The sequence below is a fragment of the Heterocephalus glaber genome, unplaced genomic scaffold (assembly GCF_053883595.1).
Source record: "Heterocephalus glaber isolate CG9 unplaced genomic scaffold, H.glaber_assembly_v1.0 deba00001465, whole genome shotgun sequence".
Taxonomy (NCBI): Eukaryota; Metazoa; Chordata; class Mammalia; order Rodentia; family Bathyergidae; genus Heterocephalus; species Heterocephalus glaber.
Window position 1 is genome coordinate 6018893 of NW_028258312.1, and position 144179 is coordinate 6163071.

The 144179-nt window shown below is 37.3% G+C and overlaps 1 protein-coding gene, 1 non-coding gene and 1 pseudogene across 3 annotated transcripts; all 3 read left to right on the forward strand.

Annotated features, from left to right (window-relative positions):
• Positions 1 to 12063: 12063 nt before the first annotated feature.
• Positions 12064 to 12170, forward strand: LOC147826556 (U6 spliceosomal RNA). Its single transcript, XR_015439023.1, has one exon. It is a non-coding gene; the product is annotated as a U6 spliceosomal RNA (small nuclear RNA).
• A 17018-nt stretch (positions 12171 to 29188) lies between these two features.
• Positions 29189 to 102935, forward strand: Pja2 (praja ring finger ubiquitin ligase 2). 2 transcript variants are annotated; one of them, XM_004841764.4, is made up of 10 exons: positions 29189 to 29337; positions 58403 to 58520; positions 60463 to 60663; positions 62062 to 63091; positions 72166 to 72351; positions 82702 to 82887; positions 85133 to 85244; positions 97246 to 97360; positions 97874 to 97995; positions 100311 to 102935. In XM_004841764.4, the coding sequence occupies exons 2-10, from the start codon at positions 58490 to 58492 to the stop codon at positions 100434 to 100436; spliced, it is 2109 nt and encodes a 702-aa protein (XP_004841821.2). In that variant the 5' UTR covers positions 29189 to 29337; positions 58403 to 58489; the 3' UTR covers positions 100437 to 102935. The 2 variants fall into 2 exon arrangements, with proteins under 2 accessions (XP_004841821.2, XP_004841822.2); XM_004841765.4 differs by lacking the exon at positions 72166 to 72351.
• On the forward strand, positions 41831 to 44055 carry LOC147826557 (histone-lysine N-methyltransferase EZH2 pseudogene; annotated as a pseudogene).
• Positions 102936 to 144179: the final 41244 nt, after the last annotated feature.

Below are 144179 nucleotides of genomic sequence, written 5' to 3' on the forward strand. Positions count from 1 at the left end.
GGCCATGTATGAGGCTGCTACTGCTGTTACACAGCACATTGTTTTATGGTCAAATTGTTTTTGTTATACTCTATAAAGTGATAAAAAGTAGAGTATATTAAATACATAAACCAATAATGCACTCATTTATTTTCATTAAAAAATATAAAATTAAATTCATAGAAGTATGGTGCTACAAACAGTGCTATACTTCTACATAACTAACAGTTCAGTTTTGTTTCCACCAGCATCAACAGATACCAAAGACTGCTGCATTGTGCTACAGCTTTACAATGAGTGCAGTGTCACTGGGCAACTAGAACTTTTTATCTTCTTTATGACCTTTTGGGTCCACTGTCATATTTATATTCCATCATTGATCAAAATGTGTGGCACGTGACTGTACTTTACGTGGTAGTTTACAAGGAATTTTTTCTAAGCTGTTGAAATTAGGAGTTTAAGTTTTGTTTTGGTTTTGTTGTTGTTGTTGTTGTTGTTACTGGGGATTGAACTCAGGACCTTGTGCTTGAGAGGCAGGCAGCAGCACCACTGAGCTAAATTCCCAGGCCGAGTTTAAGTTTTTTAAATAGAAATCTTTTATTATCCTTTTAATTTCTATAGGGTCTAATAGTGATGTTCCCTCTTAAACTCCTAATACTAGTATTTTGTTTCTTCTCTGTTTTTATCAGTCTTACTAGAAGTTCATCAATTTTATTAATCATTTCCAAAATAGCTTTTATTTTGTTTTTATGCTTTTAATATTGTGAATTTTTGGTCTTAACTTTATTATATCCTTATGTTTACCTTGAGTTATTTTGTTCTTTTGTTTCTGGAGGTAGAGACTTGGATATTTTACCTGGAATTTCTTCTATAAATATTTGATACTATAAATTTTCCTCTGAGAACTGCTTTATCTGCATGGTATAGATTTTGATAAATTGCATTTTCATTTTTCTTACTTCAGTGAGTTTTCCTCTTCTTAGGAATTATTCTTTTATGAATTATTTAGAAGTGTATTTAAAATTAAGTATTGGGGCCGGGGATTTAGTTCAGTGGTTCCACTGCCTGCCTCACAAGTGCAAGGTCCCAAGTTTGATCCCCTGTTCCAAAAAAAAAAAAAAAAGTAAAATTAAGTATTGGAAGATTTTCCTTTTTTATTGATTTCTACTTTAATTTCATTAAGGTTGGACAGTATATTTTGCATGTTCAATTCTTTTTCACTAGTTGAAATCATCTTATGACCCAAGATCTGGTCTATCTTCATAAATGTGCACTTCAACAGAGTATGTATTCTACTTATTCTACTGTTTTGGGGTAGAATGTTTGTAAATGCCAGCCAGATTCAGTTGACAGACAGTACTCAAGTTTTCCCTGTCCTTGATGGTTTTCTGACTGCTTAGTCTATTTTACTGAGAGAGGAGTATTGAAGTTTCCTCTTTATTCTTCAGTAAGAGAACTTCCAAACTGTAGTTGAGCATTTGCTCTGTTGCTAGAGGTCATAGTCTGCAGCTTCTGTGCAGCTGGGTGTGATTTTGTCACTACTTTCTGGCAATGAGTTGTGAGCTGAAATGGTGCATATCACATCTTAGTCATACCAAAAGAATGAGACTATTTTCCTCCTATCTTTTCCTATTCATGCTGAGGAGCAGGAAGTTATAAGAGAAACATCTCCATCTCTTCAACCCCTGATGAAAACTATATGTTAAGGATGGCAGAACTGCCCTGCACTGTCCACCTCTGACTATTATGTAAGAAAGAAAATTTTTATCTAGTTTTAACCTATTCTGTTTTGATAGTGTTTCTTACTGCTACTTTGTTTATATACATGAAAATAATTAACAGAAATACATTAGATTTACATAATAATAAAACTCAAAAGCACTATTTTCAGTGGAAAAGGAAAATGTACAAATGTGAAAAAGAAAAGTACATACTGTTTATGAATAAATAAGAGAATTATAAAAAGGAATGCACAGGAATGACAAATTCAGCTTAATATATTTGAGGAATTTTGGAGGGAAATGAGATCATGGATAGTCTATTCAAGGGATTTTGTTTTTCTATGACTTGTTTGTGAAAAAAATCACACATAACAAAATTAAGTGGTGGTAAATATATTCATGATAATTTTTTCTAAATTTCCAAAAATGCTTGAAATATTTCATAATTAATAATAAAAACCTTTATAGAGAAGGTAGTATTTGCCTTAAAGGATATATATGACTTACACAGTCATATTTTGTGGAATTGTACTAGTTTCCTATTGCTGCTTTAATAAATTATCACAAGCTTAATGGCTTAAAACAATTCAAATTTATCATATGATGGCTTTGGAGGTCAGAAATCCAAAATAGTTGTCATCTAGCTAAAAGTGATGTGTCAGCAAAGCTGCATTCCTTTCTGAAAACTCTAAGGGAGAATTTATTTTCTTACCTTTTTAAACTTCTAGAGGCTCCCTATGTTCCTTGGCTCATGGTCCTCTTTCATCAAGTAACTAAGACTAATTATGTCTTTATCATGATATCATGTCTCTGGTTTTTTAATCTTCTGCCCCTTGCCCCCATTTAAGTGATGTATAATTGCATTGAGACCAGCCTGGATAATCCAGAATAGCCTCTTTAAATTAGTTATTTAGCAACTTTAATTTCATCTGCAACCTTAATTCTTCCCTACCATGTATACTAACCTTTTTACAGGATCTGAGGATCAGGATGTGGTTATCTTTGGAGGACCATTATTTTGTCTACCACAGTTTCCATCAGCATTCTGTTTTAACAACAGTAGAAATTGTCTCTAGAAGATAAGGAAATTATTTAATGGACAAAAGCTTAGTTCATAGGATTACAGAGAAGCTGAATAATTTTATGTTGGAAAGAATGCGAAACCTGGATATCTAGGAAGTAGATAACTCACAATTTCTCTCAATAAACACTATTATCTTGATAAATCAACTACAACTTTAAAAAACATTTTATACTGCTCAAGATTCAAGTTCCAGAAGTAAGATGCACCTCTTAATTGAGGAATCTATCAAGGTTGTTGCCAAAGGAAGGACATTCTTCCTGATTGGGAAATCAAGATATCATATGAAGAAATGCATGTTATGCTGGAAAATGCAGAGATTTCTACTGTAGTAGATAGAGTGTATTAGTCACTTTCTTCATTGCTGAAACAATACCTGACAGCTTAAAGGAGAGGTTTATTTGGGCTCACAGTCTGTAGAGGTTTCAGTCCATAGTCACCCTGGCTCCAAGGCAGGGCAGAATGGTACAGTGGTATGGCAGAAGAGAACCTACTCATGATCTGCTGCCAGGAAAGAGACAGCCAGAAGGGAGGAGCCAGGGAGAGAGACAAATCCCTCCAGGCCAGCTCCCAGTGACTCACCTCTTCCAACCAGTCCCCACCCTCTAACAGCAACTCAGCTATAAACTCCCATAACCCAATCACCTCCCCAAACCCTACCTACGAGCATGGGGCTTTTGGGGAGATGTCTAAATAAAAACTATAACATAGAGAAAGACATTTTGGATGATAAGAGTAATGTCTGCTAGCTTATAGTAGAATATTAATAAATGATACATTTTGTGAAGAGTTTGGCTAGAATGGAACCTGTAAATAGCCCTCACAGGGTAACAACAGGATGTAGGTTCTGCTGTGCCCTGGTACTGTCTCTGAATGCCCAAAAGAAGGGTTTCACCCAATTTCAGAGGGCATGGGCAGTGATCAAATGTTTGAAGATAGAAGAAAGAAGAGATGGAATTGTTCTTTAAGAAGCCCAGGCTGATAGGTTTATTAGCAAATGGAATAGGAAGGTAGGTTTACAGGTGCAATAATGCCACTAAAAGCTAAGAACAAATCTTACCTAGTTATCTGCACTTCTTTAGAAACTAAACTTCTAGATGATAGAATAATCTGTTGTCCTAGAAATCAATTATTTCTTCAGATCTTTAAGGAAGGAAGGAAGGAAGGATTTTAGGTTTTCTGTGACTACATATCTATAAACCAGACATATCTATAAACCTTCCATAAATCAGCCTAACCTCACATGATGACAACCACAGAAAGAGCTACATACAAAAGTCTCATCATACACTCTTCATTTTTGTCTGTCAGAACCCATAATTTTCTCTTATTGTTCTTCCTATCCAGTAGTCATTTCCCCCAATTATTCAGTGAAGCAATTATGCATCCATCCTAATCACATTCTTAACGAGAATAAGTTCCATGCGAAATTGCTAGGTGATTTTTCAAGGAAAGTAACAAAAAGTCATGCATTCAAATGATCTGCAGTCCTCATAAAAAGAAAATACTAAAGTAAATCATTTGAAGTTCACAAATATTTACAACTTACATAGGCACCAAAAAGATAAAAAGAATTCTTGGTCAGAGCTATTCCTCAAGAATCCTGGAAGCAATGTGAAACTCAAGCTGTGAATCTGAAAAGGAATGTAAAGTATAAACAAGTACTATCAATGTATCATCATCATTGCCTAGGAATATTTTCCCCTTGCTTCTGAAACATCATCCATTTTTATCTGGATTATAATAGTTCTTCTCTCTCCCTTGTTTCGCTGGCCAGTGGAACAGATGAGTCATTTTACCATCTGGGCTAAAGGAAAGGGAGATATATGGCTGAATAAAGCTGAATATTATCTGCATAATGATGGCCCTGCAGTCCAAAATATCTCTCTTTTTCAGTGTCCTCATCTACACTTAGTCTCTTTCCAAAACAAAATTAGGGGGCATTCTACAAAAGCAGTTTCTGTCTACTTCCTCCTATGTCTAAGTAAGTCAACATTTCCAAACTTTTGGCAATAGAAACTCCAGGCAACACTAACTATTTAAAGGTTTGGTAATGTCTACAAAAGCTAAAATAAAATAATTTAGCAAAATATGTAGCAGTATATGTTTTTTAAAGTGCCATTCAACATCCTAAATAACACCAGCTACAAGACAAAAAGTCAATACATACTTGAAAAAATAGTCAGTGTTTGCTTATAGGTAGAATTAAGATTACTCAAATAGCTGCAAGTTTGCAAACCGTGTGTGTGTGTGTGTGTGTGTGTGCGCGCACACACACACATATGGTAAAAAAAAGATATGTACATAGTTACCTTCACAAAATTTATAAATGTATAGGATCGAAATTATAGACTATATCTAGAATACATATGTATTTCTGTGAATATGAGATCTCTAAAATGTTATAGATAATAAACTCTTGCTTATTTAAGATTAGAGTTCTTTCATAAATAATTAATATAAACTATATGGTTTGCTGTTTTATACTGTTATATTTTGTACGGATATATAAGTTTATGATGTTTTTAATTTTTAAAATATGGATAGCCAGGTGGGGTGGTACACATCTGTAACTCCAGCACTCTGGGAAGCTGAGGCAGTAGGATTGCAAGTTCAAGCCCAGCTTGGGCAACTAAGTGACTTAGCAAGACCCTGTCTCAAAACAAAACCAGACAGAAGCTGGGGAGATAGCTCAGTGTGAAGGTCCTGGAGTCAACCCCCAGTATAACAAAAACCAGACAAATAAATAAACATAAAAATAAAATACGAACAAGAATTTCAGTTATTTGAATACATAAGCCCACTAATACAATAATGACCTGAGTGCCATATCTTAAGAGCAACACTGACAAGTATTGCTGAGGAACGTGACAAAGGCTACAATGAGTCTGGTAATCCAGTTATGTAATATTGTGATATAATAAGAAATATATACATCCTATGTTCAGGTATTATCACAGAGGTGCTGAAACCTTTGTAATTTCCAAAGTGACAGGGGAACATCTAGGGGCATCTTTTGATAAAATTTAGTCTTTGACCGTGGTTCCCTACTCAAAATTCTTCAATCCTTTGTAATTACCTTGATTATAGGAGCATCTTTTACTCCAATGAGGAGACTCTTGATGAGATATTAGATATTTTCAGAATAGGGCCTGGTCCAGAAAGAGCAAACTATAATTAAGTTTGGAACTTTCAACCCCATTCCATTCTCCAAGAAAAGGAGAGGAGCTAGATATAGAGTTAAAAACTGATCATGCCTACATGATAAGCTTCCATAAAAAGCCCTAAAGTATGAGATTCAAAAGTTTCCAGGTTAGTCAACACATCAGTATGCTTGCTGAGTGCACATCCACTCCGTGGAGATGGCAGCTTTTGTATGCATGATGCTTCTGAGCTTCACCCTCGTACCTCTTCGACTGGCTGCTCATCTGTATCGTTTATCCTATCTCTTATAATAGACAGGTAAACATGTTTCTGTGATTTCTTTGAGCCATCATACCAAATTATTGAACATTGTGGGGGGGGACACTGATTTATAGCCCAACAGAAGTGTGGGTAACTTGGAGACTCACTAATTGTTATTGGCTTCTAATTGTGATTGGCATCTAAAGCCAAGGGTAGTTTTATGGGACTATGACGCTGACTCCAGGTAGGGTAGATAGTGTCAGGATTGAATTGACACTAAGCTGGTGTTGGAGAATTAGACTGTCAGTACACTTGGTCACAGAAGTATTGGGAGTGTTGAGTTTAGTGGAAGAAACAATTTACTTTCCATTGTAGTTTCTGATACAAGTTATATATAGTTGAGAGAAATGGTAATGTTCAGTATGTAAAAAGATGGCATAGAGTCTAATAATTTTAGAGCTGAAAGGAGTCTTATGAAGATAGTGTAATATAGAACAATTATTTCATTTTGCAAAAAGAATAATATGTTAACTTTGTGTAGGTTATTGAGTTACTGGAGGAGAATCAGATTACAACCAAAATATCAGTTCAGTGTTCTTTTTCCAATATCATTCTGCATTTCCGTGGCAGCTGACTTAATTTTGGAAATGCAATCATCATTATCATCATCATCATCATCAATCAATCAGTAATCATTGTCACTAATTACTGAATGCTTACTATGTGCTGGCTGGTTACTGATCTAACTACTAATTATCTCATTATTCTTCACAATAACTCTTTTGAGTAGATTCTGTTACAATCCTCATTTTCCAGATGTAGAAAACAAGAATTAGGTCACCCAGTTAGTAAAAAACAAATATGAACTACAGACAAAACTTTTAACTATTATGCTCTATTTGAATAACTACAACCATCACATCTAGGACTTACGGGTTGTGCTCGCTTCAGCAGCACATATACTAAAATAAGACTTATGGGTGGATAGCATAAGAATATTTCAGCTAACCTGAGGAGAAAATTTCTAACTTTGCATTTTAACAACTCAGTTAGAATGAAATTTCAGTGAGTTCTCCTAATACGGCTGAATGGATCTTGAGAAAAGATTTTTGCATTGAATAGAAAACTGGGACAATCAATATCAATTCTTTTAATTCTTCATGTTTTAATTTTTTTATTAATCAGCTGATAGTGTTATGAATCTCATAGTCTGTTTGTCTCTACATTTTGCAATTAAGACAATTAGAAGATATTTTGAATGCAACTAAACATTCACTTTTTAGAAAATTATGCTGAATGTTATTTCTGACATTGGCCTGTTACCCCACTGTGGACATTTGTCATTTCTTTTGACTACCTAGAATCGCAACTTCTTTCTAGTTTAAGGAATTTTTTTACCATAAAAATCCTAGACAAAGGCATATCTTCCCATTATAGTAGCAGAAAATGTCACCGACTTGCTCTGCCACTCTCTATTGGCACATGACTTAGGTTCTGGTAATCAAATACCGTTTCCAGGGATTTGGCTCAGGAACTAGTAAGATAAAGAAATGCGGTTAGGGAAAGATTTATTTTGGCAGTGGCAGTAGCCAATTCTTAGTGGCCTAGTTGCCAAGAGCACCACTTTGTGTTGGAGCAAGCTGTATTAGCTGGTGCCCAGTAGAGTGGCAGTAGTGTCCTTACTAGCTAGTGTGTGTCCTCGCTTTAATGATGATGAAAATTGAAACTAAAGGGATAGTATGAATTTAAAGGTGAAAGCTTTAATTGGAAAGTAAAAATAAATAAATAAATAGGGAAAGGACTCCAGCTTGAATAGCAGCTATAGGGGGCACACTCTGGTGAAGCACATCAGACTGACCCTTTAAAAAAGAATGAAGACCGGTTTTGTGGGGTGCTATGGCTGGTTAGTGTCCAATCAATCATTATCTGTCTTGATTTCATAACTCAGGAATTCTCATGACTTGAGGAACAATTTGCTTTCCATGAGAAGAATCTTCATGGCTTGGGGTAGCCTTAGTAATGTTAAGCTTTGCTGCAATCCAAGTGAACATAGGTTTAGGGTAATGCACTCTTCTCAATGTAAGTGTTCTCAACCTTAAAGGGTGATGAGATAGGCTAGGTCAATTTAAGGCTAATAAACCTTGTTTTGCAAACTTGTAGACAGATATAATGGACCCTTGAGTTACAACTGGCCTGACATGAACAACTTGGATTATAACTGGAACTTTAGTTTTAACTTACTTATGACCAAAGTCTTACTTATGACCAAAGTCTTGAGTTATGACCTGAATGCTAGTGGCTTGTACTTCTAGATGGTCTCAGATACAGATCTAACCCTTAAAGAGTTCTAGAAGGAACACTACAATATCCTTTCCTGTGTGGGGTTAATTGAGAAATCCTGGGCCAATGTCTCTCTAAAGACACTGAGATCTGCCTATATATGGGAGATAGTCTTTGAAGTCTGTGAAGAGGAACCTAAGCCTTCAATGGATCAACCTGAGTTATAGCCAGCCCTCGCAAAAGAATTGAGTTCATAAGTCAAGGGTCCATTGCACTCTTGAAATGACTAACATGTCTATATGCAGAGCTGAGAAGAATCTGAGCCATAGTTTCACAAAATACAGTGAACCCTTGACTTATGAACTTGATTGGATCCTGAGGGCTGGCTGTAACTCAAGTTGGTTGTAAGTCAATATGGCTGAGATCTGTATGTTTACCTGGGTACATACTATAGATAAGAAGAGACAGATGAATCTTCCATTAACCTAATTAACCCAAGTTGTTCATATGTCAGGACGGTCGTAGCTTCAGGGTCCGCTGTAAAAGTCAAGCTTTGGTCCATCGGTCTCTTTTAGTTGCCTATTGGGCATTTGTAGGCTTAAGTGAAGAATCAGTTTTTAGCAAACACCACTTTTACATCCCTATCTTAAAAGAAAACACAAATCATACTTTTAATTGGTAACAGTTTAAGGTGCAGGAGTTTGTTTTCTCTTCTTAAAATGCTCTCTATTTTACGGCTATGTTAGTTATGTTGCATGCTTCAGGTAATGATCCCAGCCTCCCTTTGTACCTCCCTATTTCCCTGAGTTCTTCCCCAGTCTTTTGAGAGTCACCAAATATCTTTTCAATTATTTCATTTTTAAACAATCAGCCAGTGTCAGTTAATTACAACCTTGTTATTATCATCCTGAAGAAATAGAATTAGTCTCTTTCAGTTTGAATTTTTCCTCTAGTATGAGGTTCATTAGAAGTTAAATGACTCTCTACTACTGTACTTAGAGCATTCTATTGTAGACAATGCTGAAGACATACCTGGGCATATAACTTAGAGAACGTCTGCTAAACTTAAGTAATGTATTTGTAAAAGAATGTGTTCAAACAGCATGTTATCTCCATTTCCTCCTGAATGTGCATTAAAATAATATTAAAGAAATATAAGATTGTGTAAGCCCTAAATGACAAAGATATTGGGAGGAAGGATATCAGCACATGAATGATTTCAACAGATACTTAGAAAACAATTATAAGAAGATTAACTGATGGATATAGGTTAAAAAAATTCAAGGATATTTGGAAAAAGTCATAGCTGAGGTGAAAAACTAGAGAACTTGAACTTACCTAAGTGATATTTAGGTTTTCATAATCTAGTCATTAGTACTATAAAACACAGAAGAGATAAAACTGAAAAGAGAAATATTAATTCCTTTCCCCAAAGTCTCAACAGTTCCAACATTGCTCCAAAGTTCAAATTCAACATCTCTGAGACTCAAGACAAACTTTTGCCAGTGAACCCCTGTAAAACCAAAAAAAAAAAAAAGCTACACACTCCCAAGATACAACAGCACAGAATAAAAATTCCTAGTTCAAAGGACAATCAAACACATTTATTGAAAGCTTTCAATAAGAATTGGAGTTACTAAAATTGAAATATACCATAAATTATACTGAAAGAAACTATGACAGTTCAAGAAACAGAAGGGAGATTAATATTCTGAGACTGGCTACAAAGCCCTACAACAAGCCATAAGCATTGTACAACTTGACCTCTTCCCTGTGGTTAGATGCTCTTGGGAGCCAGGGCCAAGAGTCTTCTGGGAAGATGGTGGAATAGTGAGCATCAGAGTAACAGCCTCTCTGATATTTGAAATCCAGATGCAGGAATATAGCAATGTGAGGAAGAAGAGGAGGAAAGTGGGTCCCCAAGATCCAGCAAGGATCTGAAGTGAGAATTAGAGCACCCAGGGAAAGCGAAGATAGGGACCACAACATGGAGGAGGGAGGTGGCAAGTGGTACTTTCTCCCTGAGCCCCAGCTTTCAGTGTGAGAGGGGTGGCTCAACCCTGCAGAGGCACAGTGACTACTGGCAACCCCAGAGGCCTCCACAGAGAAATGCACCAGTAGAATGGAGCCGTGGACACTGCAGACTTCAGTGGCTGGTGAGTTATTTGTGTTCAGATGCCCCCCAGGAGAGGGCAGTTAGCCAGTAGCCATTTTGGAAAGGGGCCAAAGGAAGTCAGAACTCAGAGCAGCTAAGGGTTGGTTCCATCCAGTGGCTCCATGTATCAGGGTGAGGTGCAACCAAGTTCAAGGTGGCAGGCCAGGGAGCCAAGTTCAAGCCAACAAGAGTCACTCAGAGAGATATGCGCTGAAAAACTTGGGTCCCAGCCTCACAGCTAAAAACCAGAAGCAGCCTAAACTTCAGTGGAACTAAAGAACCTTACTCACCATCACCATAATTCTACTGCTGGCTTGCTGGGATCAATCAACATGGACCAGGGCTCTGTCTGACCCTTCTGTCAACCAGTGACAGCAGGGACACATCTTAAAATGGACATTTTTTTTCAGCTTTTCTTCCTTTCTTTGCTTTTTAAATTTATTTTTAAATTTTCTATTTTTTCTTTTTATTGATTGTTCTTGTTTTCATATGAGTGAGAACATTGTAGGTTTTTGGTTGTTTATTCTGTTCTTTTTCTGTTTCTCCCTTTTTTTCTTCCCTCTTGTTTTCTTTGCCAATTCCAAAAGCTTGTGAGATCTTCCTTTGACCTTCAGCCTTGCTTCTAATCACTTTCTCTTCTTCTATTTCTCTATTTTTTCCCCTAACCCATTTTAAATTATCACCCAAGGGTAAAATCACCATATTGAGTGGATATTTACTGTACACAATTTTCTCGTTTGTTTAAGATTTGGTTATTTAACTTCATATGGTTAAAGGTGGCAAATTAATAGTTACTTCAGTTTGTCATTTTCTAGAGTATGTTTGATGCTATTGTTATTACTAATTGTACTTGAGCCAATGTGACATAATTGTTGTAATCAGTTGTTCATCCTTATATGCAAAGACTGACATTGCCTGAGGGTCATAAACAATAATATAGACCAATACGAAAGAACCAGGGGCTAGGCCAAATAGACAGCAATTTCTCATCCCCAATAAATTGAAGAAGTAGATTCTTACAACACACTCAAAACCCAAAGTTCTGCTACACCTGGAAGACATCTCTGAGAAGTAGTCATTTCCTAAGGGTTATCAATACTAGACCTAAAGATAACTACCATAAACAATTTACAAGCATCAATACAAGCCAAAAAAAAAAACTTTGGAAAAATAGAAAATGAGAAGACACAGAAGCAAGAGGCAACCCCAGGCTTTCAGCTCACCAAAGGCAAACCCAGGGGACAATGAGATGGAATAATTTGAAAGTTACCCATCTGGACTCTCTGAAGTGATAACAGCAGAAATAACAAAACAAATGAATGAAGCTTAGAAAAAAAATCAAATCAGAAATAATTTCTCAGATAACTGCAGAGATGATGACCATAATGATGGGCATTCTTAGTGAATCTAGAAAAGATACAGATAAAAAAATAGAGAAACTTGTGCTCGCTTCAGCAGCACATATACTAAAATTGGAATGATACAGAGAAGATTAGCATGGCCCCTGTGCAAGGATGACACACAAATTCGTGAACCGTTCCATATTTAAAAAAAAAAAAGAGAGAGAAACTTAGGAAAATGATGAAAACCATGAATGCTAAACACAGGAAAGAAATGTAATCCATGAAACAAATTCAATGAGATATCTAGAAGATTAAATATTCTATTGAAATTATATGCAGCAGAATGAACTATTGTAAGGACACAGATCTCACACTATCAGATCTAGAAGACAGGATTGCAGTTAGTAATCATGAAAAGAAAGATTTCATAAAAATGGCAAGGGACTGCAAAAAATCAATCCAACACCTTCTAGATGATGCAAAGATTGATTGGAGTCAATGAAAAAGCACGAGATAGTGCAAACAACATTAAAAAAAACCCTGTTCACAGGAGTAATGGATGAAGACATCCCAAGCAAGGAAAAAGAATTTGACATACAGATAAGTGAGGCATATAGAACATCAATTACCCAAATCTACCCAAGGCATAGGATAGTCAGGATTCCAGAAATTTAACCCAAGAATGCAACATTAAAAGCTGTTAGAGAAAAGAAACAAATCACTTAGAAAAGAAAGCCCATCAGAATTACAGCAGACTTCTCAACACAAACCCTTAAGTCAAGAAGAGCTTGAAATGAAGTACTTGAAGCCTTAAAAGACAAAAATTTCCCACCCAGATTAATGTATGTCACAAAACTATCTTTCAAATTGATGGAGAAATAAGATATTTCCATGACAAAGAACACCTAAAGAAATTCATGACCACAAAACCAGTACTCTAAAATGTTCTGAAGGACATTCTAGAAAGAGATAACAAAGACTAAAACTTTTTTTTCAATAGGAAAGAGTTTAGATTTACTGAACAAAATTAAGGACTCAATAAACATATATCTCCTGTCAATTGATTATCAACAATAGTGCCAAGACAACTCAAACAGGAAAATACTTTTTTTCAACAAATGGTGATGGAACAATAGGATAGCATATGCAACAACAACAATAATAATAATGAGTTTATGTCCTATACACTATACACCTAACTGTGAAAACTAAAACCATAAAACTCAAGAATAAAATATATAACATCTTTGGGCCGGGATTTAGCTCAGTGGTTTTGCCACCTGCTGCGCAAGCACAAGGACCTGAGTTTGATCCCTGGTACCAAAAAAAAAAAAAAAAATATATATATATATATATATATATATATATATATAAAACATCTTTGTGATATTGGATTAGCAAAAAAGTCCTTAAATGAGACAGTAAAGGCACAAGTCTTAGAAGAGAAATGACAGATTTGATTGGATTAAAATTAAGTATTGTGGGGCTGGGGATTTAGTTCAGTTGTGCCAGCACCTGCCTCACAAGCACAAGGTCGTGAGTTTACTCCCTGGTACCCTCCCCATAAAACAAAAAACAAATAAAATTAAGTATTGTGGCCAGACATGATGGAACCTACCTGTAGTCCCAGCACTTGGGAAGCTGAGGCCGGAAAATCCTGCCTAGTTTGAGGCTAGTCTGGCTACCTTGTGATTTTAACGCTGGCCTAGAACACACAGTGACCCCTTTCTCAAATAAACATAAAATCTTGTCCTTCAAATAACACCATGAATCCCAATACTACAAAAAGAAAAAAAACACCATGAAGAAAATGAAAAAAGAAACCTCAGAGTGGGAAACTATTTGCCAATTACATATCTGCACATTACTTGTATCTAGCATACACATTCTTATAACTTAATAAAGACAGTGCACTTTTTTAAATCAGCAAAAGGTAGAAATAGACATTTTATCAAAGAAGACATGAATGAAAATAGTTTGCACGTCATTCATTATCAGAGAAATGAAAATTAAAACTGCAATGAGATACCACTACATACTCATAAGAACGGCTGTAATAAAAAAGACAATAGTGGTGAGAAGATGAAGCTGATGGCACCCTCATGCATTGCGGGTAAAAATGTAAAATGCTGCAATCACTTTGAAAAATAGGTAGTTTCCTAGAAACATTAAATACAAATTTACCACCTGACCCAGAAGTTTTACCCTTAGGAATCTAAACAAGAAGAAGGAAAGCCAATGAAAGAATTTGTCTGCAAATATTTATAATACATTATTCTTAATACCCTACAGTTAGAAACAATCCAAATGCCCATCGACCTGTAATTAATTGAAATGTGGTTTGTCCATACAATGAAATACTATTAGGTTATCAAAAGAACAAGAGTGATACAAGCTACAACATGGATGTTTTAGTTAATTGGAACTGTGATATAACATGGACTTCCTGAACCCCAACAGAATGAATCCACCAGGCAAGGCAAGTAATTAAACAGAGGGGAAAAAAGAGAACCAATAACAGGAAAATAATATGACAGGGATAAATTAATACATGTCAGTTATAACTATCAATATAAATGGTCTCAATTCACAAATCAAAAGAAACACACTGGCAGAATGGATCAAGAAATAAGATCCAACAATATGTTGCATACAAGAAACACATTTAACTCTAAAAGACTGAAAATGAAGGATGGACAACAGTACTCCATTCAACAGGACCCAGAAAAAAGCAGGAGTAGCTATTCTATTTGCAGGCAAAGTGGATTTCAATCCAAGACTGATTGTAGAGACAGACAATCCCTACATCATTGGAAAGGGAATAATCCAAGAGGAAGAGATAACAATATTAAATATATATGCAACAAATTCCAGTGCACTCAACTATATAAAACAAATATTAATGGACATGAAAAATCAAATAAGCATTAATACAATTGTAATGGGGGACCTCAATACCCACTATCACAAATAGACAGATCAACTAGACAAAAAAATAAACAAAGAAATAAAAGAACTGAACCAAATTTTTGAACAATTGAACTTAGTAGTTATCTAAGATTGTTCCACCCCACAGCAACAGAATACACTTTCTTTTCAGTTGTACACAGGACATTCTCCAAAACAGACCACATACTAGCTCATAGAACATGCTTAAGTAAATGCAAAACAAATAAAATTATCCCATGCATATTATTGGACCATAATGCAATGAAATTGAAAATCAATGGCAAAAGAAATCACAAAAACTTCATAAACACATGGAAATTAAACAACATCCTCTTGAATAACCAATGGGTCACAGATGAAATTAAAGAAGAAATCAGACAGTTCCTCCAATTAAATGATAATGCCAATACAACATATCGGAACTTATGGGATGCAATGAAAGTGGTCCTACGAGGGAAATTTATAGCTTTAAATTACCACATTGGAAAAACAGAGCAAGCTCAAATAAATAACCTAATGTTGAACTTCTAGCTTCTAGAAAGATAAGAGCAAGTCAAGCCCAGAGCTCATACAAGGGAAGAACTTATAAAAATTAGAGCAGAGGGAAAGGGGAAGTGGGAGGGGGAGGGGAAAGGAAAGAAAGGAATGGAATTAATATGAGAAAATGAAAAAATGGAAACAAAGTCTTTGTAAATAGGGAGGGATGGAGTGGTTAAAGGGAGGGCAGGGGAATAGGGAAAAATAAGAACCAAGAGAGATTATGTAAAGGTGCAAATTTCCAATGACAAATGTAACTGTATTGTATACTTAAATGTACCCAAAAAATTAATAATAAAAAAATTAGAGCAGAAATTAATGCAATTGAGCCCAAGAAACAATGCAAAGAATCAATGAATCGAAGAGTTGGTTTTTTCAAAGATTAAATGAAATTGATAAACCCTTAGCCGACCTTATCATAAAAAAGAAAGGTTCTAATCTATGCAATTAAGAATGAAAAGGGTGAAATCACAAAGATTTCCTGCAGAAATCTAGAAGATCATTACTACCTCACTTGAGAACCTGCATTTTAATAAATGGAAAAGACAGAAGAAATAGACATATTCCTAGATACATATGAATTACCAAAGTTGAATCAAGAATATATAAAGATTCTGAATAACCCAATATTAGTCAACAAAATTGAAAATGTAATTAAAAACCTACCAACAAATAAAGCCAGGTCCCAATGAATTCATTATTGAATTCTACAAGGAATTTAGAGAAGATTTAATGCCACTTCTCCTCAGACTCTTTAATGAAATTGAAAGGGAAGCAATACTTCCAAACTCATTCCTGGAAGCAAGCATTACTTTGATACCCAAACCAGAGAAGGATGGAATCAAAAAAGAGAGTTACAGGCCAATCTCCCTAATGAACATAGATGCAAAATCCCTCAATAAAATATAGAATGCAGCAAATCATCAAGAGAATTATAAACCATGACTGACTAGGATTCATCCCAGAGATGCAGAGATGGTTCAACATATGCAAATCAATAATATAATACACCATATTAACAGTGCCAAGGACAAAAACCACATGATAATTTCAATACATGGATAAAAAGCATTTGACAAAGTCCAACATCCATTCATGATTTTTAAAAAACCCTACAGAAAATTAAAATAGATGGTCTTTATCTCAATCTGATAAAAGCCATCTATGACAAGTCAACATTCAACATCATCCTAAATGGTCAAAAACTGAAAGCTCTCACTCTAAAATCAGGAACAAGACAAGGATGTCCACTATCAACACTCTTATTCAATATAGTTCTGGACATGTTAACCAGAGCATTTAGACAAGAGAAAGAAATGAAAGGAAGAAGGATAGAAAAGGAAGAAGTTAAACTATCATTATTTGTGGATGACATTATACTGTACATAGAAAACCTCAAAAACTTCACCAAAAGTCTTCTAAACTTAATAACCAAATTTAATAGCATAGCTGGATACAAAGTCAACACTCAAAAATCAATACCGTTTCTGCACAAAAATAACAAACTCATCAAAAGAGAAATTAAAGAAAATACACCTTTCACAATAGCATCAAAAAAATGAATCAACCTAATGAAGAAAGGAAAACAGCTTTACGTTGAAAAATACAGTTCTCTGAAAAAGGAGATCAAAGAGGTTACCAAAAAATGGAAAGATATCACTTGTTCTTGGGTAGGAAGAAACAATATAGTAAAAGTGACCATACTCCCAAAATTTTTATACAGATTTAATGCAATCCCAATCAAAATACCAAGAGCTCACAGAATTAGATCAATTCTAAAATTCATTTGAACCAGAAGAGATCGAGAATAGCAAAAGCAATTCTGGGCAACAAATGCAAGGCAGGGGGTATCACAATCCCTGACTAATTAAAATGGATCAGAAATCTAAATATTAAAACAGAATCACTAAATCTGCTGGAAGATAAAATACGTAGAACTCTTGAAAACATAGGTGTAGCAAAGACTTTATAAACAAAAGCCCAATTGCACAAGAAATATCACCAAGAATCAACAACTGGGATCTCATCTTATTAAAAAACATTCCTGTGCACAAATAAGAAACTCAGAGAGAAATTTTCACAGTAAAAGAAATCATCAACATAGTGACGAGACAACCCACAGAGTGGGAAAAAAGTTTTTGCCAGCTGTTACTCAAAGGGCTAATGTCTAGAATATATAAAGAACTCAAAAAACTCAGACCTCCACAAGTTTAAAGACTCATGCCCAAAACTGGGCACCTGAAAGGAACAGACATGTCTCAGATGAAGAAATAGAAAGAGCAAATAAATATATGAAAAAATGCTCAACTTCAGTGGTCATTCAAGAGATTCAAATTAAAACACTGAGATTCCATCTCACTCTAGATAGAATGGCCATTATCAAATAAAATATTATTAATAATAACAAATGCTGGTGGGACTCTGGGGGAAAAGTAACCCTTCTCCACTATTGGTGGGAGTGTAGACTGGTGCAACCACTGTGGAAATCAGTGTGGAAATTCATCAAAAAACTAAAACTAGAGCTTCCATTTGGCTCAGCTATTCCCCTGTTTGGAATCTTCCAGAAAGACTTAAAAGTATCTTACCACAGCAATGTATGCACACCCATGTTTATAGCAGTAGTTTCTAATAGCTAAATCTTGGAAACAGGACACACACTCATGAACTGATGAGCATGAATGGATAAAGAAGATATATTTTTTTTACACAATAAAGTACTACTCTGCCAGAAAGAAGGATAAACTTGAGACATTTCTAGGTACATGGATGCACCTTGAGACCATACTCTTAAGTGAAATAAATTGGATACACATGTTCAAATAGCACATAGTTTCTCTGGTATGAGAAACTGAAAGTTTAAGTAAGGACTAAAATGTATAATAGATATTGTGAAACAGGAAGAAAATGTTCAAATGGGAAGGGGAAATAGGGAGGAAGAGGGGAAAGAAAGGGAAAAGGAAAAATGAGGAAAAGGCTTTGGGGCTGCCATCCATCCTGCCAATCCAGGCCCAGAGGAAGGGGCTTCCTGGCCACCATCTCTCCCACTGCCCCCAGCTCAGAGGAAAGGGCTTTTGGGCCACCTTCTGTCCCACCACTCCTGGCCCAGAGGAAGGGGCTTCCGGGCCACCATCCCTACTGCCACTCCCAGCCCCTGGCCCACCTCTCCCAGCTCAGAGGAGGTGAGCTGCATGGGTGCCAACAGCACCCCCCCACCCCACCCCCAGTAGAAATGAGAAAACATGTAAATAAGTCTCAAAACCAGGCTTCCAGATCACCTACAGCAACCCCAAAGGGAAATGAGATGGAACACTCTGATACTCAACCACCTGGACCCACTGAACTGGCAACAAAAGGGGATGTGGAAAAAATGAAATCAGAAATAATTTCTCAGACAACAGCAGATATTGTGCTCCTAGTGCAAGACATGATTAATAAATCTAGAGAAGAGCTCAGGAACATGATGGAATCCCAACATAGGAAACAAATGGAATCCATAAAATAGATGGAAATAGATTTCCAGGAGAAGTCTACACAGCAGAATGAGCCAATGTGAGGACAGAATTTCAGATATAGAAGATAAGATTGCAATTAGTGACCAGGAAAAGAAAAATTGCTTCAAAATTATAAGGGAACACGAGAAATCAATTCAGCAGCTGCTAGATGATGCAAAGAAGAATAACATAAGACTGACTGGAGTCAATGAAGAAACAGGAGAGAGTGCAAATGACATAAAAACCTCTTCACAGAAGTAATGGCAGAAAACTTCCTAAGCAGGGGAAAAGAACTTGACATACAGACAAGTGAGGCATATAGGACTCCAAATAGCCTTGATCAAAAAACATCTATGCATAGGCATATAATTGTTAAGATTCCAGAAACACAACAGAAGAACAAAGTTCTACAAGCAGTGAGAGAAAAGAAACAAATCACATACAAAGGAAAGCCCATCAGAATCACAGCAGACTTCTCAACACAAACCATCAAGGCAAGAAGAGCTTGGAGTGACATAGTCCAAGCCCTAAAAGAAAACAGCCTCCAACCTAGATTGATGTACCCTGAAAAATTATCTTTTAAAATTGATGGAGAAATAAGATACTTTCATGACAAAGAGCACCTTAGGAACTTCGTGAATACCAAACCAGCACTCCAAAGAATTTTACACAATATCCTAGGAACAGACATTGAGGATCACAACCCCAGGAAGCAAAGCAGAATGAACCCATCTGGCATGACAAGAAATTAAATGGAAAGGGGGAGAATCCAACAAAAAGAAAAAGTCATGGCAATGACAAGTCAATACGTTTCAGTTATAACCATCAACATTAACGGTCTCAATTCACCAATCAAAAGAAATAGACTGGCAGAATGGGTCAAGAAGCAAAATCCAACAATATGCTGCATACAAGAAACACACAATTCAAAAGAAAACTCATAGACTGAAAGTTAAAGGGTGTAAAACAATACTCCATGCAACGGGAACCTGAAAAAAAGCAGGAGTAGCTATCCTCTTGGCAGATCAAGTAGATTTCAAACCAACACTGATTAAGAGAGATGAAGAAGGACACAACATCCTTGTAAAGGGAACCATCCAAGAGGAAGAGATGACAATCATCAATATCTATGCACCAAACACTAGTGCACCCAATTATATAAAACAAATACTAACAGACATCAAAAGTCATATATGCACTAATACAATTGTAGTGGGGGACCTCAACACCCCACTGTCACAAATAGATAGATCAACTAGACAAAAAATAAGTAATGAAATACTAGAACTCAATCGAACTCTTGAACAAATGAACTTAACAGATGTTTACAGAGTCTTCCACCCCACAAAATCAGAATATACATTCTTCTCAGCTGCATATGGGTCATTCTCCAAAATAGATCACATATTCACACATAGAACATGTTTAAGTAAGTGCAAAGGAATTAAAGTTATACCCTGTATATTATCAGATCATAGTGCGATGAAATTGGAGATCCATAGCAAAAGAAACTCAAAAAATTTCATAAACACATGGAAATTGAACAACACACTTCTGAATAACCAATGGGTCACAGAGGAAATTAAAGAAGAAATCAGACAGTTCCTTCAGTTAAATGACAATGACAATACAACATATCAGAATCTATGGGACACAATGAAAGCTTTCTTACAAGGGAAATTCATAGCAGTGAATATGCATATTGGGAAAACAGAACGAGCCCAATTAAACAACCTGATGCTGAACCTCAAGCTTCTAGAAAAAGAGCAGGACAAACCCAAAGCTCATACAAGGGAGGAAATTATAAAGATCAGAGCACAAATGAATGCAATGGGGACTAAGAGACTGATACAAAAAAAAAATCAATGAAGCCAACAGTTGGTTTTTTGAAAGAATAAACAAAATTGACAAACCCTTAGCCAACCTTATCAGAAAAAGGAAAGAAAAGGCCCAAATTCATGCAATTAGGAATGAAAAGGGTGAAACTACAACAGACCCAGCAGAAATCCAGAGGATCATCAATACCTACTTCCAGAACCTATATGCCAATAAGATGGAAAACACAGAAGAAATGGACAGATTCCTAGATACATATAAATTACCAAAGTTGGATGAAGAAGACCTAAAAATTCTAAACAACCCAATATCAGTCAATGAAATTGAAAATGTAATTAAAACTTATCAAAGAAGAAAAGCGCGGCCTCTGATGGCTTCACTGCTGATTTCTACAAGACATTTAGAGAGGAATTGCTGCCACTACTGTTTAAACTCTTCAATGAAATTGAAAGGGAAGCAATACTCCCAAATTCATTCCTGGAAGCAAGCATCACCTTGATCCCCAAAGCAGAGAAAGACCCAACCAAAAAGGAGAACTATAGGCCAATCTCACTAATGAACATAGATGTAAAAATCCTTAATAAGATACTGGCAAATAGAGTGCAGAAGATCATCAAGAAGATCATACACCTTGATCAACTGGGATTCATCCCGGGGATGCAGAGATGGTTCAACATACACAAATCAATCAATCAATGTAATACACTATATCAATAGAGCCAAGGACAAAAACCATAGGATTATCTCCATAGATGCAGAAAACACATTTGACAAAATCCAACATGCATTTATGATAAAAACCCTACAAAAAATTGGAATAGATGGTCTCTACCTCAAACTTATAAAAGCCATCTATGAAAAACCAACAGCCAATATCATACTAAATGGCCCAAAACTGAAATCCTTCACACTAAAATCAGGAACAAGACAAGGATGTCCACTAGCACCACTCTTATTCAATATAGTTCTGGAAACATTAGCCATGGCAATTAGACAAGCGAAAGAAATAAAAGGAATAAAGATAGGAAATGAAGAAGTCAAATTGTCATTATTTGCAGATAACATGATACTGTGTATAGAAGACCCCAAGAACTCGACCAAAAGTCTTCTAGACTTAATAACCAAATTCAGTCAAGTAGCTGGTTACAAGGTCAACACACAAAAATCAATAGCTTTCCTCTACACAAATGACAGACTCACTGAGAGAGAAATAGGGCAAATAATTCCTTTCACAGTAGCATCCAAAAAACTGAAATACCTAGGAATCATCCTAACAAAAGAAATCAAAGACCTCTTCTCTGAAAACTATGGCACTCTGAAAAGAGAGATTGAAGATGATATCAGAAAATGGACAGACATCCCCTGGTCCTGGGTAGGAAGGATTAATATAGTGAAAATGGCCATACTTCCAAAACTGCTATATAGATTTAATGCAATTCTAATTGAGATCCCAGCAGCATACTTCATGGATCTTGAGAAAACAATCCAAAAATTCATTTGGAACAAGAAGAGACCCAGAATAACAAAAGCATTTCTAGGTAACAGAGACATGGCAGGGGGTATCACAATCCCCAACCTGCAACTATACTACAAAGCTACTGTGATAAAAACAGCATGGTACTGGCAAAGAAACAGACCTGAGGACCAGTGGAACAGATTAGAGATGCCAGACACACTCAGCCATCTCATCTTCGATAAAGGAGCCAAACACCCTCGCTGGAAGAAAGATAGCCTCTCTAATAAATGGTGCTGGAAAAATTGGGTTTCAACTTGCCAAAGATTAAAACTAGTCCTATATCTCTCACCATGCACTAAACTAAAATCAAAATGGATTAAAGATCTAAATATTAAAATAGAAACTCTGAACCAGTTGGAACAGAGGTTAGGTAGAACTCTTGAAGACATTGGTGTAGGAAAAGATTTTATGAACAAAACCTCAGTTGCCCGTGAACTAGCACAAACAATCAACAAGTGGGATCTCTTCTTATTAAAAAGCTTCTGCACAGCAAGAGAAACCACCAGCAGTGTGAAGAGACAACCTGCAATGTGGGAAAAAATCTTCACCTGCTTTTCCTCAAAGGTCTACTATCTCGAATCAATAAAGAATTTTAAAAGATCAGACCTCCCAAATTTAAAGACCCAATCCAAAAATGGGCACCTGAAATGAACAGACATTTCTCACACGAAGAAGTAGAAATAGCAAATGAATACATGAAAAAATGTTCAACATCACTGATCATTCGAGAGATGCAAATGAAAACAACATTGAGATTCCACCTCACTCCAGAAAGAATGGCTGCTATCATGAAATCAAGCAATAATAAATGCTGGTGGGGCTGTGGGGAAAGAGGAACTCTGCTGCACTGCTGGTGGGAGTGTAGACTGGTGCAAGCACTGTGGAAATCAGTATGGAGATACCTCAAAGATCTAGGACTGGAAGTCCCATTTGACCCAGCTATTCCACTACTGGGGATCGTCCCCAAAGAATTAAAAGAATCATACCACAATGATATATGTGTGACCATGTTCATAGCAGTACAGTTTGTGATAGCTAAAACTTGGAAACAGCCCAAATGCCCATCAACTGGAGACTGGATAAAGAAAATGTGGTTTTTTAATAAAATGGAGTACTACTCAGCCATCAAAAATGAGAAATTAAAGACATTTATAGCTAAGTGGATACACATTGAGGTGATACTCTTAAGTGAAATAAATAGGACACACATGTATAAATACTGAATAGTTTCTCTAGTGTGAGAAACTGAAAGTGTAAATAAGGACTAAAATGTATAATAGGTAATGTGAAATAGGAAGAAAAGGGGCAAAGGGAAGGAAGTGGGAGGGCTAGGGGAAAGGACAGAAGGGAACGGGATTAATATGAGAAAATGGAAAAATGGGAACAAAATCCTTGTAAATAGGGAGGACTGGAGGGGTTGAAGGGAGGGCTGGGGAAGGGTGAAAAATAAGAACCAAGAGAGATTGTGTAAAGGTGCAAATTTCCAATGATGAATGTCATTATATTGTATACCTAAAATATACCAATGATTAGAATGAATAATCGATAATGCAAAATAGGAAGAAAATGTCCAAAGGGGGAGGGGTAGTGGGAGGGGCAGGGGAAAGGAAAGATGGGAAAGGAAAAATGCTGAGAAATGGAAAAAATGGAAATAAGGCCTTTGTAAATAGGGAAGGGTGGAAGGGTTGAAGGGAGGGCTAGGAATGGGGAAAAAATAAGAACCAAGATGCATTATGTAAAGGTACAATTCCCAATGAGAAATGTAATTGTGTTGTATATCTAAAATGTACCAATAAAAAAAAAAGTGGAAAGAAAGCTTTTGTGAATTAGGGGAAGAGGGGTTGAACAGAGGGGTGGCAAAGGGGAAGAAAAGAAGTATCATGATATATCGTGTACAGGTGCAAATTCCCTGTGATGAATGTTGTCATTATGTATATTTAAAAGGTACCAAAAAATTAATTAAAAAAAATAAAAATTTTGACAAAGGTAAAGAAGGGAACTTCAAAAATGAAATTTCTATTTAGAATCTTAGGAAAAATTAAGAAAAGACTATGTTCATAGGAGTAGTATGAAATTAAAATGAGGATATAGAAATTAAAAATATGATGGTTGAAAAAAATAATTCAATAGAAGAAATTAAAGGTAAAGCTTAAGAATTCTTCCAGAAAGTTGGACATAAAGAGAGAAGATGATAGGGTGACAGAAAAAAATTGGAAGATATTTACAGAGAAAGAGAGAATGAGAGGTTATCAACGTAATATAAGAAATTTTCCTGGGCTTGAATATTTAAGTCATTATACAGAAAAAAATTTCCCAATGCCTACCACATGAATCAAAAACCCCTATTTAGAATACACTGTAAAATCTTAGTACACAAAGATCAAAGAAATGTCCTAGAAGTATTTTTTTGGTGGTGGTGGGGGACCAGGTTGCCTGCTATATCTGCTGAATGATTCAGAATCAGTTGAGAATGCAACCCATTCTAGAAAGTTTAAGCAGGTAAAAGCTTTTGTTATTTGTTATAAAATGGCTTATAGTCCTATTGGAAAGGGTAATGAAACAGGCACTAATGTGAGCTTCCAAAAACTATGCCCAGAGTCATACTGCAAATCTAGGCAACCAGAAGAACTTCTCCCCTCAGTATGAGTTTTGTGATCCACAGGAAACATCACTGCATTTCCCAACTTCAGTGCCACATCATTGCCTGCACAAGCCACAGTGCACTGTATTAGTCAGCTTTTCATTGCTGGTACAAAATACCTGGCATAAACAACTTAAAAGGAGGAAGGGGTTATTTTGGAGAATCTTCTCATAATTTGAAAGGTTTCATTCCATGACTCTGAATCATGGCTGAAGAGTACAGCGAAGGAAAGCTGCTCAATTCATGGCAGGCAGGGAACAGAAAGAGCCAGAGAGGAAGGGACCAGGGGCCAGAAACAGTCCCCATGCTCATGCCGCCATGACTTATCTAGAAACACCCAGAAGTGTGCTTTATGAACCTCCTCAGCATCTCTTAAGCAAATCAAGTTGATAATCCAGATCAGCCACTGCACACACCCACAAAGTGGATGTCCCAACCCCTAACTCTGAACTGCCACAGTCAAGTCCAGACAGTAAGACCGCTGGCACAGCTGCTAGAGATTATTGGTAGCTTTGACTTATGCTGTTAATGTTCACCTTCCAGATCTCACATTAGTGCATCTAATTGGCAGAATCTAAATTATATCTGGAACCTTAGCAGCAAAAGAAGTCTCAGGAAGCAGAGTTCTCTGGTTTCCAGTGTCTTCGTCATAGGCAGGCATGTTAGAAACCTTGAAGGCTAAAGAAGCCAATCGTACTGTCTATACTAGTCTAGCAGACACACCCTCTTCTTTACATAAACTCTTACTCCACAGTTGCAATGTAACTATGATTAAACTCTATACAAAAGGAGAGAATCCAAATCTTAGCCGTCCCTGCACCCACTTCTCAACCTAATATTGATGCCTTGCAACCTAGCATTTCTCAAAACCTAGAATCACACAGTGATGGCAAACCTTTTATAGCTTTCAATGATAACAAACAGCTCATTGAGGCATGGGTGCCATAGGTTCACCACCTCTTATAGAGGTTTCATTAAACATAAAGTACAGAGCACCACTCCCAATGTTTTTGATTCCCTTAGTCTGAGATGCAGTCCCAAAATTTGCCTTTATAGCAGTTCCTAAGTGATGCTGAGGCTGCCTGTTCAGGGACAACAGTCTCAGAAGAGATAAAATCTACAGAATAAATTGTGTCATAGGTAAAATATTTATAACCTCCTTTTCTGAATATTTATTGTTACCTTTGCCCTCAGCCAGAACTCAACTTCCTAGTTACCTTAACTATTCGGTGGCGATTATCAGAACAAGTTTGTTACACACGAGCTGCACCTCTCCCAACATGGGGTCCTTGAATTAGGACATAGAACAGAACTTATCCTTCTCTTTTACCACTAAGTAAAATTCATGTATTCATTAAATATACTTCGGTTGAGTTAAAACATAACATTTTAGGCGTATCTGTTACATTAACTACTACTGCTTAATGAATTCAAGATTTCTTATAACAAAATATTGAAAACATATAGCATTTAGTTGTTTAGTGGAAGGTTAGACAATTGGCATCAGAAGCTAAAATGATGGTGATACATGCTATGCCATCTCCAAGCATTTTGGAGACAGATGCAGTGCCTGTTGAGCAAAACCAAGAAACACAGCAGAAAACAATAGGAATTGGAATAAGGTAATGCCACAAAGCTTGCTGTTCTTACAGCGAGTCAGCTGTTTTTCTTGAATAAATACTCCCTGGATTGTTGTAAGCCTTTGGTTAATTTTCAGAGCTCTGGAAAAGTTGATTCTGCCCATTTTTCCAGCATTCTCATGGCTTTTATGGAAAGATCATTTTCAGAGTTCTTGTGCTTCCATGTTTGCTGATATCATTCTATTAGAACACAACTCCACTCACCCGTGACCAGTCCTCCTTTGATTTATGCTCAGAGTTGTCAAGCTTCCTGGGCATCAGAATTATCTAGAAGGCTTGTTAAAATACAACTGAGTGCCACACCTAGCATTTCTGATTCAGGTTTGAAACTGAATCTGAGAATTTGCATTTTTTAAAAGTACTCAGGTAATGCTGACACTGGAGACTGGAGATTTCTCTGAAGAACCACTGCATTATACCACATGGCTCCTTCAATCCACTGCCTTAGGGTGTGCTTCCCAACTACAGTCAACAATATACATAAGCTAATAATCCATAGTTTATCTAGATAACATAATAATACAGTACATAAGCTAATATATATCAAGTACTTCATTCTAGACATGATATGCTTTGTACTGATTAGGTTATTTAATCTGTACAATTATAAGCAGGTATTGTTAGTTCCCCATGTTTAAATAGGAAATCAAGACTAGAGAGGTAAGTAGTTGTCTAGATACACAGAGCTATAGAGCAGGAGCTAGTATGCGAATAGTTCTATTTAATTCTAGAAATTGTGCATTAGGCCTGCATCCTAGCATTGTCAACAAACCCTGTAGATCACTTATGATGCTTTGGATGACTGTATTTGGGACATGGATGCAGGGTGAAAGACAGTGACTCAGGTAGTGAGGAAAGTGGTTGCTATTTTGATTCTATTTTTCTATCCTTTGATGACATCATGATAAAAAATGTCACCTAAGTGCTGTGCCTTTAATATGTGCCTAATGCTAGATAATTTACCCTCTTAACAAAGTGGATTTTAGGCTCAGCCAAAGCCATTAGTGGCAATAACTTCTGACCAGAATTTTCAAATATTATTTTACTTTCACTTTACTCATAATTACTTTCAACCTAGGATAGGTAATGTGAGTTTTCTATTTACAGAACTTTTATAACGTTTCCCTCTTAAAGAAATCGAAGAAAAATGCACTTGCTTAAAGAAATAGAAAATTACTCTGAGTAGTATACACATATTTGGTATGAAAAAATTGAAGTCTGGGAAACCCTGCCCCCCAAAACAGGTTAGTGCTTCCCATTGGGCCAATCTTCAAGACTCTAAAGGGAAATTAGAGGAATGTAATTAATACGTGAATTCTCTTGCAAGGAGGAAGCGACCTCGATAGAAAAGAGTTACAACTCTTACAGCACGTGTAAAGGCAGAGTGATATCGGGTGGAAACCGTTTCTTGCTAAGATATGTACTACAAAGGAGGGCTGGAATTAAACTTGGTTTCACAAAATGTCTAGCAAATTCTCAGAGACTAAGTTTCCATAGTAAAATTTTGGATTGTTTTCATCAACAGACAGAAAAAAATGAGTCTGAGTTCATTGGCGGATTTTACAGTTGTCAGATGACAGCACAAGAAAAGAGGCCCTTACTTCGCGAGACAGGACAAATACACCCAGGCAGTGGGCACTGAAGGATGGAGGGGGCGCTAAGAGAGAAAGGCAGGACTGTACCCAAAGGGGGCATGTTTCAGGATGAAAAAAGAGGACACGTGCAGAATGAAAGAACAATTTTTCATCACTGACATAATTAACTAATCTGTCACCCTGGTTTAAATTAAGCAAGGTCTCCAGGGACTACAGCTGTTGTATTTATTTTCGTTGCGTGTGACGGGAACTGTGACTTCCCAGCTTGCCAACCTATTAGCCTCAAGAGGTAAACCGCAAGGCTCTGGTCGGGTCGAGGTTCCGAAGACGCCGCGCCTGCTCCGTGGAGTTGGAGGTGGAAAGCTCGATACAGCGTGGGGAGTACGCGTGGCCAGCACGCCCCTGCTCCTGCTGTTATTTTTCTTTTCCCACCGGTATCGAAACTAGTAATTGACTGGGTTTTGCGCCAGGAGACCCTAGTCTTGTTGGGTTTCCAATCCAACTCAGATTGGCGTGATGCCTCCATTTTGGCAGCCGCCGTCGGAATTTCTGAGAAAGTGACTGCGCCAGCTCTCCCTCAGCTCTCCACACCCCCTTTTCTCGCCCCAGACCCCGCCCTTTTCTCCCAGCCCAAACCACAAAAGGCAGCGCTGCCTCTGCCCCAACACGGTGCCCCGCCCCTCCCCAAACGTCGCAGTGCTGCAGGGAAAGGAGGTGGGACCCGCCGGGGGGCGGACTCGGGCCTCGTCTTTCCGCTCTTCGGCCAATCGGTGAAGCGCCCCTGACAGAGCCTTGCAACAAGGCGCATGAGACAGTTCAAGTATTTTTCCCCTTTTCTGCCACGTCCCAACCATTGACGTGAGCCCACTCCTCGAGTTTCGATTGGCTGTGTCCGTTCACCCTCCCACCTCCGCTGAGGCCGGTGACGTCTATTGGGCAGCACCACCTGGGGGGCGGGGCATACGTGCTCGCACCCGCCTCCGCCGCGGTGCGAGGGGCGGAGCACGCCGCTGCCGCCTCTGCTTTCACCGCCTCTGCCGCCGCCGCCGTCGCCGCCGCCGCCTGCCGCTGCGCGCTCGGTGGGGGAGGAGTCGGAGGCGGAGAAGAAGGCGGTGGTGGCGGTGGAGAATCGAGCGCTGTTCACGCTCCGGAGCCGCTTCACATTTCGGTGAGGGCATTTTTTTTCCGCAGTCTGGCCGGTTCTGGTATCGAGAGTGCGGGGGTCGGGGCGAGGAACTAGCTGCCTTCAGCTGCTCGGTTTCTCGGTCTCTCCGGGAGAAGCGGCGGGGCCTGTCTGCGGCCCGCTGCGCCGGCCATGGTGGGTGGGGTTGATGGCTGTGGAGGCCACCTTCGCCTCCCGGGCCCTGTCCAGCCCAGGCCAGGGGCTCCCACCCACGAACAGCACCGGTCGGTGCCAGGTTCCCCTCCGGCCGCCTTTCCCGCCGCCTCCTGCTGTCCTTGGTGCCTTGACCAAGGACCCCGCCGCCGCGACAGCCCGAGTGCCGCCCAGCAGCACCTCGCACCGCCCTTCTGCCCGGTTCCAGTCACCTGGCGAGGAGCAGATCCCTCCTGCGCCACAGGCCTACAGTCCCCTTCCCGAAGCACCTTCCGTTACGGACGCGGTGCGGGGTGTATTTGCGCTTTGTATGATTGACACGCAGGGTCGGGCCCGCAGACACTCTGTACTAATCGCGGAGATCGGTCTCCCGACGCTAGCACCGCTCCATCCACCCCCCTTCCGCTTGGCGAGGTCCTGTCAGAGCACCCATCTGGCAGATGCGCCTTCAGTTTTGGCCTCCTTAAAATTACTGCTTGTTAATGGTTTTGCGCACATTCAAAATGGTGAGTTTGAAGCCGTTCAAACCAAGTAGAATAAAAGGGGAGGAGGTAGACAGTTTTTACAAACAGGAAAAATAATGTAGATTACCCTTTCCCGATGTTAAAAAATGTATATTTTATACATCTGCATAGACACTGCTTTGGGTTGACTAGTTCTGTGAGGTTCACCTTTTAAAAAAGGTCCAATATATTGTTATTTTTATCATGAAGTACTTGGATGCGTTTCTTTTAAAATGGCAGTCACCTTTGCTGACGACTCCACACCATTTCAAGAGTGTGTAAATAAACTCGAAAATAAGAAATAAACTTTTAAGTACTATTCTTTTTCAATTTTGTGATTGTCTTCAAGAATTCATGTCATTTTTATATGAAATAACTTTAATTTTTAAAAATTACATGTAAAATTCAACAGTATAAAGAACTATTGGGTAAAATGTGAAGATTTCTTTTCATTCTCCAGTTCTAGATTTAACAATTTAGTGTTCATCTTTCAGAGTCCTTTTACAAATTTACCTTTAAAGTACACTCGTGTACTGCAAAGGTAGTTTTCTTTTTTGAGCGGGAGGTATACCAAGCACATTTGTATATTACTTGCTTTTTCACTTCACTATATGTCTTGGACATTATTCATTACATGTAGGTAGGTAGGTCTCTTTTTATCACTTTTTAAAGGCCAGTGATATTTCATCAGCTTGAATGGCTTTAATTTGACCATTCCCTATTGAAAGACATTTATATTAATTGCATTTTGTTTTTGAGATTACAAATAATGCTGTATAATAGACACAACTTTCTAACTTATTGATTGATGCTTAATTATAAACCTTAATCCTTGATTTAAAAGTGTAAACAGTATGGAAGAATGTAAGGTTAAAAAGTACAACTCCCATTTCCCCCTCTTGCCATATCTGCATCCCAAGTATCAACGTTGAGCAATTCAGAAAACTTCCTGTGTGTGTGAATATTTCTGAAGCATGGATTCCTGGAAATGAAAATAGAATTGTTTAAAGGGTATGCATAGTTTACATTTTGATAGCTGTTTATTCTTATTATTCTTCGAAAATATTCTTGACTCTTAAGCATTTCTTCTGGATTAACTTTAGACTCAACTTGTGGCTTAAATTTTAAAAAACCCTTAGCTAATTTGAATGAAATTATATTGAAATTTTATGTTAATTTGGAGAGAACTGAGTCCTCTCCCAAATCCACAGAAATGTGGTCTCCATTTTATTCATATCTTGCTTTGTATTCTTAGGGAAAGTTTATATTCCCCCCTTCCCCCATTGTATGAAGTTCCCTCTTGGCATTCTAGCTACTCTGGTTTGGTTGCTGTGGTACAAGAAATGCTCAATAACATATTTCTTTCACCTTTCTCTAGAGAGAGAACGTGCTCTTGCTCTTGCTGTCTTCTGACTCTGGGATAGCCGTTCAGTTTTCTGTTTATCATGTAATCATTTTGAGTTGATAATTATCTGAAAATATTCACACTTTTGTAGTTGGCTTTTAAGTTTTTATGACATGTTTTTCTTATTGCTTTGGCCATTCATTATACACTATATACAATGTTGAATAGTAGCACTAGTGACCAAAAACTTGGTATTGTTTCTGACTTTATGCAAAATGCTTCTGATGTTTTAGCATTAACTGATGTTTCTCAAAACTTTCTGATAAATAGCCAATATGAAAGTAAAATATTTTCTTCTAGGCTTTCCAAGATGATTTTATTGTTTTCATTTTTGTTCACATTTTTAAAAGCTATAAATAGGTACTCAATTTTCTTAGATTTTCTTTAACATCTTTTGTGGTGGTTATATACTTTTTTGCATACTACACTCAAGATAGAAAATATTTTAATCTCACCCCAAAATTTCCTTGTGTCCTTTTGCAGTTGATCACAGGTTAACCCTCAGACCCAGGAGACCATTTATCTTTTGCTCACTATAGGTTGTTTCATTTGTTCTAAAATTTCATGCAAAGAGAATTAATGTATATGTTTTGGGGGTGTTTCTTTTGGTTTTGGTTTTGGTTTTTCTGAACTTACTGTAGCCCAGACTGGCCTTGAACTCACAGCAATCCTCCTGCCTCAGCCTCCTGAGTGCTAGGGTTACAGGCATGTGTCATCATGCCCAGTATAATATATATATGCTTTTGCATCTGGCTTTTCTCAGCATGATTTTTTGAGGATCATCTTGTAGTTTTTTTTTTTAATTGGCCTATTTCTATTGAGTAGTCTATGATGTTGATTCACCCCAACTTTTTGCTCATAACATCTATTTATGGATATGTGGGTTATTTCCAGTCTGGAATTCTTAATAAAGCTGCTATGAATGTTCATTCTGTGTTCTTGTCTGAATATGGGTTTTTTTGGTTTGTTTGGTTGGTTGGGTTTTTTTGGTTTGTTTTTTGTTTTTTAGGGTTTTTTTTTTGTAAATGCCTGCAAGTGGAATGTGTAAAGTTGTATGATAACTGAGTGTTTAAGAAACAGCCAAACTTGTTCCAGAGTGGTTGTCATTGTTCATGTCCACCAGTATGACAGTTGCCCCCCATTCTTATCAACACTTAGCTCTTTTAGTCTTTTTAATTTTAGCCCTTCTAGTAGATATGTAGCAGTATCATACCCTGATTTTAATTTGCATTTGCCTGATGACTAATGGCACCGATAATTTGTTTATGTGTATGTCTTTATTCTGAAGTTTCTCTTCAGACCTTTGGGGCATTTTAAAAAATTAGGTCATTTGTCTTAATGAGTTTTAAGAATTTTGTATACATTCTTTACATAATTCTTTTGACAGATATAGATCCATAAACATGTGTGGCAATGAAACTTCTTATATTTTCTTAACTATAAAAGAGAGGAGCTTTAAATTCCAGTTTAATTTATCAATAATTTATGGTGTGTGCTTCTGTGTTCTTAGAATTCTTTGTCTAGTGCAAAGTTGTCTAGTGCAAAGTTGTGCAGGTTTCCTTTTATGTTTACAAGTTTTATGGTTTTGGCTTTTATATCAAGGTATGTTACTATTTTTGGTTGTTTGAGTATGGCATGGTAAGGGTCAAGGCTTATTTTTTTCTTTCAAATGGTTATACAGTTCTTTTAGTGGTGTTTGTTAGGAATATTTTCCTATCTTTATTAAATTTGTTGAGAGTCATTTGGCCATATATGTGTTTTTAATTTTGGACTGTTCTCTTGATCTTTGTGCCTATGATTTTGCTAACACTACATTGTCATGGTTGTTTTTACTTTATAAGTCTTGAAATCAAGAATTCTTGGGCTGTGTTCCTTTTAAAAATCACTTTGGCTATTCTGGTTCTTTTGCTTTCCCATGAAATTTAGAAGTATCTTGTTGGTTCTACAGAAAGTCCTGAAGGGATTTTAATTTGGACTTTGTTGAGTGTATAGATCAATTTGAGAAAAAAATTCACATCTTTTATCAACATTTTATATTTCAACATAGATATTGTTGGTTGTTTTATTAGATTTATGTCTACTATTTTCTAATTTTTATGCTATTATAAGTAATTATTAAATTTCAGTTTTCATTTGTTAAACTGCTGTACAAATAATACAATTGTTTTTTGCATATTGACCTTCAATCCTGCAATTTTCTGAGTTCACTTATTCTAGTAACATTTTTTTGTGGTCTTTGGAATTTCCTTTGTCATGTTATTTGCAAATACAGTATTTGCAAATATTTTAAAATTTATGTGTTAATCCTCTTCTTTTTTCCCTTATTACACTGGTAAGACCTCTAGCTTGATTGAAGAGGTATGGTGAGAGCAGATATCCTTGTCTTGTACTGTACCTGATTTTAAGAGGAAAATTTTCAGCCTTTCCTTATTAAATGTGGTCGAGTGATGCTATAGACTGAATGTTTTTTCTCAAAATTCACATACTGAAACCTGATCCCAAGTGTGAGAGTATTTAGGAGAAATTGAGATTTGGAGAATAATTAAATCATAAATGTATTAGTGCCTTTCAAAAAGAAGCCCCAGAGAGCTCCCTTTCCCCATTCCACCATGCTACAATGTGAGAAAACTGAGAAGACTACAGTGCAGGAACCAGAAAGCAGCCCCTCACCCAGATTGAATCTGCTGGCACCTTAATCTTGTACTTCCTAGCCTCCAGACTATGAAAAATAAATTTCTGCCATATAGAAACAACCTGCTCCATCTTAGTTTATTATAGCAGTCTTCATGGAATAAAGCAAATGCTGTTTATTATGTGAAGTACATCCCATTCTGTTCTTGGATTGCTGAGGGCTTCCGTTATGGGTAGATGTTCAGTTTGTTCAGATGTTTTTATTGAGGGACCATGTGCTGTATTTACAAATTAATTTATTTTCAAATGTTGAGTTAAGCTTTTCTTGGTGATGGTGTTTCTTCATTTTTATAAATGGTTAGATACATTTGCTAATATTTTGTTGAGGGTTTCTCTTCTTCCACTTCATCTTCCTCATTCATATTTTTCCTTTTCATAAAGGATACCTTTTCATGGAATTCTTCATTTTGGATTTGTGCTGGTTTCATGAGTTGGGGAGCGTTTCTTGTTATATTTCCCCCCAAAATTATATAAGATTAGGATTGTTTTATAAATGTTTACTAGAGTTTGTAAACTAACTTTTCTGAGCCCAGGGTTTTCTTTATTGAGAGGTTTAAAAGGGTAAATGCAATTACTTTAATAGGTGAAGCATTGTTAGAGTTACCTAATTTTGAAAACTCAATCTTTGACAATGATTCACTTGTATACTCTTATGAGCATTTGGTTTTGTTTTTAAAGAAATTTATCTGTTTCAGTCATTGCCATAAACTTGTACCTTAACTATCCATTTAATATCTGTAGCATCTGTAGTGATATCTTTTGTTTCTGATTTTGGCAGTGTCTTTTGTCTTTAAGTTTAGCATTATCAGTTTTATTCTTTATGAAGAGCTACCTTTTTGCTTGCTACTTTTTAATGTTTTCCATTTTGTTCATTGCTACTCTTTACTATTTCTTTCTGTATGCTTTGAATTCAAGTTTCTCTCTGATAATTTCTTAAGTGTAACTTTAAGTTATTGACTAAAGATTTTCATTTCCTTCTAAGTACTGTTAAGACGTTCACACAGATTTGGTATGTTGATGTTTTCTAGGTCTTATTAATTAGTACAGTATATATTTGTGATAAATAATGAATATATTCATTGTGGGGTATTAGTACGTATACATATTGCATCTTGATCCTTTTTATTTCCCCTTCCCTTCTCCTCCCTTCCACCTCTCTTCCTTCCCTCAAATCCCCTTCTCATCTATACAGAATCTTAAGTTTTTATGTGATTTCCGGTTCGTTTAATTTCTAAGTCTTTGGCGATTTTTCTCTTTCTGTAATTGACTTTTATGTTTACTTGTAATCTTGTAGACAGATAACATATGAGATGTGATCAACAAATGCAGTGAATATTTAAATTTTTAAAAATTTGTTACAGTACAAGACACTTTGCCATTAATCCCCCTCAGAAAACTTTCCTTTACTTAAGGTTACATTTATCCTGTCACTCTTGCCACTTTCTGAAGCAGTTCTGGAAGTCCTCTTTTATGAGAGTCTTTAGTTGTGCTGTTAGGGCTGTCAAACATTTACCTTTCATAGTCATTTTGATTCGGGGCAAGTACCAAAAGACACAAGGTGCCATATCCCATGAATAAGGTGCATGAGGACACACTGTAATGTTTTTACAAGCCTGACTTTCAGTTGGATGACCCTGGGCAGCAGTATTCACCATAGTTGTGATCATAGTTCATGAAGATCAGTAGATTATAGTTAATAGTTACACGTGAATGTAAATCTTTACCTACTGGTCTTTAGTGTGGTAGTTTATTCACAGTGATTGAGATAGGTTTGAATGTTACTGCTTTAGTAACACAGTTCCTCTTTACTCAAAAAAAATCAGAAAGGTAGACTGTAGGCTGGACATGCCTGCATAGAGCATTATTGTTTCTTGATGCTTGTTAGCCTGGAAATGGTGGTATAGGATTATCATTCTTCCGGATCCATGTTCAGTGTTAACACAATGTATCTCTTGGTCTTAGGGGTGGGGCAACGATCCTGTTCCTTATCCCCATAATACCAAATTCTGTCTCAGGTCTTTTGTGCAGGGGAGATCCTTTTCCCAGTATCAGGAGATCTATAATGGTATCAGAATAGGAGCCAGGACCATGAACTGTTTCTTAACCCTATCGCAGGAATAAAAGTTCTTTTGTCTTTCACCCATACCCTAGCCACTGTGGAGCATAGTGATTGTTGCCTTTCTTCCAATATTTATACTTTAAGCTTTTCTGTAGGGTAGAAGGGTTGATTTTTGGCTGTCACTCCCTTCTACCACCAAAAAATGGCCTCCAGCCTCTCAGCCTTTTCTCAGCCTTACCTTTAAGAACACAATAGAGAACCAAGCAAAAGATGCTGTGAGTGATTGTCAATTTTTCGTATTTCTGCAGTTCTTGAATGTTCTGTGCTCTTATTTAGCCCATACTTGCCTTTAGCAATCTGTTTAAAAATTTTTAGCTGATTTTTTTCTTACCCACTTGTGTGATGTCTGATGGCTCTTTCCTTCTGTGCTGTTTCACAAGTAGTCATTCATGTCCTTCCTGCCTTTGGAGGGGAATATCTTTCCTTATGTTTCAGTGTACTTGATTGCATCACTACCTCAAATCTGGTGACTAAGAAACCTGATTTTGTTGTGTGTCTGACATTTTCATATTGTTAAGTTGAGGATGATACTCCCTTGTTCTGCATCCTAGGCAGAAGTGGAACTCCTACAAATGATATATTGTATTACTAAGATTATTTTTTATAACTGTGCTAGTATTTGGTGGTGACTTGTATTTTGATGTAGTTTGCCATCTTAATCAATTCCTGCAAGTAATTTGTACAGAAAAGAAATTTTATTTTCATATCTTTGGATGCTGGAAATCTTAAAATCAAGGTGTTGGAAGGTACAAAGTCTAGTGAGGGCTGCTGTGTATTTCCAAGATGGCATCTTGTTAGGTCCTCAGTTGATGGAAGGCGTACAGGTAAAAGGGACCTGGCTAGTTCCCTCCAGCCCTTTTAAAAGTCACTAATGACTTAATCACTTCCCCAGAGAACTCACTTCTTAATATCACCATTAAATGTCTATATGAATTTTGGAAGTAGATGCAGATGCTCAAACCATAGCACTGGTGGTATTCCCAAGTTCTCTTGTATATATGAGATTTTTTCCTTAGGTTTCTTTTTTACTTTTACAATAAACTTTTCAACTTTTTAAACTTCTTTTACAAATTTTTTATGCCTTCCTTCTTTCCTTACATATTGCTAAGTAGAAGTGGTGATGGATATTTGAAAAAAGTAGAATATTAGTAAATTTTACCATTCAATATAATTGTGTTGTAGCTTTTTGCTAAATTGTATAAGGCTTGAGAAATTCTTTTTAATCTTTAGTTTCTTGAGAGTTTTAAAAATTCTTAATGAAATGCTTTTCTGCTTCTACAGACATGATTGCTAATGATAATGTAATTTATCACATATATTGATGAGTTTCTTGGAATGATCTCAGTTTATACCGTTTTAAAACACGTTACTATAATTGGTTTGGAAACCAAACTTATTTAAGATTTTTACATCTTTAGTACTGGAGTTGACCTTTAATTTTTCATTTTTGTAACTTGTCTGGCTATTTTGTGAAGATTTAACTGTCTCATGAAATGAGCAACATGTTTTTTAAATGAACTATGAAAACCTTTTGTGTTCCCTAAACAAATTTGCTTAGTATGGAATTATCTTTTTCTTGAATGTTTAATGGAAATAGTTATTTAATATCTGTGGGCCTAGTTTTCACCACGTGAGCAGATTTTAGTTTGAACTACTTTAATGATATAGAGTCATCATTGTTTTCTACTTATTTTTTACTCAACCTTGACAATTTGTAGTTTTCTTGAAATTTGTACATTTCAGTCAAGTTTTCACATATATTGTTTATAATATCTTTATCTTTCAACTTGTGCTTCATCTGAACTTTTTTCATGGTCATTCCTGTGTCAGATATTTGAACTCCCACCCACCCCAGCCCCAGTCTTTCTTGAATTTTGCCTTTTAATAGCTGCTGTGAAGGTCTTTTCTCTTGGTGACCTGCCCTTGATTTTCTACAGTTTCTGTTGCACCTGACTAGCAGAATCTTACTCTTATTTATCCTGCTTAAGATTCTTTGGACTTAGTGAATCTGAGAATTCACTTTTATCTTTGACTCAGTATTTTTCTCGGTTCTCTTTTAGAATGCTGTTTAGAAGTATTTTCTACTTTCTCATTCTATCCCACATGTGTCTCTATCTTTTAAAAAATATTTCTATTCTGTTCTTTCTAGATATTACATTCTGAATACTTTCTTAATACCTATCTTCTATTTTGCTAATTCATTTTTCATTAGGTCTGCTCTGCTTTTTTACCCATATTATATTTTGGTTTTACTTACATATTTTACTTTCACAGTTTCTATTCTCTTATTCTCTCATTTCTTAGGGGTTTTTGTTGTTGTTGTTGTTTGAGATAGGGTCTCACTATGTACAGTGGCTCGGGCTGGCCTTAAACTCACTATGTAGACCAGGCTGGTCACTGCAGTCTTCCTGCCTCAGCCTTACCGTGCTGGGATTACAGATATGCACCACCACACCCAGCATGTTCTCTTGTATTTTTAAGTGTCTTCTTTTTTGGTCATATGTTTAGAGCCCTTAGTAACGTGCTGCTACCTGATCTCAGTGTCTGAAGTCTTCATAAGACATTTGCCAGCTTTATTTCTTATGTTTTGTGAACTTACATTCTTTGAAATTTTATCAGTGGAAATTCTGACCTGGGTTGAAAATGAGATGATGTTCACCAGAGAGGAATTACCTTTCCTTCTGCCAGGTGCTTATAACCCCATACCCTGAAACTGAGCTCTGCAGGTAGTATTGCAGCCACAGATATAGATGAGGTGATGTCTTTGAATTGTTAGGCAAAACATTCCTTTTCTTTCCTGTGATCTATCGCTTATCCAGAATCAAGACATTTTTATGCTTTTTGATTTGGAAGGGTTTTGTTTTTGTTTTTCCTTTATGGTTGCTTGCAAAAGGGAATTGAGAAGTTGAAATTTTATGAGATCTTGTTTTGTGTGTATGTTTCTTATTCTGTAATATTTGCCCCAGTTATTAGGAGGATGCCAAATGTTCTCATATGCTCAAAATAATTCCACTTCATTCCTTTAATTTTTGTGTAATTATTGTGTCTTCTTGCATTCTTAAAGCTGTCTTACTTTACTTTTGATAACTTCTTTTTAAGTGATTCATGTAAAACTGAGGCTAATAAGGAAATTCTTTAAAAGTTTTCTTTTTTTTTTTTGCAATTTACAAATCCAATATAAGAATGTGAAGGAAAATTTAGGAAATCCAAAAGAATGGAAGACATAAAAATCAGTCATTGGCCTTAATTTAAGTGACTTAATATCTAGATGTGTTTTCTTCCATTGAGTATTTAAAACTTTTTATTGAAATGTACATGTACATATAGAAATGTGTATAAAGCATAAGTTTGCAGCTTCAGTAAATTATCATAGTGAAGTTAATACAAGCACCAAGTAAGTATCCATTCCACTATTGATCATTTGAGGGTTTTTTTTTGGTTTTTTTGTTTTGGTACCAGGGATTGAACTTGGGTCCTTGCGCTTGCGCAGCAGGCAGCGAAACCACCGAGCTAAATCCCCAGTCTGGGTTTTTTACAGTTTTTATTATCAACAGTGCTTCACTGAACATTCTTGTGTTCGTCAGTACCTATTTTCTAAAATGAACTTGGCCACAATATATTCATATGTTTAATGTAAATACTTCAGTTTTTAAAGATGACTACAGAAATGTACACCCACAGCAATAATGTGAAAGTATTTTGGTTGCTTAATACTCACACCAACATTTGATGTGGCTTATTTTTAAATTTTGGTGTCAAAGGTGATGTAACTCTGTGGTAGACTACTTGCCTAGCATGCATGATGCCCCATGTTCAGTTGCCTGTACCACAGAAGTTAATTAATAATTTTGATATCTTAAGTATACTGATAATTTACTAGGTTCTTTTTTTAACTCAGATTTTCAGCCACGTTAGGAAATTAACACCTTTTATATATTTTTTAGCCACTTGAGTATTAATTTCTGTGCCTCTTTGTATTTTCACATTTCTTTTGGGCTATCATATCTTTTTATTTTTATAAATTCTTTATATGTTGTAGACATGGACTCTTTGTTACTTATATGTAATGCAGATTTCTTTTCTCTTTTGTGGCTTCTTTTCAGTCTTTCCAGTTTTTGTTTTGTTTTATTTTGGAACTGGTAAGCAACTCAAGGCCTAATACATGCTAGGCAAGCACTCCCAACTGAGCTACATCCTCAGCCCTGAACAGAAGTTGTAATTCTATTGTGGTACAGGTTATTGGCCTTTTCTTTTTTTAGGAAATTCTTGTTTTTGTGTGCCATAGTTAAAAAAAAAATCTTTCCCTACCCCAGCATTGTAAAGATTTTGTTTATCTCTTAGAAGATTTATTATTTTACCTTTTATGTTCCAGTCTACAACCATTTTGAAATTGACTGTTGCATTTTTTGAGTAAATGTAGGCCAATTTCTCCATCAGTATCCAGTTAGTGGATGTAGTGAAAAACATCTTTTTTTAATGCTGTAATGTAGCGTTAAAAGTCAAGTGTATATAGTGCATATTCATTTCTCTACTGCCCTGTGTGGCATCCACTATGTGTGACTGCTTAAAATGAAACTTAATTTGGGTTTGAACACTGTAGAGTTTCATTATTGCAGAAAGTTTGTCTATTGGATGATATTTCTTCATTCTGTTCTATTGATCTATTTACCCATTTCCTAATGACTTATTGTATTAATTAGAATGTTTTAAAAGTTTGCTTTCTGAGTTAAAAATCTTTCTGCCTTGTTCTTTTTAAAGGTTATCTTGACTATTCTTGACCATCTGCATTCTCATTTAAGGTTTTTTTTTTTTTTTTGGTACCGGGGATCAAACTCGGGTCCTTGTGCTTGCGCAGCAGGTGGTGAAACCACTGAGCTAAAATTCCTGGCCCAGAAGCAGCTTATGTCTTTTTTTTTTTTTTTTGGTACCGAGGATTGAACTCGGGTCCTAGCACTTGCGCAGCAGGCGGCGAAACCACTGAGCTAAATCCTCGGCTCATTCTCATTTAAGTTTTAAAGTCGCTTCTTCAGTTTCTCCAACAGAATGTCTGAGGAATTTTAGTAGGATTATATTTACCATATAGATTATTTTGAGAGAATTGGTATTCCTAAAATTGACTCTTCCAGGCCAGTGAATTTGATATTTCCCTCCATTTATGTAGTTTCTCTCAGTAATGTTCTACATTTTCATTGGGTTTACTTCCAGAGATTGTGGCTGCTATTATAAATTATAACCTTTTTAGATAAAATTTATAATTGAGTTTCCTAGCTATGTGTTGGTATAAGATAATACATTTTTATATGGACTTTGTATCTCTTAACCAGTTAAATATTTATCTTTGTACAAGTTTATCTGTAAGCACTCTTCTAATTTTATATACCTTCGTATCATCTGTAAATTATGAGTTTTATTTCTTTAATACACTAACTTTTATACAATAACAAGCACCCTCAACTGGTAGATGTCTGATTATATTATTTAGCTCAAATGACATAAACTTTTCAACTGACACCATAGAAGCTAGAAAACAATAAAATGACACATCATTACAATGCCAGAAAAAGAAGAACCACCACCACCATTCTAGAATTCTATTCCCATTGAAAATATAGGCAGCTTGCTCCCGCCTTTCGCCCACGGCAGGCTCTGGGCCCCATCGAGGGGCCAAGTCCTTGTCTGCTTGTCCACCACCTTCCTGAGAGGCGCCGTGTGCTCGGTGAAAAAACAAGGCGAAAGAACAAAGACACAGCGGCAACTGCAACTGGGACAGGCGATGGCACTTCTACAGGAGTAATCATGGGCCAGACAGGGAAGAAATCAGAGAAGGGACCTGTTTGTTGGCGGAAGTGTGTAAAATCAGAGTACATGTGACTGAGCTCAAGAGGTTCAGACGAGCTGGTGAAGTAAAGAGCATGTTTAGTTCTAATCATCAAAAAATTTCGGAAAGAATGGAAATTTTAAACCAAGAATGGAAACAGAGGATATAGCCCGTGTACATCATGACTTCTGTGAGCTCACTGTGAGGGACTAGGAAGGTAGAAGATGAAACTGTTTTACATAACATAACTTACTTGGGGCATGAAGTCCTAGACCAGGATGACACTTTCATTGAAGAACTAATAAAAAATTGTGACGGTAGAGTCCGTGGAGATTGAGAGTGTGAGTTTATAAACGATGAAATTTTTGTGGAGTTAGTGAATGCTGTTGGTCAATACAATGATGACGACGATGATGCATGGAGACGATCCCGATGAAGAAGATAAGCAGAAGGATTTAGAGGATAGTCGAGATGCCTTTCACGCAACACCCAACGCATACAAGCAGAAAAACACAGAAACTCTGTGCTCTGGACAACAAGCCTTGTGGACCACAATGTTACCAGCACCTGGAGGGAGGGAAGGAGTTTGCTGCTGCCCTCACAGCTGAGCGGATAAAGACCCTGCCCAAGCGCCCCTGGGTCCACAAGCGAGGCTGGCTCCCAAACAACAGCAGCAGGCCCAGTACCCCCACCATCAATGTGCTGGAGTCGAAGGACATTGACAGTGACACAAGCAGGGACTGAACCTGGGGGAGAGAATAACGATAAAGAAGAAGAGAAAAGGATGAAACTTCAAGCTCCTCTGAAGCAAATTCTTGGTGTCAGACCCCAATAAAAATGAAGCCATATGTTGAACCTCCTGAGAATGTGGAGTGGAGTGGTGCTGAAGCCTCGATGTTCAGCGCCCTCATCGGCACTTACTGTGATAATTTCTGTGCTATCGCCAGGTTGATTGGGACCAAAACATGCAGACAGGTGTATGAGTTTAGAGTCAAAGAATCTAGCATCATAGCACCCGCTCCTGCTGAAGACATGGACACTCCTCCAGGAAAGAAGAGGAAAAGAGAAACACCGCTTGTGGGCTGCACACTGCAGAAAGATGCACCTGAAAAAGGATGGCTCCTCTAACCATGTTTACAACTGTCAACCCTGTGACCATCCACGGAAGCCTTGTGAACAGTTCGTGCCCTTGTGTGATAGCACAAAATTTTTGTGAAAAGTTTTGTTAGTGTAGTTCAGAGTGTCAGAACCGCTTTCTTGGGTGCTGCTGTAAAGCACAGTGCAACACCAAGCAGTGCCCATGCTACCTGGCTATCAGCCAGTGTGACCCAGACCTCTGCCTGACGTGTGGAGCTGCAGACCACTGGGACAGCAAGAACGTGTCCTGCAAGAATTGTAACATCCAGCGGGGCTCCAAAAAGCATTTACTGCTGGCACCATCGGATGTAGCAGGCCAGGGGATTTTCATAAAAGATCCTTTGCAGAAAAATGAGTTCATCTTGGAATACTGTGGAGAGATTATTTCTCAAGATGAAGCAGACCAAAGAGGCAAAGTGTATGATAAATACATGTGCAGCTTCTTGTCCAATTTGAACAACGATTTTGTGGTGGATGTAACCCACGAGGGCAACAAAATTCGTTTTGCGAATCACTCGGTAAATCGAATTGCTGTGCAAAAGTCATGATGGTGAACAGCGACCACAGGATCAGCATCTTTGTGAAGAGGGCCATCCAGACCAGTGAAGAGCTGTTCTTCCATTACAGATACAGCCAGCCTGACGCCCTGAAATACATGGGGATTGACCGTGAGATGGAAATCCCTTGACTTCTGCTACCTCCTCCTCTCTTTCCTTTGAAACAGCTGCCTTAGCTTCAGGAACCTCAAGTACTGTGGGCAACTTGGAAAAGAAAATGCAGTTTGAAATTCTGAATTTGCAAAGTACTCTAACAATAATTTGTAGTAACAAGTTTAAAAATCAACTTTTTATTGCCAACTCACCAGCTGCAAAGTGTTTTGTACCAGTGAATTTTTGCAGTAATGCAGTATGGTACATTTTTCAACTTTGAATAAAGTATAATTGAACTTCAAAAAAGGAAAATATAGGCATCTTTAGACAAAAGCAAAAAGAAGTTGTCACCACCAGACTCGTATCAGATATTAAAGGTTATTATGTAGGTTGAAGGAACATTGGACAGTTGGGGATATGGAAGTGGCATAAGGTGTGGACATCTTTAGAAAGGACTGTTGAAGATTATTGATGTTTGGGGAAAAAATAATAATATTGATAGGTCTCATGTAGAGTGTGATACATGAAAACAACAAAATGTGTGAAAACAAAATGGAGTCAAACTGATATGAAGTTCTTGCATTACTTGGGGCATGAGAAAAGAATTAGATTGAAATAGACAATACAAGTATAGGTTTATACTGTCAAGTAAGGACAAACTAAAATGGACTTGCCCTAGCATAGTCCAAATCCAATCTACTATAGGATTAAGATGATCATTCTGAAATATAATTGTATGCCAGAACAAAACTTAAAAGACTCTTCAGTGGGAGATAAGTTATCTAGAACTCTTAGGAAATAGCATCTAGCATACAGTAAGTTTGCATTTTGTAATTTCTAGGGAAATGACTAAAAAAGATATTAAAAGGTATATCAAAAAAGCTGGTAGGTAAAATAAATGCGATGATAAAAAGATTTGATAAATACTAAAGAAGTAAAGAAAAGGAATTAGGGAAAAAAAGGTGATAAATGAAAAAAAATTTTTTTTTTCTTTTCACTGTTCAAGGTTTATTTGGTGTTGTAGTTGGTTTGACACTTGGTTACATTGTTCACAGGTAGATTCTTCCTCTTTACATTATATGGCATTGTACACTACTGATATATATATCTATATCTATCTATGTATCTATATATAATACACAAAATAAAATCCTTTAAAACAGTTATGCATAAGACATGCAGTATTGGATTTATACACTGAATCCCAGGCTGTGACCAACTGGGAAAAAAGACTAGGCTTGGTTGGTGAAGTTATATAACAGAGCAACATTCATCTGGTTCGAAGGGCAACTGGAGCCTGTGCAATGGGTGTGGTGTCTGAGATGGTGGGGCTGCTTTATACTAACCAGGTTAAGACTACACAAGTGCCATCTGGCATCAGGACAGAACTGTGGACCATTGTGAACCATTTTGATTTCTAACTTGGGAAACTGATGTTTTTCCCAGGCTATCTTAATACTACTGCTTCAACCACAGAGCAGATGAAAAGGACAACATGCACAACCTCCTACTAAATCCTCTTGCAGCCCAGGAAAATTTTAATAATATGGTACACTTAAGCCAGACTGTATTGGTAATGTAAATGGGTTAAAGACTTAAGTGAATATAAAGATTGTCAGACTATATAAGCAAAACCTATTATATTCTACTTATAAAAAAAGCACAGATTTAATTTAAAAGCACAGATAAAATGGAAATAAAAGATAAATCAAGTCTTTTTTATTTTCTTGTACTGAAGATTGAACCCAGGGTGTACACAGTAGGCAAACACTCTGCCACTAAACTATATCTTCAGCCCAATTTTAAATTTTATTTTGAGACAGGGTCTCACTGAGTTGCCTAGGATGGTCTCAGAAGTTGGGATCCTCCTGCCTCAGCCTCCCAAATAGCTGAGATTACAGGTGTGTGCTACCAAGAAAATTGATATGAGTATATTAACACCAAAATAGATTTAAGGAAGAAAATATTATGAGAGATCAGGATGAAAATAATTTAATAATAAGTATCCATCTATCAAGAAAACATAATAATCCTACTGTGTGTTTGCCTAATGTCACAGTTTCCAAATATGTAAGACAGAAATTAATATAACTAAAAGACAGATCTGCATTCGTAGCTGGAGATATATCTAAAGTAAAGTAACAACATCAATTAGATATAGTCGTAAGGGAATAATTTATTTGAATGACAAGATTAATCAACTTGACCTAATTGACATTTTTATGACATATCTAACAACTGAAGATTGTGTATTATTTTTAAGTGCACATGAAACATTGCCAAAATATTCTGAGCCATAAAGACATATTCTTTTCAAAGGATTGAAATTATACACTGATGTTTTATGACTCCTATCAGGTTAAATTACAGCTCAGTAACAGACAAATAACTAGAAAAGCTTCCAATACTGTATTTGTAAATTAAATTGCCTGTGGATGAAAAACAAAGTTGCTGTGTAACTTAGAAAACATTTTACTCTGAAAAATAATTATTATAGATCAGAATTTATGAAATGCAACTAAAGAATTCTTAGAGATAAGTTTATAGCTTTTTACACATACTAGTAAAGAAGGTAGGTTGGAGGTCAATAGTATAATATGTTTTAACTCAGAAGCAATAAATCCCCCAAATTAGAAAGAAGTAGTATAAAAAAATAGAAATTAGTAGAACAAAGTTTTACAGTGTCCTTAGAATATTTTTATTATAAAAACCTGCAATGAACTGATTAAGAAAAACAAGAGAAGGGGGATAACAAATTATGAAGACCAGGGATGAAAAAAAGAATTGTCAGTACAGATCCTGCTAATTAAATTAAAAATGACATTATACTAATACATTTGACAACTTAAAGATCATAAATTCATGAAAAGCACAGTTTGCCCAAACATACATGAAAAAAAAATCAGAAATCTGAGTTGGGTTGTGTCTATGAAGGAAATCAAATTTACCAAAGATCTTTTCACAAAGAAACTGTAGGCTTATGGGGTTTCACTGATAAATCTTCCATTTATTTAAGTAAGATATAATATCAGATTTGCATAGACTTCAAGAGAATTAAAGAGGGGACGTGTCTCAGAATACTTTATGTTTTGTTTTTTTTTTTGGTACCGGGGATCGAACTCAGGACCTTGTGCTTGAGAGGCAGGCGGTGGAACCACTGAGCTAAATCCCTGGCCCAATAATTTTAACATAATAAGAAAACCTAGTAACAACATGACAGAACAATTATTGCTCAATATTTCTCAAGATATAAAAATAAAAAGTGATATGTAAGGATATGTTAAGACCATTTGTTCCAGGAATGCAAAATTGTTTTAATGTTTTAAAATAAATGTAATCCATCACTTTATCATTTTAATAAAAGAAATCTATAGGGTAATCTCAAAATTTTGAGAAATCATTTGATAAAATTCAGTGTATGGTTGTGATACAAATTCTTATCAAACTAGGAATGGAAGGAAACATCCTTAATTTGATAAAGTATATCAACAACAAAAAATTTATGCTTAACATACTCGTGAAAAACTGTTGATTCATGCTTGATGAATATGTCTCCCTCTTTTCAACACAGTATTGGAGTCCGAATCAGTTCCCCCAGGTAAATAAAATAAAATACATATAAAATTTAGAAAGGAAAGAAGTAAAATCGAAATTCATTTACCAACAAACTATTAATAGTGATTTTAGCAAGGTGGTGATTGGATACGAGACCACTAAACAAAAATTAAGTGTAATTTGTGTACCAGCAACAAAGAAGGGTAAAATAAAAATTTTAAAGTACATTTAGAGTAGCACCAAAATAGGTAAGGTAACTAAGAATATACCTAATAAAACTTGGGCAAAATTTCTGTGCTGAAAATTACAAAATTATGCTGAGACTTTAAAAAATTCTTAAATGGAAAATAGTCCAAGTCTATGTAGTAGGAGATTGAATCTCTCACCCCCACCCACTCACATGCTTAATCTCTTAAGTACAGTGTACCCACAGTTAAAACCGTGGAATTTGGCGGGGGGCTAAGGACTTGGGTTGGCACATTTAAAAAGCATTAAATGCCAGTATTCCTGTTGTTAAGACTTGTTATGAAGTTTGAATAATTAAGACAGTGTTGTATTAGAATGTACGTAGACTAAAAGGCCAAGAGAAAAATATGATCATCTAAAATAGACTTTCACATTATATGATTTCTTAATTTATGACACATGACCCAGTGAATTTACAAAGAGTTTATTATTAATAAGTTGTGCTAGGTCAACTGTATACTCACTAGGAAAAAACAATCAACTTGACCGTTAACAAATACTGTATTCAGAGGTCAATTTTAGTTGGATTATAGGTCTAAATTTAAAAGATAAAGCTATCAAGCTTCTAGGAGAAAACCAAGAAGAGTATTTTCATGACCTTGGGATAGGCAAATAAAACAAAATATGTAAATTAGACCACATAAAGTTAAGAATATCTACTTTTCAGCACATCATTAAAAAAGGGAAAAAGCAAGCCATGGACTCCAAGAATGTATTCACAGTAAAGGAATCTGATCAGTGACTTGTCCTGAAAAAATGTAAATAACTTAGAAATCTAAAAAGAAAAACATAAACTGATTTTTTTTAAATGTGTGAAAACTAAAGATTCTTCACAAAATAATACATTGAAAAAGACCAGTGGGCATAGGTGAATTTTCTCAAGATGTTGCGCATCAGAGAAATGACACAGTGAGGTAGCACTGCATTCCTACCAGAGTGATTGAAATTAAGAGAATGACAGTATCAAATTTACCAAGGATAAGAAAAATTTGACACTCATATATTGATGGTGGAAGTGTAAATTGGTTCACCCACTTTAGAAAACTGGCAATACCTGTTAAAGCTAAACATAGTCTTACATTGACTAATTCCAGGTCATATTATACCTAAGAAAGGTGAAAAACATGTACAGTGTAAATGACTCTAGAAATGTGTCAAATGAAAGTAGATGGACACAAAGGAGTTCATACTATATAATTCCACTTGCATGAAGGTTAAAACAGGAAAAACTAATTTGAGCTAATAGAAGTCATGAAACTGGTTGCCTCTAGATTGGGGAGGTAATGACTTGGAAGATGGAACCTTCTGAAGTAATGCTAAGTTTGGTATCTTGATCTGGGTGGTAATTGTTCAAATTAATGTATGTATAAAAATGCATTAAACTATACACTTGAGAGTTATACTTTTTAATGTGCAAATAATTCTTCTGATTATTGCATAGCAAAGGGAAATACTTTGTTGAAAGCTTTTATTAAAATTTCCACACTGTAGGGTACTAGGAGCTCCCACATACACTTCAGTACTTTGCCATACTTCTTTCTCCATACCCTTCCCACTCATCTCACATGTGTGCTTTTTCTTGTATTTAGCACATATGTAAATATCTTAAGTATTGTGAAGATATTTATTTTGAGCATATTTAACGTTAATCATCAAATGAAACTAAATTTTGATGTGTATCACATTGAATTTTTTAATTTATTACATTTTATTACATATAACATTGATTTTTCTGTTTTCTTGTAGAGCTGTTGTTTTTGTTTGTTGTTTTCCTTGAACCATTGACATAGAAGTAAGTCTTTGCTGTTGCTTTATTCTAAATGGACTTGAATTGCACATTGCAAATGAGGGTAGGGTGAGCCAGAAACCTTCTTATTTGTAGCACATTTGAATCAGAAATTTTAACTGAGAGGTAATTTTGAGGATTATTTTTACATTTCTTTTTTTAATATTTCTTGTTTGTCTTTGTTGGTTCCCCTTTATTCCTGTTTCCCCCTTAGCCAGTTAGTTGTACTTGTAGTAAATCAGAAAATCTTTATAGATCTAATGTGCTGAGTATATGCCATTCAGTTCATTTTTCACATACTTCTCTCTATATTTTCTTTCTTAAAAATAGAATATCTAGAGAGCATAAGAATTTATAAACATTTTAGTGAAGTAGAGGCTTTACCATAACAAATTGGAAAAAACAATTTTTCAATTACTTGAATATAAAATTTTTGTTTGATCTCAAGATCTGTTTCTGATTACATCTACTCTATGCTTGGATCATGTTTTTTAACGTAATTTTTGCTATAATAATTCTGAATTTATTATTCCTTTTATATAATAGTGTACAAAAAAGTTTTTAGAGAAATATTTAAACATGCTTGTCATTATATCAGATTACCTTTTGGTTTTACCAGAAGTGGCAAACCCATTTTACCTTAGAAATTTTAACAGTTGAATGTTTAAAATTGCTTATATTTAGACCTTATTATTGTTTCTGCAGTGGTCCATTTGTAGAATTTGAAAGTGAATGATTCTACTTGTTATCAACTCCTAAAATTGGAAGGTACAGGTTGCTATATAAGAAAAATTTTCAGGATATCACATTCTATCAGGGAAAGAAGCACAGAATCGTCCCATTGATTAATTCAGCCAACATTTTAATGCATACCATGCTAGACAATGTAATAGATACATTGCATTCTGATAAAAAGAACATTCAAACACTTTAATGAGGGAGGTACGTATCTTATGTCTGCTTTTCTTTCAGTGGCTTTAAAAATTATGTAGCCTCTCTAGAGCTGCTGACATAATCTCCTAAAGTGATAGTAATGACCTTTAGGTTAGGAGTCAAAAGATCCAGAATTAAAACTTTCTGATTCACTCCTTTAATTCTGAGCAACAAATTTATATAATTTTAAAAAATTAATAAGTATGTAAATTCTCCAAAGCATTTGAAAGGAGTCAGTCATATGTTATTTACTATGTTATTTATATGTTATTTATTAGGTAGATAGTACAAGGAGCAGACTAACTCAGTAGTCATTGAAGTTTAAAATACAGACTTGTAACTGATGAATTAACCATTTTAATCTTGCCTAATAAGTATAATCTTTATTCATTCCCTCTCCTCTCTTTTCTTTTTATACTTATGATAGGAGTGAACACTGTCATATAAACCTGATTATAGAGGCCTCAGATAAAATTATTAATATTTACAGAGACATTCTGATCTACTTATTCGTAAAACAAGATGGGCTATTGAAAATAAGCAGAAAATAAAAGAAATTTAAAAGATTATATTAGAGAATAATGGAAGGCTAAAAAGGCAAGTGAAAGTCTCCCATGGAGTGAAAATATGAAAGAAAAGTTTATAGACAAAGGATTAACCCAGATAGGCCAAATACAAAGAAAAAAAGAAGAAAAAAAGGACAGTTTTGTGACACTAATAGGAGACTTTGAATTACAACAACACAAGCTTAAGTCTAGCATTGTTTTTCTTATATGAGAAATCCAAAGTATAAATAATTTAAACAGAAAAATATAAGATAGATAATAGAAAACAGAGAGTCTTGTGCAAATGGGAAGGGGACCAAGAGATAAAGGGAGGTGGAGAGGGTAGGAGGGCAGGGGAAAGTAAAAAAAATAAAGATGTGTTATGTACATGTACTAATAAAAATTAAAAAAATAACAGCTTAGCCATTGGCTGTATCAGATGTAGGGCACCCCTAAGGAAGTCCCAGTGCATTTGCATTATATCAAATTAAGACAAGAATCATATATAATGTACAGAGAAAAATTTTGTTTTCCTACAGAAGGAGAAATAAATTCATCAGATAATTTTTAATAGAAAAAATACTAGTTTAGAAAATATGATTTGGTCTTGTGCTGTACTAAAATGTGAGAAAAAGATAAAAATATCTTTCAGACATCCAAGAAATCAAATCCTATATATCAAATCCTATATGTACTTGCTGAGATACTTGAGAATCATGTAGTAAAGGGAGGAAAACAGGATTCAAACCAGAGGACTTAGTAGTGCAATCAAAAGATGCTGTGAAAGTAGTTGGTAATTGGCCTTGAAAACAAAGTAAATTTAGATCAGAGTGGTGGACAGCAATGAAATGAATATGTTCAAGAAATTTAAGAACATGGTGCTTTTCATGATTCCTGTCCACTTACCAGTTCTTTTATTCTTTCTTTCTTCATTCCACTCAGACTTTGAATACTCTATTCTGCTAACGCTGTCCTTAGCAAGATCTTTGATATCCTCCATGCTGTTTTACTGGTCAATTGTAGGTCTTCCTCATACTTCATGTTTTAGCACAGTGGGTCAGTTCTACCTGAAATACTTTCTTCTCTTTATACTGACACTCCTGAATTTTTCTCTTCTCTTACCGGCCTCTGTTGGTTTTCTGGAATTATTTTTTCCTGGCCTCATAAAGTGGGATTGTTAAGGTTCAGTCCTTGTTTTTCTGTTTTGTTTTTGGTACCAGGGATCGAACTCAGGACCTTGCGCTTGCGAGGCAGGAGCAGCACCACTGAGCTAAATCCCAGACCCTTCAGTCCTTGTTTTTCTATACTTCAATATGTATACTGTGTGATCTCTACCAGGTTCATCCCTTTTTGAGTATTATCTCTTGTATTGACAACTCCCAGATTTTGATAACAGCTCAGAATTCTCCAGTCAACTCCAGACTCCTACTTAATATTTACACTCTAATGTCTAATAGCTAATTAGATAATGTCCAGTATCTCAAACTTAACACATCCAAACCTGAACTCAAGATATTTACTCCAGATCTGCTTCTTCATAAAATCTCCCCATCAGTTAATTGCAAGTCCATTTTTCCAGTAGTCTATCCTGCAAAACTTGGAGTCTAAATTCTATTGGCTCTGTTTTCACAGTATATCCAGAACCCATTTCTCACTTCTGCTTTTACCCTGCTCTAAACCACTATGATTTCTTGGCAGTACTATTTTTCTAGTTTTTTAACCAGGGCCCTGTCTTTGACCTTGTTTTCCTTTATGGTATTCAACACTGTGGCCAGAGGGTTGAAGTCATATGATGTCTCTTCTCTGCTCAGAACTGTTCAGTGTTTTTGTTTTTCGTAAACTTTATTGGTATATTTTAGATATACAATACAGTTACATTCATCATTGGGATCTTGTACCTTTACATGATGTATCTTGGTTCTTATTTTTTCCCTATTCCCCTGCTCTCTCTTCACCCCCACCACTCTTCCCTGTTTACAAAGACTTTGTTTCTATTTTTTCATTTTTTCATATCAATTCCATTCCCTTCTTTCCTTTCCCCTACCCCTCTCATTTCCCCTTTCCCTTTGGACCTTTTCTTCCTATTTCACATTATCTATTATACCTTATGATCCTTACTTACACTTTTAGTTTTTCACACCAGAGAAACTATTTGGTATTTACACATGTATCCTATTTATTTCATGTGAGAGTATGGCCTCAATGTGCATCTATTTAGCTATAAATGTCCCTAGTTTCTCATTCTTTAAGGCTGAGTAGTACTTCATTTTATTAAAAAAAAAAAAAAGTCTTCTGTATCCAGTCACCAGTTAATGGGCAGTTAGACTGTTTCCAAGTTTTAGCTATTACAAACTGTGCCGCTATAAAATGGGTGCACATACATCACTGTGGTACGATTCTTTTAATTCTTTGGGGAAGATACCCAGCAGGGGAATACCTGGATCAAATGGCACTTCCAGTCCTAGTTCTTTGAGGTATCTCCATACTGATTTCCACAGTGGTTGCATCACTGGACACTCCCACCAGCAGTGGAGCAGTGTTCCTCTTTCCCCACAGCCCTATTTGTCATTGGTTGATTTTATGATAGCAGCCATTCTTTCTGGGGTGAGGTGGCATCTCAATGTTGTTTTTATTTGCATCTCTCCAGTGACCAGTGAAGTTGAACATTTTTTCATATGTTTATTTACCATGTCTACTTCTTTGTGTGAGAAATGTCTGTTCATTTCAGATGCCCATTTTTGGATTGGGTCTTTAAATTTGGGAGGTCTGATTTTTTTAAGTTCTTTATAGATTCTAGATGGTAGACCTTTTGTCTGAGGGACAATTTGTGAAAATTTTTTTCCCACATTGTGGGTTGTCTCTTGACACGGTTAGTGGTTTCTCTTGCTGTACAGAAGCTTTTTAGTAAGAACAGATCCCACTAGTTGATTGTTTGTGCTAGTTCACAGGCAACTGAGGCTTTGTTCATAAAATCTTTTCCTACACCAATGTCTTCAAGAGTTCTACCTAACCTCTGTTCCATCTGTTTCAGTGTTCCTGTTTTAATATTTAGATCTTTAATCCATTTTGATTTTAGTTTAGTGTATGGTGAGAGATATAGGTCTAGTTTTAATCTTTGGCAAGTTGAAACCCAATTTTTCCAGCACCATTTTTTAAAGAGGCTGTCTTTCCTCCAGTGAGGGTGTTTGGCTCCTTTGTCAAAGATGAGATGGCTGAGTGTGTCTGGCATTGTTTCTGCATCTTCTAATCTGTTCCACTGCTCCTCAGGTCTGTTTCTTTGCCAGTACCATGCTGTTTTTATCACAGTAGCTTTGTAGTATAGTTTCAAGTTGGGGATTGTGATACCCCCGGCATGTCTCTGTTGCCTAGAATTGCTTTTGCTATTCCGGGTCTCTTCTTGTTCCAAATGAATTTTTGGGTTGTTTTCTCAAGGTCCATGAAGTATGCTGCTGGGATCTCAATTAGAATTGCATTAAATCTATATAGCAGTTTTGGAATTATGGCCATTTTCACTATATTAATCCTTCCTACCCAGGAGCAGGGGATGTCTGTCCATTTTCTGATATCATCTTCAATCTCTCTTTTCAGAGTGCTATAGTTTTCTGAGAAGAGGTCTTTGTTTTCTTTGGTTAGGTTGATTCCTAGGTATTTCAGTTTTTTGGATGCTACTGTGAAAGGAATTATTTGCCCTATTTCTCTCTCAGTGAGTCTGTCATTGGTGTAGAGGAAAGCTATTGATTTTTGTGTGTTGACCTTGTAACCAGCTTGACTGAATTTGGTTATGAAGTCTAGAAGACTTTTGGTGGAGTTCTTGGGGTCTTCTATATAGAGTATCATGTCATCTGCAAATAATGACAATTTGACTTCTTCATTACCTGTCTTTATTCCTTTTATTTCTTTCTCTTGTCTAATTGTTGTGGCTAATTTTCCAGAACTATATTGAATAAGAGTGGTGCTAGTGGACATCCTTGTCTTGTTCCTGATTTGAGTGTGAAGGATTTCAGTTTTTGGCCATTTAGTATGATATTGGCTGTTGGTTTTTCATAGATGGCTTCTATCAGTTTGAGGTAGAGACCATCTATTCTAATTTTTTGTAGGGATTTTATCATAAATGCATGTTGGATTTTGTCAAATGCTTTTTCTGCATCTATGGAGATAATCCTATGGTTTTTGTCCTTGGCTCTATTGATATAGTGTATTACATTGATTGATTTGCATATGTTGAACCATCTCTGCATCCCTGGGATAAATCCCAGTTGATCAAGGTGTATGATCTTCTTGATGATCTTCTGCATTCTATTTGCCAGTATCTTATTAAGGATTTTTGCATCTGTGTTCATTAGTGAGATTGGCCTAGTTCTCTTTTTCAGTTGGGTCTTTCTCTGCTTTGGGGATCAAGGTGATGCTTGCTTCCAGGAATGAATTTGGGAGTATTGCTTCCCTTTCAATTTCATTGAAGAGTTTAAAGTGTAGTGGCAGTAGTTCCTCTCTAAATGTCTTGTAGAATTCAGCAGTGAATCCATCAGGACCCAGGCTTTTCTTAGTTGGTAACTTTTTAATTACGTTTTCTATTTCATAGACTGATACTGGGTTGCTTAGAATTTTTAGGTCTTCTTCATTCAACTTTGGTAATTCATATGTATCTAGGAATCTGTCCATTTCTTCTGTGTTTTCCATCTTATTGGCATATAGGTTCTGGAAGTAGGTATTGATGGTCCTCTAGATTTCTGCTGGGGCCATTGTAATTTCACCATTTTCATTCCTAATTGCATGAATTTGGGCCTTTTCTTTCCTTTTTTTGACGAGCTTGGCTAAGGGTTTGTCAATTTTGTTTATTCTTTCAAAAAACCAACTCTTGGCTTCATTGATTTTTTTTGTATCAGTCTCTTAGTCCCCATTGCATTCATTTGTGCTCTGATCTTTATAATTTCCTCCCTTGTACGAGCTTTGGGTTTGTCCTGCTCTTTTTCTAGAAGCTTGAGGTTCAGCATCAGGTTGTTTAATTGGGCTCGTTCTGTTTTCCCAATATGCATATTCACTGCTATGAATTTCCCTTGTAAGAAAGCTTTCATTGTGTCCCATAGATTCTGATATGTTGTATTATCATTGTCATTTAACTGAAGGAACTGTCTGATTTCTTCTTTAATTTCCTCTGTGACCCATTGGTTATTCAGAAGTGTGTTGTTCAATTTCCGTGTGTTTATGAAATTTTTTGAGTTTCTTTTGCTATGGATCTCCAATTTTATCGCATTATGGTCTGATAATATACAGGGGATAACTTCAATTCCTTTGCACTTACTTAAACATGTTCTATGTGTGAGTATGTGGTCTATTTTGGAGAATGACCCATGTGCAGCTGAGAAGAATGTGTATTCTGATTTTGTGGGGTGGAAGACTCTGTAAACATCTGTTAAGTTCATTTGTTCAAGAGTTCAATTGAGTTCTAGTATTTCATTACTTATTTTTAGTCTAGTTGATCTATCTATTTGTGACAGTGGGGTGTTGAGGTCCCCCACTACAATTGTATTAGTGCATATATGACTTTTGATGTCTGTTAGTATTTGTTTTATATAGTTGGGCGCACTAGTGTTTGGTGCATAGATATTTATGATTGTCATCTCTTCCTCTTGGATTGTTCCCTTTACAAGGATGTAGTGTCCTTCTTCGTCTCTGTTAATCAGTGTTGGTTTGAAATCCAGTTGATCTGCAAAGAGGATAGCTATTCCTGCTTTTTTTCAGGTTCCCGTTCCATAGAGTATTGTTTTCCACCCTTTAACTTTCAGTCTATGAGTTTCCTTTTGAATTAAGTGTGTTTCTTGTATGCGGCATATTGTTCGATCTCGCTTCCTGACCCATTCTGCCAGTCTATTTCTTTTGATTGATGAATTGAGACCATTAATGTTGATGGTTATAACTGATATGTATTGATTTATCAGTGTCATGACTTTTTGTGTGTGTTGAATTTTCCCCTTTTACATTTAATTTCTTGTGCCTGATGGATTCATTCTGCTAGGCTTCCTGGGGTTGTGATCCTTGTTGTCTTTTCCTAGGATATTGTGTAAAACTTTTTGGAGTGCTGGTTTCGTATTCATGAAGTTCCTAAGATGCTCTTTGTCATGAAAGTATCTTATTTCTCCATCAATTTTAAAAGATAGTTTTTCAGGGTACATCAGTCTGGGTTGGAGGCTGTTTTCCTTTAAGGCTTGGAATACATCATTGCAAGCCATTCTTGCCTTGAGGGTTTGCATTGAGAAATCTGCTGTGAATCTGGTGGACTTTCCTTTGTATGTGATTTGTTTTTTTTCTCTCACTCCTTGTAGAATTTTGTTCTTATGTTGGGTTTCTGGAATCTTATTATATGCCTATGTGTAGATTTTTTTTTTTTAATTGAGGCTAATTGGAGTGCTATATGCCTCACTTATCTGTATGTGAAGTTCTTTTCCCCTGCTTGGGAAGTTTTCTTCCATTACTTCTGTGAACTTTTTTTTACGTTGTCTGCACTCTTTCCTGTTTCTTCATTGACTCTCATCAGTCTTAATGTAATTCTTCTTTTCATTGGCAGCTGCTGGATTGATCTCTCATGGTCCCTTACTATTTTAAAGGAATTTTTCTTTTCTTGTCACTAATTGCAATCTTATCTTCTTTATCTGCAGTTCTGCCCTCACATTGGCTCATTCTGGTGCGTAAACTTTCAGTAGAGTTTTAATCTCCTGGAAATCTGTTTGCATCTGTTTTATGGATTCCATTTGTTTCCTATATTGGGATTCCATCATGTTCCTCAGCTCCTCAATTTTTTTATCTGTGTACTCTCTAGCTTTATGAATCATGTCTTGCACTATGGGCACAATCTGCTGTTAACTGAGAAATTATTTCTGATTTCATTTTTTCAAGATCCTCTTTGGTTGCCAGTTCAGGGAGCCCAGGTGTTGAGTATCAGAGTGTTCCATCTGATTTTCCTTTGGGGTTGCTGTAGGTGATCTGGAAGTCTGGTTTTGAGGCTTGTTTGCATGTCTTCTCATTTCGATGTGAGGTGGGGGAAGGTGTGCTGCTGGCACCCAAGGGGCTCACCTCCTCTGTGCTAGGATCGGTGCTATGGCCTCCCTTTCTTATTCTTAAGCTCAAGAATAATTCTAAGTTAGGCTGAAAGATGTATAGTACTTGATGAAGCAAAAATAGCACAGTATAGACCACTCCTAAACAGTTTGATCATACATCCTCATCAGCACTTCTTCCACTGTATTTGCTTGTTTGCTTACAAATTTTATGTGTTCTTGTCAGTGGCAATCATAAGGACGTCATATACTGAGGGGAAAATATATCGAGCAGATGAAAATCTGTGATTTATATAGCCAGTTTGATAGATTTGAGGGTTTTTTGATTGATTCGCCAGATCACGTTATATTTTTCTGAGTTATAGGGTTAACAGATTTTTACTAGGAAATCTCAATTTGCCATTTTTGTTTTATTCTTTTATTACTAATAGTTCGTTCAATCCATTATTTTTTGTAGGAATCTTTTGAAGCTTATCCACTATATGAGTGAAAACTAAATTACATCAATATTTCTGCTGATCTGGACACACAGAAATTGCCATATATGTCACAGTACACTGAAAAAGAGCCATCAGGTAAGGAAAATGTCAGTTTTCTGCGTTAAAGCCTTCTGTTTCTCTCTGCGTACTTCAGTAGCATATAATACATATCATCATCTAATATGTAGCCCCCAGGGCCAGTTTTGTTCCATCTATTGAATATTTGTAAAGCTTAATTTTTAATTCTTTTTTTTTTTTTTGGTGCCAGGGATCGAACTCAGGTCCTTGTGCTTGCGCAGCAGGCGGCAAAACCACTGAGCTAAATCCCTGGCCCTTTAATTCTTGATATAAAAAGTATTCTGAAATTTTTATTGCCATAGCTCTTGACTCCTGTTTACATTCCATATTGGAGACTGTTCCTTTGGAGAAATTGTTAAGGGCATTGATTCTGAAATTATTGGACAAATAATCAAAACACTTAATGTTAAACTGAAGTTTTTAATTTTTTAAAAATGGAAAACAGTATCCAACTCATGCTTTTTGAGATGTTAAAATAAAAGAATGTAACTCTTGATAATGTGTGTTATAAACATGTTTCCTTTTTTCCCCCTGCTCGGAAGTGATTTTAATTCTTAATTCAGTAGAGGAAAACATGTGAAGCTTGTTAATAAGTCAGATACCAGATACTGTGAGGAAATATTTTGTTTAGTTTCTGCATAGTATATGTAATATATAATTGGCTAAGCAACTTTAGACTTAATACACACACACACACACACACACACACAGCACTATTTAGTAAAAGATGCTGCGGTTTACTACTATATATCATCCAGTAATCAAAACTTAATATTCAGGTTATTTAAATGTTGATGGCTTTTCTTGCCATAATGTATACCATTCATTTATAGTTTCAAAAATAGTGTGTGTTTGACTTGGCTCACAACTTTTTTTAAAATTTTATTTTAGGCTTTGGGACACATTGTGATCTAGCTTCTCTATGATACATTTACCGTTGAAGGAAGTTACCTGTAGTCTTTGACAAGAACGTAGTTACTGTAATGTAACTGACTACCATATTCTGTGCTAATAACTAACTCATCAAATATATAGTGAGCATGTACATGAAAGATATTTTACCTTAGTGGTTTAGAAGATGATTCTCCAATCTGTAAAGAGTTTTGGCAGTGTAACAATTTGACATATAAAAAAATCTTTTCTGGTAGATTTCATATCCCAAAAGAATTAACAGCATAATACCACAGCAGTATATGCACACTCATGTTTATAACGGCTCAGTTTGTAATAAATCTTGGAAATCAGCCAAAATGCCTATCAGCTGATGAATGGATAAAGAAGATGTGGGTTTTTTTTATACAACAGAAGGCTCCTCAGCCATAAAGAAAGACAAACTTGAGACATTTATAGCTAAATGGATGCCCCTTGGGACCATACTCTTAAGTGAAATAAATTGGACACACATATATAAATACCACATTGTTTCTCTGGTGTGAGAAACTGAAAGTGTAAATAAGGACCAAAATGTATAATAAATACTGTGAAATAGGAAAAAAAAATTCAAATGGGTAGAAGAAGTAGGAAGGGGGTGTGGGGGAAAGGAAGGAAGGGAAAGGAAAAAAAAATGGAAACACTGCTCTTGTTAATAAGGAGGGGAAGAGAGGTTGAAGGGAGGTAGAAGAAGAATCAGGATATATCATGTACAAGTACAGATTCCCTGTGATGAATGTGATCATTATGTATACCTAAAATGTACCAAATAACCTAATTAATTTTAAAAATCCAAAATACCTTCAAAAAAACCACATTTTAGAAGGTATGTTTTTGGAAGAAGAGGCTACTAAGTCTTATCATACAGTATTTCAGGTTTAGTGATCTACTGTGTGAATAAGAATATTTTATGGTACTGGTAAGGTGCATTTGATGTTCAGTAGCACATGATCTGGTGAGTTTATACCATGTATGTTGCCAGAATAAAGGTCATTGCTGTCCCTTTTTTTTTTTTTTTCCTTTATTTCAGTAATGGATCAAGAATCCAGCAAGACTGCTTGGCCTAAATCAGCAGGAGGCTATCAGACAATTACAGGCAGGAGATATGGAAGAAGACATGCATATGTCAGTTTCAAACCATGTTTGACCAGACATGAAAGAAGTTTAGGCCGGGCTGGTGATGACTATGAAGTGTTGGAACTAGATGATGTTCCAGTGGAAAATTCCTCAGGTATATAACATGTAGTTACTTCAGGGTCATTAACAGTTATGTAGTGATGCTTTTAACAACATTTAAAATTTAGAGTAGGTTTTGTGCATATCCATGAGTATAAATATGCATTTTCTGTCAAGAAATTCTATTTTGAAATTTTTATTAAATTTAATATTAATAGTATAAATATATTTGGACATAAAACCAGAATATGGCCTGTCATTAACATATAACTACAGTGTCATGGCAGTGATTTCATTGTCATAGCCTTTAGACAGAAATCATTCAAACAAAAAGAAAAAACACAAAACAAAGCTTTTTAATGTGAACTGAGTTTATTTTTCCCAGCATACTACATTTAAATAACTTTAATTTTATGTCTAAATAATTTAGCTTGGCTAGTATTTTTATCATTTTATAAAATACAGTTGTCAGGTAGTACTTAATTATTCCATTAAAACTTTTTAATCAGTGGTTTGAAATGTATTTTACAGATATCCAGGTACTGTGTTCATACCTTTGGACTGGGTTCATATTCTTCCTCTTGTTGTGAGAAAACTAGATAATACTATTATGTTTTACTATCTTTCATGTATATCAATCCAGATTACTAGCTAAGGGCTTTCCAATAAAGAAGGTTTTTACAATAAGACTGAACTTCATTATGTTCTAGTTTATAAATTTTTGTTCCAACAATCTGAGCGTGTGTATTTTTCATTTTAAATTAAGATAATGAAAGAATTTTGCTTAATGTAATTCATGGGCTAGAGTTGATATAACTCATATCTCAGAATTCTGACAGACTCTGTGGCAAAGAATCAGCATATTGACTTGTTTTTCAAACATAGTTATAACACATCTAAAACTAACTTATTATAAATTATTAAAACAACCCATTTTAGGTATAGAAATCTAAAACATGTCCAGAAACTGAGAAACAATGTTCTAAAGTAACACCCAGGCACAATAACCTCATTTTTCTTAGCTGTATCCTTTTATATCTGTGATAAGTATTTTTGAAGAGTTTTATTTTTAACCTGCATGTAATAAAAGAAGGTAAGTTGGAGCTCAGTGGAAAGGCAGATTAGTTACCCTATGACATCACTTACTTTTCTCATTACGTAGGTTCTCATTAGCCTCTCCTTTATGTCTTTCAGAAGGGTTTAGGTGTTAGGATTTAGGTGAAAAACTGTCTGCAAGAGAAATGTGCATAGAGATACTGAAAAGCTACACAATGACATAAATGAACTCATAAGGTAGCCAGTGTGTGCTGCCAGTTGATGTAGGGAGCACAGAAGCATTTGCCAGATAATTGCACTCATATTTTCAAGTAGGTAATAATTGGTATGATATCCATTTAACAGATATTACATAAAATTAATCCCTCCAAAATGTTTTCTTTTGTTCTGTATTCAGGTTCCAGTCCATTGGATCAAGTTCATTCTTTACCCAATGAACCTAAATTTGAAAAAAGTGAAACAGAAATTTCCACTCGTGGCACAGAAACCATTGAGAGCAGTCCATCCTTTGCTGTAGGACATCATAGTGAGGAAGGCAAGGAGACCTTAGGAAGCAGTAAAAATGTTCATAATCACTCTGAGGGAGGAGAGTATACGCTGAGAGCTTGTAATGCCTCAAGTGTCCAAAATGGAATTGCATTGGTTTACTCTGACTCCTGTGATCCAGACAGCAAGCATGGGGAGGATAATGACCGTCTTCAACTTTCTGCAGAAATTGTGGAAGGTGATAGATACCAGGAAGCATTAGGCAATACAGTGTTTGAATTGGAAAATGGAGAGGTAGAAACATATGCTGGTCTTTCACCGTCACTTCCCTCTTTTAATAGTGAAATAAACAATGAGTTTGAAGAGCTAGATCCAGGATCATTAGTGAAAAGTTCTGGTGATACTGAATTTGTCTTTCAGAATGGCCAGGAATTTCAAAGGTCTTCTGAAGATGTTAGAAAGAAACAGGAAGATAGTATTCACCAGGGAAGACAGACAGAAAATTCAACTGAAAATATAGCTTGTATTACAGGGCGTATTTGTAGTGAACAAAATCCTGGTGATAGGGACAAAAAGCATGGAAGTTCTCCTGAACAGGTAGTGAGGCCAAAAGTTAGGAAAGTGATAAGTTCAAGCCAAGTGGACCAAGAAATAGGTTTTAATAGGCATGAGGCTAAACAAAGAAGTGTTCAGAGATGGAGGGAGGCTTTGGAAGTTGAGGAATGTGGCTCAGATGATCCCTTAATAAAATGTGAAGAATATGATGGAGAGCATGACTGTATGTTCTTGGATCCACCTTACTCAAGAGTTACAATACGGGAAACAGAACACCATATAACACCTGAAAGCAGAGCTGCAGCAGGAAGGCAAGAACTTCGAGATAACAGCTTTTGGAATGGCTGTGGAGATTATTACCAACTCTTCAGCAGAGATGAAGATAGGTAAGGCTTCATGCAGTACATTATCTGATTGGGTAGAGAACAAAGTGATTTATTTCTAGTATTGTAATATTTAGTTGATGAGCTACTAGATATGATTAAGGAATTAGATATTTTGTCTTATCAGATATTTTTACTAAGTTTAACCATACATACAAATGCCTAGAGTTTTTCACAGAAACTTACTTTGGGGTACTTTAATAGTTTACAGAAATTAATAAATTGAGGTAATGATTATTAGTTCTTACCAAGGGTAGAGATGCTAATTATTTCACTTCATGGTATTTCAATGAATGAAATGTACATTTTTATGTTTTTAAAAAATCCACGTTAAACTAGGCCAGACTTAAAAAGTGATTAAGATCACAAAACATTTATTTTCTTAGAAAATATGAATTAAACTGCTATAATGTAGTATGTGTAACTAATAGAAAACAATTGAAATGTAATTTGTGCTGCTGTCTTAAAGCTTGTAAATTTTAAGGGATGGCCGATAATTTTTGTGTGCTGTTTTTTAAGCTAAGATTAAAGTTAGTTAAAAACTTTGCCCAACTTTTATTTTTCCAGTTCAAGTTCATAGTCTTTTATCCAAAATCCACAAAGTTCTAAAAGCAGAAATTGACCACAAAATCTGACCTGATGTTGACTTCTTTAATAGCTGATCTGGAACTGACCTAAAATGAGGAGCTTTTTTCCCCACTATTCCTACATTTTGTGACAGAAACCGTATGTTTGATTACTCTTTGCTGGCCTAGACCTCACTGTAGGCTAAGCAACATTTCTAAACCTTGGGGGAAAATATATAAATTCCACAACACATTCAACCCTAAGATTTTTGCATTGGGCGTGAATCTCTGTTAGACTTCTAGGTTGGTATTAAAAAGAAGAAGAAAAGAAATATGCTTTGATACTTAATCTATTTGAAGTACAAGTATCTGTGATAATTTTTTCCCAATTACTTTTTTGTTTCTTGTTTTTTTTATATTTTAAGACAAGATCTTAAAAAAAAAAAAAGGCAAGCTCTTGTTTTGTAGTTCAGGCTGGCCTTGAACTCACTTTGTCCACCAGGCTGGCCATGAACTCCTGACTGATCCTTCTGCCTCAACCTCCCAACTGCATTGGATTACAGTGCGCCATCACACCTGGCACTTTTTTGCTTGAAACAAAATTTAACTTGGCTAGGCCTTCACAAAGCATTGTGGATACACTAATCAAAAATCAAAACCTCTTAAGTTTTGCTTGCTTTTTATACTCAGGTCTAACATGTAATGAAGTTTATGAAATCTTTATGTTATTTGCCAACCCTAAGAGAAGAGGTAGTTTTACTGGCTCCTGATTTCTAAATTGATTTATTTTGTCAGTGGGGGAAGTGTTACATATCATTGCCTAGAAGGACTGTGGTTTTAAATTATTATGGAGTAGTTTTTTTGTTTGTTTTAATATTTATTAGTAGAAATAAATCTTCAGTCCATACTTCATGTTTAGATAAATTCTGCATTCTCTTAATGTTTTCTTTTTCATATTATTTGGAATTATTTGGCCTCCAAGTGAACTTAACATATTATTTATGCATTTGATTCTGTATATTCCTTTTTTTTAGATGTTTTAAACTAAATTTGAGAAACCATACGTACTGTATACCTTACTTCATCCAGAGAATTGTTTGGATAAAACAATTTGCATAAATTGTTTGCAAAAAAAAAAAAAAAAAAAGGCTGAACTCAAGTTAAGTAATCTGTATGTCCTAAATTTCCCATGTTCCATTTCTGAATAAAATACTTTTCTAGTATTATATATTATATATATAGTATAATAGATATAGTATATATATATTATAAATCAGATTGTCAGAGACGCTTCACTTTTAAAATTATATCTTGATCTGCTTTCAGAGATGATCTTGTAAATATTAAACATTGTGCCATATGCAGTATTAGCCCAAAAGCTTAAATAAGAATCAAACTTACAGTTTGAGTGTTTTCTTAGTATATGCCTTACTTTTCTCCTTGCTGAGTCAAAGTACCCAACCACCCACAAGCTAAAAGAGGAAAGGTTTATTTTGGCTCATAGTTTGTAGAGGTTTCAGTTCAGTTGGCTGGCTCCAAGGCAGGTTAGCGTGGCAGAGGGGCTTCACAGAAGAGAAACAATCCATGGCAGGGCAGGCAGGAGGCAGCAGTAGAAGCAAGCCTCCTCCTCTCCCATTTTATCACATCCAGGCTACAAGCCTTTTGGGTGGTGCTACCCACACCCATTACCTACACACAGAACTGTTATAAATCAGTTAGTAGACTAATCCACAAACCCTTCATCCCAGTATCACACCCTTAATCCACACTCACACACCTAGATCAGCCACCTCTAAAAAGCCACACCTATGTCTGCATGAGGCTTTAGAAGGAGATAGAGATACAAGTCATTAGAGTATACTTATTTGTAATTTTTTAAAGTGATATATTAGCATCATGAATAATGATAGTCTTTTTTTTTTAACAAGCAGAATATGCAGATAGGAAATTTCTTATAGTTATCAGAAACTTTTTCCTTCAACTCATTAGTAATATATTGACTTACAGAACTCGGTGCATGCCAAAATGACTGAACTAGTTTTGTAGCATTTTTTAATACACTAAAATACACTTGAAATACTAAAAACATTTAGGTGTTTTTGAGAATCATAAAGGAAGTTCTGAATGATGATAATACTTCTACCTTGGTTGGTACTTGCATATAAAAGCCTTGCATGTGTTTTAGGACCTTATTTCAGTAGTCTGAACAGTTTCAAAAAGTAAGATATTTCTGTTTCCTGTTATCCACCATAGCTCCTTGCAACTTGCAAAGTACTGTAGTTGCCAGACTGCCTTTCAACAGAGTGCCAGCTAAAGGTGGAAATTTAATAGCTGCACACACTTAGTTATATTTTGCCCTTGTTCATCTACCTGATGTTGTACTTATCCTCTTTCATCTATGTAATGCTTTTCTGTTATCCTGTGCAGCTCTGATACTCTCAGGATTGGAAAAATAGGAAGCAGTGACTGTACTTTCTGTGTTTTACATAGAGCTTCTTCTTAATTTAGGTTTGAAGTTTTGTTGGGTGTTGTTGTTGTTTAGTTTTTTCTCCTTTGTAAAACTCAGAGGTGATATACTGGAAAAGATTTTTGGTCATGTTTGTGTTATGAAGATTACAGATAGAACACTTAGCAAGAACAACTAAAATTCACTGTGACAGTTTTAGTTATGGGAACTTGGACTACTTTTAAAAGTGTATGGATTATGTATTTTTTATAAGTGGAGAAGTACTTTAATGAAGTTGTGATCACCTTCTTCCTTGTAAAATTCTAAGTGATCGCTTAATCACATCTGAAATGTTATACTCAGTGGGCTAAGCATTGGAGCTGATAGCATTGCTCTGAGCTATTTGACAGGAACTGAATACCACCTTATTAAATTAGAACTGCTGGGGGAATTTTAATAGGCAGCATATTATTACCAGACTTGGAATTAGACCAAAGAGCTAAGGTTAGCACTTTGATCTTTTAAAATATACCCAAGAACTTAAGTAACTGAGGATAAGATGTTGAGTTACAAAAAAAAAACTTTCAGTAATGCTAGCACATTTTAACCTTGGTCCTAATTGTTCTGAAGAGAGGCATGCCATCTACTGACCATTTCTTAGACCATGTGAGGTTTCTTTCAGTTTTTCTATCCATAGGACTTAACTTTGCTTAAAAGAGAAAAGCAAAAACAACAACCAAAAAACATATTTAAGAGCAAACATCAGGACAAGCATTATGGATATTGTTGGGAGAATAAAATGAATATTACCCATTTAGTTTATTTTAATTTGATATATAAAAACAGGATTCATTGACATTTCTTAAGTGCCAAACTTTGTTTCAAGAGCTCTGTAAATGTAATGTTCTTGTTCCTGTAGTGTTCAACAGCCTTATGGAGAAGACAAAAATATACAGATTCGTTGTTAAAACTGCGTTGTAAAACTGAGTTAAGCTTCTTTCTTATTTCTTTCCTAGCTGAAAGCCAGGAAGAAACCTCCCAATCAGACAATCAACAAATAAAACATTTATGAGCAGCCAAAACAAAGATCTTAAAGCACATGTTACAATATTTCAGCAAACCTTTTTATATTATTTTCAAGTTCATAGACTTTTAGGAGTAAATTAGGAATAGATGGGATTTGTTCCTCAGGCATGCTAAGGAGTTAGAATGAATTATGGTATCCTGCTGTTAAGGAAAAAGACAAAGTGGTAAGAGGCAGACACAAATAAAAACAACCATCTGGGCCTTATTAACTAAATTAAGTAACCTTATATTTAAACAGATTTCATTCGTATCATTGTATTGCATCACAGTTAAATAGGAATAGTGATAAAAGTGTCCCAGCGTGCTTACATTCTGTCAAAAATTTCACTTTTCCTTAGGCTCCTCTGTAGTTGAGTGTCATAAGAACCTGTGATAAATACCAGATAATACAAACTAATCATTTCCTTGTGGAGTTAGGAAATGACAAATTGCTTTTGGTTGTATTTCAGTATTTTACTTTTACCTGGAATTTACACATGAAGTATTTTTTTCCTCTATAAGTCACATACAGTTTTATTTCATATGTGAAAAAAGTTTCTTTGGTTCACAACTAATATGTAAAAGAGGTAACACTGTAAGTTATTGTTGCCTGTGTCTCTTAAGTGCTAACAGAGGTAATACCAATGAAAGACCATATGAAGATCAAAGAAGTAGTTTTTACTTAAAGATGTCTAACTCACCTGCTTTTAAAATGAAGAACGAACATCTCTACTCTTCTCTATTCTACAGTCACTATATCTGTGTCCTATTTATTCTGTTGCTCACTGTCATTGAAAAGTTATTTTTAAGTCTTTTCTTTTTCATTCCTTACATTCCTGTCATTCTTAGTAGAGAACTTTGTTTCTTGCTTTCCTGGTGATGTTGAAATAATTAAATGTGAACATTGTTTTCTCTTCATATCAGAATGTGTTATTTTCTCTTCCTAGTTTTAATTTCTTCTTCAGTGATCTATACATACAGTTATTTCTGACATCTTACTTTATCTCTGTCCTTAGCTCTAGCTTGCTTCCCTCTACCTCTCAAGCTTGAATTTTTCTAAATCCTGAGGAAATCCTTCACTTTACATTGCTCTGTTAGGTACTTGCCTGTTAGTATTTTCTCTTCCACTGCTGAATTTATAGAATAAATGTTCTACATACACTGTTTCTATTCTGTCCCTATTCTTATCCACTCTTAATTGCCTTAAAATGCAATTCCTAGTATTCTTTCTTTATTCTGTATTCTTTATTCAGTGAATTCCTGATTTCCACTTTCTTTCATCTTTTCTCAGTACCCATTTATTTCCTTTGATTTCTCTGTTACTGTTCAGGCTGCTAGTCATCTTTTCCTTCTTCATAGTTTTTCTTCCATTGGCTTATGTTAATTTCTTTTTTCCTGTCTCTTCTCTAGATTCTAGAGGCCTGCAAACTTGTTCCTAAAGGATAATCACATAGTAAATATTTTAGACTTTAGGGCCCAAAAGATAAGGGATAGTATGTAGGAATTTATATAACCATTTACCATACCCATTAAGCATGTAAAAAAACAAATCACGTTTTCTAAATCATGAGAAAACAGATAGGTGACTTAATTTAACTGATGGGCCAGAGTATAATTTGCTGATATCTGATGTAAAGAAAGACAAAAGTTGTATAATCAGGAGGCTAATTCTGCCGATAAGGACAAACCAGAAGATGTAGAGTAGGTTTTCTTCGGTAAGAAAAAGAGAAAAATAGTGGTACTAGTAGGAAATCCACTGAAATTTCTAAACAGGTTCTGTTATGAAAGAAGTAACCATTGCCTTTTTAAAATGTTCACCATTTTCCACAAGTTGTCCCAGGTAATTTGACTGCAGTATGTATCTAAACACCACCATAGACTTGAAAAGTGAATATGAATATCTTTACTTTGGGCTGGGGATGTGAGTGAGTGGTAGAGCATTTGCCTAGCATACACAAGGGTTTGATCGCTACACCAAAAAAAACCCCAAAAAACTTCATTTTATAAATATAAATATAAATGAGCTCAGGGAAGTTAATTGCCTAAGCTTGCATCACTAATAAGAGTCTAATAATCAAATCTTTCTAACTGCAAGCTAGCACTTATTGCTGTTCTACCACCAGTGGTAAGAAAAAGGTGGCTGTGGGTGCAGTATTCAGCTGATACTAAGTATAGTACTTTGCTTCTTCAATAAAGAAATTGCTCATAGTAGGTTTTCACTTGATTTTTTTAAATAGTAGAAAAATCTTAATCTGTTTACATGGTCTCTGACTAACCCTCTAAGTCATTTTAGAATTTCAAGGCTACAAAGTAGTGCTAAATTTGAAATTTGTCATAGGTAGTAACATTCACAATGAAATAGAAATTGTTCAGATACTAATTTCTATCAGTCATATAAAAATGCAAAATAATTTCTGGAACATAGTTGAAAGTATTCATTGTTGGCCTTTTTCATACAAACTATAAAGACCTAAATGTTCTCTGTTTAAATTGATGTGATTACATAGTCTTTAGTACTTTCCAAGAGCTTATAAGCACTTCACTCACTAAGCTCATTGGAAACTACTTAGTAAAGAAACTAATTTTGCACTTAAATAAAAAAGGAAAATTCCACAGACCAATTACATTTAGTTGAGGGTTTTGGGTTTTTTTTGAACAAAACAAAATAGAAATATTTCTGGATCAGCAGCTGCCAAACAGAAGATGATCTGAGAAATTCTGCCCAACATGATCAGAAAGCATTTAGGAAGATGAAGAAGCGGCATAGAAAACAGTTTAATTGGCTACAGCTTAGTTGATCAGTCAGTCAATTGGTTACAAATTAGTTAGTTGTCTTTTGCAGCCAACCAAACCTCACTATGCTTAAAATACATACCGTACTGTATTGATTTGGCTTGTTGAGAAGAGTTCAACTTCCCAGTTCAAATCCGTAGCCTCCAGAAATTTTATTTAACTCATGAGAGATAAATGCAGTAATGTTAAAGAAGCAGCTGTGCTATAGAAAATTGGACTGAATAAGCAAGAGGTCCAGTCTATGAAATAATTGAAAAATAAAAACAGTATTACACAGGAAGATCTTAAAAGAAATGAGGTCTGATCTAATCCTAAAAGGAGAAAAAAGATCGAGTGATTGTGAAGACCTTAATGATGAGAGGATTAGTTGTGGAAAAGTTCATGCTTTGGGAGCAGTATTTGGAATGGAACATTCTTGTAAGGGGATGGTTGGGTATAAGAATGTACTGAGATCATATTGTAGTAAAGCATCCATGTTATTCAGAGAAATTTAACTGGTACACAGACAAGTGTTTTAATTACTTATTTACTGAGTAAATAATTATTATTTATTGAGAATCTTAAAATGTACTATTACTTCACACCTGAGACCTAAAAGATACTGGTTATGAGGTAACCAAGTATTTTTGAGGAAAAAATGTGTTGTTAAAGAAATGATTTGCTAACAGTTGTTAGTGGTTATGTTATTTTCCAGGCACTCTTCAAGTGTTACATATTAATTCATTTATTCCTCAGATGAACCTAATAATTTTTTGGATAGTGTTACTATATTCAGCTGATATTGGCAAGACAGAGACAGGAAGGTTTTCACACATAGTAGGTGTGGTATGACTTTGCAAAGCTTCATAGTGAAAGAAACATAGTTCAATAAGTGCCTTTTCTTGTGTTAGATTTTGATACTTATGTAAGTCTAGTAATGGTTTACTTAATCTTAGATTATTCTTTGAGTCACAGAAAATTGTATGAGTACATGCAACTTTGGCTCATCCCCAATTGGAAGAACACATTTCAGTTGCTACATCTGCTCTCCAGGATATTTATGTCCTGCTGTCCATTATTTACTGAAAATTGGAAGTTGGTTTTATTTTACTGTTTCTTGGTTTTTTTGTTTGTTTGTTTGTTTGTTTGGTACTGGGGATCGAACTCAGGTCCTTGTGCTTGCAAGGCAGGCAGCGGCACCACTGAACTAAATCCCCGGCCCTATTTTACTATTTTTAATAAACTTCTCAGAGCTGAGATTAGTGCTTCTCATTATTAATAGTACCTTGATCTCTTGATTTGTCTGTCTGTAAAAGGAACCCAGATATTTATAACATACGGTTGTCATCAAAAAATGTAACTTTCTACTAACCATTTCTTTCCCAAGATACAAACTTAAATTTGTTATTTTTGATTGTGTAAACGTAAAGTGAAAAATGGAAATCTTTAAGGGGATTCTTGACCAGTGTTAGAAAGCACATTTAAGACTCATTTTCAGTATTGATCAGCAGTACTTTAGCCTTTGGTAGTATAATGACTAATTCTTTAAAACTTAAGTAAATTAACCACATTAGCCAAAGTTAAATAATCAAAAGTGCTTTTCCAAAGTTCCTTTATTAATCCTGTTTATTGTACCTTTTCATTTCCTTATTCATTCCTATACTCCATTGAACTGAAATTTATTTTTTCATAGACCTAAGGATTTCAGTGAGGATTTTCAGTGGTCCTTTTTATAAATTTGTGTATGTATGTGTGTGTGTGCCTGTGTGTGTAAAAGGTAGAAGAAAACAGTTAAACTTTTACTACCTAGTAATATTGGAAATCTTTTCGTAGAATATATACATCATTGTCAGTATATAATTACAGAGTTGTTTCAATCAAGTCAGTTGAACAATCAATCTATTATTTATTCCATTTATGATTAGCAAATTGTGTTTAAATTTTATTTAGAAATGTCAAGTCAATAGGTACTATGGAAAAATATATCTCAGTGAAAGAAAAAATAAAATGATAGATTTCATAGCCTGCTGTGTTCCATATTCATTTGGGTTACATTCTCTTCAATCTATTTCTGTATGTTTTAATGTCAAAAAATTGAAATAGCACTTGACTAAGCATATGTGGCATCAGAAGTCCCCTTTATACCATGATGCCTTGTCAGTACTCTAAAAGATAAAAATAACTGAACATATAGCAATAGTTTGTTTTATTTCTGTTTTCATTTATAGTTCAGAATGTAGTGATGGGGAATGGTCGGCTTCTTTGCCTCGTCGATTTTCTGGTACAGAAAAAGATCAGTCCTCAAGTGATGAAAGCTGGGAAACTCTGCCAGGAAAAGATGAGAATGAACCTGAGCTACAGAGTGATAGTAGTGGCCCTGAAGAAGAAAACCAAGAATTATCTTTACAGGAAGGGTATGTTAAACAGTGAGATTGATTTATTTTTATGTGTATTGTTCAAGAATAGTATAGATCACATCCAAATGTTAGGTATATAATTAATTGCATTTATAAGCCTCACATGGGATCAGTAGGCTCTACTGTTTTTTTTTTATGATGCTTTTGATATTTTTAAAGGAACAGTTAAAAACACTAGCTATTTTATTATCGTCTTTGGAATTATAACATGTGCTTTCAACTTCCTTTATTGAGAAAATTTGAGCATTTAAAAGGTCATTTGGTTGTATTAGGAATGAGTAAATTAGAGTTGGCATTGCAATATAATGGCCAAGGAGAATGTGCATCATTCTCAAGAGGGAAATCTTTCACAGAAATAGAAGCAGTAAGTTGCAGAAGTTGAAGTTTTAATGTTCTTACCTACTTCACTGGATGGTATCTTCAGAACATCAGTGATTGATGGTAAACACCCTTGACTGTGCCTAATTTTAATGGGAATGTTCCCAGTCTGCCAGTTGTTGAATTTACATTGTGAAAAGCCAGATAAAAAATTTTTTTTCTTTGTGTGTCAGTCTTTATTGCAGCTTCTCAGTTGGTCAGCTATAGTATGAAAGTAGTCATAGGTAATATGTGAATGAAAGGGTGTAGTGTTCCAACAAAATATTTACAGAAATGGTGACAAACTGGAAATAACCTGTGGCCATGGTTTACCAACCCTTTTTCTAGTATTTCCATACTAAGAATGGTTCTGGGGTTTAGGTTGATTTTTATACACACACACATACACAAATTCTTTTTAAAACCACACTAGGGAAATAACCCCCTTTTATTGTTTTATAGGTTTCTAGCTAGACTATTTGTTGCATTATTTTTTCCCCCCATTAACTTTATTGGTACATTTTAGTTATACAGTACAGTTACATTCATCATTGGGATCTTGTACCATTACATGAGTCTCTTGGTTCTTATTTTTTTTCCCCTTCCTTTGCCCTCCCTTCACCCCCTCCACCCTTCCCTATTTGCAAAGACTTTGTTTCCATTTTTTTCCTCTTCTCATATTTTTTCCTTTCCCCTTTTTCCCTTGTCCTACCCCTCCCAATTCCCCTGCTCTTTTAGACCTTCCTGTTACACAATATCAGTTGCGCATTTTTAAAATTACAATATTAAGATCTAGGAGACATTACCACAGATTTTACAGAATTTAAAAGGATATAGAAAGCATATTACAAAAATCTGTTTTGAAATAAATTTGACAACTTCTAAGAAGTAACTTAGAAGACAAATTAATGAAACTAACTCTGGAGGAAATATAAAATTTGAATAGCACCTATTAAAGAAAGTATATTCCTACCGTAAAAACCTACCTATATGTCAACAGCAGGCTCATAAACATGTTAACTGATAAATTATATCAAATAATTAAAGCAGAAAAAAGAAGGAACACTTCTCCCCTCATTTTAGGAACTCAACATTGTGCTAATCCTAAAATTGGATAAAGATAATAGAAGAAAAAAGTATGAACATAGATAGAAATTTGTTTAACAGAACTACTAGAAGTCAGATCTGGCAGTATGTAGAAAGTGGTTTTGTTATAGGGATGGCAGTGTTGGTTCAGCATTGGAAGATCCACCCCCAAAAGTCATCATTTTAACAGAGGAAAGGAGAATGCCATATGATCCTGTCACTAGTTGGAGAAAAAGTATTGGACCAAATTCTACAGCTGTTCATGGTAAAAGCTATCAGGAGACTGGAAGTAGAACAGAAACTTCTCAACAAATTAAAAACATGTACTCCATACTTCCAACGAGAACGCCTTGTATGAATGGAGAAGATACAATGCTTTCTCCTTAAGGTGGGGAACAAGGGCAGATATGCTTACTCTTCATCTGTCCATTAAACTTTGAAACCTAGTCCCCACCAAAATAGTCTGGCAATAAAATGACACAACTAGGATAGGATTGGCACGGCAGAAGCAAAATCTTTCTATGTAGATGAAATGATCATCTACAGAGAAAATACTAAGAAATCTCTAGGAGCCCCTAGAACTTGTGCTTGAATTTAGCAGGATTAGAAAACACAAGGTATATATAAAAATTCAGGTCTGTATATACTTGCTATAAATGAAGAATTGGATATTGAAATTTAAAAGTTATGTAGGAGTACAAAGGACCCAGAAAAGCCAAAAACAAAAACAAAAACAGTGTTGGAAGACATTTAGCACCCAATTTTAAGACTTCTTCTAAAGCTACAGTAATCAAGGCAGTGTTGGTGTAAGGAAAGACATATAGATCATTGGAATAAAACAGAGAATCTAGAAATAGAACCACACATATATGGTCCACTGAGTTTTGAAAGATTATTTAACATTAACATTTTATAGAATATAAACTCGATTCAAGAGCCGAGGAAGAGATAGTGTCTTCAGCAAACGGCACTAGAACACCTGGTATCCGTATATAAAAAATTAACCTCAACCCTTTTTTTCCATCCATGAAAATAACTTGAAGGGATCTATGAACCTAAATATGAAAGCCGAAAAGTATAAAACTTTAAGAAGAAATTATAAGGGAAAATATTTATGAATTCAGGGTAGGCAAGAACTACCTAGGATACAAAAAATATGATGTATAAAAGAAAAAAATTGATAAATGAGATTCCATCAAAATTTAGAACTTTAAATGACATCATTAAAATGTAGTCCTTAAACAGACCATATTTACAATGCATATAACCTATGAGCAGAATATATAAAGAATTCTTAGAGCTCATTAATAGACAACCCAATTAAAAAGTAGACATAAGAAGATGATAAATAGCCAGTATAGCACAAGGAATGGTGTGCAACTCTAGAATCAGAAAAATACTAATCAGTACAATAACAAGATTGAATTATACACTCATTAGGGAGATGAAGTCAAAAGTTTTAAAAGCCTTGTCATGACTTTTTCTTTTTGTTGGATTCTCCCCCTTTGCGTTTAATTTGTCACGCGCAATGGATTCATTCTGCTGGGTTTCCTGGGGTTGTGATCCTCGTCTTTTCCTAGGGTATTGTCTAAAATTTTTTGGAGTGCCAGTTTGGTATTCTTGAAGTTCCTGAGATGCTCTTTATCATGAAAGTATCTTATTTTTCCATCAATTATGAAAGATAGTTTTGCAGGATACATCAATCTGGGTTGGAGGCTGTTTTCCTTTAGGGCTTGAAATACATCACTCCAACCTCTTCTTGCCTTGAGGGTTTGCATTGAGAAGTCTGCTGTGATTCTGATGGGCTTTCCTTTGTATGTGATTTGTTTCTTTTCTCTCACTGCTTGTAGAATTTTATTCTTCTGTTGGATTTCTGGAATCCTAACTATTATAGGCCTGTGTGTAGATTTCTTTTTGATTAAGGCTAGCTGGAGTCCTATATGCCTCACTTATCTGTATGTGAAGTTCTTTTCCCCTCCTTGGGAAGTTTTCTGGCATCACTTCTGTGAACAGATTTTTTTATGTCATCTGCACTGTCTCCTCTTTCTTCATTGACTCCAATCAGTCTTATGTTATTCTTCTTTGCATCGTCTAGCAGCTGCTGGATTGATTTCTCATGTTCCCTTACAATTTTAAAGCAATTTTTCTTTTCCTCCTCACTAATTGCAATCTTATCTTCTGTATCTGAAATTGTATCCTCACATTAGTTCATTCTGCTGCACAGACTTTCGATGGAGTTTTTAATCTCTTGGAAATCTGTTTGTATCTGTTACATGGATTCCATTTGTTTCTTATGTTGGGATTCCATCATATACCTCAGATCCTCTCTTTTTTTATCTGTGTCCTCTCTAGATTAATCATGTCTTGCACCGTGAGCAAAATCTTTGCTGTTATCTGAGTAAATATTTCTGATTTCATTTTTCCCAGATCCTCTTTTGTTGCCAGTTCAGAGAGTCCAGGTGGTTGAGTATCAGAGTGTTCCATCTCATTTGCCTTTTGGGTTGCTGTAGGTGATCTGGAAGTCTGTTTTTGAGGCTTGTTTACGTGTCTTCTCATTTCCATGGCGGTGGTGGGGGGGCACTTCTGGCACCCATGTGGCTCACCTTCTCTGCCCTAGGAGCTTGGGATGGCAGTGGGGGAGCTTCCTTCCAGGTGCTGGGACCGGCTCAGCTTCAGTGCCCTAGGAGCCTGGGATGGAGTCGGGGGAGCTTCCTTCTGGGTGCTGGGACCGGCTCAGCTTCTCTGCCCTAGGAGCCTGGGACGGAGGCGGGGAGTTTCCTTAGGTGCTGGGACCAGCTGAGCTTCACTGCCCGTACTTGTTGCATTATTAAAGTCTTTTTCTTTTATTATTCTTTTCATTATTAAAGTCTTTTTTTTTAAAGTATTATTCTGTCAATAGATTTGCTAATATTCACCTTTTGAAATAAACCCAATGTGATCATATATTCATGATTTAATGTTAGATCCCCCCCCCCCCCAGTACTGGGGATTGAACTCAGGATCTTGCTCTTGCCAGGCAGGCGCGACACTACTGAGCTAAATCTATGGCCCTTAATGTTAGATTGTTTTGCTATTATATAGGACCTTTTTTTTTTTTGGTAGCCAGGATCGAACTTGGGTCCTTGCACTTGCGAGGCAGGCAGTAGAACCACTGAGCTAAATCCCCGGCCCTATAGGACTTTTATATTGAGATCCTTAAGTGGGCATTGTTTCTAGATTTTTGCTTTAGTATCAGTGTGATACTTTCTTTGCTTAAAAAAATGCCCTTTTTTGAATCTTCTGCATCTGTTGTTTAAATAGCTTATTTACCCCTTTAAAGGTTGTTAGTATTTGTGAAACTATTTGGGCTTGGTGGAGAATATCTTTTTTTATTAGTGCATAATTATAATATAGAGTAATGAGATTTGTGTTGCTATATTGATACATGCCTACAACATATTTTTAATATTTTCGTTCTTATCCCTCTCTTCCTTGTTTCCTCTCCCTCATCTCATTCTCCATTTCTAAAAGTCTGCCTTCTAGTTACCTGTCATCTTTCTTCTATTTTATTTACTTTAGATTACTCATATTAGAAAAAACATGCGATATTTAACTTTCCGAGACTGGCTTATTTTACTTAACATGATGTTCTCCAGTTCCATCCATTTATCTGAGAAATATCTTTTTGATCATTTTCCTTTTTTCTTACGATAAATGGTTGGTTCTGATTTTTAGTCTCTCATGAGTTCTGCTTTGATGTTATGTTTTCATAGGGGAGATACTCATTCTGGATATTAAAATTTGGTCTTTTCAAACTAAATTTTCAGCTAGAGATTAATTTGGTGAGAAAACCTAGTAAACTGCATGTACTGCAAACACGTACTAATAAAAAAAGAAATTTATCATTATCAATTTTCTAAACTGAATACTCAAGAGTTAGGAGTCTACAAAAAATTCACTCAAGCTGGTGGGAATAGTGAGTCAATCTTCTTCACTATAACTTTTTATTTTATGTCAGTGGTGTCTTAAAAATGCATGCCCTTTTTTTTTGTATCTTTTGCATCTATTGTTTAAATAGCTTATTTATTCCTTTAAAGTTTGTTAGTATTTGTGAAACTATTTGGGCTTTGTGGAGAATTTCTTTTTTAATTAGAGTATATTTGTATACATCTGTAGCTCATCAGTCTCCCTTTAAAGCATATTACACCATTTCCAGTGCAGTATAAAAAGCATTGAATGTTTCCATTTCTCTGTCCCATCTTTTGTGCTACTTGTGTTATGAAACTTGTTTTGATGTATATTGTAAACTCTTTACTACATTGTTATCATCTCTGTTTATACAGTAATATTTAGTAAGATTTAATTGATAAAAGCACTGGGTATTTGCACAGATAAAAAGAAGAAAATCTAGGTAAGAGGGACTGATAGTATATAATATTCAAACACTGTAAATTATAGGCTGTGGTGTTTACTGCCAAGGGAATAAAGCAGTAATGTGCTAAAAGGTAACTGTTAGGGAACTACATTAATTAGAGTGGTCTGGGAGGATGGCTCAGGAAATGGCTTGTTTTTTAGGTTGTTTTATTTTGGTTTGCTTTGCTTTGTTTTGGTTTTTAGGTTTTTTTGAGACAAGATCTTGCTCTGTAGTTCAGGCTGTCCTTGAGCTTGCAGTGATCTCCTGCTTCAGCCTCCAAAGTGCTAGAATTAGGCGTGCACCACCATGCCCAGCTAGTTTCTTTTTCTTGATTAGTGTATGTCTATAATAATTTCATTCACCTTGGGGAATTGGTACATATACAAAGTCTTAAACGATTAAGGAATTGAGCTGAGATCAGAAAAGTAAGAATAGTTAAAGAAGAGCTCTGTAGGCAAAGGGAAAGCTAAAAACAAACACTGAAAAGGAAAAGATTTGATGAAGATGATGGCGCTGAAACATAGACAATATTGACAGATTCCTAGCAAAATAAATTCTACCAAAACTTAGAAAAAAAGAAAGTCTGAATAATCTTATAATTGTTACAAATATGGAATCACTTGTTTGAAATCTTTCCATGATGAAAACAACTGATCTAAATGGTTTTTTACCTAAATTATTTTAAACTACACTTTAAAGGATCACATCATTACATTCTTAACAAAAATTCTTCCAAGGACTAGAAAAAGAACTACTCCCCCAGCTCATCCTGTAAGTCCAGTATAGTCCTGTTACCAACAGTGTATGTGAAAACAATTATAAGCCTATTTCATTCGTTAAAACAAATGTTAAAATTTTAAAGAAAATTATTGGAAATCTGAATTATAAAGATAATCTGTATTTTTAAAAAAATACCAATCTGAGTTTATTCCAAAAATGCAAGGGTGATTATCATTCATCATATTAGCAGAATGTAGAAAATCCATATTATAGACTATAGATGCAGTGGTAAAAAAATCACTTAGTAGTACTCAACACCTTTTGCATATGATAAAAACTCAGAAGCTAGGATTAGAATGATATTTCTGTGACCAAGGATATCTGCAACTTGTAACAACTCGGTAGAAATCATTCTACTAAGGAAGCATTAAAAAATTTCTCTCCTTAAAATTAAATTGAGTTAGGAAAAGGATGCTTAGTGGTACTCTTTATAACCATTGTAGTAGAGGTCTTAGCATGGCATACTAGGAAAATAATAAATGGCAAAAAAGATAAAAAAGGAAGAAGCTGGGCCTAGTGATGCATTCTGTTACCCAGAACTCGAGAGACAGAGGCAGGAGAATCACAAGTTCAAGGCCAGTGTAGGATTCATAGTGAGTACGAGGCCAGCCTGAACTACACAGTAAGACCAGATCCTCAAAAAACAAACAAAATATATATTTATACACACACACAAAGCATGCCAAAAAATGTATGCACACTTCAGGAAAAGAAAAACTTGTATAAATATTGTAATACTTAATTTATTGAGACATCATGAGGTTAATAATGGCCCCTACGATTATAAGAGGTGCTCAAAATGGTGGCCATTAGCTTCCAGACATTTATTAGGATAGTGAATTGCTGCTTGGGTAGCGTTGGACACTGAGATTGTTCCTCATGCGTTTTCAGTTTCTTCTCTAATGGGCTGCAGTGTAGTAGATTTTCTGTGATATATGACAGTCTCTAGGGTCGCCCATACAAAGGTAACACGATATGTTGAAAAAACAACCTACTATTTCTCTTTTCCTGAAGTGTGTATACATTTTTTGGTGGAATAAATATATGAAAGAAAAGCAGTTTGCTTTAAATATATTTGAGGTTTTTTGATGCATTTATATTTTAATCACATCGGCCTCTGGAGAGGACTTGTATGCTACATCACAGAATGGCAGAGGACATCATAGCCAGGTGTCCTTGTGGTCTGCCTGGGTCTGTGTCCTGCCTCAGTCTCTCAAGTGCTGGGATAACAGGCATGCATCACTAGGCCCAGCTTCTTCCTTTTTTTTATCTCTTTTGCCTTTTATTATTTTCCCAGTATGCTATGCTAACACCTCTACTACAGTGGTTATAAAGACAGTGCCACTAAGCATGCCAGCTCAGGTCTCTCTTATTGTAGTCACTAATGCCATTATGGAGGCCTCATCTCTTGATTTTGTCTAATCCTGATTTCCTCCCAAGTCCCCATCTTCAAAAACATTATATGAATTTAGGGGTTAAGATACCAACACTTGAACTTCGGGGGCACATTCAGTTCATTACAGGGTGCTTGCTGTTCTGTGTTAGAAGAACCCTTCCTCCCCACAGGTGTTCCTTTTCTCTCCAGCTCTTTACTGTGGCAGAACTGTTCCCTCTTCTGCACAGAACTTCCTTGTCCTCTTTTTATCCCTCAGTCCTGCTAATCCTCTTTGTGGTAAGGCCTTGGAGAGAGCATAGAGTCCAGTGCAAATGAAACAAGAGAAAACATGAAATAGGTACATGAATAAACACTTCTTTCTTGAGGCAGTTAGGCCTTTCTTTTTAAATAAATTTATTTGTAACATACATAAAAACATACAAATGATACATATTAATGTGTACTATGTGATATTTTGATAAATGTGTACATTATTTAATTATGTAATGCCTACATCAGGTTAAATACATCTACCTCTTCTAACACTATTTCTTTATGGTGGAAATAATCAAAATCCTTTCTCCTGCCCTTTTGAAATATACAGTACATAATTGTTATTTATAGTTACCTTGCTGTGCAGTAGCATTCTGGAACTTCTTACTCCTATCTAACTGTAACTTTGTACCCCTTAATCTAGCCCTTCCCATCTCTTCCCAGCAATCTTTTGTTTTTTAAAGGCAGAACTCCTTTTTTTAATACTACTATCAAGCCAATTGTGGCCTGGCACAGCACCACTCTTCTAGCCTACTAAATTTTTGGTTAAATAGTAAGAATTTGTACGTACTGTAAGAAACATGTTGATAGTATATACTATATCCCACTTATTTTCTGTTTCTTCAACTGTTAGAATGAATCACAAAGACAGAATCAAATGTATAAGCAAAATATGTAGCCACAAGTTGCTTGTATAGGTATTAATAACATGTTACAAATTGTTTAGATTCAGAATTATTTCTAGTTTTGTTGAGTTTAAAGAACCTATAAATTAATACTTATTTCTTACACTAAGTTATTTTTACCAATATATTTGAGTTTTATAGATCTGAAATACAGAGTTCTGAGTCATTGTGATATCTCTATAATAGAGAAAAAAAAAGAAAGTCACATTTTTTTGTTAGGAGTATGTTAGAAATAACAGGAATATTTCTGAGGACTTTTCCAGGCTTAATCATTAAATTATTTTTTGAAAGCTGTTTTTCAAAGATTTGTTATTACCATTTGCAGCATGTGAATAGAAAATGGCGGTTATATATGCAGCACTATTAGAGAGGGTGAGCTACGGTGATGAGTCACAATACTGTGTGCCCTAATTTAGAGGCACTCAGTGTACTGGAGGAAACAAGGAAGTCACCACATGAGCTAGAGTACAATGTGACTGGTGCTATCACGGTGTGAAAAAAAATCTCTTATTTAGAATTTTTAAACTTGATCTTATATTTTTATTCCATTTGGGATTAATTTTGTATGGTAACTAATTATGTTGTGCTAAAAAAACATCTGCTCATTATAAATTACATATTAAAATTTCAGCAGAATGAATAGAACTTTGTTGTGTTCATTTCTCTGGTTTTACTAGACTAACCATACTAAATGCCTAATCTTAAAAACTTGTTATTCTGCAGTGTTAGTTTAGTATTGGAAATTACTTAAGCGTTGATGGGTTTAGGTATATAAAGAGATATTGTTTCTATGTACAGTATTTAAAATGCATTGACTCTTGCACACTAGTGAGTATTGTTGCCTCTCCTTTGTATATAGCAGTTCCTTAGTATCCACCAGGGATGGCTTCTGGGACTTTCCATGGACCCCGGAGTCTGTTGATGCTCAGTTTCTTGCATAAAATAGTGTAGTATTTGCATACAACCCATACACATTTTCCCGTATACTTTAAATCATCTCTAGATTATTCATAATACCTATTTTTAAAGATTCATAATACCTTATACAGTGTAAATGAAGTATCTAGAAGCAGAACCACTAGGTCAGTGGACATTCACACACTTTATAGCTATTGCTCTTATTTTTGTCCTGCAAATAAAAGGAAATAAAGTAGTATAGATAATTTATGTAAATCAAATGAATATGTTCCTGTGTAGGACCTATTTCTAGGCACATATGACCCCATAACAAATTTTCATTCTTTTAAAATAATTTTGCAATTAAGGAAATCAGGAGAGAACCAATAACTTTGTACTAAAGGAATATGGAGTCTACTTGCACGAAATAGAATTCTTTAAAAAACAATGTTATGGTGTGGTTTAAAATATTTTTTTCATCCTTTAAATATTTTTATTAGAGAACACACATCCTTGGAAGAGGGAGAAATTCCTTGGTTACAGTACAGTGAAGTCAATGAAAGCAGCAGTGATGAGGGAAATGAGCCTGCCAATGAATTTGCACAGCCAGAAGCTTTCATGTTGGATGGTAACAATAACCTTGAGGATGACTCCAGTGTGAGTGAAGACCTCGATGTGGACTGGAGGTGTGTAGTAGTGTTATTAGCCTGCCTAATTGCTCATTGAGCAGAATTGATTCGTGATTTTCTGATAGATGAAAGGTGTCCTAATGTTCCTGTTAGTCTTTTTCAAAGCTCAGTTTAGATGTCACTTTCTTCATGGACTCTTTTCTTTCTCCTAGTCAGAGACTTCTTTCTTTGACCTTTATCTCCCTTGACAGTTACTTACCTTACATCCTTTATATATCTTGGGGGACTTTAGATTTTCTGTAATGGAATTTAACTGGAAGAAAAGACAAATTCTTAAAAATGTATTTGTGCAGAGAAGGAAACAGGTATGTACACCAAACCATAATTCCCTGGAAAGAGTAACAAAAAGGGAACAAAAAACTATCTTTTCTAAGTTTCAAAAATTAGTTGCTTCCAATGCATTCTTGAAGGATAAGCCCACCTGATAAATCAAAAACATTAAATTCTGAGCATTGTATCTATAAGTAACAATACTATAGTACACTTCACTTACACACACTTTTATTTGGAGCTCAGCATTCTTTGTCAGCATAAATTTAATATTTTTAACATCTCCAGAAAAGTATAGTTTTATTTTCCATATTTTATGTACAGAGAAGGAAAATTATATTTTTTAATTCTTCTGATTCAATCACAGGTGAATTCTTTTATTCATTCAGAATCTATATTTTAAAAAATATTATGTCATGGGTCACGGCATATAAAGCAACATTAAGAGTCAGAAAAGGGCTGGGGATTTAGCTCAGTGGTTCCGCCACCTGGCTTACAAGGGCAGGGTCCTGAGTTCGATCCCCAGTACCAAAAATAAAGTCAGAAAAATCAAGTTGTAGTACTTTAGCTTCCCACACTGGCACTCACCACCTTAATTGTCTGCATGAAGGTAATATTTGTACTATTTCTCTGTACCAGGTACCTGTGTGCATCTTCTCACTTAATTTGTTTTATAGATAAAAAGACAGTTCCACTTAAATAATTTTTTCAAGTGAATTATGACTCAGTTAACTACCTGACTCCAGGGTTCTTCTTTGCATTTCATCTCAGTGTTAGAGGAAGATATCGCAAGAGTGGATAGATTCAGTAATTCTTGGTATTACTGTTAATTCTAAAATCTGTAATTGTATGAAAATGTTGTTTGTACCATGTGATGTTTGTTGATTTACAAATACTACTAAGCGATAATGTATTCATAACAATCGTGTCTGTATCTTTTTTGCAGTTTATTTATAATTTTAATGATGTATGTGGATCGACATCAGCACTATTTTGGAGCTAGTATGTGTAGATGTGGATGTTTCTGAGTATAATATTCAAATTCTGATAAGATATGGTATCAACAGGAGTTTGCCTTTAAACAAAAGAAGCTGTTTTAGAAATCTTTAATTTATGAGATTATGGGAATACATCCACACAAAGTGCCTCATAGACAACCAAAAGGTCGATTAAGAGCTCCAGGAAGAGTTTGGAAATAGGTAAAGATTGAAGAATTACCTGCAGTGTGGATAATTGAAGAAATAGGATTGAATGTAATTTTTCAAGGGAGCAAGATTAGAAGAGGACCATGGACATACGTATGATTTCCAAATTTTAAATATTTAGTATTTCCAGCACTAGAGAAAATGAAGAAATCTGTGTATGTCTAGGGGTGGAAGAAGAAGATTAGTATCAGTGAAATGTATTGTTCTTCAGGGCTTATTGTCCTTTAGGAAGAAAATAAATATTAACATGTGAAATAATTTTCAAGCTGTATAATACTGATAGAGGCCTCATTCTTAGTAGAGTTGAAGAAGAGAGATTAATTACAAAGGCTTAAGAAAATAAAATATTTTTAAACCTGAAGCAGTTAAGCAGTACAAAATGAGAGGGGGAAAAAAGAGGCTGATTAATGATAGAATTAACATAGGTCTGTTTTCTTTTCTATATTCTCACCTACAATCATTGGAAATTGAAGTAAACTGAAAAGGAAATATAAACCCCCAAAAAGGGAAATATAGGATAAGAATTATCTTTATGCAGTCCTTAGAGTTAGACCTTGAAACTCACACACACAAAAAGAAAAAATTCCTACAACTGTCTCATGCAGTTAGTATAGCAGCCTTTTAGAGAAATGGGTATGCTTATTAAACCATACATTAAAATATTTTAAGATTTTCTGCTTGGCAGATGTTTGTTATCAGTCTGCTGATATAGTTATCTCCTTAGAATAAGAATTCCCAAATTAATTGAGTTTTGTTTTGTTTTTCAGCCTATTTGATGGCTTTGCAGATGGGCTAGGAGTTGCTGAAGCTATTTCTTATGTGGATCCTCAGTTCCTCACCTACATGGCACTTGAAGAGCGCTTAGCCCAGGCTATGGAGGTAAAACATTAACTCTGATGCTTGAACATAAGGGTTTTCAAACCTGTCCTTAAGAAAAGGTGATGGGCTGGGGATTTAGCTCAGCAGCATAGCACCTGCCTGGCAAGCAGGAGGTCTTGACTTTCATCCCCGGTACCAAAAAGAAAAGGTGAATGGTTTTCTTAATAGTTTGCTTCATTTAATAACAGTTACTGAATGGTGATTGTCACCAGTATGTATGGGTAAATTGTATTTTATGCCCAAATGCCTCATATTGCAATATTTCTCAGGTTTTTTTTTTTTTTTACTCCAGAATGAAAATGTTTTGCTTACATTTAGAAAATACATTTTTCCCCTGTATTGTATTAGGCAGATATGATAATCTGAATATTTTATGCATTTACACATACACAGATACGTTTGTGAAATGAATCCTTGAGGATCTCTAGGGATATGCAGGTATTATAAATCACTTACATTTGTTCTCTTTGCTTCTGAATATTGTCTTGCTGTCTAATACGGTTAGGAGATTTGTTTCTTCTTATCCTCACACACACATACACACTGTCATAAATGTGACACATTTGTTGCCCAAGTTTCTCTTGCTATCTTTTCATTATTTCACTAAAACAGAAAGTCTTGTTCTTAAATGTATTTGCCTAAGATCAAAAGCCCAGTATTATCATAGTTAGCAACTTCTGCTCCATTAGTGGATTTCGTTATAAAAAGTCTTCTTTAAATCACTACATCCAAAGTTGATTTCCAAAGTATAGAACATTAATAACTGGTGAATGAGCCAGGGGTAGAGAACAAATATTATTAATTATTTCAGGAGTATTGTGATAACATTTTGTCTTGAAATTTTCTGAGATTAGACCGCAGTTTAAATTGCTAAATTAGGTAGTGGATAACCATCTAAAAATCTGTACGTTTCTTTTGTGTTTTCCACCGTATTGGCATATAGGTTCTCAAAGTAGATATTTATGATCCTCTGGATTTCTTCTGGATGCGTTGTAATTTCACCCTTTTCATTCCTATTTGCATGCATTTGAACCTTTTCTTTCCTTTTTTTGATAAGGTTGGCTAAGGGTTTGTCAATTTTGTTTTTTCTTTCAAAGAACCAACTCTTGGCTTCATTGATTTTTTGTATCATTCTTTCTCTTAGTCTCCAATCCGTTGATTTCTACTCTGATCTTTATAATTTCCTCTCTTGTATGAGCATTGAGTTTGTCCTGCTCTTCTTTTTCTAGAAGCTTGAGGTTCAGCATCAGGTTGTATAATTGAGTTTGCTCTTTTCCTAATGTGAGTATTCACTGCTATGAATTTCCCTCGTAAGACCACTTTCATTGTGTCCCATAGATTCCAATATGTTGTATTGTCATTGTCACTTAATTGTTCTTTTTTTTTTCCCATTAAGTTTATTGGTACATTTTAGGTATAAAATACAGTTACATTCATCATTAGGATCTTGTACCTTTACATGATGTATCTTGGTTCTTATTTTTTCCCCTTCCCCTACCCTCCCTTCACCCTCTCCACCCTTCCCTATTTGCAAAGACTTTGTTTCCATTTTTTTTCCTTTTCTCATATTTTTTCTTTTCCCTTTTTTCCTTTCCCCTGCCCCTGCCATTTCCCCTACTCCTTTAGACCTTTTCTTCCTATTACACAATATCAATTATATGTTTTTAAAATTCCAGTATCAAGATCTAGAAGACATTACCACAAATTTTACAGAATTTAAAAGGATATAGAAAGCATATTACAAAAATCTTTTTTGAAATAAATTTGACAACTTCTGAGAAGTACCTTGGAAGACAAATTAATGAAACTAACTCTAGAAGAAATATAAAATTTGAATAGCACCTGTTAAAGTATATTCCTAGCTTAAAAACAGCTATATGACAACAACAGGCTCATATACATTTTAACTGATAAGTTGTATCAAACAATTAAAGCAGAAAAAAGGAACACTTCTCCCCTCATTTTAGGAAATCAACATTGTGCTAATCCTAAAATTGGATAAAGATAATAGAAGAAAAAAGTATGAACATAGATAGAAATTTGTTTAACAGAACTACTAGAAGTCAGATCTGGCAGTATGTAGAAAGTCATTTTATTATAGGGATGACAGTGTTGGTTCAGCACTGGAAGATCCACCCCCAAAGGTCATCATTTTAACAGAGGAAAGGAAAAAGCCATATGATCCTGTCACTAGTTGGAGAAAAAGTATTGGACTAAATTCTACAGCTGTTCATGGTAAAAGCTATCAGGAGACTAGAAGTAGAACAGAACCTTCTCAACAGATCAAAGACATGTACTCCAAACTTCGAGCAAAAACACCTTATATGAATGGAGAAGATACAATGCTTTTTCCCTAAGGTGGGGAACAAGTGCAGATATGCCTACTCTTCATCTGTCCATTAAACTTTGAAACCTAGGCCCAAACCAAAATAATCTGGCAATAAAATGACACAGTTGGGATAGGATTGGCAAGATAGAAGTAAAATCTTTAAATGTAGATGAAATGATCATTACAGAGGAAATACTAAGAAATCTCTAGGAGCCCCTAGAACTTGTATTTGAATTTAGCAGGATTAGAAAACACAAGGTACATATAAAAATTCAGGTCTGTGTATACTTGCTATAAATGAAGAATTGGATATTGAAATTTAAAAGTTATGTAGGAGTACAAAGGACCTAGAAAAGTAAAAAGAAAAAGAAAAAAAAGCATTGTTGGAAGACATTTAGTACCTAATTTTAAGACTTCTTCTAAAGCCACAGTAATCAAGGCAGTGTTGGTGTAAGGAAAGACATATAGATCATTGGAATAAAACAGAGAATCTAGAAATAGAACCACACATATATGGTCCACTGAATTTTGAGAGATTATTTAACATTAACATTTTAGAGAACATAAACTCAATTCAAGAGCCGAGGAAAAGGTAGTGTTTTCAGCAAATCTCACTAGAACACGTGATATCTGTATATAAAAAATTAACCTCAACCTTTTATTTCCATACATTAAAATAACTTGAAAGGATCTATGAACCTAAATATGAAAGACTAAAACTGTAAAACTTTAAGAAATTATAAGGGAAAATGTTTATGAATTTAGGGGAGGCAAGAACTTCCTAGGATATAAAAACATGATGTATAAAAGAAAATTAATAAATGAGATTCCATCTAAATTTAGAACTTTAAAAGACATCGTTAAGAAAATGAAAAGTTGTCCTTAAACAGATCATATTTATAATGCTTATAACCTATGACCAGAATATATAAAGAACTCTTACAGTTCTCTCATTAATAGACAACCCAATTAAAAAGTAGACATAAGAAGATGATAAGTGGCCAGAACAGCACAAGGAAAGATGTACAACACTAGAATCAGAAAAATACTAAGCAGTACAATAACAAGATCATATTATACACTCATTAGGGAGATGAAGTTAAAAGCTTTAAATGAACAAATGTCAGCCTAGGTGTGAACCAGTTAGAACTTTCGAATGCTGCTAATATGAATGTAAAATGATAAAAAACCATTTTGGAAAACAATATAGAAATTTCTTGTATTATTGTTAAGAACCAACAGTCCTGTTCTTAAGTTTTTACTTGACAAGAATAAAAACACAAGTTCACAATAGATTTGTATGTACAAGTTGACTATCCCTTATCTGAAATTGTTGGGACCAGAGTGTTTCAGATTTTTGTTTGAAATCCAGTTGATCTGCAAAGAGGATAGCTACTCCTGCTTTTTTTTTTTCGGGTTCCTGTCCCATAGAGTATTGTTTTCCACCCTTTAACTTTCAGACTATGAGTTTCTTTTTGAATTAAATATGTTTCTTGTATGCAGCATATTGTTGGATCTTGCTTCTTGACACATTCTGCCAGTCCATTTCTTTCGATTGGTGAACTGAGACCATTAACATTGATGGTTATAACTGATATATGTATTGACTTAATTGTCATGACTTTTTCTCTTGGTTGGATTCTCCCTTTTGCATTTAATTTCTTATTGCGCCCGATGGATTCATTCCACTGGGCTTCCTGGGGTTGTGATCCTCATTGTCTTTTCTTAGGATATTGTATAAAATTTGTTGGAGTGCTGGTTTGGTATTCATGAATTTCCTAAGGTGTTCTTTGTCATGAAAGTATCTTATTTCTCCATCAATTTTAAAAGATAGTTTTGCAGAGTACATCAATCTGGGTTGGAGACTGTTTTCCTTTAGGGCTTAAAATTCATCAGTCCAAGGTCTTCTTGCCTTGAGGCTTTGCATTGAAAAGTCTGCTGTGATTCTGATGGGCTTTCCTTTGTATGTGATTTGTTTCTTTTCTCTCACTGCTTGTAGAATTTTGTTCTTCTGTTGGCTTTCTGGAATCCTAACTATTATATGCCTATGTGTAGATTTTTTTTGGTCAAGGCTCTCTGGAGTCCTATATGCCTCACTTATCTATATGTCAAGTTCTTTCCCCCTGCTTGGGAAGTTTTCTGCCATCACTTCTGTGAACAATTTTTTTTATGTCATCTGCACTCTCTCCTGTTTCTTCATTGACTCCAGTCATTCTTATATTATTCTTCTTTGCATCATCTAGCAGCTGCTGGATTGATTTCTCATGGTTCCTTACAATTTTAAAGAAATTTTTCTTTTCCTGATCATTAATTGCAATCTTATCTTCTATATCTGAAATTCTGTCTTCACATTGGTTCATTTTGCTGCATAGACTTTCAATGGGGTTTTTAATCTCCTGGAAATCTGTATCTGTTTTATGGATTCCATTTGTTTCCTATGTTGGGATTCCATCATGTTCCTCAGATCCTCTATTTTTTTATCTATGTCCTCTCTAGATTTATGAATCATGTCTTGCACTATGGGCACAATCTCTGTTGTTATCTGAGAAATTATTTCTGATTTCATTTTTTCCAGATCCTCTTTTGTTGCCAGTTCAGGGAGTCCAGGTGGTTGAGTAGCAGATTGTTCCATCTGGTTGCCCTTTGGGGTTGTCTTAGATGATCTGGAAGTCTGATTTTGAGACTTGTTTACATGTCTTCTCAACTGATGCAGCCTGCTGTGCTGTTATTGAGGTGACTTTTTGCTCACCCAGTGGTCTTCAATTCTCAGCAAGCCACAGAGCGGTGGCTTTTTTTTTCTTTGCTGATTACCAGTCCACCAATTCCTAGGTTCAGAATGGTGGCCTTCTGGATTCCTGAGATGACCTGTTTTCTGGGAGGGCTCCTGGCTGGGGCCTATGCACACTTGGGATGGCATCTATGCGTGCCTCTGGCCAGGGTCTTCCCCTCTATATAGCTGTTGTCTTGGAGGGCCTTTGGCTGGGGCCTGTGCACCCCAGCCCCTGGTGTTTGACCAGGCGTCATGCTAGCGTCTCCACACACTTATTGATGGTATGGGGCGAGCCTCTGGCTGATGCTTGTACACCTATGCAGCTCTTTTCTGAGCAGGGCTTTGACTTGGGCCTGTGTGCCCAAGGTGCTGGGGTTGGGGTGGGGACATGGCTAGACCTGCTCGAAGCCACTCCTCTCTGATCCCCACCACCTGTCTCAGAGATCTGCACACACTTATGATGGTACAGGGGTGGGCCTCTGGCTCAGAATTACTAGCTTCTTGAGCTACATAACTTTTGAGTGTGAACAGTGGAGTACGTCTGTTCTAGATCTGGTTTCACAACCCTTAAAACGACTTTCATTTTTATGCTAGTAGATTTTCATTTTCTGTAATATGGAGATATCTTTAAAAAGAACAGTTGAGAATAAAATAAGTTTCACTGTTTATTACTAATGGGAAATGTGACATTTGCTTGGCATCATGTAAGAAGAGAGAGATTGGTCGTTCGAGGTTATGCTAGATAAAAAACACTTATCAGGAAGAACAAAAACAAGAAGGAAGAAAAAACATGGTATGTCCAGGAACTTACAATCTTATACATCTTGGCTTCTGCTAATGAAGAACCCAGTGGTACCGCCACTCTCAAAGTTACTTTTATTTATTTGTCCTTTTTGCCTCTGATTAATGGCTTCACATTTTAGTGCTCTGTTTTACTTAATTTGAAATTGAGATGTTTCACCCCTAGAGATCAATATAGTTGCATTTTCCTATCACACCTCAGAAATCTGTTTTTCCATGTCTAGTATGCATTTATTTAATCATTTTGAAAAATGAAACAAATAACTAGTTTTCCTTTTAGATTTAGTATTAATATTTAAATGAGACAACAACAAATAATAAAAACTGACTGCATGTGGTTTTTTTGTTTGCTTGTTTGTATCTCAGGCAACCCTATCCCTTTTTTGGAAATAGTTGCTTTCATTTCTGCTATTTTTTCACAACTGGATTCATCCTTCTTTTTGGGCAGTGGATTTTGGTGAAAACATTGGCACTATATTAGCCTCATATCTGTGTCTCAAAGTTGATTGTGAACATGGTGAAAAACCAGCATCCCTAACTTTTTGAGGCAATGATACTAAATTTTTGTACTTCCAAATAAATTTGAAAAAAATCCCCTTATATATTTATGTTAAGATATAAAGTTATTTAGCTATAAATCTAAGTGCTGCTTACCTCATTATACTTCTTTTTGCAAGAAAATTGTTTATAGATTTTTATGTTAAAATTTATTTTGAGTTATAATTAGCAATATTCAATTAAAGATAAATTAGAAATTTTGATAAGCAATGATTAAAACATAAAATCTTACTGGAAATGCATCTCTTAATGAGATGGAGGCTTTTACCCTTCCCAAGAACTTTAGCATATTTTTGTTTTTCACCTTTATGAATGTAAGCTTGAGAAACCTTGTTAACATAGATCAGTGAGGAGTCACTCATTCCTTCTGAGATACTTGCCAAAAATCCCATCAACTTAACTTGCTTCAATTTTTTTTAGTACAAAAGATTGGAAGCCACCTAAAAACATTTAGTATTCAGTTGTTAAAGCTCAAGTGACCCCAGTACTTTAGATTGTTCCTCTGAATGGCTAAGAAATGCATTTCTATTTATAAAGTAGGAGAAGGGTTAGTATAAATGGAATATGGGAACAGAGCATCAGCATGATGTGTACTTCGCAGGCACATTTTCAGGTAGATCAGTCTGAGGAGAGATGTAGGAAAATTAGCTTTATTCCCTTCAGACTGTCCACACCCAAACTCACACAACCACCTTGAATACACTGAGGTATACACAGTAGGAAGATAACGTGGAGTTAAGAGCATGAGGTTTTGAGTTGAATGGGCTGTGTGATTCTGAACAGTGTAGTTAACTTCTAAACTCAGGAACCTGATCTACAAAGTTGGGAATAATAAAGTATGCCTCGAGGGTTATTGTGAGATTATGCTAAAACATGTAACAAATTCCCTAGTGTAATGGTAAGCTGTCAGGAAATGGCTGTATTCATAGAGATGTTTAAATCAGCAGCCAACCAAGTGTTAACCAGCAAATTTTGATTGAGTAGTGATCATTCAAAATTGACATTAAATCATTTATTATAAAAATCATCCTTTAAAAAATAAATACTGTCTTATTTCTTAGATACACAATTTTGTATTTTGGATTATGCTGCTTCAAACCTAGATATATTCCACTGTGGGTTAGAGTTCCAGTTTGGGTTATTTAGACTACTTAGTTATCTTCCTTGGGCTACATTTTGAAAATGAACTACACTGTCTAAGGTATAGATTTTTCAGAACAGTGGCTATAAAATGGTCTGTCTTGCTCTTGTTGCTTATAAGTGGTACCAGATCATCTTAAAGATATGTCAATATTGAGGCAATAAATTGTTTCTACATATATGAAATTCCGCATGTTTATTAACACTATAAATATGGAAATACTGATCAAAAGGGACTATGCATTCATTGAAACAAACATGTATCAAAGCAGTTACCTTGGAGTAAGCTCCCAAAATGGAAAGTTATTATATATAGTAACCCTTTACTCTTTATTTGTAGCACAGATGAGTTCTTCCAAGCAGAGTTTATATTGAAAAGTATGTATTTATTTATATGAAAAAGAATTAGATGACAAGATCTTGCCTTCTATTTTCTGTCTTCTGATGGGAAAATTCAATATAGGAATTAGTAAATAATAAGATATTTGAGTAACAGGAAATGTGCTAGTATTAGAAATAAATGTAATTATAAAGAATACAGGCAAAGCACATATGAGGAGTAGCTACCACCTGTCAGGGTAAGATAGAACACCCAAAGAAGGGTCCCTACTAACTGGTGCTATTTTGGAAGGACTGCTGGAAAGCTGTCCTATGGAACTTGCTAGAAGTCAGCCCTTGAGAATACCAGGGCTAGCTCTTCACAGGAGTTTCTTGCTGAAAGCGGTCCATTACAGAGCTGTCCAGGGTTGGCTCTGGAGCAAGCTGCTGGCCACTGGAGAAGCTGTGTGCACTGTGAGTGTGAGGCTAGAGAAAGCAACAGATGCCTGTAAAGCAAGCACACCAGGTTCAAGCAGGGCCCTTCTATTCTGTGTCTTTTAATATCCTCTGTGAACAAAGCTTAATATCATGCCTTCTGTTGGAAAGAAAAATATTGCATGGCCCAGATTCACAAAGCGACAGAAATAATGAATTTGGATTTCAGAAGCAGCAGTTTGTTAACTGGAACACCCTGTGCCTTTAATTACTTTTCTGTGCATATTTGACCTCTTATCCAACAATACAATTGTATCCTTACCTAACAAGCAAGCTAGGGCAATTCTTACAAATAAAGTTGTCACCTTTTACCCAGAATGAGCAATCCCAAACACACTATATCTATCACTAATTACACAAATTCAGTCATGCTGAATATTCTCGTAAAGACTAAATTGGAAAGCCAGGCATGGTGGTGCATACCTATAATCCCAGCACTTGGGAGGCTGAGGCAAGAGGATTGGCCTGCACTACAAAGTGAGACCCTGTCTCAAAACAAAATAAAAAAAAGACTAAATTGTACAGTTAATTTCCAACAAGAAATGAGAAGAAGAGAAAACAAGAAAATGGTTAGTGTATATACAGTTAAACACATACATAAAATAAGCAAATAGAAAACATGAAAAGCTATTAGTTTCTATATTTGGTTATAGGTCATAATAGTTATGGCTTCCTTCTCCCATAACCTATTCCAGATATTCACTCCCCTCAGCCAGAACCTTAGCTGGCTTAGAATACTTTCCCTGGTAGAATGACTGAAACCTATTTTCCTGAAGAGGTTGTATCCTAGATTGGGCTTTCTTCTTTTTTGGCTGCTATAGTTTTCTAGTAACTGCCATTGGGCAGGGAAGACCTAAGAGATTCACCCTTCAGGTGAGATTATCATGGGATTTTCTCACAGAGGAAGCCCAGTGCATCGGGAGATTCATGATTGTCAGTTTCATCCCAGTTCAACCAGATCTCTTTTTCCAAGTTTCAGAATCCCATTCTTTAACCAGTCGATGGTGTAACTTTTGAGGAATTTGACAAAATTGAGAGTTTTATTTCATTTTAAGTTAGCAATCCACACAATTAAATTTGGTGTTTCATTTTCAGAAATAAGAGCTTCTTTTAGCACCATCATGGAAGCTCTGGTTCTTATACTTTCTTGAGCTGAGAGTTAACAGACCTGAGTTTGTGTTTTCTCTGTAAGTGCACAGGTACAAAATAATCCATCCCCATATTACAGTTTTTATAGTAGATCACTGTAGCCATAAGGTCAAGTCCAGTTACCTGGGCTTCCAAGACATGCATCAGTAAGCTGCTCTTCACAGTCAGCAGTGATAGCTTGATGAATTGTAATACCAACATCAACACTGAGCTCAAGCCCAGAGGCCCAAGCAGACTAATCCCAGAATCCTTTACTTATAGATCTGTGTTCAGGGACCATGCCTAATACCAATTTTGTGTCACAAGAGAGAACAATAATAATTTGAACGGGGAAAGTTTAATATAAATTATTATTACCTACCACGGGACATTAGAGATTGCCTTATTATTTGGATTAGTAGGAAGTAAACGGTGTGCTAAGGAATATAGAAACAGCTGATGTAAGAAACAACTTTCAGGCTGAGATGGAGGTCTCTACCTCCCCACTCCGTTCAGCTCAGATACAGACACCTTGTTGGGGAAGACATGGCCATGACTTACATGGTACTCTGTTGGCAGAACTTGGCAAAAAAATCTCCCCTTTGAGGCACCTGAGAAACTGTTCACTGGAAGCACTCTGCTACAGAAGCACCCAAGATAAGCACCAGGAGAGGCTCCTGGCCACCTTATACTGGGGGAGCTGCATGTGCTTCAGAAGAGAGGAGAAGCTGAAAGAGCCACCTACACTGAATGACCCTGATGCTGGAGAAGCCTCACACACTGCAGGCTCCCGGTCATCCAGCCCAAGGGACCTGCGAGGCAAAAGTCATGTCCTCCTGTGTTGTCTCCCTAGCATGTTCTTTTGACAGAGCTGAAAGTCATGCTAGTTGACACAGGACAAATACTCAATAGGCCTAGTTCTGTTTTCACAGAGTAGAAATGAGAGGTAGATTTGGAGCAGTGGCAGTAATTGAGTTACCAATACATTGTTTTTTTCCCTGTGGTGCCCCTGTAAATCCAGAGAAAATTTGATGTTGAATATTATTTATTGTGTGTATAAACTTAAGATGAACCTTTTTGTTTTTTCCTTTAGTTCTTGTTTTGCTTTGGGCTTGACCCTACCCTCTAGTTAAGTCTATATAGTATCTATAGTAGTATCTGTGCTAGTTAGGCATAGATGATTGTGTTTGCCATCCACAAGAATACAATGTTAGCTGTCCATGTTGTAGCCTGTGATAGAATTTCCTTTTCAAGGTTGAATAATATTCCGTTGTATGCCACATTTTGTTTGTTCATTCATCCATCAATGGAGAATTGGGTCACTCCCATCTTTTGCCTCTTGTAAATAGTGCTCCAGTGAATATGGGTATACAAATATCCATTCCAGCCTATGCTTTCAGTTATTTTGAGCATAAACCTAGAAGTGGAATTGATGAATTATGTTATCCTTCTATTTTTTGAAGAATTGCCATACTTTTTTTCTATAGTGGCTATACCATTTTACATTCCCACCAGGAGGGGAGTCCAATTTTTGATAATCATCTCAGTAACAAGGTATTGAACTAGATTAAAGTTAAGATCTTTCATCACTCTGTACTATTAGTGGAACTATAATTAGGATAAAATACAAGGAATTATCTGTATATATTAATTATTATAATATTAATTTAAATATGGTGGTCATTCAGAAGGAAGATCCCAGTGTGGTCTGCAACTGCTGACATAGGCTTCCTGGAAGAGACAGGACATTCCCAGTCCCCGAGGAACTGATAGGATCTAAAGGATGGGCAGAAAGTACACTAAGAACATACAGTTTTATAGGTGGCAGGCAAAAAAGATAAAAAGTCCTACCTGCTGTTCCCTTTTAATTAAAACCTGAAAGAATGAGGATTCTTCATACAAGGTGGTCATATGAGGTAATGCTCTTTCCATCCTTCCTAGAACAGTCATTTCGTACACACATTTGAGCTGCACAACCCAGGTAATCTAGTGATCTTGTAAGCCAGAAAGATAGGCATGCTGACTCTGTGCCAGTAGTAGATAAAACCATGCAGAAGTGCATTAGTGGTTTCCATGCCTTGAACATGTAGTAACCTCACTACATTTTATCTTTCATGAAGTGAATCTTAAGGGTTTACTTTCTTCTATTATTGATCCCACACAGAAACTCCTAAGTTGGGTAATAAAACCAGTCCTCTGAAAATAATTGTAATGGGCAAGTAGATGATTACTGAGGCAAGGCAGATTTTCATTTGGGAGAAGTAGGGCTTTGTATGTGTGGATGTGTGTTTAGTGTTCAGTTTATTGGAAATACTGGTTCCTTTTGGAAGAAGGCAAAGGAGACAAAGGACTAATGCAGAAAAAACCATTAGGAAGAGAATAAGATGAATTTAATTCTGTAAGATACCTAAAAAATGGTTTCCACTACTGATTTAAAATATTTTCTGACATTTCTCCTTCAGACCGCACTGGCACATTTAGAGTCCCTTGCAGTGGATGTTGAGGTGGCCAATCCACCAGCCAGTAAGGAGAGCATCGATGGCCTTCCCGAGACCCTTGTTCTTGAAGATCACACTGGTAAGTGCAAAGCTGATCTCAAGTGTTGCATATTTAAGTACATTATCAGCATACCTAGAGCAGTGGTGGCAAACCCAGGGCACACATGCCGCAGCAAGCTGTTTGTTAGCATTGAAAGTGCTAAAAGGTTTGCCGTCACTGATAGAAGATGAAGTACTGACTATTAAAACTTTATAATCAGGCAGTCTGTAGAAACCAGATGCTGACAAACTTTCACTCAGTAGAATTTTTTTTTATTATTCATTAAGCTTATTGGTACATTTTAGGTCTACAATATGATGAAATTCATCATTGGGAATTAGTAGAATATTTTTAATGTATTGAAAAGTCAACTTTTCTAACAAAACCAATGTTCATTAAATTCCAAATTGTCATGTATTAAACATATGCATGTTTGTCAATTAAAATCTGGTTCTTTGTCTTTTCATAGTTGTCATTTACTATATTGATTTTTAATTTTTTTTAAGTTGAAGTTTAGGTAATTGATAGATCTAAATTATTGATTATTTTCAGCTATTGGTCAGGAGCAGTGCTGTCCAATCTGTTGCAGTGAGTATATCAAGGATGATATAGCAACAGAGTTACCCTGTCACCATTTCTTTCACAAACCTTGTGTCTCAATTTGGCTACAAAAGGTAAGTTTTAGGTTTTACTTTTTAAATTTTCATACTTTTAATAGTTTATCTTACAAGTTAATGATAACAATAATGTCTTTTAAGCCTATTATATTTAGCTACAATTCTGTAGTACTTCAGAATTAAAGACTGGTTGCCTTTAATGTTTACAGATTGGGGATAATGTGAAACTATTTTACTTTACAGTATAACGTTGCATAAAGCCAACAGAAGCCACGATAATTACTTTATTTCTAATCACAACCCTGAAATTTGTTTTTCTTAAAAATATCTCAAGCAAAGAAGCTTATGACACTACTCAGATTGTACTATAGCCATATAAACTCAGCTAGTGTGGGTTGGTGCTTCTGACAATGTGTATGAAAGAAATTTAATAGCCTACCTACAGCCACCTATTCTGGTTTTGTTATACTGTCCTCACATACTTACTCAACAGTTTTAAGTGTATTTGAATTACTTAAGAAGTGAGAATCTTTTCTTAAATCTTCTCCATAATCTCTATTTTTACATAAAAGATATTTACCTTCCAGCTCAGTAGGAATTCCCAAATCACTTACTTTAATGTACAGTTCTCTCTTCAGAGCTGCTGTTTTCCTTTTCCCTCCTATTTTTCCTACCCTCTCCTTCCTTCCTTCCCCTATTTTCTTTTCCTTTTCTTCTGTTTTCTTTTACTGCCACTTTATCTTCTGAAAACTATTTAAAATCTCTGAAATCCAGTGCAAAAGTGTTCACTATTCCTATATGAAATCAAATGCATCATTCAGTTGTTGCTTTTAGCTCCTGTTTTATTTCAAATGCATAATTTGTATTGTAGCTTTATTTTTGCAAAGCATTATTTGCACATTTTTCCATTTGCAGCAGTCTTGTTTTCTCAACTCCCCTTTTCTACTATCTCCACCTGCTCAATAACCAGTATTCCCATCCACCAATGTATACATACACACGTTTTCCAGTTTTTCATCTGTATTTTCCCATTTCATCCTCGCAATAGCTTGAGGAAAGACTGGTCTTCGTATTCCCACTTTTTAGCAATTGTTACTCATCCAAGTTTACATAGCTATTATGTGGTTGACCAAGACTGCACTCATCTGTCTGACTCTAAAATGTTGTTAGGGCCTAGTCTGTATGGTGAGTGCACAGTAAATGTTTACTGGCCTGAATTCTTAAATTGTTAACATATGTTGTACAACCTTGAATTGTACTTGACTTTGCTGTAACCCCAGGCAATAATCTGTTCAGTCTGTGTCCCATGAGGAACAGCTTAGGGTAAAGCCTTTCCTGGTTTCCTCCAGGAAGAAAGTTCTCAAGATACAGTTCTTTAAAGTTCAGTATCATGACCTCTTCAGCCTCCCTTCGGTCAGGAAGATCTCTTTGGGGAAAAGAACAGATTTGCAAGGGAATGATCTGCCTGGCTAAAATTTTGGCCAGTTTCATAAAATTTAAAATCTTAATCTAAAATGTAACCGTCCCTGAAGTAGCTAGTAAATTATTTAATAAACACCGGGAATTCTTAATTTAAAGATTGATAAAGCTCTGTTATCTAGTTCTAAAATGGGCTCCCAGTGTAATTGCTTCCCCTTCCCCACCTTCCATCCCCAGTCTGTAGTTGATTTGGTTGATTTGTTTTGTCATGTGCAAGGTACCTACCGGTAACTCCATCTCTTTCTGGAAAGATACTACATGACTTATAAAGAAAGATCTGAGGTCCATCTGCTTTGACATATCTGTGCTACACTAAAGTGAGGCTTTAGTATGTACTAAGAAAGGTCCTGGGGGAAGTAAACTTGGTGACATAATGGATGCAGTTTCTCTAATATGTGCATAATAGCTATTCTTCGATCCAGGTCATTGTTGAGCTAAACTCTGACCTTTTTGCCCACCTTCTACCACCGCATCAGCACCAAGCATAAAGACTCTTAATTAAAATTCACTAAAGGAAAGGTGATTACCTTTTATCTTTACTTTGTTGTTGTTGTTGTTGTTCTTTGGTAATACTAGGGATCTAACCCAGGGCCTGGTACATACTAGGCAAACACTGAACTACACTTCAGCCCTTCTGTGAATTATCTTAAAATTAGAAACATGATGAAGAAAAATTAGAAAAATGATTATGAGATGTTGTTTACCCTCAAATTATAGAGTAAATAATGTTAAAACTTTGTCTTTCTATTTTGTGTAGGTTAGACATTTATTTAGCTTTTGTTTTTAAGATAGTTGATTTGTTATTTGGATAATGATAATATCTTTTCTCTATCAAGATATGTGTATGGCAGTTAATGTATTTCTGGTGGCTATTAACGTGCTTCTTCCCTCAGTCGGGAACATGCCCCGTGTGCCGCCGTCATTTCCCACCTGCAGTTATTGAAGCGTCCGCAGCTGCTTCCTCCGAGCCTGATCCTGATGCCCCACCTTCAAATGACAGCACTGCAGAAGCCCCCTAAACCTTAACAGTGGAAATGAGATCAATCAATCAAAGTAAATCTTCAAATTTCTTCTAAATCTCATGTGCAAATAATTATATATAAATATATTTAAAATGCTATATATAGTCTATGCCATAGTTTAGAAAGAGAATACTAACTTTCTAAACTGAATTTAGGTTTGCAGAAAGTACTAAACATTTTCAAGCTGAATGTTAAAGCAGTGCATCATTTTCCTTAGTTGAATATGTTGATATTAATTGTAGAGTCAAGCTTATCGGTTAATTCTCTCCAAAAGAGATAGTCATCTGTGTGGCATGTGTTACTGGTTTTGTCTAAAGAACTGCCACTAAGAGATTATAGTTAAGCTCTTCTGTTCACATCAAATGTGAAGACTGTGTTCACAATAGTAATACTTGGTTTTGCTGGAAATAAATTACAAAACATGCTTTTTCACTGGGCCCTTTGTTTTTGCTATACCCAAACCTCTTGGTTCATAATACTGAGAAGTTTTTTAGAAACGTGTACTTTTCCATCTTTGTTTACCATTGGGACTTTTCAGTGCCAAAGGCTAAAATTTTGGCCAGAGTATCACAAGATTTAAAATCTTAGATAGAACCCTCCCTGAAATAGGTAGTAAATTATTTAATAAACAGTGGGTGTGCTTACTGTAATGATTAGTAAAGCATATAAACAATTGGTGTGCTCAGTTCTTGGTACAATGAGATGAATTAGGTGGCCTTATGAAACAGGTTAATCTTACCCAACCTGTTTGTACTTGGTTAAAATTGTACTTGAAGGTCCAGAACACTCCTGGCATATTTGCTTAATAAGTATTGGATGTAGTTAGTTTCAGGTGATTTGGTTTGGAAGTATTTCGGGGAGGTCTGAAATTTTGCACAGGGTCATCTTGATTTATCTAACCCCAGTAATTGCACAGCCTCTCTTAGGCAATCACACACAGTAGGCAAGTTTGTACAAGTGTGGGCAGAACAGCTCACTTCAAATGTGATGTAATGAACACTAGAAAACAATGGCTTTTAGAATATCACATTTGAGCACGTAAAGTAGTAAAGCACATAGTGTACATCCATCCAAGTGTGGTCCATCAACAAATTTAGTTTGAGGAGTATTTCTGTGGCTTTCCAAATGCAGAATTTCATTTTATTTGTGTAATTTTTCTGAGTATTTATATTTTGTCTCTTTTTCTCCATTCTTAAAAGTAAATGAATTTTCACTGTTGACACATTTGAGGCTTAAATATAAGGAACATAACATTTGCATTCTAATTTTTGCATATATTGTAAATGTGTCTGGTATTTACAGCAAAATACTGTGTATCCTTTTATGGGTAAAACAAAAGTGAACATTGCATGCATGTAATGTGGTAATTTGTAATTTAGGGGTTCTTTGGGGCTTCTGTGACTTTGGAAATGCTTACATTCAGGCCTTAATGTTGCATTAGCTAGCATGTTTTCCTTGGGATGTACATAGTCGCTGTTATATAAACTAATCTTTGCCTGTTTTCTACTATGTGATCTTTCCATGCCATATTTCATTGATGATCAGTTAGTGTCAAGGAGTCAAATCAGATTAATTCTCATGTGTATATTGTGGAGATTCGTGGCTAGTGTGATTTTTTTTGTTTCCGTTCAAGTAGCATTGATCAGTTGTGACACTTACTGATTAAACTTACATTGCTACAGAACTCTTTGTAGTAAGCCACGCATTATATTTAGACAGTATTAAGGGACCTTGGTTTTCTTCTCCTAGATAGCAGCTATCCCAAAGAACATACATATTTTATTTTTCCTGTTAAGATTTAGCAGTTATCTGCCAGCTGTTAAGAGGTTTTTGTTCCAAGCTCAACCAGCAAGCAAGCTAAACTTAAGATAGCTGTTGTGCTTTTTGCTTTCAATCTGTTACTGTCCTATATTGTTGATTCCCTACTCTTTACAAACAGCTGCTATGAAGGAGAAAAGTTGAAAAATAGTTGGTTTAAATTAAAAAGAAGAAAAGAAAAGAAAATTGAAGTTTTAGGATTTTTGTGGTAACAAACCAGTATAAGCTGAGGCTGACAAGTTTATACCCCAAATTATTATTTGATCTTATCTTGGGTTCTTTTGAAAAAAGTTACATATGAAGGTAAATTAGAAATAAGTATGAATATTAATAAAAGTACCATTTATCATATTTCTCTATTTTATGTTGTGACTTGACCTAATTTTATTTTTTGAACATTTTATTTCTTGTAATATGAACACTGATATTTAAAGTTAGATTCATGTGTTTTCTTTTGTGTTTTTTAATTGTTTATCTCTAAGCTAACTAACTCTTATTTGTGATCTGGACTTATATATAAGCTGTTAAATATATATGAACTGTTAAAGTGGAATGCAAGTTTTTCAAAAGCCCAGGTCTAAATGTAATGATTGGTTTATTGTTCTACAATGCCAGCCCATCATTTTAAGTGTAAATCATAAACAATAAACAAAATATACTCGGTGGTCATTTCTAATATTTAATTGTGTAATCGTATCACTTCTGTCACATAACCCTGAATGAATTAGAGTTAATAGCAAAGAACAAAGAGTAGGTTCCTGACACATATCTTTTTAGGTCTTGAACTCTTATCTAGGAAGGCCCTCCAGAGACCCCTACAGAAGTAGGTGGTGGACTTCTGCTATTGGAGGGACTCTGCAGCAGTAGGTGGCCTTCCTGCCTAACACTGTTAACAATCCTGTAGATTTCAGCAGAACTTGGTTCCCACATTGTTTCAGAACTGCAGAAACTCAGAAGTTCAGGAAAGAGACTTACCTCACTTCAGTGGCTTTCTCCAGATAAAGTGATGGACTGTTACTAGATCTACTTGTTCAGGAAAATTCCTTGTGATTTACAAATGATTCAAAGACTTCAGTCATTTCAAAAGGGTCAGTTGGGTGATAAAAGAGTATGTTTCACCCTAAATTGGACAAAAACTAATCATTTTGTTTAGAACTTTTGTGATGTTTAAAATTCTAGTTCCCCCCAATAGGAAGAAAATAAATATGCTAGAAAAATAATCTCAGAGCTAAAAATAGCAGTGTTCCTCTCTGCTGTAATGCCAAAATCATTTTATAATGACATAATTTTTATCCAGCCACTGCTGGATGGAGCCTGTCTCGGTTACTTTCTCATCGCTAGGGCACAGCACTTGACACCCTCAACTTGAGTGAGGAAAGGTTTATTTTGGCTCATAGTTTATAGAGGTTGCAGTTCATAGTCGGCTGGCTCCAAGGTAGAATGGCATGGCAGTTACGAAGCAGAGAGTAATCCATATTGGTAGAGGGAAATGGAGCCTTCCAGGCCTCACCCCTTGTGCCCTACTTCCTCTGAAAAAGCTTTACCTCCCAAATCACATTTACCTGTGAACTCATCAGTGGACTAATCCACTAATCAGTCCACTGCAGAGTGTCACACCCCTATGATCCAATCACCTCCCAAAAGCCCCACCTCTGGGTTCATGAGGCTTTGGGGGGAACATCTAGATATAAACCATAACAGAGCCACATGGTACCCCTACAAGGGATTATTTTCATTGTTAGAAGCATATCAAATTTCCCTATAAATAACACACGTGAAATGACAAAAAGGTTGTCTTTTATGGGTGGCCACCTCTTTATATCCTTAGAGTTTAAACTTCCTACAAGATACCTATTCCAGACCAACCTGGGATTGGCTCTTTCAACTCCTCTTAATGTTGCTCAGAACTAAACATGGTTTTCCTATAATCTAACAAGAACAGGGTTCAAAGCCAATTTTGCCAACATGAAAATGATTCTCCTCTGGCTGCTATGGTTTGTATGTCATATTATTATCAATATCACTTTTAGGCAGGTATATCATGTAGTTATCTCTTGTTGAAATACTTCACTGCATTGCTGGTAAGTCATTGTCCACCCCTAAAGTTACATAATTTCTTAATCTAATTGAGGATAATATTCATCCCTACCAAAATTAATTCGTGAACGTCCTTAGTATAGAAGTATAATTATAATCTGCTGGTATATTAAGATAACAAAGGAAATGAAGTTAGCTGGAAGGGATTCACTCTTAGTGAAACTATCCTCTGGCCCTTTTGGAGGGGGGATACCAGGGATGGAACTCAGGACCTTGTGCTTTTGAGGCGGGTGACAGAACCACTGAGCTAAATCCCTGGCCTATCCTACCGCCCTTTTTAACTGCTCAACATGCCATTCATTTAATAATCTCCCCTAGAATTTGGTGAGTGAACAGTGTCAAGCTCATCTTAAAATTTTTTGGAATCTATCTTTCCCACTCTTAAAAAACTATTTGAAATAATACGACCTTGACAAGTCATAATTGGTCTGCTTCTGTTTTTACTATATGAAGTGATGAATCTAAATAATGGATTTGGATTATTTGTTCATGGATACAAGCACTGCCTTTTGGGAGGCTGATACCCATTTCAAATACAAATGCATCTTAATCGCCTCAGGGTTGATTTTTGACAGGGAAACTGTTAAAGTAAACTTTAATTTTCTTATAATATTAATTTTGCTAAAAAGCTATAGACCTTGCTAACAAACTGTCTAAGTCACTTTCTTCATTCACTGGGACACAATATCCAGCACCCACAACTTAAAGAAGGAGAGATTTATTTTGGCTCACTGTTTCAGAGGTCTTAGTCCTTGGATGGTTGGCCAGCTTCCAGGCAGAAATGGAGCAGTGGAAGAGCCTGCTGTGGAGGAAAGCTATTCATGTCATGGTGGCCAGGAAGCAGAGACAAGAGGTGCCAGAGAGGGAGATACGTCCTTCTAGACTATACCCACAGTGACCTGTCTCTTCCACCCAGGCCCCACCTCCTAACAGCACATTCTGCTGTGAATGCATCAGGATTAGCCCATTGATGAGTATAGTGGGCCCATGATCCAGTCACCTTCCAAAAGCCCTGCCTCATGAGTATTTGGAGGAACATTTTAGAGTAAAGCCATAATACAAACTAGTAATGATAGTCAAGAATGTGTCAATTTGTTCCATCTTAGATTCTTAGCTTATAATCGGTATAGTTTGGGTAGTGAAAATTGATGGGCTGAATGTCTTTATCTCAGCTACTCATTGTCAGAGAAATTCTGCCTGCCACTGATTTCCTGTTACTGTATTTTATGATTCTTTTTTTTAATTCACTTTTACATAATAATAGTTCTTACATATGATGTACTTATTAGATATTAGATGTTGTGTAATACTGTCTTTGCTAATCTTAATGTTAAATCTGCAGAATTTGTTGTATTGTCCCAACTTTATTAAAAAAAAATCCCAGAGATGGCCAAGGAGCCCTCTTAAGACCCTGGGGGTTCTTTCCACTTCATGCCAACTTCCTGGATAGATGTAGCCTATCTGGTCAGTATTATAATTTAAGTTGTTTTAAGATACAGTTTGATTTTTTTGTAATGGGAAAAATTGGGGTCTGTTCAAAATTCTGGAGAATACTTTGTTTTTCATTTCCATATTACAGTGTAGTTGCCATACCCATGTATTCATGGGCTCTGCATTTGCAGCTTCAACCAAATGCAGATCAGAAATAGTCTTTTAAAAATACATCTGTATACATCTAATATAGTAACTCATCTTTGAAAAGACTCCTTAATTTTAAATTGTTTTATCAAAATATATCTGTACTGAACACATGTAGACTTCTTTTTTCTGTTCATCGTTCCCTAAACAATAGTCATTAGCATTTACATTGTATGGAATATTATAAGTAATATTATAAGTAATTGAGAGATGATTTAAAGCACAGTATATATGAAAAATACGTAGGTTATATGCAAATACTATTTCGTTTTAATCAAAAGACTTGAACAGCTGAAGATTTTGAGATCTGCAGGGATCCTGGAACCAATCATACCAAAGGATAACTGTTTTACCTGTGTTATAGAGCAGCATAGTTTTACTACTAACCAAAATTCTAACATTATTCTGGTTAGTGAAATTTCTTAGTCACTGTTTACACCTGATAAGAACTTCCTGCCTTTGCCTGATCATTTGAGATCCTTGAGTAGCTTCAGACTGTCTCTGGCCCAAGAGGTGTGTAGCATTTTGCTGTCTCTTCAACCAACAAGACCCAACTAATACAGACATAGCTAACCTACCCTTGAATTTTTATATCAGTAATAGTTTGCACTTATCAGAGATTTTCCTTTTGATTTCAATCTTCAAATTCCATTTTAAATTTTTTACAGCCATTTAAGGTATATCCTATTTGTCTAGTCCCATTTTCTTAAATGGTCAGAAGTGTCACTGACAGTTGATAAAAGGAGCTTCACTATGTACCACCATACTGACTGGCCTTTGGCCTCAATAAACAGTTCTTCCCCTTACCCTGACCCAAGGATCTCCCAGCCCTAGTATTTCATATCCTAGGTTTGTGGTGTTTCAGAACGTCAAGAGCTTTTATGTTCAATTTACATTTAAAGCAAATAAAAATAGGGATGGGGAGCTTACAAAATCAACCTTGTCTGAAAAACCAGCTCAGTTGGATGATGATGAGGCTATTCACAAGCTAACACTTAATTATAACCCACATCTACATGTGTAAATAGCTGCTGGTAGAAAATGTTTCAAACATATTAAAATAACATGCTTATAAAAATATTAGGACATGCCAAACTGGCATCCTCTCTGAATCTGCTGAGAAATGCCTTCACCAAACCCAACAAATTAAATATTGCATAGCCTGAGCTACTATTCATTTAACAAATGTCTCCCAAGCATCTGTTCTGATAAAGCTGTGAACAATAGAGAAAATCCCTGGTGGCCTCCCAAAGAGCCCTCTATAGTGAGGAAACTAAGACATGGCCCCATCCTTATCCCCCACACAGCTGGATTCATTCTGTCGGTAGGATTTCATATTAGCCTGGAGAGTGCCTGACACACAGGGCCTCAAAGGCTCTTCTGTGGTTGTCCAAGCTAGAAACAGCTAAAGCAGGGAGAAAGAATAAATGCCCTCCACTTCCTCCCACTCCGCATACCTCAAGGTGACTCTTGCTACTAGCAACTACTCAAGCCCAGAAGATCTATTGCTATAGTGAATTATCGAATATCTCTTAGGAGGCTATATGTCTGTGGCCTCAGTTATCTCTGATAGTCTCTCAACTGAGAAATTTTCTAGAATTTATTTTCTAAAGTTGGGACTGATGAGAATAGAAGCAAAATTTAACAGTGTTTTACTTAAATCTCCTGTGCTATCTTCTCACTACCTTTCCCATTCCCTTGTGCTCCAAGACATTCACACATAAGCATCCGCTGTGTTTTTACCCATAAAATCCAACATAAAGTAGACAATTTTGAAGTATTGCTTTCCTGCTTGCACAATATTTCTTTGAATATTAAAAAATACTGTATAAGATTTGGTGAATATGCTGGCCGACCAGGGTTCTAACCTAATGAATCTTGCAAACTCACTTACTCTTAAGGGTTTGATAAGAAATCCTACCACTGTAAAATTGTCAGCCTTGCTCTGTAGTGACTCTCAACAGCTGAATGAGCCAATTGAAAGTACTCTGGGCACAGGGGGAATGTGTGCTCCATAGATGCACAATTGTCTTAGGACAGTTCCTGCCTGACTCAGTCAGCATCACCATGATAATCAAAGGTGCTAAATCTGGGCCTACAAGAGCTCACTCAGAAGTGTGCAGTGCTTTGGGCTTGTCTTTCTCTACCTCCAGTTGCTGTACAATGCATTTTTCTTCATTCCCCACACGACCCGCCCCTGCAAAAAAAAAAAAAATCCCCATAAATCTAACCTTACCCATTTAGAAGCAAAACTGTAGAAAAACCAGAACATAACGCTGTATTAGATGGATAATCACAGTGCCTGCCACTGTTCTACTTGAATGAGACATCCCTTCTCATTGTTAAGAACTTGGAAAGGTCTGGTTTTTTTGCTGCTTGCAAGATAGCACATTTCCTAGATTCTGGAAGAATATATGAGATCTCCAGGTCAGAGACAAAGGACTATTACTCATGACCCTATGAGCAACCAGAAATTCATAATTGCATCCGTTTCTCTTGCCTCTGCCCCTCAGCACTGATATTGAAGTTGATACAGGTAGATGCTGCCCAGATGGTAAGTTTGTGTCACAGTTGAGAAAATTGGCAATTAAGAAACCCCAGTCTTATAAAGGGGTGCTAGTGAGCCTGCTCCCAAGCAAGTTATGTGAAGCAAGAAACAAATCTGCTTTGACTTGAGAAGTGGGGAGCAAGGTCTCATACATACATTGCTTGCTACACAAACATCTTTGAAAAGATAATACAAAACAATGCTGTCAGTGCTTCGTGCTCAGAAGACATGAAGAAGCACAGCCCTATGAAGAATTTCCCAACACGTGAAACTCCTGTTAATGGAATAAGACAATGAAGGTCACAAAAGTATACTACTCCCAGCCACAGCTGATTAGATTGGTGTGGGCACTTGACTCAAGGCCCATCCATTCATTGATTGACTGTTGACCTAATGATAAAGTAGGCTACTCAGGTTATCGGCTATCTTAGGTTGGGAAGTAGGAAATTCTCAATAGAATATGGGAACCTGAAGCAAAGGGATTGTATGAGGGATGTATGAAAGTTGTAAGTAGTCTTGACATGCTAAAGTGATGAGGAAACAAAACTACGAGCAACTAGAAACTATGAGTGAGGAAAATCTGCAAGAGTAGATTGAAAAAGAGGACATTTGTGAATAGAAGGAGCTGAGCCATGTCAAAGAAGGGATGCTAGGATGAAATAGTCATTGTTCCTTCCTCTCCTCAGCTCCCTTTTTATTCTCATCTGCCACTCACAGCAAACATGGTTCTCCTTATAATGACACATACACAAGACTACTGGAGAGGATGGGGCAGCCTCTGTTCTAGGTAAGTAAGCTCTTTAGTTATAAAGAACAGAAGAGGTACACACACAAAAAGTAAGACAGTGACAGTAAACAAGCCAGCATTTATTGAATCCATACTATATGCCAGGAATTTTTTGGACAGTTTTACATGCATTATCGTAGTTAATCCTAACATATTTTGATACAGACTATTATAATCTCTAAAAGGCACCAAAAGATCACATGTGCCAAGGATCACATGTCTAGTAAGTAAGGGAATCAGGATTTCAACCAGTACTCTTATATTGCCTACTGCATAGATAAATGAGTTAACCCTCAAAAGTAAGTATAAAAGAAGTAGATTTCAGCTATGTCACTAATAGTTTTTGTAGACTAACCTACAATCCCAGTAACCCTGTAAACATTGTTTCAGTAGGAGGAAGGCACTAAACATTTACATCAAAAAGTACATCCAGCTGGGGATTTAGCTCTAGTTCTGGTGCCTGCCGGCAAGTGCAAAGACCCAAGTTCGATCCCCTGTACAAAAAAAAAAAAAAGTACATCAATGTTGGTAATTACCTATTAAATACCCCATAGAATATCCCAGAGAGGCTAAAGAGGAACCTGAATGTCAAATGGATGTATTCTCGTACAATGGGGCGGGATGTGGAGAGAGCTCAGCAGATGCAGAAGTTTTTGTTATTTTCAAATCTACTGCAGATAGAATTCTGCCTTCACCATGTTCTCTTGTCATTCCCTGTGGTATCCACAGGGCCAGTGACCACTATTCATGCCTATAAAAAGCAAGAACAGAATTACAGTCAAAGGAAGCCTATTGTGTTTGTCAAGCTGTGACTGAATAGGGTGTGTGTTGAGTCCCAGCTGCATCTCAGGCTAAATCCTCTCTACAGATCTTGTTCTGTCCTAATTGGTATCTGTCCCAGGCAGCCAATCTTTTGGTTAATGAATACCAGGAACTCATCATCTCCAGTAACAGATCCTACTTGAAGTTGGGAGAGCATTGCCAAAGCAAGTTGGCAGAAGGTGCTTGTCTATTCCTGGACTGCTTTGTACATAGAATCAATGAAAAGTTAAGGGCATAAATCACCATTATATTATTCACTTATGGAGGAGACAGTAGCGTCCCCAAGATGACACAGTATGAAAATGGAATAGGCTTGGATTCGGGTCTTCTGACTGTAGACATGGCTTTTACACTAGGCCAGAAGCTCTGCTGCTTCATTATCTGGTGAGTCAGGCAGCAGCTAATGTTAGATAGGAAACAAAACCCTTTACCTACAAACCTGCTCTGTCCATAGGTACTTACTTACCAGTGGCAAAGTGGGAAAATAATGAGTTAAGCAGATCAAGACTTGTTAGTGGGTTCTTGTTTCTCTGCTTCCATTTTGGGTCAGTTTTAAATTGGGCAGATTGGGGTAGGGAAACAAGGAGATTTCTCAGAGCTTGCTGTGCAGCTGAAAGGGAAGTTCAGAATGAAATTTGGAGCTCTTTAAGGATGACAACACTGATTAATAATCCCTATAGGAGCCTGTGATTGCTTCACAGTCCTGAAGTGGAAAACCTGCTGGGTTTTTTATAAAGACAATGATGGGAGCATTTTTGTCTTATAAACTGAGTAACAGCATTCTCTGGTGACCTGTTAATGTCAGAGTTGATGTCTACTAAAGTGAAGATAAGCTTCATTGCACTCAAGGAGAATATTTTCTCTTTTCCAGTGGAAATACAAATTGAAGGGTTTTCTATTCAAGCTTTCCTGGGTCTGGATTAAGGCAGTATTTACACACTTGAGGTTATCAAGAAGGAGCTGAACTCAATCTTGCCAGTTACTCCAAAGTTAACAGCACTAGTCTTTTCTTCTTTTTCCTTCCCTCCTTCTCTACTTCCTTCCTTTACTCCTGTCCCTCACTGGCCAGATCGGCTTGATTTAAATCCTAGTCCTACCATGTACTAACTGTGAAGTCTTAGAAAGCTTAGACTTAACCTCTACATGCCTGCTGCCTCATCTGTAAAACAGAGGCGGATGGTATGTATCTTGTAGGTTTATTATGAGGATTGAGTTAGTATATGTAGAGTACGTAAGCTTTAGCAGTGATCAGTTTGGGAACATTTCTTCCCCATTCTTGACGTTTCTGTCCATATGGAGGGAATTCCACTGCTAGGACTCTCCTGGATTTTCTCCATCCCCTCCCCTACTGGGAAATGGCCTAATCTACTTAGCACTGGAGTGAATAAACTGATCGTCATGTCTCACTTCCTTCTTTTCCTCTCTTGGGGAGTGAGCAGTTACCTCTGCTTTACAGCATGGCCAGACTCTTAACTCCGAAGGTCTCTACTAAGAAAAGCGATGTTACCCTTAGACCTATCGCAGCCTGCCCAGAGAAGTCCGATACCTTGGAGTTCCTTCCAGGCCTGGGACAAGCTGGACAGGTAGTGGTGTCTGGATGAGGATCAGGTGGACTTCACTCTCTGTGTCTGCCTTTGGGATGCTCTCTTACCTGCTGTCCTGCAAGAGGACTCAATAAGAACCCCCATAGGGTTCCAGGACTCACTTCTATGGGATTGTTCTGGGGCCCTGGGGCCAGGCTTGGTTCTAGGAGGAGCAGCCTAGAGAACAAATGTTTCCTGCATATTGGCAGCATATTTAAAAAAAAAAATTGGGCAAGATAACAGAATCACATTGCTTTGCATTGACTCTTAAAATCAGACACAAAGCAATTTCAGGACTTCTCTTGAGTTGCATCTGAGCCATGCCTGCTAAGAGCCACATCAAGTGTATGGCACTCAGGGGTGGGGCAGAAGGTGTCCTTTACCCTGTGCCACCCCAGCTGTGCCACCTGGGACCATCACCCCATTGAACAGGGGCTCTCCAGTATGTGTACCTGTCTTCTCTGTGGCCTCAGGAGGCTACTGCTTCACTGTAGCCACAGGACCTGTCTATGCTATCCATGTCTTCTCCTGTCTCCAATCATGGGGACATCATACCCTCACAGGTTGTTTTTTTGTGTGTTTTTTTTTGTAGCGGGGATCAAATTCAGGTCCTTGCACTTGTGAGGCAGGTGCAGTGCCACTGAGCTAAATCCCTACCCCCTTTCCCTGGTTGATCTTAAAGCTAAACTTGATAAGTGGTCAGCATTTCTCATGTAAAAGTAATGGGTCTTCTTGCTCTACTCCTATCCCTCCTCCCTGCTGTGGTGTGTGGAAGACAGTGGTGCAGCCCATATGGAAAGGTCACCTCCTAAGATTGCAACGAATATGGTCTAAGGAGCCAAGAGAGGGCATGGTTGGGATAGGCTGTTCTGTTTGCTATAAAATTCAAACCACACATTTCTGACAAGTCTAGAAAATGAATTATTGTTCGTGTTTTCCTGCACCCTCTGGATAAAACTTGTATATGTGGCTGTCACCAGTGAAGCAGAACAACCACCTTTGACAGAGTCGGTTGAAGCTGGTATTCACAGGTGACACTTTGGATGATACAGTGTCAGGAGTGATGATAGCATTAAAAAAATAGAATTAGGGAACTGGAAAGGCAAGGCCTGTGTTGTTCCAGTATAGTTTTTGAAAAGCCATGGTATTTTGAATAATAACAGTATTGCTACCTACCTTTTCTTCACTAGGAAATATAACAATAAAGAACATGAATAATGATTATTCAAGATTTCACCTAAATTCAACCATATTGTACCTTTTTTGGTAAGAATGCTAGGGGCCAAAAAATGTCTTAATCTTTTCTAGAAATATGAAGGCATACAAGTATGCTTTCTAAACCAAATCAAGAGATTTGGAGATTTTGGGATGGGTTCTTAGATACAGTGGACCCTGCTTAAGGAAGACCACCCTGGTGCACAGCTGGGGACCCAGTCAGTGTCCCAAGGTGGTATCGGGAGGTCCCAATGCTCTCTGTGCCAAGGTTCTGCTGAAATACAGCTTCCAGCACAGTAAAGCAAACTTCTGCCACCTCCTAGGCTTGTAAATAAACATACTGAGCTATTAAAAAGACTCATGCTTTCCTTGATAATCATTTGAAATTTCTGCCGAAGATAAAACAATTGTCCAGATTCTCAAAGAATTCATGAATAATATTTAAATCTACTCTCCTACACAGTAGGGGTTCTATTTAAATTGTGGACTAAACACAAGGCCTAAATTTATTTTCAAAGCTTTGAAAATAAATGATGAGGCCTCCCAGGAGATTATCTTTTATGTAGCAGAAGAGAAGTATCTGAGAGTTAAACTGTTCAGGTAGCCATGGAGGCCAAATTTAAGGCCCAGGAAGGCTTGGAGCCCATTGGAAGGATGTGTGCAGTTCTTCACTGTGGGATGCAGCTGGTGTGAGGACCCAAGCTAATGTATCCCCTTTGCTGTGCCAAGACCAAGCCAACAGTAGGTGTTCCTCAGACCTTTTGTCCTCTTCACCCACTGAGGACAGAAAGCACTTCCACTAGGCTGCAAACGACTCCTGTAAAGACATTCAGAATCCCTTAATCCATCGCCCTCAACAGAGCAGTGGAAGAGAAGACAAGATCATTGACCCGGAGGCCCCCCAAATATGTGTTTTATATTGATTCTGTTCCTCTAGTGAAACCCTAATACAGCATCCATTTGAGACATAGTCCAGCTAGAGCCCCTGTGAGGTGAGTACTGGGGAGTCCTGGTAGTGGCAGAGGTGGGTTGTTGGGTGCATGTTGGGGATTGAAAAAAAAAAAAAAAAATATATATATATATATATATGAATTATGTATTTTATATATATATATGAATATATCTAAATGATATGGAGCAGAGATTTTTCATAATCAATACAGAAAATTATAAAACAGAAAAAACTAAAATGAACTGTATGTTGAATTGGAATTAAAAATGGATTTTAATATGCATCGATATGAAAAATAGATGCAAATGTGTATGCATACATATATTGCCTGCAGTACTGATAATCTTAAAACACAGGTTGTAGTCTCTAAAAGCCATCTTCCACTAAATGGAACCAGAGCTTATTGAGAAATGGATGATTCCAGAAATGGGAAAAGAAGAGTAAAAATGAGCCTAAAATAACGTGATCCAGAAAAGCAAGTGACCAAAGAATTATGAAGCTATGTCATAATGACTCAGAAGCCACCTGGAAGGGGCCAAGTTGGGAAAAGTTAGTGAATCAAAATAAATAATGATAATGAAAGATTATACCCTTCTGTACAAATAGAAAACTATGAATTCATTCAGGTATTTTAAAAATCAATAGAAGAAAGTTTGGTAAATAGGATATTTGTATAATTTTAAAGGATTTATCTGCCAATACTTACTAACTGCAGAGGTACAAAGAGTAGCTTTGCCATGGAAGCAACAGGTACACACATCCTGGCTCAAGTGGTCAAAGTGAATCAACGTCATCAATATAAGACAAAATGGAATCCTATGCACCTGATAGAAAGAACTACATGATATTCCTGCTAAAGGTTTGTGACCTTTAAAGATTCAAAGTCAGGAAAGTCAAAGAAAAACTGAGAATTCCAGACTAAAAAACTAAGAAATATCACAATGCATGCAATGCATGATTCAAAACTGGAATCATTGGCCATAAATGAAGTTGTCAGGACAATTGGCTAATTAAGAGCTAAGAATTAAAAGATAGCGATGCCTTAGAGTTAATTTCCTGATTTTGATGGTTGTATTTTGGTTCTGTAGGACAGTGTCCTTTTCTGTAGGAAATGCGTACTAAAAATTTACAGATGATGGAAATCAGGTTGGTACATTACACATCAATCCAGGCAAAGTTATTTGTAATGTACTTGTAACTTTTGATAAGTATATGACTACTTCAAAAAATTTTAAATGTATAACTACATTTTATTTATTAATTCTCATCCTACATTTAGTCATTTTAGGCTGGGCCATATTGAAAACTCAGGTAATGTTACATGTTCATGGAAGTTACTTGCCAGCACATTCTTAATGCTGAATAATGTAAAACCAGACTGACAGCCTGGGAAAGAACATCATAGCCACCCTTTCTTGTAATTATGCTTTTCCAAGAATGTTGGCTAAATAAAATACATTGAAATTTATGTTACTTGAAAAGCAAAACACATTATAAACAGGAATTTTGGAGGTAAATTTTCATCAAAATGCTTAGAATGGAACCAATATAGTGAAAATGGCCATACTTCCAAAACTGCTATATAGATTTAATGCAATGCCGATTGAAATTCCAACAATATACTTCACAGAACTAGAGAAAACAATCCAAAAATTTATTTGGAACCAGAAGAGACCTAGAATAGCAAAAGCAATTCTAGGCAACAGAGACATGGCTAGGGGTATCACAATCCACTTGAAACTATACTACAAAGCTACTGTGATAAAAAAACAGCATGGTACTAGCAAAGAAACGACCCGAGGATCAGTGGAATAGATTAGAAGATGCAGAAACAACTCCAGACATACTCAGCCACCTCATCTTTGACAAAGGAGCCACCCATCCTCATTGGAGGAAAGATAGCCTATTTAATAAATGGTGTTGGAAAAACTAGAGTTCAACCTGCCAAAGATTAAAACTAGACCCATGCCTATTACCATGCACTAAACTAAGATTGAAGTGGATTAAAGATCTAAATATTAAGACAGAAATACTAAACTTGCTGGAAGATAAGTTAGGTAGAACTCTTGAAGACATTGGCATAGGAAAAGACTTTATGAACAAAACCTCAGTAGCACGAGAACTAGCAGAAAGAATCAACAACTGGGATCTCATCTTATTAAAAAGCTTCTGCACTGCAAGAGAAACCACCAACAGAGCTGAGACAACCTACAATGTGGGAAAAAATTTTTAGCAGCTGTACCTTAGACAATGGACTACTATCTAGAATATATAAAGAATTGAAAAAAATCAGACCCCCCAAATTCAAAGACCCAATTCAAAAATGGGCATCTGAAATGAACAGACATTTCTCAGACAAAGAATTAAAAGCAGCAAATAAATATATGAAAAAATATTCAACATCACTGGTCATTTGAGAAATGCAGATGAAAACAGCACTGAGATTCCACCTCACCCCAGAAATAATGGCTGCTATCAAGAAATCAACCAATAACAAATGCCGATGGGCTGTGGGGAGAAAGGAACCCTTCTCCATTGCTGGTGGGAGTGCAGACTGGTGCAACCACTGTGGAAGTCAGTATGGAGATACCTCAAAGAAGTAGGCCTAGAGGTCCCATTTGACCCAGCTATTCCTCTTCTGGGTATCTTCCCAAAAGAATTAAAAGAATCATACCACAGTGATATATGTGCATCCATGTTCATAGAGGCACAGTTCGTAATAGCTAAAGCTTGGAAACAGCCCAAGTGCCCATCAACTGGAAACTGGATAAAGAAGATGTGGGTTTTTTTATAAAATGGAGTACTACTCAGCCATAAAGAATGAGAAACTAGAGACATTTATAGCTAAATGGATGGATATTGAGGCGATACTCTTAAGTGAAATAAATAGGACACACGTGTAAATACTGAATAGTTTCTCTAGTGTGAGAAACTGGAAGTGTAAATAAGAATTAAAATGATTAAAATGAATAATTGATAATTTGAAATAGGAAGGAAAGGTCCAAAGGAGTAGGGGTGGTGGGAGGAGAAGGGGAAAGGAAAGGAGGGAAAGGAAAAATTATGAGAAAAGAAAACAAAATGGAAACAGAGTCTGTGTAAATAGGGAAGGGTGGAGGAGGTGAAGGGCGCACAGGTATTGGGGAAAAAAATAAGAACCAAGATACATCATGTACAGGTACAAGCACCCAATGATAAATGTAAATGTATTGTTTACCTAAAATGTACCAATAAAAGAATTTAAGGAAAACAACAAAAAGATGCTTAGCATGTACTTCTCTTCCCTTCCTTAAAGGTATCTACCACTTCTAACAATCTTCCTGACCCCTTTTCTAGTTCCCCCTAGAATCTTGGGGTTAACAACTAAAATGATGGTTTTGTGTGACCATGCCTGCCAATACAGAACACAGGCCAATGAAAATGGTGTTCTCTTCCTGGAAGAAACTATAAACTTCATGTTCACACCCACTTAGTAAGTGAAGATGTCATAAACTTGTTTAATGTACTTGCTGCCTCAGCATCCATTTTTAGACCCGACATGAGTTATTTAAACCCAGTGGTACCCTGCCTCCTCTGGCCTAGTTAAAACTTCTTTGTGCAATGGTTGGTGAGGTAGCCTGCTTGTTTCACATCTCGCTAACCCAAACCCAGCATATCCCACAGCTGCTGAGGATGACAAACTTAACGGTCTACACCGGAATCCTATAAGTAATTTCCTCCCATAGCACATGTTTTCCTTAAACTAGCCAATCCACAAGTCCTGGGGGAGGTCTATTCTATGAAAGCCCAGAGCCTCAACCTATGTGTAGCAGCCTGGGTCATCTTGGGCTCTTTGGTGCCGGTCGATCTCCCCGCTGTCTCTGTACTGTCTGTCAGCCGTTGTGGACACCCCTCTTCTCTCATGGACCTGTGAGTGACAAAATTCTTCTGCCATTTCATATGTTACATTGTGCTGCACCCTCTGTGTGTCACCTGACTGTAATGGCCAAACCCAATTCTCCCAGTGGGACCTCTCCTAGAGGGTGGCTATTTTGGTAAGGAAAAAACTGAGCGGAGATCAGACAAGAACCCTCGAGCTTCTGTCAGCCTAAACATGCTTGGGATTGTGGGCATAGCACTTGCCCAGCATGTGTGAGGCCTGAGGTTCAATCCCCAGTTACACACACACATAAACATAGATTCACACACGTACACACACCACATGTGTTAACACATGCCTGTAATCCCAGTGCTCTGGGAGGCTGAGGAGGGTATATCAAGTTCAAGCCCAGCCTGGGCAAGTTTAGTGATGTAGCAAGACCCTATCTCAAAATTAAAATTAAAAATGGGCTGGGGATGTAGCTCAGTGTGAAGGCCCCTAGCTAGGTTCAGTACCCAGTACTGAAAACAAAAGAAAAACCTCCAGTTGTAGGGACACCTTATCATAGGTCAACACTTAGGCATTAAGCTGCTGTCTGCCAGTGTAAAGAAGTATCCTACACAAGGACCACTTCTCCCAGAGCCCCAGCAGGCAGTGTTCACAGCCTCTCCAGAGACAGACTTCAAGGTCAGCGTGAATACAGTCACAACATAAGGGTGCATCTGATGGTGCTGAAAGAGGTGGTGGTGGTCACTGCCTAACCTGAGAAGATGGGTAGAAATTAAAGCTTTATCTTGGTAACTACCCCTCAAGGTCAGTCACTCTGGGGAACTCCATGCCCTCCAGCAGTCAGAGCTCATCCACAATTGTGCTGTCCTGGAGAACACTGTGGCTTTGGCCAGTCCATGGTTCACATCCTGGCTTTGTTTTTTGTTCATTTGTTGGTCTTTCGTTTTTTTCCTCATTACATTCTACTTAATCTTTCTTTGACTGTGGTAGACACTGCTTATTGCCTCCCAACATAAATTTACTGCTTTTTTCTTATTAACAGAACCTCAGTTTCTTCAGCTACACCTCATCTAACCTTCCTGCCTCCAGGCTTATTATGTGCAAAAAATGAATGCATTTCTTGTGAAAGCCACTGTATAGTGGACCCTTGACTTATGAGCTTGATCATTTCCCAAGGGCTGATTATAATAAGTCAATACAGCTGAGATCAGGATGTTTACCTGGGTAGATGCTATAGATAACAAGAGGCAGATGAACCTAGTTAACCCAAATTGTATGTCAGGCCAATCGTAACTTGAGGGTCCACTGTAGTCATATTGCAGTCCCTTACTATGACAGTGATGACTAATACATCATAACAAAAGGGGCTGGGGTTACTTATGCCTGCTTAAAGAGTGGAGGAAAAGTTTGGGTCAAAGTGTTGCCATGAATGAGGGGGGTTCCAGATGGGTTTCTAGGTTCTTGTACATAACAAACAAAAATTGGTCGTGGCACACAATGGTAAGGAAAAAGCAGCAAAGTTTTAATCGGGTGATGGTGGGCTTGCAGTAGGCGGGCTTGTGCCAGTGGAAAAGAAAATGGCACAAGTGCTGAAGGTGTTGGGTTTAAGAATTTAAAATGTTGCACCAATACTAGAGCACCTCTCGTTGTGGCTTCCAGAGCATGACTGCCAACATCATTGACGTGGTGCTGGGTCATGTCAGCTATATCTACTGTGCTTGTCGTTCCCATAATTCACTCTGTTATAATTGTATGTATAAGATGCAGTCCATATACATGAACCTTCCATGAGCTCCAGTTGAAAAAAGATTACAATATAGGTCTTACTGGAGAACTTGGTTTGGGACTTTGGAATTTTTCAAGGTGGGCTCAAGAGTCTGTTTCTCTTATCTCTGCCTCCAGGTAGTAAGCCATAGGACAAAGGCTGAGGGGTTGGCATGGGCATTGCCCAGGTACAGGTAAGTGGAGGGGAGTGGTCCATAGCCCCACTTGTACTGTCTATATTAAATGGACACTATGTGGAGTGTTGCTGCATGGTAGAAGAGCGAGTTCAAAATATGTGCTTTCCCTTTTGCTTTCCTCATCTGACTTCACCTGATCACCTGCTTTATTTTCTCCCAGTTCATATTTAATGAAGCAAGCTGGGTAAAGTCATCACCTGTGTGTGTGGCCAACAACCTGCAGGTGTGGCCAGCACAAAGGGGACTCCACGTGGTATAACGTTAGGGGATGAAGGGTTATGTATGGTGGTAGGGGTTGGAGGAAGGCAGATATCTGTTGAAGGGACCTGCAGTCCCTTAGCTACCAGCTTCCTGCAAGTGGGCATTATGACAAGGAAGATCTCACCACCTAGATTTCTAGATGTTGCTGATGAAGTCTGAACTGTCAATGACCACATCTCTAGCATTTTATAAGGCAAAACTATCCATATTAATAAAGTAGTGAGCCAATGATCTAAAATCCATATGTGTAATAAAGTGCAGTTATAGATTTCATGCTGATTATTGATTGATCAAGTTTGATTAAGTGGGTAAGAAAGGTGATATTTAACACACGATATTCATCAGCTGTGACATCTTTATCAGGCAGGATCAATCTCAATTCTAATTCCAGATTTAGTTCACTGATGGTGGATCTCACATTTAACTGCTGCAGTTGCCTTGGAAGATTGCTTTTGTAGAACTTCATTACCCAGAATTGAGTCCCAGCAAACAGGAGTTCATACCTTTCTCCACAGGTCTCAAGGACCTCTCTTTAGTAGTCTCCAAGAAGTGCCACTGGGGTTGTATGACACAACCATAATGGTGGTTATTAGCTTCATAGGTCAGTTCTTCCTGAACTTAGACAAAGTGCAGCTACCCAACATATTCATCCTAAAATAGATTCTTCAAAAGCCACAGCAGAAACTCAAAGCAAAGTGCTTTTAATCAGGATTATTTTATTCTGAGTGATAAAAAATGGAGCCTAGGCTGGCCATTAGAATTTATCAGCTCACATGGCTGGAAAGTCTAGGATTGGCTGGTATCACACATGGCTGAACTTGGGGCATAATGATAATTCTAGAATTAAGTTTCTTTTCAATTTTTGGCTCTGTTTTCTCAGACTTCTTAAGATGGTTCCTGGCAGCTACTTGTTCTCCTCTCAAGGTAGCAGAGCATCTATAGCAAGTCCTGGGTTTGAGTACAGATAAAAGTTCTTCTCTCTAGTCTTCCTCAAAGACCAGAGACTCACTGTCCACTTTGGTCCATCCATTATTCCAGTCACTGTGATCAAAAGGTGACTTTCTGTGATTACAGTGCTGCAATTATATGGCCATGTGTTTAAGTACATGGTCCGTCCCTGGAGACTTTGGTGGAAATGATTAGTAGGAAGAGAAGGGTCCCAGTGGGAAAAGGCGGGGAGGGGGGGACAGATACTTCGAAAGTAAGTAGCAAAATGTCCACCCTTACATGGTCCCAAGTACTTAAATAAATCTCATCTGAGACTCTTAATCTATTTTCACTTTGGTGTAATTTTTGAAAATTAATTATTTTAATAAGCTCATGCCAGTTCAGCAATAGAAAATAATTTCTTATTGTCAGTTACTCAGTATTTTTTCACTTGGAATCTCAATACTGGTTTACATTTCAATTAGTAAACTTTTATTTTCCCATGTACATTTAATAATTTTGCCCATATATCTTCTCTGTTAGGAACTATAGTCTGATCAGGAGTGCAGCAAATTTGATCTCTCAGAGCCTGTTAAACTTCCAAAAGTTTAACTTTGCTGAGCAAGCAGCTCAGCAGATTGCTTTAATCAGTCCCCATGTTCTGACCTCTGGAATTATTTGAATTAACTCAACCTCTATAACTTACTTCAGGTTTTTCCATAAACCTCTCAAACTCCACACCAAGCGATCAAGAGACTCTATTTGGCTATGAATGCAAAGTAAAAAAATGTAAGCCATTTCCTAAAATTATAGGCTTTACCCCACCCACTGTTGAATATTGTCATTCAAGATTTCCTAGTTCAGGCATTCACCAGTGCAAGTGAGCTCCCTCCAGATTTCCCTATCTCAAGTCTCTCTCATTTCTTTTAAATGAGGCTCAGATCTTTTAAGTCTACCAAAAGAGAGTCTAGCCTTCAAAAGAATGGAGCTGATTTATTTAAACAATTTCCCTTTTATGCTTTCTGGTATTTGCTGCTGTCTAAATATCACATTAAGGTTTCTCGAGTTTACTCTACCTTTAAGTATTTAATATAGTTATAGCTGTAGTGATGTCAAAATTCCAAATTCTGTGCCAAGTTATTACTACTGTCAGAAAGCCTGCTTGCTCTGCCCATAATAAATGTCATTTTCTGTCTTCCTAGCTCTGATATTTGCAACAATTTTAGTAATATTAATTGAATTTAGGCTAATATTTAGTGATATTTCAAGTCCTTAGAAATAGATTCAGCTGAGTGCCCAGTATTTTTCTAATGATTCACAATTACACATGTATCATTAGGTCTTCTATACAGCCTTCTGCCTCTCCTAAAATGATAAACTTAGAAAATCTTCAATTTTTCTTAAAACAAATTTCAAGGGGGTTCTGGGATATAGATTGTTAGAGCAGTTAAATTATCTGCTGAGGGTTCAACACTGATTATCAGTAACAGTTTACAGTTTCTTCCTCTGGGCCTAATCTTCCATTTTCATTCCCAGTGGAGAATTTGACTTAGAAAAAAATCAGAAATCAGGATGTCAGTATTGGAAGCAAGTTTAGAAAACACATTAAATACTTTGAGAGTCTAGATTTATACTCAAGAATCCAGAGAAACATATGACCATTCTCCCTAAGAACATGTACTTGAAAACATGTACACAGAACTTTCTGGATCCTAGAAAAGTAATTTCATTTTGGGGGTCTTAGAGGGCAAAGTGACTTGCTCAAGTCTATACTACAAGTTACTGCAGTTAGGACTCCATCCAGAAGTACAGGAGGACTTTAGTACCCCCAGAATTCATTATCTGAGAGCTTGCCACTGTTGTTTGAGACCTGGGCTGCTAAAAGTATGACATCTAGTGAGCCAAACAGTCATAAAATGATTTCTCCTTAAAATATTCATTAGTATTGATTCCTTCCAATTACATTAATATCTTTGTTTAGACTCCAGGATTATCAGTTGTTTGAAATATCCAGCAATGCACTGTTATACAATGCAAACTGATTACAACATTACTATGTTTTAGATCTAAAATGTACCCCTAAATTCTCATGTGTGAAAAGTGTTGGATCATGGGGGCTATACTCATCACTGGACTGATCCATTGGTGAGTTCATTAGCTGAATGTGCTGTTAGGAGGTGGGGCCTGGTTGGAGGTGGGTCACTGGGGATGTGACCTGGAAGGTTGTATTATTGTCCCCAGCTTCTCCCTTCTCTACTTCTAGACTGCCGTGACTAAACAGCTTTCCCTCAGCCTAGGCCTTTCTACCATGATGTTTCTGACTTGGAGCCAGCCAACAGTGGGCTAAAACCATAAGTCAAAATAAATCTCTACTCCTCTAATTTGTGGGTGTTAGGTGTTTTGTCACAGAAAAGTAAGAGTGAAAATGTAAATCTTGTGAAAGATGTAGTACTTCATGAAGTTGATAGAAGTGATAGTATATCACTGCTCCAAATCACACATGTGGAGACTTTGATATGTGGGATACTGCTAGGGTCAGACCAATAACAGCTCATAGGACACAATAACAGTTCATGGAGACTGAGGTAAGCCCCTCAAAAGAATATTTGGGTATGAAAAAGTTTAAGAGAATTCCTTGATGAATTCCCGAGACAAACTTAAGTGATCCTTTTTGTGGTCATGTTGCAAAACTCAAGCATCAGGTGATAAAAGTTTCTTCAAGTTTATACTGCAGTACAATTTTGTCAGAAAGTTAATACCAAAGTTAACACCAAAAGTTAATACTACATGGTTTTTAATTTCCTTGAATCCTATCAAATTTTTTTTGTTTTCCCCATTTACCATGAAACTCTGGTTCCTATTTTAAGTGGGTGTGCCTTAAGTAGCATTCTTTTTCTTTAACCCATTACTCTTTGATAATGAATGTGTCCTATATTTCATATTAATTTCAAGAAGCTAGCTGTTGATCATTAATTATGTACTTCTGATTCCAAATTGCAAAGTTCCTAGAGGATTATCATTTAACAAATCTCTCTCCTCGGTTTTTTTTGGTCAGATTTGTAGATATGTGTCCATGGTGACCCCTGGGGAATAGAATTGTTGTGCTACAGATTGAGTAAATTTTGATTAACCAAGAAGAACTTTTCAGAACTTCATGTACAGAGTAACTCAATATTGTTTTGAAAAATGCGAATGTCATTGAAACCAAAGGGCATGGACACGAAATAGATGAATTTGGGTTATTTATTGCATGCCTCTTACAGATAGAATTTTATAAAATCTTACATGGCTTGAATAATTTGTGACTACACATGCTTTTGTTTCTAGACATTTTAATTGTTAATGACCCTGTAGCATAAGACAACAGCCAAGCCATTTTTATACTGTTTGGTAATCTGGAATGAATTATCAAATTAACCTTTTTTTTTTTTTTTCAGTACTGGGAATCAAACTGAGAACCTTTTCCTTGCCAGGCAGGCAAGACACCACTGCAAATTAACCTTTATAACTATATTTTTTGAGTTTGTCCAGCAGAAGGGAGTTATTGTCCATTTGAACTGTGGAATAATGAGCAGTATCTCACTGGGACTTTATGGTGACAATCAAATTCAGGGACTAAGACTTAGACATGTCACCTGTTCAGTTACCCTTCCATGCTTCTTGCCTCAATATTATTTAATGCTTAGTACCAATGGTAACATAGGCTTGTTGGTAGGGTTACCATATAGCTTAGCACCCAAACTGGGGCAGTTTGGGGGGGGGCATTCTTCTAATAATTACGTTGTGATAACAGCTGTAAACAAGGATTGTTTCAGCCAACCAGAACTTATGGCCATTGGATCTGCTGACTGTCCACTGTTAGTCAGCCATAGATCCCAACTCATTATTTAGTCTTCCATGAGCGCTCAACTCTAGTCACCTGACACCCAAGACCTACCCTATTGGTACACGGTGACCTGGAAGGCTGGTCCCCAGTAGCCCAGTACACACAGGAGGTGCAAGCTATGCTGTCAGAGGGCCAGACGGTCCAGTTCTTCTGAACACCTGCCTCTGCTTACTTTCTACCCTCCTTGGTTAGAACCTCTGTAACAAGTCAAGGCCGAATGACATTCATCAAGGCTGATGAAAATAGGATAAATCTAAGCGCCATGCATGCATATGACACAGAGAAATGATAAAATGGGAAACTGTGATGCAATCATGCCATGGATTCTGCTCTTTCCTTAGGGGTGAAAACCATTTCACAAAGGTTGATAAGTAGTGATACTCTTTAGGCTCCATTTTGTCCATGTGTAAAATGAAGATGGTAATAATCTCTACCTAATGGGATGTTGCAAAGCCAAAGGCTGCTCATCTAACCACATCTAGTCTCCCTTTCCTCCCTTCTGTGATACAATTTGCCAAGTTTTAATTGACATGTTAAACTAGTCATTACATTTACCAGCCTGTCTTAATTCCCTCTGGTGAAAGTCTCCATGAAGCTTCAGGCTTCCTGTCCTCCCTCCCTCTCTTCCTACTAGCTGGAAAATGGCACCCTGTACTTCTGTACTAACACATGAGAGAAAAGCCAGCAGTTGTCTCATTTAAGATATTGTATTTGGGGGCCTCTAATCACAGCCATAAATCTTAAGTAGCGACAATGGATTTGGAATTCAGTGGACTTGGAGTCAAAAGGTGCCTGTTGTAGTCCTGCTCTGTTGGTTTTGTGTTCACAGACAACTCTGAACTTGTCTTTTCATTTTGAAATATAAGTAGAAATAATATGTACTTTGAAAATAGGTGACTGCTGGCATGGTGGCTCATGCCTGTAATCCCAGCATCCCAGCAGTTGGGAGGCTGAAGCAAGAGGATCACCATGAGTTCAAGGCCAGGCTGAACTGTATAGTGAGACCCTGTCTCAAAAAAACAAGAAAAAAAACCCATTAAGTATACTCCTATTTTCTTTCTGAACCAGATTCTTTCCTAAGATTTCATTAATTACTTGGGCAAACATTTAAGGAGCCAGGCAGTAGTCAAGGTTTGGAGTGATCCAGCGTTGTATAAGATACTGAAAGTGTTCAATCCTCATGTGGAAAGTTTCAAAACCAATTTGAAATATGTAGTATTGAGTGCACTATGAATACAAGGCAATGCCTTGGAGAAGGAGGAGGCCTTCCTTATTTGCTGTAGGGCACAGTCAGAAAGGGACTCTTTTTGTGAGACTGAATAACAAAAGGAGCTAATTCATGAGATCTGAAGGGAAAGGATTCCACTTGAAGACCTGGGAAAAGAACCTGTGATGTACAGACAAACTTTTTCAAGGGACAGAAAGCAATCTAGTGTGGCTAGAGCAAAGTGAGAAAATGATGGATGGTGAGAGATCAGATCAATGGTACGTGGGGGCAGACTGTCCATATATTTCATGGAATTAATTCCAAGTATAGTAAGAAATCACTGGAGAGCTTTAAATGGGAATGATACAAAGGTAGCACCTGATACAGACTTTCTCTGATGCAAATGCTGCACATACTTAAGTATAGGCAGTGTATATGAAAATATAACCTATTTTATGAGTCAGGCAGCTGCTTAAAATAGAGGAAAAGTTCTAGCCACCAGTTATCCAAGAACATATGTGGATATTACTAAGAAATATATTTGAATCCAAAGCAGAGGTCATTGCTAAGTCTTTTGTTCTTGTTTACAGAAATTAGTAGATTGGAATCTGATGACAGGAACACCTGGCTTTGAATCCTGGCTCCTCTTCCACTAGATGTGTGACCTTAGATAAGGCGCTCCACCTCTGGAAATTTCATTTTCAACCATAAAATGTGGAATATAATATCCATCTCAGCAGTGTTATAAGGCTTCAATGAGATATATGTAAAATGCCTGACACTGTAAATACTCAAAAGTGGCCTAGGTACTTAAAGTTTGTGTACAGTTCTGGAGTTCATTGGAGAGATCAGAAGTCCAGTCTGTCACTCCACGGAGGCTCTGGGGATGGAACTGAAGGGCTCCGGAACTTCCCTGCCACCCCTGACCCGGCCTGCTAAAATTCTCTGCTCTTTCCACCCAGCCCTCCTTCCCCCAGAGCCCACACTGACTGCCCCTTCTCTGAACTCCTGTCACACTGACAGTCCACTACTCTTCCACACATGGCTTAGCTCTTATTTTGATGATTTATGTGCTTGTGCCTTGTTTCACCCACTTGGTGAGGAGCTCCTTGGAAGAAGGGACCATTTACCTTTCACTTGTGCTTTCATTTGGGAGAGGTGTTGAACAAATGCATGCTTACTGAATGAAAGATGAACCAAGGTGAACCAAAAGATGAACCAAGAACATTCAGTTGATCCCCTCTCCCTGGATCTTCCTTGTTTGCTGCATGTCTTCCATATGCCTAGGATCCCTTGTCCACCTTTTTCCTCTCTGTGCCCCTAGAGGCTACTTTAGCCATCTGTCTTGTCTCCTGGCTTCTGACAGTGTTCAGCCAATTTGAGGCACTGGCAGGAGATTGGAGGGTAAGCAGAATGTGAGCTCTGGGTTAGAAAATGTTCTTTATTAGCTATTCTTCCTTGGTTCCCATAAATGCTCTATCCCATCAAAGGTCTAGGGATGGTGACTCTCAACTGGTACTAGGCCTGGGATTTTCCTTGCTAGTCCCCAATACCCAGCCTATGCCATTGTAAGTAGTTCATTTTAAAACTTCTGCTCCAGTTACCCAGTTTGGACTTGGCATCTTTCCCCTGAAGGACCCTGATATGGTCTATATATATCCATTGTCTGGTAGTAATATACTATCAGATATACTGTAGATCTAATGTATCTTGTTCTAAATTAGGACTTGGACTTATATCATCTAGGAGAACTGATTCCACCATCTCCTCGGTAAATTTTCATTGTTGCTATGACTTGGGCAAAAACATTCAGATGCTGTTCATTGTCTTAAAGAACTGAGCAAGTTGTTCATAGGAATTATAGAACTTAGCAGACATGAACCATTGCTGACAGTTAAATGATTTTTAACAAGAATAAAATAAAATGTCATTTCAAGGAAGAAACTAAAAATACTTTTCAAAGTGTATATTGTGTAAGAGGGTGTTTTTTTTTCCTTCTCTACAGTGGGTTGCCAGGCTGTGGGTGTTGAGAACTTCAGAAGATTTGGTCTGTTGTGCTTAGATGGTGGGTGGCAAAAGAAATTCTATGTGAAAAAAAAAATCAAATTCACTCCATTACCTCTTGTTTTAAGTATGAATTGTAGCATATCAGATTAAAAACAGTTGGCATAGGGAAGACCACTGGCAGTTCCAAAGGGAGGACAGATTGACTACCTGTGCACTGGTGTTCCCTGGCTCTCCCCTCCTGCCATGCAGACTACCACCTTGATCGCTTAGAACTGATTCCCACAAAGACGGGATATTCGCTGTTAGGTGTGATCTTGGAAATGACTGAGGAAGTTCAATAAACTGGGATTTCTACATCTATAGAAAAAAACATAAAATATTCTTTATTTACAACATTGATTCATCTATCTAATGAAGAATTGTGTTATTAATAAAGATCAATAAGAAAGCAAAAACAGATGGACATGAACAGTCTTCTGATCAATCAGTCTGGGAAGTTACATTTCCCAGACACCAGCTTAATTTTCAGACACCATTTTCAGATTCTTGATTTGACAACATGGTACCCCGGTCACCCCCTGGAGCACCTCGTTGTTCGATATAGTGAGTAGCCCTTCTCAACTTTGCACTAGTCTTGCCACCTGCTCTTCCCTATCACCTTCCCTGTTTCATGTGGGGTAATGTTTAGTGGCCCATAGATTAGTTTGCTGAAGTTGAACCAAATGACTTTTCCCTAAGATAAACACAGTTCACAAACAAGAAACTCTTAAGTGCTCATCACTCTGTGGGGGAGAGGACATTGTGGTCAGCCCGGAGGACCAGGTTCTGCATTCAGAGTCTTTGCAGAGAAAGTGAGAAGTACTGACAAGTTGGGTCATGCATCTCCCTTCCTCTTCCCAGTTAAGGCCAATTATTTTCCTGATTTATTCAACCAAAATTCTGAGCACTGGGGATACAGCAGTACCTTGGCTCACAAACAATTCTTTCCACCAAGTCTTTGCACCATGTTGCAACCAGAATCGTGGAAAGAATTTAAATTCATGTACCGAGGTACCACTGTACATCCTCTAGCCAATTAGTCTTACATCTCATTACAGAAGAGGAAGTTGGATAACAAATGAACAAAACAACTACAAAAGTCCAGCCACCTTCTTATTTCCTAATTTCAAAGAAAAACAGTGGAAATGAAGTATATAAAAATTAAAGCCATGCTCTGGGCTACGACCCCTGCTGCCATATACAGACACATGCTATCCTAGAAATATGTGCATCCAGACTTCAGAAAGCAGTCTAAATTGCCGATACTTTACAGGGCTGTAGTTAATAGAATTAGTCTCTGATCTGTAGACAGGACTCAGTCCTCTTGAGCACTTAGGAACCATGTAGTTTCCAGAGCCTCCTGGAAGGGAATGTTTACATCTGCCCTTAGAAACAGTTGAAGTTTAATGACCTTCAGTACCAAGGTAGTTGTTTTTGCATCTGGATAAAACTCATTTTATTTTGTATTGTTCTCAGGAAGAATTATGGTCACCACCCCTTGGAGAGATCCCATAGCCAAGACCAAAGAAAACAAGTCTTGGGCAGGAAAGGGAATGAGATATCTGGTGACAAAGATGTTATTGTTACTGTTACTGTAATTGTAGGAATGTGGAGCAGACATTTGTTTTGGATATTTGGCATCTTAGAATTCTATGATTACAAGTAGTTCCTGCACAAATGAATCACCTGGGAAGTTTATAAAAGGGCATACTTAGGCCACCTTTGCATTGGATATTCCAACCAGTAAAGTTTGATATGGGGTCCAGGAATCTTCGGTTCATAGAAAATTTTCAATGACACTAAATTGTAGCTAGTTTCAAAAACTATTAGTCTGGGCCAGCTTTCTGCAAATCAGAAGGAATAGTGGTTTCCCATAGAAACATCAGTGCTATGGAGTTCCCAAGATGATTCCTACTATGGTCACCTCTAGATACAACTTGTATCCTGTTACTATAATGCTAGAATCAATCCCTTTGCATCTCCAAACTTGGATCCGGTCTGTGCCCCTAGGAAGAAAGCAGGACCAGTTTGCTCCTTGGTTTTCCTCCAGTCATTTTATTTTTGTAGCTAGAAGTAGAGAAGAGGGACAGCTCCTTAGCTTTTTTCTTTCTGTCTGTGGAAGGTTTCTGGACACCACCCAAACTGGTGAATATCTAAAATATACTTTCCTAGTAGTCATGTTTGTTGTGTAACTTTAATAATTTGGCCACATCCCTAATAATACCCACACCTCAGAATGGCCAGTGCTGAGCTCCTCTCCAGCCTCCTGAACCACTCTGTTCTTCCTTGAATATGGACATCAATATTTCTACCTTCTCCAGGACGTGACTCTGAGTAGATTTATGGCACAGGAATGGTGTTCAAGTCCTATTGTAGAAAGGCCCTCAGCAGACATGTAAAAAATCAGACAGGTGAAAGACAAGCAGGTGATATGTAGCTGCAGGATACAGTATGTTCACAGGAGGGGTTTATACAAAAAGGCAACATGAAACTACATTGCATGTAAACAGAGAGCCTTCAGTATACACTAACAAATACGTTAATACTTGACTTCAACAACACAATGTAACAGATGTCCTAGATGTTATAGAGGAGCAGAGCTGTCAAAAGGGGTCTATAAATTTTTGTCAATGGACACATACTGTGATTCTATCTACAAACTGTATTAAAAAGATTATTAGCATCACTTTGTAATTAAGGATAAATACAAAGATACACTACAAAAACACAAGTGTCAGCAGAACTACAGAAATGAATATAGAGATCATTGCTGCCAAATTCAAGTGCTGGGATGGCTCTAGGTACTCTAATCATATTTAAAGCAAAAATAAGAGCTTGACATCCTGATGTATGGATAGGTATATGGGCACCTGTGTGCCCAAACACAAGATACTGAGTTTATGAAGTATTTTTGGATACCTAGCAGTTAATCAAAATATATAGAAATTTTACAAAACAAGATGCCTGTTAAGGCCAGTTTTTCCTATTACTGAAAAGAGATAAAAGGATACTGAGGAGGCCAAACAAGTCTTCAATATCTTTTGGGGCCTTCTTTTTTCAATTTTTACATGTTTGCAGTACATACTGTTCACATTTCTTGTGGGGTACATGTACATCACACATCTCAGTTGTTTCTGTGTCCTCTTTCTCCACCCCCCATCCATTTCTTCGTCTTCTTCCCTTTTGCAAAAGATGAAAATATAGCTCCCCAGCTAGTCCCCTCAGGTAACATAAAAAGACATGGGCTGGTGCTTAGCTTTGGCTACTTGCAGAGCAGCACAAGTCTATAGTAGTTGCTCAGTGTGAGACAATATAATCATGGAATCGCTAAATACAATCTGTTATGTTTCCACAGGCAGCAGGAATGGAAGCATCTGTCACACTATCTGTTATTAACACGTGGTACAAACTGAGGCATCTAGGTACATGTGAAGGAACAGGGAAATGTCACCGTTAAGGCCGGGGAAACAGATGGCATGTTCATTTAAACATATTTTCTCCTCAACTTGGGTAGACAAATGCTCTTGGTATACTTTAATTTGTAAAGTATATATTTTTGAAGTGAGACTGTCTACCACATAAAGAAAAAATTTAATAGTAGTTCAATGTTTCTTAAAAATGATTTATCTCTCAGGCAGTACTTTCTAAGCCAAATAACCAATTTTATTTGGAAATTGAAAAATGACAGAGGATTATTTTTAAAGCCATTTTTCTTATGCTGTTATAACCTCTGAAGAAGTCAGACTTATGATGACACAGGAATGAAATTGTCATCATCTATATTTATCTTTGGAAGAGGACCATCTAATCAGACCTTAGATAATGCCTTTATGACCACGATTCTCAAGTGGATGTGATTATTCCATCTTACTACTTTTGGAAATATGATTTATAGCTCCCTTCTGCTTGTTTTTCACTCTGTATGACTATTGTTTCCTTTTAGAGGTTATATTTTTTAAAAAAGAACCAAACCATTTGACTTAATGTAAAATCAGAAAAATAAATTGGGAAGCTGGTGAGAGCAATTTGAGGTAGGAAATCTATTCAGGGAACATAAATTTCAGATACAGGACTATTTATCCTGGGTTAGCATATACTTTCATCTTTATGGCCTGTGGCTGCATCCCTTAGGGAAGTGTAGATAGGCCTGAACATGACCCCGAGATTAGAGTACTACGAGCAGCCACCTGGATTTTGTGATATTCACCTTCAGATTCCAAGATACAACATGGTAGCTGGGGCCTGAGAAGAATTCAGAACTTGTACCCACCTTCTAAATCATCACTTTTCAACATCTAAGGAATAACTCACCCTGAGCCATTTGTATTTTCATACACATCTGATGATGTGCTGGGGTGTGGCTCAGTGGTAGCACACTTGCCTAAAATGCTCATAGGCCACAGGTTCAAGCCCCAGCACTGACAAGAAAAATAAAACGTTGACTTGTTATTGCTGTCAGAAAAAATCTCATTCCGAGACTGGCATTCGGGGTCCTCCCCAGTTTGAACATGACTTACCCCCTGTCCTTTTCTCCAACTGCTCTTGAAGTGTGCCAGGCATGTATTTTACCAAATAGAAAATCTATCACATTTTCTTTATCCAAAATCTCCATGTCTTTGCTCATGTGATTACCTCTGTCAGGAGTGAACTTCCCATATTCTAATAGAATTGTACTTATCTTGCTTGGGCTTAATCTCCATCTCCTCTATTAAATTGTCCCTTTTTCTTCTAAATAGAAACAATCTCCCCTATAGAGAGTTACTACTATCCTTAGCGGCACCTGAATGCGCTATCTGCAAGCATGCCACCTCCTCCCTAGCTTAGCTGCTCTTGGAGGCACTTAGTGCCTGCCACTCTGATCCTTCACATTTCCCAACACAAGCCTGGCCCAGAGAGGCTACTCCAGAACGCTTGGCTCCATCCATTACTCCTAATCTGTTTCGAAAAATTGAGGGTGAGGAGTACTAGCCCAGACAGTGCCAAGGGGAGAGGACGACCTCTGGGTGCTGTCCCTGTCAGTACTATAGCACAAGTTCACCTCCAGGAGGCGCCATTGTGTCCCCAGCAGCGTCACCCTGATTCAGTCCCCAAATAGTACTGTTATTTTTAAGGAAGCCGCCTCTTCCCATGGCTAACCATTCTCTGGACCTGGACCAGGTATAAGATGTCCTGGCCTCCTTTGCCTGGCTCTTGTCACAGCACTGAAACTCACCCAACTGGAACTAACCTCAGCAGCAGTGGCCACCTTCTTGGCTTGTGATCCTTGAAAGCATTTTGAATCAGTTGCTTCCCTTAGTTGAGCTTACTTTAGCTCTGGTGTTTGTGCTGCTTTCCCTTCACCACTCTCCTGAGTCTACACCCCTCCAGGGGATTTTTCCATCTGAGGAACCCGCAACTCCTCCTCTCCAACTTGCCTTACCCACGATCTTCAGCCAGAGTTACGGTTTCTGGCACTTGAACCCCTCCGGTACCTTCTCACAAAGGATCCATTGTCCTTTAAACTTTGAAATCTTGGAGAGAGTAAATAGAGCCAGAGGCATTTTATCAGAGAAAGACTTATAAGTATTATTATAATTATAAGTAGTATTATAATTTATCAGAGAAAGACATAATATTTATAATTGTGCATTTTTACTTTTTAAAATCCATCTCCCCCTCATTCATTTATTCGTACAGTAATGAATAAATTGAGTGCCTACAGTGTACGGGACACAGGAGACAGATTCCGCCTTTGTGGAGATGCAAAGGGAGACTGACAATAAGCAATAAACCTAGTAGATAACATGAAAAGGTAGGAAAGGGAAGTAAAAATGACTAATATATATCTCCCCAAAGGACTGTAATTATTACATACCACAAACACACACTAATTTTAAAAGAAGAAAAAACCTCACTAGTAGATAAGTAAATGGCATCATTTACTATGAGTGAAAGGGTAGAGCAAGAATTTGGCATGAGGAATTCTGGGACAGAATGGGCAGGTCATAGGGGCTCTGGCAACATTGAAACAGTAGATGGAGCCCAATGGGAGTTGGAGAGAAAGAGCACAGGTACTGGACAGGAGAGGGCCTGTGGGGCTGGGCAGCTGCCAAAGGTTCAGCAACAGAAGGCTTGGGCAGAGTGACCAGGGAAATAGGCCCTATGAGCCACTGTAAATACTTTGGGTTCTTTGTTGTTTTAATAAGAGTAAAAACATTTTCCTTTACTGTTAAAGAAAAGAGAGGATGTTTTGAAGTGATTAACCTAAATGCAGATGTGAAATCTTCCTCACTTAAAAGATTGCCTTGTGGAAGACACACCAGTCATATGAAATACACATGTGTTTTGGGTAGCCCTAGAAAGAAGACTAAGGAAATAAAAATGAAAGCTATTAGAGTGAAGATGGGTTTGGGATTCAACCAAAACATTTATTAAGCACTACTGTGTGCACGAAGCACTCTTAGCATAGAGAACTATCCAACAGTAGCAGTCTGGTCACTAGCAGGACAAACAGCATCAGGACTGGAAAAGGCCAGTTGCAAAGTGGCTATCTAAAGTGCCTGGAAGAAAAGTTGGAGAACACAGAGAATAATGCTTATGGCCTCATATATGTTCATTTCTAAATAAAAACAGAAAACTGTAAAGTAAGGAAATTCAGGACTTTCAAGTTATATGGGCACCATAGCTATTTAGATAGAAGCTGTGGCTCCTATGTCATGGTACAACAAATGTGTCAGCAAGGGTGAAGGCATAGTCTGTGAATCAGGTTATGGCTATTTATAAAATTTCAGGAACTTGACATGGGGTGACGCGGAGGAAGGAATAATGATAGGGGGAAACAGAGGAGCGCTAACCCTGCCTAGTTCATCCATTAGAAAAAAAGATTGGCTTACAACTTACATATAATATTGGATAGATAAACTAAGCAGAAATGCAGAAGGAAGCATGATGCTCTTGTATTTTCATATTGCCTAGAAGCTGCCTTCTAATCCTTACTCCACTGGGAGAGTTTTGAGGAGTGGAGCAAGTGCTACAAACCTAGTCTTCGCTCTTCCTTCAACAAGCAACATCATTGTATTTCCAGAATTAATGTGGGCACAATTGTGAAGAAGTGATGCATGTCCTGAGATTCTGAATGCTTATATCCTTCTAGTTCCTACTTCCTTTGCTTCCCCTGCCTCTCATTATCATTTAGAGTCATAGGGAGCTGCTTCCTCAACCCACCAGCCTCTGCCCCATCCTGGAGGAATCCCGAGGCTGATGGGATATTCAAAAACCAAAAGTTGCCAGGTCAAGAGACTAAGACTGAAAGGTGTCTGTTAGATTCAAAAACATGAGGCCATTTCTTTTATTTATTTATTTATTTATTTATTTATTTATTTGTACATTTTAGGTATACAATACATTTACATTTATCATTGGGTGTTTGTACCTGAACATGATGTATCTTGGTTCTTATTCTTTTTCTCCCATTACCTGTGCACACTTCACCCCCTCCACCCTTCCCTATTTACACAGACTTTGATTCCATTTTTTTTTTCTATCTCACAATTTTTTCTTTTCCTTCTTCCCTTTCTGCTTCTCCTCCCGCCACCCCCAAACCCTTGGACCTTTTCCTATTTCAAATTATCAATTATTCATTTTAATCATTTTCATCCTTATTTACACTTTCAGTTTCTCACACTAGAGAAACTATTCAGTATTTACACATGTGTGTCCTATTTATTTCACTTAAGAGTATCACCTCAATTTGCATCCATTTAGCTATAAATGTCTCTAGTTTTTCATTTATGGCTGAGTAATACTCCATTTTATATATAACCCCCCCCACACACATTTTCTTTATCCAGTCTCCAGTTGATGGGCAATTGGGCTGCTTCCAAGTCTTAGCGGTTGCAAATTGTGCTGCTATGAACATGGGTGCACATATATCACTGTGGTATCATTCTTTTAATTCTTTGGGGGACATACCCAGAAGGGGAATAGCTGGGTCAAATGGGACTTCCAGTCCTAGTTCTTTGAGGTATCTCCATACTGATTTCCACAGTGGTTGCACTAGCCTACACTCCCACCAGCAGTGGAGCAGGGTTCCTCTTTCCCCACAGCCCGGCCAGCATTTGTTACTGGTTGATTTCATGATAGCAGCCATTCTTTCTGGAGTGAAGTGGAATCTCAGTGTTGTTTTCATTTGCATCTCTCGAATGACCAGTGATGTTGAACATTTGTCCGTACGTTTATGTGCTATTTCTACTTCTTTGAGAAATGTCTGTTCATTTCAGATGCCCATTTTTGGATTGGGTCTTTAAATTTGGGAGGTCTGATTTGTTTACGTTCTTTATAGATTCTAGATAGTAGACCTTTGTCTGAGGGACAGCTGGTGAAAATTTTTTCCCACATTGTGGGTTGTCTCTTCACACTGCTGGTTGTTTCTCTTGCTGTGCAGAAGCTTTTTAATAGGAAGAGATCCTACTTGTTGATTTGTGCTAGTTCACAGGCAACTGAGGTTTTGTTCATAGAATCTTTTTCTACACCAATGTCTTCAAGAGTTCTACCTAACCTCTGTTCCAGCTGGTTCAGCATTTCTGTTTTAATATTTAGATCTTTAATCCATTTTAATTTTAGTTTAGTGCATGGTGAGCAATACAGGTCTAGTTTTAATCTTTGGCAAGTTGAAACCCAATTTTTCCAGCACCATTTTTTTTTTATTATATTGGTACATTTGAGGTATACAATATAATGACATTCATCATTGGAAATTTGCACCTTTAACATAATCCATTTTGGTTCTTATTTTTTCCCCATTCCCCTACCCTGCCTTCAACCCCTCCACCCTTCCCTGTCTACAGACTTTGTTTCCAGTTTTTCTTTTTCTCATATTAATTCCATTCCCTTCTTTCCTTTCCCCTACCCCTCCCAATTCCCCTTCCCCTTTGCACCTTCTCTCCCTATTTCACATTATCTAGTATACCTTTTAGTCCTTATTTACACTTTCAGTTTCTCACACTAGAGAAACTATTCGGTATTAGTCTTACTACCGACACTGAAAGGACTGCAGAGATGCCTGAGACACCCTCCAAATTTTCTGAAGGCCATCTGGTCTAGTAAGGACCCTTCTGGTTCTGGTGGGGAACAGTAGTCCTTGACAAAGGGGTTCCCTGGGCCCCTCCATAAGGTCAGGATGCTGACTGAGGTGGCCCCCTGGTCTGGTCTGGCTATAAGCCAGCCAATCTGGTAAATCCCCAGGGATAGGGTTGGAATGTCTTTAACCTCTGAATGTTTGCTGTATGAATGAATGAATGACTGGCAGTGGGCAGTGCAAAACCATAGACTGTTCCATCTGTGTCCCATGACAAAGGGGGGGGGATTCCCCCCTTGGAGTTATGGGACTTGTTTGGGCTTGTACTGTAGTTCCATGAACGCGTCTAAGAAAGGCCAAGTGGGTGTTCTTGTGATGAGATAAATACACCCTAAAGCCTGGACGGTCCTTAAAGTGCCTGAGAGGGCCTCAGCGAGTCAGCCCACTGAGTGGTTCCTCCCGCAGAGGAACACCCCCTCCCTTTGTCTGTTGTGACATTGTTCAAGGGTGCACCACATAAACACTAAGGCTTCTTTCTTTTTGTCCGGATGCCCCCACTGTCCCCGAACACTTAGACCTGTCTTCCGGTTCTCTGAATTTTGACTGACATCTTGCACCCGGGACTCCCCCGACTGCTTCCCCACCTGTCTTATTCTCCCCAACACTGTCCCTTCTGTGCCTCACATGTCGTATTCCAGGACAGACCTCACTGGCTCCAACAGGGCCAAATTCTCTATCTTCTGGGCAAGTGTCCTCTGCATTCTTCCCTTAACCCGAGGCTGACTAATTTGCATTACAGAGGGGCCTTTCAGTTTTGGGATCGGCCTGACTTTGAGTCTCGTCTTCTGGTTCATCTCTTTTGTCACCTTTCTGTCTTCCCTGTGTCCTGTCTGCAGCAGAGCACAGGTGAATATTTAATTCAGTCCGTTCTCACTCATCTGCTTTTTATTGACCTCCATCTTGGCGGCCCCTGCCTATGTTTGTCAGTGCTTTCCCTCCTGAGTTTTTGACTCCTTAAACCAAGTTTTGAGGACAACCACTGACCATTGGTGGCTTTGTTGTCCTAAGGACATTTTTTCCCCTTCCTCTGAACCCCAGACCTTGCAGTCGAGGCCATCCTACGACCCTTACAGGAGGAAGCATTTTGGAGCCTCTTCACCTTTCTCCAGTGGAAACATCAGTGGCTTCTGAGCCTTCGACATCAATACAGGGGTCCTGGTCCTTCCCTTTAACCCCCAACTGGTGTACTATCAGGCCCCCCTACCCGGCGACTCTTTTGGTATCCTCTCCCTCCCTCACGCTGCTTTGTCTTCTTTTCTTTTTATTTGTTCTTGCAGCTCTTATGCTTGGATATCTCCTGCCTGCCCTAAGTCTCTACCATGGGGTCATCACCTTCACAACCTGTTACACCCCTGGTCTGTATGCTTAGAAATTTTTCCTCAGGATTTTCTTATGATTATGGAGTGAAATTGTCAAGAGACAAACTCCACACCTTTTGTGAGCTTCAGTGGCCCTCTTTTGGTGTGGGTGGGCCCTCTGAGGGCTCCCTGGACCCTGCCTTGGCTCAGCCAGTTTGGAAGGTTGTTACTGAGTCACCAGGACACCCTGGTCAGTTCCTTTACATTGATTCCTGGTTTACTCAAGTGCAGCACCCTCCTCCATGGCTAATGGCTTATGCTGCAAAAGCCTATTCAAAGCTGCTTGTTTCCAAAAGCTGCCCCCCCCCACCCATAGGCAAACTCTGGAGAGGCAGAAACCAGTTCTGTGGCAGTCAGATGGTGAGGAAGTCCTCCCCCCGTCCACCTCCTTATAATCCTGTTTACCCCTCTCCTGTCTGTCCTGACCCGTCTGACCCCCGACTCCCTTGTTTCTTCCTCTACTTCCCCTGCTACCTCTCCCCTGATACAAGAGCATCTCTGATCCTGGTAGAAGGTCACCACCTGGGGAAGACACAGTCCAGAGATCCTCTTGCCTTTGAGGGAGGCCCCTCCTCCCAAAGGAGCAGGACTGGGAATCCACCCGTTCCTGGTATATGTTCCCTTTTCCACTTCTGACATCTACAACTGGAAAACCCAGAATCCACCATTCTCTGAGAAGCCCCAGCTTCTGATTTCCCTGTTAGAGTTGATCTGTCGGACTCATCTACCGACCTAGGATGACTGTCAGCAGTTGTTATTGACCTTGCTCACTGCTGGGGAATGGGACAGGATTAGGTTTGAAGCTAGAAAGCGCTTGTCAGGGGGACACTCAGAAGAGGAGGCCCACGAATTGCTGAAGCAAGGGTTCCCCTTGGAGTGGCCTGAATGGGATCCATATTCCTCAGGTGGGAGGCAGGCTTTACTCACCTTTCCCCAAAACTTGTTAAATGGGATTCGTGCAGCAGCTTGTAAATCCATAAATCTGTCAAAAACCACTGAAGTGACACAGAGACCAGAGGAGTCACTCAGTGTATTCCTGGAGAGACGCAGAGAGGCCTTCCGGGTTTGTACCCTGTTCGACCCTTCTGCTCCAGAGAACAGTAGAAATATAAATTTGGCTTCTGTTACTCAGTCTGCACTTGATATTAGGAGGAAATTACAAAAATTGGAGGGATTCCCAGAAATGAAAACATCTCAGCTGTTAGAAGTAGCTCAAAAGGTGTTTGATAATAGGGGTTCAGAAAGATAAAACTTGACCACAGTCATGGCTGAGTGGTCAGCAAAGAAACAAGCAAAGATCTTGGCAGCAGCCATCAGAGGGGACCCCATGAGACCCATCCCCAGGAAGCCCAAAGGGCAGATGCCCAGAAGGCCAGGAGGACACTGCCATTGGGCAGAAATCAGTGTGCCTTTTGCAAGGAGGGAGGGCACTGGAAAAATGAAGGCCCCCACAGGCCCTCTACCAAGGTACTATTGCTCCCCACATCCAGGGGAAAGGGAGATTCAGACTGAGGAGGCCAGGGCTCCTTCTCTCTTGGTCCCCAGGAGCCCATGGTGGATGTTGAAGTAGGGGGCCAACGAGTCTGTTTCCTGATGGACACTGGCACTGAGAGGTTAGTATTAAGAAATCCCATGGGGAAGGTTTCATCACAAACTGTTCCATCCGGGGGGCCACACGAGCAGTCCAAAACTACCTGCTCATGAGTGAGGGACTAGTGAGCTTGGGATCGAAACAAGTTACTCTTTTTTGCTGGGGTGAGACCTCCTTCATAAGCTAAAGGCCACCATTTCCTTTACTCTGACTGAGGCTCAGGTGTCACTCCCTTCATAGCAACTGTCTTTGACGACTGCCCTGTCCGAGGAGTATCTCCTCTCAGGGGAAGGCAGCCCAGAAGAAATAAGCCCTGGGGGCTTCTTGGACAGACTTCAGGCAGAGTTCCCAAAGGTGTGAGCAGAAACTAACCCTCCAGGTTTGGGTGCCTACCATGCCCCAGTGATAGTCAAGCTATTGTCCACAGCCACGCCTGTGCAAGTTCAACAATACCCCATCTGTCAAAAGGCCAGACACGGGATAGCCCCTCACATCAAGAGGTTAATGGACTTTGGGATATTAACTCCCTGCAAGTCTCCTTGGAACACCCCATTCCTGCCAGTACAGAAACCATCAGATTATAGACCAATTCAGGACTTGAGAGAAGTTAACCAGTGAGTGGCAACTCTGCATCCTACTGTCCCCAACCCATATACTCTCCTGATTTTGCTGTCTCCTGCGCACCAAGTGTATACTGTGCTAGATTTAAAGGATGCTTTTTTAGTGTGCCCCTTGCCTCAGCCAGCCAGCCTATCTTTGCCTTTGAGTGGACTGATCCAGTTTCCAGTGACTCCTGCCAGCTCATCTGGACCTGGCTGCCTCAAGGATTAGAAAATGCACCCACCGTGTTCGGTGAGGCCCTCCAGAAGGACTTGCTGAGTTTTTGATCCCACCACCCTAACCTCACTCTGCTTCAATATGTGGATGATTTGTTATTAGCTGCTACTAGCTATTTAGAATGCCTGCAGGGAATGTGAGAGCTTCAGCTACTAGAGGACTTGTTCTACTGCATATCAGTCAAAAAGGCACAACTCTGTGCCCCTAAAGTATCATACCTGGGGTATGAAATCTTGGAAGAAGAGCCTTGTCCCAGGCCAGGAAAAGGGCCATCCTCCAGATACCCACACCAACTACCAAGAAACAGATATGAGAATTCCTAGGTGCAGCTGGATACTGTTGCCTATGGATACCTAGGTTTGCTGAGATAGCATGGCCCCTCCATTCTGCCATGGGAGGAAATCAACCCCTAGACTGGGGAATAGATGAAGAAGAAGCCTTCCAGAATCTAAAAAGAGCTTTGGTATCAGCTCCAGCTCTGGTACTACCTGATGTTACTAAGCCTTTTCATCTATTCATCCATGAGGTAAGAGGGATTGCTAAGGGAGTCCTGTCACAGTCCTTGGGACCCTGGAAGCACCCTGTGGCCTATCTCTCTAAAATATTAGATCCTGTAGCCTCAGGATAGCCTTCATGTCTTTGGATGGTAGCTGCCATAGCTTTATTTGTCAAGGAGGCTGATAGTTGACCCTTGCACAGGACCTAGTTCTAACTGCCCCTCATTCAGTAGAGACTCTGCTCAGGGGAGCTACCAACAGTGGCTGTCAAATGCCCACCTCACTCAGTATCAAAGCCTCTTGCTAGACCAGCCTCACATAGTCTTCTTATCAGGACAGGTTCTGAATCCAGCTACACTGATGCCAGATGATGATCCAGACATCCCAAATCATGACTGTAAAGAGGTGTTGGACCAAACCCAGGGGGGGCTGAAGCAGATGCCACCCTCTTCACAGATGGAAGTAGCATGGCAGTAAGTGGGGTACAGAGGGTGGGAGCTACAATAACTACAGTTGATCAAGTTATTTGGGCTCAGCGTCTGCCCCAGGGGACCTCAGCCCAAAAGGCAGAACTGATTGCCTTGCCCGAGGCCTTGCGATGGGAAAGAAAAAGAAGATAAATGTGTACACTGACAGTAGGTATGCCTTTGCTACTCTACATGTCCATGTGAGCATCTATAAGGAAAGGGGGCTTCTGACACCTGCAGGAAAGACTGTCAAAAACAAAGAAGAGATATTGTCTCTCCTAGAGGTGGTATGGCTTCCCAGAAAGGTGGCCGTCATTCATGTTTGGGGTCACCAAAAGGACAATACACCCGAGGCTAAGGGAAATCAACTTGCAGACAGTGCAGCCAGAGAGGCAGCTCTGAGGCCAGCTGAACCCTTAGTCACGTAAGTCCTCTTTCTCCTTTGCTCTGGACTAGCCCTGCTTACAATGAAGAGGAAGTTAAAGAAGCAAGGAATCTGCAAGCAAAGAAAGATCCCCAAGGCTGGTGGAAATGTCCAGATGATCACATCTACCTTCCCCAGGCATTAGGATGACAGCTCATCCAGCAGCTGCATTCAGTCATACACCTGGGGGGCTCCAAGATGCCTGAGCTTCTAGCTCCAAGATACTGCTTTACAAAGCTGCAAGAGCTAGCTGACCAGGCCTCTCTTAGGTGCCCAACCTGTGTACAATTAAATCCCCACCAGGGCCCATCTGCAACCCTTGGGATCAGATTCCGGGGTAGGAATCCTGGAGAACATTGGGAAGTGGATTTCACAGAGATCAAAGTCTGAAGTCTGGCTATTGCTACCTCCTGGTTTTCATAGATACCTTCTCAGGATGGGCAGAGGCCTGTGCTACTTGGTGGGAGACTGCCACTGTGGTGGCAAAGAAACTTCTTCAGGAATTCCCAAATTTGGACTGCTGGTGTCCATTGGATATGACAATGGCCCCGCCTTTGTAGCTTCTATAACCCAGTAGGTCACTGGGTATAAATTGGAAACTCGACTGTGCCTACCAACTGCAAAGCTCAGGGCAAGTGGAACAGATGAATCGGATCCTAAAATCTACTCTGACTAAATTGATGTTGGAGACTGGTGAAGAGTGGGTCAGCCTGCTGCCTTTGGCTGTCCTTAGACTTAGATGCACACCTTGCAAAGCAGGTTTTACCCCTTATGAAATTATGTTTGGAAGACCCTCTCCCCTGCTCCCCAAGGTTAAAAGTGAGATACTAGAATTCTCTAACCAGTCCCTGTTAAAGTATCTCCAGTCTCTCCAACAGGTACAGAAAACTGTTCACTCCCAGGTCCAAGCTACTCAGCCCCTGCCCAGCTCTACACCATGCCATCCATTCCAGCCTGGGGATACTGTCTTCATTAAGGCCTTTCAGAGTGAAGGACTGACTCCAGCCTGGAAGGGACCCTACACAGTCATCCTCATCACACCCTTGGCTCTCAAGGTTGATGGAATCTTGACATGGGTTCACTATTTGTGTGTCAAGTAGGCAAAACAGTGGACTGCTGATCTGGGACCTGATCCTTTAAAGCTAAGGCTAGTCCAGTCATGATTGTGACACTTGTCCTTACTGTCTTTGGGCTGATGAGGCTGAACTCTGGGGAGATGCAATGAGGACAGTTGCACTCCTTTCTCCTCACCTCCTTTAGCTCAGGAGAAATTCTAGGTAATGTTATTTTTGGTACCAATCTGCCCTTGGCAACCTCTCAGGTAACCAGAGGTTGATCTCTGTAAATTAGTCAGAAGAGATTGGGGAAGCTACTACTATCAGTTCACAACCCTGGGAAGCCATGATTTTTATGCATGTCCAGGAGTCAATCCATTTGGACAGAAGGGTTGTGGGTCCCCAACTGACTTCTACTGCCCTAACTGGGGCTATGTAAAGATTGCCTCCTATAGTGGGGGAGCAAATGTCACTAATGATATCATTGTTTGGGAAGGTGGGTGCTGAGTCACAATTCTGATACAAAGGCCCCAAGACTCTAAATGGGCCATGGGATGGAATTGGGGCTTCCACTTCTGGCTCCCTGGAGGACTAATTCCTGACCCAGGGGAAATCATTATCTTTCAAACTTGGTTACTAAGCCAAGCACTGAGACAGCCAATAGGACCCTTAAGGTAAAGGACCCCTTACTTGAACCTCACCTTGTTGTCTCTCCTTCAAAGCACTAGCTCAGCTCTTAGCTACCAATAGAGCAGAGCCCCCATGTGTACTGTCTCCCTCCCT

Coding starts and splice junctions, on each gene's coding strand:
- Pja2 (XM_004841764.4), top strand. CDS start 58,490: ATGTCACAGTACACTGAAAAAGAGCCATCAG. Junction 63,092..72,165: donor TTCAGCAGAGATGAAGATAG/GTAAGGCTTCAT, acceptor TTTCATTTATAG/TTCAGAATGTAGTGATGGGG. Junction 85,245..97,245: donor GCTTAGCCCAGGCTATGGAG/GTAAAACATTAA, acceptor TTTCTCCTTCAG/ACCGCACTGGCACATTTAGA.